Source organism: Gossypium raimondii, chromosome 5 (assembly GCF_025698545.1).
Source record: "Gossypium raimondii isolate GPD5lz chromosome 5, ASM2569854v1, whole genome shotgun sequence".
NCBI lineage: Eukaryota > Viridiplantae > Streptophyta > Magnoliopsida > Malvales > Malvaceae > Gossypium > Gossypium raimondii.
Genome location: NC_068569.1, coordinates 28,189,471 through 28,322,640, shown reverse-complemented (window position 1 = coordinate 28,322,640; position 133,170 = coordinate 28,189,471). Strand labels below are relative to the sequence as shown.

The following is a 133,170-nucleotide window of genomic DNA, read 5'->3' as shown; positions in this document are numbered from 1 at the left end:
AAGTGCAAAATTAAGTTATAAATTTGAAGTAGAAAATAACTCAAAATGTAATTAAAAAAGACTGTTTAGTTATTGCAATTCTTTTAAGTAAATCTTTATATTTTAGTAATAGTATGCAAATAAGTACTTATCATTAACTTTGTATACGTAAAATTCTTATTTCAAAATGCATGATATTTCAATATAAATTACTCAAATAAAAAGTTTAAAGCCAAATATTTATTTAAGTGCAGTTTAAAGGTTAAGGATCGAATTCAACATAATAAATATTTACTTAAATAAATTATAAAATTCATAATTTTTTAATTTTAAAAAATGGAAATTAAAATTTTTTTCTAGGGTTTGGTTCCTCTTCTTAAGTCTAAGGTGTGGCTTTCTAAATCTAATGATGTCGTGAAGTAATTGAAATGTTGAAAAATGCACCCAAATTAAGGCAAAAGCCAGCTAAGTACCCTTGTTTAGCTAGTTTCTATTAAATGTATTAATTATATTTTAAATAAAATTTATTGTTAATATAATTTGGATTTGATAAAAAATAACTTGTAAAGTATTATGGAGATCTTTATAGTAGGAATTGGATTGAATTTTGTCTCATCTATTTAAAAAGTGGACATATTGGTCCCTACACATTAGATTTAAGAGTAAATTAGTCATTTTGTTAAAAATTTCATCCATTTTTATTGATAAAAACAAGTCCTGTACGTCAACATGAGATACACATGGCATACCACGTGTCACTATTTAGTTATTCTATCAATCATGTCAATTTTTAACAATGCAAATGGATGAAAATTTTAACAAAAGGAACCATTTTGCTCTTTGATTTAATGTACATGGATTAATTTGCCCATTTTTTGAGTATATGGAGTAAAAAACAAATTGACTCCTAGTACAAAGATCTCCATGGTCCTTTTTACCAAAAATAAATAGAAGGTGATTTTGTGAAATTTTTAAATTTCATTCCCATTAAAGCATAATATTTTTTTGGGGATAAGTATTTGGAACATTGGCTGTGTATTTTTTTATTTCACAAGTAACTTTAAAATTTTGACTTGTCTCCTTTTTTTAATATTTTACTATACCCTTAAAAGACATTTGTCAACACCCTGATTACTTGTGAAGTCTAAAAATTCGATTGGCAATATATCAAATAATTTTCTTTTTTATTTTTTACTATGTAAATAATATTTTTAATATAAATATTGGGTGAGCATTTGGTGCATTGGAGTGTATTTTTCTTATTCCACAAGCAGTTTTAAAAATTAACATGTCTATATTTTTTAAATATTTTACTATACATTTATAGGACACACTTATCAACCACTTAGCATTGATTGTGGAGTCTAAAATTTCACTAGCAATATTTTTATTTTGGAATGTGTTAATCTATATATAATTATTATTTTATACACTAGTATTTCTCAAATTTTACAAAAGAACAAGTTAAGATGTTCTGAAATAAATTATTTATTATATTATATTATAAGAAACACCACTCGTATATTAATTTAATAATTATATATATCATTTTATAGTTAAAATTTTGATATTTATGACGTGTTTATATTTGCATAATTATTAAAAAATCAAACATAACAAAATATATATTATATTGTTGAGTTATGCATCGCATTTTTGACTTTTTTTTCAGTTAAACTCTATTTTTAGTTTTTCACTTAAACTCGATTAGTGTAGGTTATTTTAATATTATTTAACCTACAAATTTAGCCTATAAATTAACCCTTTTTCCACCCTAGAAAGATAATCAGTAACACATTTAGGTATGAGTTTTTCAAGCTTTTTAAAATTTTATGTTTATGTTTTGAGTATTCTTATTTCCGGATTTCGGGGTATAGTCTTATCTATATCTTTGTACTCTTATATTTGCCGTTATAGTGAAATTATCTTTACTCGTGGTTTTTTATCTTCTTCAGAGGGGTTTTTTCATGTAAAATATTTGTGTTCAATCTTTTCAAAAATTTTTTTTTTTTATTTTACTTATTCGTTGCTTAATCAAGTTTATTCCCAACAAACTGGTATTAGACCTAATTCAATTTTCACAATCAACCCGTTTAGAGATGACAACCACAAGGTTTGATATTGATAAGTTCAATGGCATCACAAATTTCAATCTGTGGCAAGTTCGGATGATGACAATTCTGATTCAGAGCGATCTTGAGAAGGTCTTTACAGAGAAGAAGGCTACAAACATGGATAAATCAGAATTGGATAGGTTAGATAAAAAAGCTCTATTCATGATTCAATTATGTCTAACAAATAATGTGTTACAGGAGGTTTTTGTAACGCCTTAAATAATTTAAGTTTGTTTTTGGTGAAATTTGGCTCAAATATGTATTTGCTTTAGTGGTTAAGTGTTCTGGGTGTGTGTGTGAGGTCTTGGGTCCAAGTCCCACTTTTGGCAATTCTGTTATTTTTTTTATCCTAGTCTTATCCCTGCTGGGTAGGCTTTTGTAATATTGTTTGTAAACTCATGTCAGAATGAGCTTATTGGTTCGAGTGGTAAGGAGTTAGTGTGTTGGAGGTCTTGTGTTCGAATTCTTGCATGAGTGTGGGTGATAATTTTTGCTTCTGTTGTGTGATAGAGGTTTGGTGGAACAGAAACTCTGAAGTTGTTGGATGAGAATCGAGATGTGAGATAATGGGTCAGTTAGTTAGTCGGATAATGTGGGGGAGTTGAGATATTGTTTTTATTATCTTATTTTTATTTTTCTCTCTCTCTCTCTTCTCAATTTAACCTCTAATTCTGACGTTCCCATTTTTCCTTCTCCACTTTCTTTTGTTTTCTTTCAAATTTTGCTTTTCATCTATTGAATTCCCATCATTGCATCTGTAAATTGTAGTATTTCGGTTTCTCCAATCATCATCTTGATTTCATCATTTAAACCATCTTCGAATCTGATGCACATTTCTTCCTTATTTGGGACAATTTCACGGGCATACTTACTGAGATGTACAAAATCTCTTTTATACTTAGCTACGGATTTGTTCCCCTGTCTCAGCTCAAGAAATTCTTTCCTTTTCCGATCTAAATAACATTTACTAACATATTTCATTTTAAATTTTACTTTGATGAAATCCTAGTTAATATTTTCCTTTAGCACTATAGTTATTAACGTTGACCACCAACTATAAGCTTCATCTTTCAATAATGATACAACATATCTCAAATAATCGTTAGGTGAACAGTTCCAAAACCTTCAATACACTTATATAGTCACTCTATAAATATTTTAAAAATATATTTACGAGCTTGGTTTATAGAAACGAGGTCCTAAAATCTTTTTTTTTTAAAACCACTTGAACTTAACTATTTGTTCACTTATAAAAAATAATCAAATCAAAATTCAATATATTTCTATAATTGAGTCATAAATATTAAATTATAATATTTACGAACTTACTTGTCGAATTTGTATCCCCAAAACTACCGTTTTCGACACCACTGAAAAATAGGCTGTTACAGGAACATTACAATTAACCTCATCAGTGTTAGCATGTTCAGATTCTGCCGACATCTTTAATATCTATAAGAAAAACAAGAGTTAGATCGGATCAATCAATAACACGCTATCTCGGGTATATATGGCATGTAACTTCTAGACTCTAAACACGCGTACGTTCAGTCCGAGAATCGACTAAACTGTAGCTCTGATACCATTAAATATAACACTCCTTACTCGACCCAATCGTCGGATCCAAGTTAAGAGATGCTATATTAACATTCAACAATTAACAATCACATTATTCAAAAATATATATTTAAAGATAATTGATATTCTGTATAAACAAACATATTAAATTTTAATATAAAAAAAATTCTAAAGTTACTTAGTGATAAAATTTAAGAATCGATATCAATACCAAATGCCAAAGTATCGATACTTGTTTTTAAAATGGTAAAACCTCATCTTTAAAAGTTCAAATCATACCAAAATTCACTTATTTTACAATTGATAAATAAAATAACCTATTCAAACATCTAAAAGACTAACTAATGTGTCTTCATTGATACTACAATTCAATATCCAAACTAAATTAACATTTCAAACCGAATAATTGCATTTAAAGTACTCAAATATCTTTAATATTGGTACGCATACTAAAATACCACCCTTTCAATCTATAAGTCAAATTGCCATATTCACACAATTTCATTAAACTTATACCAAATATACCAAACAAACAACATATTCACATGTACCAAAATATATCTAAGGACAAGATTCATTCAAGTTTAACAACTCCACAAAGTAACCTCATAAATCCATTTAACCTATTACATGCCATATAACCTAATACAAGCATTCAAAAACTACTGATAGATTTCCAGATAGTGTGAATCTTGAAGTCGATCCGATCGCCTGAAGCCTCAAAAACAAATCTACAAGAAAGCAATAAAAAGAACACAAGTAAGCTTACTTAAGCTTAGTAAGTTCCACGGATTAAACAATTAACTTACCAAATAAACTTGATCAATACATAATACAGAAATGTCGTAAATCATAGTCCCGCCATTTATAACCAAATCACAGGTGAATCATAAACTTGTAGACGAGTGAATTAATTCAATCAAATATGTTATATCATTAACTATACTCGATGAACGTTGTAATGGATTCAGATACATAGTTAACCAACCAAACACACCAAATCGCTCAAATGAGCTAACCCACCAAGAACACACCTGGGCACCAAGTTTCAAGCCCTTAGGCTTTACATTTGCCCCCAAAACACATCTGAAACACTGTAATATAACACGATAGTTCGCAACAAATGTTAAACTTCGGTATATTCAGTAAACATGAATGAATTCATAATCATCATCTCAACATCAACCAATCCCACACACCGTGCGATATAACCTATTGGCATGCCAATTATATCCTATCCTACGTTCATTGACTCACATATTTATCATTTAACAACAGTTAATACAATTTATTTCCCAAATCAATTCACATACCACAATTCAATATTTTCAAGTCAATTAATAATTTTCAATCCTCAAGAAATTTAATATTTAAATTATACTAAAATTTAACTGTACGAACTTATCAAGGCCAAACTACAGAAACATCAAAAGTTCAGGGACTAATTCACAACCTTCCCTTTTCCACGATTATCAATTTGATCTTGATCTATAATATAATTTATTTTATTTATTAGCCTCAATTTCACATTCTATTCAATTTAATACATCTAATTTCTTATTTACAATATTTACACATTTGCCCAAACATTTACATTCCATACAATTTAATCCTTAATATTAAACAAGTAAAATCCACAATTAATACATAAGCCTCATATTTCCGAACACTTAACCCTTAATATACGACTCAAATATCCTTAAATTTATAATGAAATCCTTTTCATTTTACAAATTACTCAATTAAATCCCTAATTTCCAAATTTATACCAAACTATGCTATAAAATAACACAAAATCAACCTTAAGCACCTAAATAAAATTCTTTCAAGTAAAAGGCTTCAAAAACATTAGAGTATACTTTCTAAACTTAACTAATCTTACAAATTAACCCCTAAACAAGATTGATTTCAACTTAACTAACATAAAAACATGAAATTCATCAAGAAAACATGAAGATATCACTTACATGCAAGAGGTATAAGTGACCGAAGCTTCTAACTATCAACAATGGGGTTTCGATGAAGAACCAAGTCAAAATAAAGAATAAACCATCATCTTTTCCTATTATTATTATTATTATTATTATTATTATTATTATTATTATTTTCTTTTAAATATTATTATATTAATAACCTTTAACATATAATAACTTATAAAATTGACAGCCATTATTGCATCAACCGACCACTATATTAAAATTTGGCTTATTTGCAATATAAGTCCTTCAACCTTTAATTAATTAGGCCATTTAACTAAAAGAAATAATAACAAACCTCTTTTCCAACTTTTACAATTTAATCTTTTTTCTTTAATTAATTAACTAAATGGTAAAATTTATTAATCAAAATTTAATACAACACTAATAACTTCGTAAATATTCAAAAATTAATATTTGTGGACTAACATGTCAAAATTGTGGTCCCAAAACCATAGTTTCTGACACCACTGAAAAATGGGCTAATACAAAAAAATAGGGTTAGATGAGTTTATAAGACCAAATTTGACGAGAATGGAGAAGTAAATAAACACAATGCTAGACTTGTAGTGCAAGGGTTGTAGAACAAGCAGCAGATAAACATTGCTGGTGTTGCTACTTTAACAGGGGTATGCCCAACAATGAGTGAATTACGCGGAAGTTTTTACACCTGTGGCGCATATGGAGACAATTCAATTGGTGATTGCACTTGCAGCTCAAAGAGGATGGTCCATATACCAGCTTAATGTAAAGTATGGATTTTTGCATAGTGAGTTGAATGTAAATGTTTTTGTGAAACAACCTTGTGGTTATGTCCAAAAGGGCGATGGGCAAGAAGTTTACAAGTTGAAGAAGGCACTTTTTGGGGCTTAAGCAAGCCCTGCGAGCATGGTATAGTCTTATAAAAGCATGTTTCATTAATCAAGGTTTTGAAAAGTGCGACTACAAACATACTTTGTTCATCAAGACAAAAGAAGATGGCAATGTATTAATTGGAAGTTTGTATGTCGGTCTTATTTTTACTGGAAATGATGAAATGTTTGCGAAATTCAAATATTCCATGAAGCATGAGTTTGACATGATAAATCTTGGAAGGGTGAGATATTTTCTTGGTTTGGAGGTTTTATAAGGAGCAAATGGAATTTTTCTTAGTTAAAAGAAAAATGTTGTGAAGGTATTGCAAAAATTTGGGATGGATAAAAGTAATTTTGTTCATAATCTAATAGTTCATGGTTTTAAGCTCATGAAGGATGAGAGTGGAGTTGAGGTAAAAAAAAGACTTACTATAAACAAATTGTGGGTAGTCTCATGTATCTCACAACAACTCGACCGAGTATGATATTTGTGGTAAGTCTTATTAGAAGGTATATGGAGAATCCCACTGAGCTTCATTTTTAGGTGACAAAAAAGGTGGTGAGGTATTTGAAAGATACAAATGAGTTTGGGGTTTTTTATAGGAAGGGAAGAGAAGACGAACTCATTGTTTACACAAATAATGATTATGCTAGAGATTTAGAAGACAGAAAGAGCATATCAGGCTATGTGTTTCTATTAAGCTAAGGAGCAAGTTTTTTAAAAAATAACCAGTAATAAGTTTATCTACTACAGAGGTTGAATTTATTGTGCCACACAAGAACAATGGATAGATATGATGATTAAACCACTCAAGTTGGATGTTTTCTTGAAGCTGCGAGAACTTTTTAGAGTTTGTTATAAGTCTAAAATAAATTGAGTGCTTTTAGCATCCAATTTAATGGAGGAATTGTTAGGATTTAGTTAGTTCCTTCAATCAATAAAATCCCTACTTTGCTAGAATTCATTCTTGTTACATGATTATGTTTGTTTGTCAAAGTCCATAGACTTAACGTTACTTAATTTTAGCTTAGTTTGTTATGTAATGCTATTTATAAAGCCAAGGTCATTTCAATTTTAATGCATCGGATTTTCTCATTTATTTCTTTATTTCTCGTAAATTCTCCTCTAGTTTACAACATTAACTAATAATCGAAATATATTTTGAAACAAATTAGAATAGTTTTGGAGAGGACCCATACATAATGAAATTCAAACTAAACATTAAATTATCTTTTTCCCTAAACTTAAAATTATATTGGTTATCTTTTTAGCAATGATTTGAAAAAAAATCATATTAAGCAATAATATATATTTTTACTTCATTAGGTAGTTTAAATGTTTTCATTTATTTATTTTTATATCTGTTTTATTGTCATTGTTTGGAGTTTGTGGTTGTTGTTTCCAGTAATGTTATCAAAGTTCAAATATGCATCTTCCCTTGAGAATGTAATATATATTACCATTGCATACAACACTTGATTAAAACAAACTTAAAAAAATTGAACCTGAGCTATTTTAGAAAATGATAAACATCCAGTTAAAAACCACAATTTGCGAGGAGAGACACAAATATTCTCTAGAATTTAAAATGGTTTAATTTAGAAACTATATCATTAAATTTAAACAATAAAGAAGAATTTCATGGAATCGATATGGTTTTAGACATTGCTCTGTTTCTGCTATGTGCCAAAAACAACATATACAAATAAAAAGGATAGAGTGACAAAAACATGTTATTCTAGAAAAGAAAATGGACAAATAATGTAAGTATGTAAAACATATTATCCTTGAATTTTGCATGTGACTTGCTACTTCTATGAAATTTCCTCCATTGGGGTCCCCTACTTCTTTCATTTTTTTTCAACATTATAGATTTTAAAATATAATATCATATAAGTTTCATTTGGTTTCTTGAAATTATTAATTTATAAACTAAATAGATTACCAAAATTTATATTTAAGTTTTAAATTAACACCCTTACCATCTCAATTCTTAAGCTTATCTCTGCTTTTTGTTTTAAAAAATATAATATTAAATTTTAGTTCAATCAAATTTTAAAAATAAATATTTTTCATTAAGATTTCAATAAAACAGCATTCGAAAATATTTCTGAAAATTTGATAAATTTTCTTAAAATCATTTTCTAAAATTGTTCTTAGTGTAACAAACATAACATAAATATATTTGTTATAAAATGTTATAATAGTATTTCCTCATGGCAATCGAAATTTATTTTATAATAATTCATATCATATATACACATAATAATAAATAATTCCTAATTAAAATTTAATTTCAATATACTAGAGTAGATAGTTAATTACACATTTGAGTTGGATGTAATAAACAAAACAAAACTTAAACAAATACTTATATTTATATAACCAAAAGTTCATAGTTTATATTATAAAAAATATTATTATTTTTGATACAATGCATAAAATATTTATAAATGTAATATATATTTATTACTAAAATATTAATATAAATATTTTAATAATATATTAAGAATATTATTTAAAATTCAAATTTATTATAGTTAAAATGAGTTGATTGTGTGTATAAATCTTTGAAATATAATATTCTATTTATTTCTAGTTTTATTTATTTAATATATAAAACATTTAGTTAAATATTTTAAAAGAAAAACAAAATTAAAATATTATCTTATAATTTAAAATTATTATTAAAATTTTAATATAATAAAATGCATTATGAATATTAATTTAAATATAACAACATATTAAAAATATAACAACAAATTAATAAAATAAAAGTAAATAGAGTTAATCATAGAAATAAAATTATTATTTAACCAAACTATACGAAACATGTATGATTGTGAAATAATTTAAAATAAATTAAAAGAAATTTAATTTAATGATCAAATTAAATTTTAAATAACTAAAAACATTTAATGTTTTAAACTTATATTAACTTATTAACTTTCATATCATTTTAATGATCAAAATAATTTAAAATTAAAAGAAAAATAAATTAAAATACTGTAATTATATATCATAGAACATTTTTTTCTATATGTGTTGTAAAAATATACAAAGTGTAAAAACCTTATTAAAAATCATTAGATATAGATTTATATTAATAAAAAATATATATCAACAAAATTATTTTCCTTGCTTTAAATTTAAAAGTTAATTCCATATTTATAATTTTAAAATTTTACACTATGTAATGGTAATTAAAATTATATAAATGAGATTCTCAAAAATGTATAAGTAATTAAAATTAAAATCCATTTAATATGAAATCTTCATAAAAATAAATTTTAAAGAAATAAATGAAAATCAATATCTTTTATAATTTTAAATTTATAAAAATAAAAATGTATTTCATTTAAAATTATTAATAAATTAAAATTTATCCTGAAATGCTATCTTAATAAAATTTAAAATTATTTATTAATTAAATTAAATTAAATTAAATTATTAACAAAAAAGAAAAATAAAATTGAGGAATCATAAAATGCTTTAATACTTTACATTGATTATCTTCTACAGAATACTGACAGCGTGTTTGGTTGGTTCCAGGCATATTTGGTTCATTGAATACTATTTCAAAGAAAAAGTTATTATAGAGAAATCCGAATGAGGGCTAAATAGCCATTCAAGCCCTCCCCTTCCAATACTCTTGCACCACAAAGAAAATCAACCTCGTTAATAACTCATAATAAGTAATAAGGTTTAAATAATAAAGAAAAAGAGGATGAACAAAAATAAAAAATAAAAAAGATAAAAGAACATGAAAACCGGAGAAAATTTAGTTTTGGGTTCTTGATTTTCAAGAATAAAAACACCATTAAAAGAGAAAGGAAGTAGGTTGATGATAGAGAAGAAAGAAATAGCTAGCATGATGGAAATCAGGAGATTAGATTTCTAGAATTTTTAGCGTGAGAACACAACTGCCGATGGCAGCGATTAGTGGTGGATGCTATTAAAACTGAAAAACAATGTATTTTCAGCCTTTTTCTGGAAAAGAGATGAATGTTCCAAAGAAGGGAGAGAGAGGGGAGAGGATTTAGAAAAAGAAGATAATGAAGGTTTTTTTTACTGATATGAAAAATAACAGTAGAAACTATATGTAAAAATAATTCTTTAAAATATTTTATAATTAATTAAAATATTAATACGTGTATCAAATAATACTCAAAAGAAATTTTGTTAAAAGGTATTTTGTCATTTAAGCATTTATTCTTATGCTATTACACCACCTAATATAAAAATATTATTATAACTCTATTCCATTCTATCCAATCAAATTACTGTTGTTTTCATTGTATTCCATTCTTACAGAATAATATTTCATTATAGTTCTACTTTATTCCAACCAACCAAACGGATTGTAAAGATATTTGTGAAAATGATTATGATTTGTTTTGCACATTTATAAAGTGATCTACATGGAAAAGCAAACAAATTTAAAACCATGTGTAATTAAAAATAAATAAGAAATGTATAAAAAGCGTGCCCTTTAATAAAATATACTGTTGACTAAAAGAATAAATTTATTTAAAATAAATGTATAATTTTATGTAAAAATATGTTTTGTAAAATTTAATTTTAACATGATTGTAAAATCATAAATATTAAGTTGACATTTAAAAGAACAGACTAAGCATGAATTGATGAAGAATATAATAAATTAAGATCTAATAAACAAAAATAAGATTTAAAAGAATTAAAAGCACACAAATTTTTATTTCTAAAATAAGTAAAAACATTCTAAAACATCAATATATATAGAGGATAAGCAATTTTAAATTAAAATTTTTATATTTTATATTATAGATACAATGTGTAAAATATTTATTATTAAAACGTTGATATAAATATTTTAATAATATATTAAGAATATCATTTAAAATTTAAACTTATTATAGTTAAAATTGATCACATAACAATATAAATAAATATGTGTTTTCAACAATTTCGGATATTAACATTTTAATATTTTACATATTTTAAAAATTAAAATTAATAATGTTAAGCTTATTTAAAAATAAAATTATACATAGAAAAGTTGTTTTTAGAAAATAAAATTTACACTTTTTCCGATAAAATATAAAAATAATTTTATAAGTCTTTATGAGATAAATATCCTAATTTTGATAATACCAAAAACTAATTAAATATCACAATGGTATCTTGATAATATTCCTTATCAAAATGGGATGATATGAACAATACCTCCATCATTATCCTATGATATGTTGTTTTTAATGATGTTGAGATATATACGACGATACGAATATACATGACAAAATACGGGTAAAAAGGGGTAGAGGGTGCTACATTGACTGCACTAACTTAATTCCCCACCTTGAATATTTTATAATTTTTTTAATATTTTTCAATTCTAACAATGAGATAGGATTATATAAATCCACTTACATTTCACTTCTCTTCCACGTCAATGTTTATTCACTCATTAACACTCCACGTGTGAAACACACTGATTTACACGTGGCATTCATGTAGAGCGAGTGAACTACACGGTAACCCATGCCCAATTACCACCCCGTTATCAAATTAAATTTTCAAAAAAGAAGGACATTAAAGCAATTTATTTAAAAAATTAAGCCATGTTTTTAAATTTTATTTATTTGTTTCTTTCCCTTCAATGACACAAATATTATGCAACTTTTTTATGCTATGCCTTTGTAATGTAACGTTTTCTTTGCTCTAATTTCAAGGAAAAAAAAAGGAAAGCAAAATGGTGGTGATTTTTCCCTGAGAAAAAGAAAATAAAAACGAACTACGGTGGTTACTATGGTGGTTGCTGGAGGCGGTGACAACGGCGGTGGTGGAGGAAACTGCTGCATGAAGTGGTGGCAGCATAACCGTAATCATTATTATCACCAACACCACTACAATCATAATAGCAATTCTAGTGGGAATAGTAACAGTGCTAGTGGTGGCGGTGGCGGCGGTGGTAGGATGGTAGCAGCGGGGTTCGTATTTTGTTTGGTTTGCTTTGTTATAAATGGGTTGATCGCTGTTCTATATGGGTGGCTGATTTTAACGCCGCCGGTCAGTTTAAATGAACGTAAGGGTTTGCCTTGGCTTGGTTGTCAAGAAGATAATGAAGGGTCTTGGGCTATTGGTGTTTTTTTTGGACAGTCGCCATTCTCTCTCAAACCCATTGAAACTGTAAGTCCTTTTTTTTATGGGCTGTTATTTTTTTGCTTCTTTATTTGTTATTTTTCATCATTGTTTGTAGTTATCATGTAAAAATGTCATTTTTTTTATTTAAAATGGGTTTTCTCATTTCAGTAGATTTTTTTTGGCAATCAAAACATGCAAATTTTCTTATTTCTGGGTTTTGTTTATTTTTTCTGATTTTTTTTTGAGTTTTTCTCTAATGCTTCTACAGTTAACGTGAAAGCTTTATGCTGATTACTTTTTTTTTTTAAAAGAAAGGAAATTGGCTATCAAAACCTGCAATTTTTCTTATTTCTGGGTTCTGTTTGCCTTTTCTTTTTGGTGTGTTAGTGTGATTCTTTGTGGGGAAATTTCTTATGCATGTACAGTTATAGATGTAATCTTTTGTGCCGATTTCTTATAAGTTCTACTTAAATGAAATAACTCAGTTTTTATAGCTTTCTATTTGTTGTTTTTCATCATTGTATGTAGTAATTATGTAAAAATGTCATTTAAAAAAATTGGGTCTTTTCATTTCAGTAAGCTTTTCTTTTGGCTTTTAATACATGCCAACTTTCTTATTTCTGGGTTTTGCTTGGTTTTTGTGAACGTTGTTTTTGTGTTGGGGGAGGGGGTCTACTTCTCTTCTGATGTACTGTTGAATATTGGCTTTAATGCTGGTTTCTTTTAAAGTTTTGTTTTTCTTAATGGTGGTTTTAATATGTGGAAATTTTTAGACTGAAATATGGAGAAATGAGAGTGCAGCATGGCCGGTAGCTAACCCAGTTATAACCTGTGCTTCAGCTTCTGATTCTGGTTTCCCTAGTAATTTTGTGGCTGATCCTTTTCTTTATGTTCAGGTAACTATTGTTTACTTTATCCTTTTAAATATTTTTATTATGTTATTGGCTATTATTTGTTTATTCACCTGTTTCTGCTAGTTGATTCTGTTTTATTTTGTATCTTTAACCAAGGTAGGAGAATTTTTTTAGGCCCAATAAACAGTAGTAAGCTGAGAATTTTTATATCACATATTTAATTAGTTAAATATGTCCAACTTCAACTCTTTTTTTCTTTTAGTAATTTTTTATTTCAACCAGCTGCAGAAATTTTCTTTTGTTTATATCCAAAGTTCTTTGACTAAATATGTCTTTTGTTTGATATCAGCGTGTATTGTATCATACATGTTACGCTTGGTCGATGCAATTGATTGGGCCATATATGATATCAATTTACTATTGACAATGATATAGTATTTATTTTGGGGTTTATTGTCTTCAACTTTATGTTGTTGAAGTAGGGTGAACTATATAAGGCGCAGAGCTGTATAATTGACTTTCCAGATACCAATCCATTTTAGCTTGTCGGTTAAAGTCTATATTGACAATGAAATATGCAGGGAAATCCACAGATCTGTGAATATATAGATTTTGTTTTTGCTAGATATGTCGGTGCAATAGAAAAGTCTGCCGAGAGAGAGGAATCGTAGGGCTCGTGGTGCCGTTTTTGTTAATATTTGCTGTTTTCCAATTTGTATTAGGATTTGGGTTGGGCACTCCCTTGTCAGATGTAAACCCTTATCTGACTCTTACACCCATGTTCGAGTAATATGATTACTACAGAATGATGCAGACTTGAATTAAAAGTCCCATTTTTACAGAGAGTTCGGTTGTTTTATTATTGTACAAAAGAACATTAGAAGTGACCTGCTGATCGGTAACAAATACAAAAGTTGCTAGAATACACTTTTGAGTTGACATTAACTACACTACTTTTGTTTTCTTGACATTGGATGACTCAAGCTTGTTTCTTAAGCCTCTTTATGCATTTTTCTTGGAGATAACATCAATGAGAGTATCGGGAACAATTAAGAATAGGTGTAGAGGTTTATGAGTAAAGATTTAGTGATTCGTGCCTTGACTTGTGGCGCAGTTAGTTTGACATGAAGGATTGATATGGAAAAGTTGTCAACCTATTAGTATATTAGTCTTTGTGATTATTGGCATTGGCAATTCCTTAAATCAGTGAGAATGCTTGCTCCCTCCACTTCTTCCATCGTGGTTGCTGTGGATTGTTGGTAATCGTAATAGAGTAATTGATTGTTGGCAAAGTTCCTCTCATATGATTCTTGGGTTTACTATACTTAGTTGGAATGTGGTATTTGTTACATTTAGTATACATGAACTAAGCTGGTACCTAGATATGGTGCAAAACAGGTCCTTTAAAGCCTTTTCATTGTTAGATTATGTTACTGGATTATTTTATTTGTGTGAGTGGCTCCTTTTTGAACCGCTACTACTATTTTTTACTTAAAAATACTAGAATTAATTTCGTGGGCAGCTAGATACCATTGCCATCCTTAAGCGCTGGTCTGTGGCTTGCTTTTAACTTCATGCATCATTGAACATTGAAATGCCTTTAGACATGTAATTTGCATGTGCTTCCTATGATTTTTGGGTTCAAAGCTGAATTTTCAGACATCTGCATTTAATTTTCAGCAAGTTGTCTTCATAGGCTGGGGAGGTGAAAATTTTATGTACAAAAGGGGTTGACATGTGCTTACTGTGAGGTAGGTTAACCTAAGTTGAATTGGGAAGTGCTGTGCTTGTTAAATGGAGGAGATTGATTTCTAAGGTGTTAAATTAGATAATAAGTTAGTTATTTCCTCAGCCACTACAGGTATACACTATGTTACTCGGACATGAGTGTATTGGTACGAGTCTTATATCAATATTTTCAACATTTTCGAATTTTTTCCATGTGTTTGGAGGTTCCATGGAGGGTCATATCCCCATCCCATGTTTGGCAATGTTTGACAATCACCTGTAAATAAGTCCACTGATATGCCTCAGCTGGTTTGTGTCATGCAAGGGGAGTGCAAATCTATCGCTTCATTCATCATACACATTTATCATTCATTGGAACACATTTGCGCTCGTATTTAGACCTGTATTCTTTTGTATGAAATATCCTGACTTTTAAAGTTTAAGTTAAATGTTGGTTTTTGTTACGTTTTGAAATCTATTCTCATGTTTGCTTGAAATGCATCATGATCCAGGGAGATGTATTTTACCTATTTTATGAAACGAAGAACTCATTCACCATGCAAGGGGATATAGGAGTCGCAAAAAGTATCGATAAGGGAGCAACATGGCAACAACTGGGCATAGCCTTGGACGAGGAATGGCATCTTTCATACCCTTATGTCTTTAACTATCTTGGCCAAGTAAGACTATTGGTTTCTTTTTTTCCTTTTTTTATTATGCACATCAGTAAGATATAGACACATTTAGTGTTCGGTTTAGACAACTTTAGGCACCTTTTGATTTCATACATAACTGGTGTGATTTGTTGAGCATGAGCATATAGGTTTATCCTTAAAACATAGGTAGTGATAGTGAAATTGCTGGATTGTGCTGAATTAGTTAATCTAATACTGATGAAAAGTATCTAATTTTTTGGACAAGATTTTCTAAGGCAGCCTTTTTGAGTTTCTAAGATTGACCAGTTCAAATATTATCATTTCTTATAATGATCAAGTATTGGCATATTCATGATGGTTATGTCTATGTGGTATATTATCTCATTGACAAAATTGTTAGTTGTTTTGTTTGTGACTACAGGTATACATGATGCCCGAAAGCAGTCAGAAAGGAGAACTTCGTCTTTATCGAGTAACAAACTTTCCATTGGAGTGGGAACTTGATCGGGTTATCATGAAGAAGCCCCTTATTGATTCATTTATTATTGATCACAATGGAGAGTATTGGCTTTTTGGCTCAGAACACAACTCTTTTGGAACAACGAATGGACGGTTGGAAATTTGGTATAGCAACTCTCCTCTTGGTCCTTGGAAACCGCACAAGAAGAACCCTATTTATAATACTTACAGAAACTTTGGGGCTCGTAATGGGGGTCGGCCATTTAGGTACAATGGAAATCTTTATCGGATTGGTCAGGACTGTGGTGAAACGTATGGGCGACGGGTGCGAATATTCAAGGTTGAAGTTCTTTCAAGGGTTGATTACAAGGAAGTTGAAGTCCCGTTTCCCTTTGAAGAGTCCAGTAAGGGACGGAATGCTTGGAATGGTGCCCGGTACCATCATCTTGATGTACAGCAGCTAAAGTCTGGTGAATGGGTTGGGGTTATGGATGGTGACCGAGTACCTTCAGGAGACTCAGTCCATCGTTTTCTTCTTGGATGTGCTTCAGTTGCAGCGGTTTCTGGCCTCATTCTGTTCTTAGGTGTCCTACTAGGAGCAGTGAACTGCATTATCCCCCTTAACTGGTGTGCTGATTACTCAGGGAAGAGAAGTGATACTCTTATTGCTTGGGAAAGAGCAAATGTATTTTCTTCGAAATTGAGGCGGGTTTTCAGCCGCTTAAATCGAGTACCTTCATTTCTGCGAAGCTGGATAAAGCCAAACACCTTTGCTGGAAGATCAGTTTTGACACTGATATTTGCTTTAGGAGTTGTGCTGTCTTGCACAGGTGTTACATTCATCTACGGAGGCAGTGGTGCAGAAGAACCATACTCATGGAAGGGTCAGTTTTCTCAGTTTACGTTATTAACGATGACTTACGATGCTCGTCTCTGGAATTTGAAAATGTTTGTGAATCATTATTCGAGGTGCGCTTCGGTAAAAGAAATCCTTGTGGTCTGGAACAAAGGGATACCGCCTAAGGTGAGTGATCTCAATTCAGCAGTGCCTGTTCGGATCAGGGTTGAGGATCTGAACTCCCTCAATAATAGATTCAAGGTCGATCCATTGATTAAGACTCGTGCTGTTCTTGAGCTTGATGATGATATAATGATGCCTTGTGATGATGTTGAGCGGGGATTTATGTTGTGGCGTCAACATCCCGATAGGATTGTGGGATTCTACCCTCGGTATGTTGACGGGAGCCGATTGGAGTATAGTGGTGAGAAGTATGCCAGAAAAAATAAAGGGTATAATATGATTCTTACAGGGGCTGCTTTCATGGATAGTCAAGTAGCCTTTGAACGGTATTGGAGTGAGCAAGCTAAGCCGGGGAGGGAAGTAGTCGACAAGTATTTCAACTGCGAGGATGTGTTAATGAACTTCTTATACGCAAATGCAAGCTCGTCTAAAACCGTTGAATACGTGAGACCTGCTTGGGCAATAGATACGTCAAAACTTTCCAGTGCAGCAATCAGCCGAGACACAAATGTGCATTACAAAATAAGAAGTGAATGCCTTAGGAAATTCAGTGATATGTATGGTAGTATGAGTGGCCGGCGGTGGGAGTTCGATTCCCGGAAGGATCGTTGGGATGTATAGAGCAAAAGTAATAGCTTTGAGAGTGGGTCGTCTGATGATTCCAACTTGCTCATGCTGTCTGGGTAAATTGGTGTCCCCTTGCACTTCTTCGAGTTGTCCATCTTTTCTTTGGAGTTGGTTTGGATTAGTTTGCACATTGATGTTCAGGTTTTCTTACAGAATAGAAAAGGTCTTTGAATGTTGTAATGTAACTTGTGATAATGGAATGTTTAAACTGTTTTTAATTCCTTTGACCCGGCCAGTTCGGGGCCGACGTGCAATGTCCGGTTCACTCCAGTTCCAGATATAAGTAATGTTTCCCATCTACTACATTAAACCACTCTCTGTAATTAATTTAATTAAAAGTTTGTTATGAAAATCGGTTGAAATGATAAAGTTCTTAAAATGTATGTAAAATGTTTTAAATATTTTAAAATTTGTATTCGTTTATGTTGAGTTTTTGTTAATTTCTTATTCGATGGTCATTTCTCACCCTCTTCAGTAGGTTCAATAATGGGTAAATTACTTGGTTTTAGGTGTTTTCGTTTTGGTTATTTGTAATTTTATCATTTAATTTTGAGGTGTTTTTATTTTAGTTATTGAAGTGTTAAATCTCTAACGGATGTTACCTCGTTACATTATGTTTATACTTTCATTAAAGTGAAAAACGATAGAAATTGTGTTTGTTTAATTCAATCCATTACCGAAATTAAAAAAAAATTAATGTTAAAATTTTAAATTCTAAAACATCAAAATAAATTAAATAAAATGTTGAAAATTAATAATGTCAATTGAATTGTCAATAAAATATTGAAATTAATTCATTTCATCTCCTAAATTTGAAAAATAAAATATTTTATATTTTCATATTATCTTAATGAAACCAACTCAAATAATTCATATTTAATAATTGCTTATAAAAATTAAATTTCTTTGATTATATAATCTCAAATCTTCCATTCTAAACTAAAAATAAAGGAAAAAAAACCGACAATTAATTAAATTAATTGCTTGTTCCTTGTTTGGGTAAATAAGTGATGAAAAACTTATGAGTTTTGTTTGGTATAGAAGATAAAATGAATTAATTGCATGAATTTTTCTTTGCTTTTATTTTAGCATGGAAGATTCAAGTCGTGTCACATAATCAAAAGAAATTTGTGTTTCAGTAGACAATTATTAAAGATGAGTTATTTGAGTTGATTTTAATTTGAAACATAAAATGAAACCTAAAAATTTAGGAGAAAATTAAATTAAATTAATTAGAACTTTGGCTAGGGTAAACAAGTACAATTTGATTTTTTTGATGCATTATTTTAGTTTCTACTATTTTTTCACTATAATCCTCAATACTTAAAGACCAAAATGAAAGCGACATAGAAGTTGGGCAACTAAAATGAAAATGTAAATATGATGTGCTTTCTATAGCTAATTGTCATTAGAAATTTAATGCTTGAGTGATTTCAATGAAAACACCTTAAAAATGAGTGATGAAAGTGTAAAGATTTTATTTTGAGTGAGCAAAATGAAAACATCCTAAAACTTAAGTGATTAACTAAGTAGTTTACCCTTTAATATATTCACCCCAGTCGATAGGTTTAACAAATAACAAAATGTATCCAAATAGGTATTTGACACCTTTTTCAATCTTTCCATAATCATTATAATTTTGGCGTAATGTGGCCAAGTTCACATTAGCTTAATCAAAAAATTCAATATTAATATAATGATATTATTATTTTATATGAATATTTAAATAAAATAAATAAACTTATAAACACCATTATTTTTCTATAACTCATTTTTAATTAATTTTTTTGTATAACTCATTATATGTAAAATGTACATAAAGAGATTCGAGAAAAACATTAAAATTTTCAATGTTTTAATCATGTGATTACAACCAATGTCTGATTTATTTTTAATAAAAAAAATTTGTATGTCTACGTTGTATTGCTTTTTATCGTGTCATATTTTATGCGGTTTATTATTATTATTTTCTTCTGTCAACATTTTAAAAAATTACAGATAGATCCGAATTAGGTGCATAAAAATTCAATCCGGACGTGCATGTGCATGCAAGTTGTGGACTTTAGACACATATCTATGGACCATATATTAACTAATTAAAAAGAGAACCTAATCTAAGACTATCACTTACATGTCCTTTTCTATGTCCATTTTCTTCTTTTTTTTATTTGTATCCAATTCCTTTTTTTTTTTTTCCCTTAAATATCTTTGAACTGCTTGGGGTCCATGTTTGACTTCATGTCTCAATCAAAAGCTAAAAGGATAATAATAATAATAATAATAATAATAATAATAATAATAATAATAAGATAGTATATTAGTTATGGATTTAATCTCTATATTTTAATTTGATCATTTTAGTCCCTATATTTTTCAAATTTTAAATTCAAGCCTTAACAAATGATAACGGTTAAGTTAATCAACTTAAGTTCTACTTTCCAAAATTTGATAAGCCAAACATATTATTACATATGTAATTTCATGTCAACTTGTTATGTCCCTCACTAAAATCCAACTCATGGATTGATGGCTGTCATTTGCATCAAGACTGAAATTCTAAAATTTGAAAAATACATAGACTTAAAATGATCCAATTAGAGAATCAGGACCAAATCTACAACTGTACGCATCGTACAAGATTAATAATTGAATTTAACCAAATGGATTTAACTGTTATTATTTGAGTCAAGACTAAAATTTTGAAAACCGAGAAGTACAAGTATTAAAATTGACCAATTCAAAAAGTATAGGGACTAAAATTGATCAAATCAAAGTATATGGACTAAATAATAACTTTTTCAAAGTATAGGTACTAAAGTAGAATTTAACCCAAAAATATTCAAACACTTTTGACTAATGCCTAAATATTATTTTATTTGTTTTGTTATTTTCAATTTTTCAATTAAAGTAATAAAAATTAAATAGTTATAAAAAAATTAACTATTAAGTTCAGTTGTAAATTGCATTATATTCTAATATAATTATATGTTAAAATATATATATTGAAGTTACACATATATAGTAGCAATTGTAATTGCAATATATATATATATTACTAACTAAACCAGAAATATTAACTCTGAGAATTTTTTTACTTTATATTAATTTTGCATAAAATAATTAAATGAATTATCTGAAATTTAATATATATCTTAGTTAAATGTATATTTAAAATATTTAATTTTAATTGAAATCAAATATAATTATTTATGAAAAGAAGTCAAATGTATTTAATTTTGGGTAAATTGTAGATTTAATCACTTATGTATGACTTAAATTATGTTTTGATTATTAAACTTTAAAAATTATAATGCGGTCATGTTAACTATAACTAATAGCGTAATGACAAGTTGATGTGACATATAAATATTGTATCACCCTTCTATAGGAAAATTTTAAGTCAAATTACATAGTTAGACCCTATTCTTTTTTAGCAATTTAATTCATTCTCTTTGATTTCCTGTTTCTTTCTTTCTTTCTTTTTCTCTTCTCTTATTCGTAACCCTAATTGGACAAAAAAACGTTAGGTACTAAATTGAGCCTTAAGCCAAGTTCAAGTACTTAATTGGACAAAAAATCATTAGATACCAATTTGAATCATAAGCCAAGTTCAGGTACCAAAATGTAAAATTACCCAAATAAAAATATAAATAGTCACAAAATCAAATTAAATATATTTAAATAAAATGTACTGGAAGAAAAAGAAAAGAATCATTTCACTTTTTCAGAAGAATGAATTGAAAGGAGGATCCAATCTAAGTATCTACCCAATAAAAGAATTTCTTTTTTTATTCCTCTTTGACTGGGACCAAAAATAGCAAAAAAGCTGTTCGTCAGACATCCAAGAAATTTTTTTGTTTGTTAAATTGCTTATTATTATGTTTAAAAGAAAAGTGAGGGAATTTTCGAGAGAGAAATGTTGGCAATGGAGAAGGATGTTGATCCAAAGCTTAGGGTTCAAGGAACCAATAATAATAAGGTTGATGATGAGAAAAATTGTAATAGTTCTTCCAATGGTGGAGCTTCCAACAATATTCTGAAATCTAAAAGCTTTTCATTTAGAGCTCCTCAGGAGAATTTCAGTATTGAGGATTTTGAATTAGGCAAGATCTATGGCGTTGGTTCCTATTCAAAGGTTAGCTTTTTAACGTTTCATTTTTGTTTTGGATTTCTGGGTTTTTTTGTTTTTTTTTTTATAAAAATTTATGTTTGATTATTCATTTATATTTGTATGTTCTAGCTTTATAAATTAGATGGGCAGTGATGATTCATTGATTTGTGATGAATTGTGTGTCTTTTAGATAACTTTTAGCTTATCTTTGTGAATTATGTGGATTTTGAATTTTCCTAGTGATATAAGATGTTTGAATAGAAAGGCATTCAATCTCCTTAGTTTCCTAAAATTTTGATGCAAAAGGAAAGAAAATTTAACATTTATTTTTCTTCTTGTTTCCGTCCTTGAAGATGTATATTCTTTCTTTCTGAAGATGCTTGATATTTAGGCTATGCTTGGTGTATCTATGTTGCTTCAAATCTTAATTTTCTTTTTAAGTACTTGTGATCAAAACTCATGTCCAACATGTTTACGAGGATATGATCTTCCTCCAATTATGTTGGAAATGAAAAATTGCACATATCCGTCTCGGACACATATTTGAATCTCGTACTCATATCGAGTTAAAGTAACATAGCTTGGTATAAAGTTGGGTGGAAAATATTTTATTGTCTAATGGGTTCAGCTTCACCTACCATTGGAACACATGCCTTTGTGGCTCCCAGTGTCAGCTTTTCCCTCCATTGTTTGATCCAACTTTTGTAGGTTGCTGTCTTTTTGTTTCCAGATCTTACATATAACAGAAATCCTCGGTTGGATAGGAAAAACCAGCGGTTTCCTGAGGATGTCCATTAACACATTGTTATCATAAACCATTCGGTTCATTTTTGTGGTGTTCATCTGTTTGACCCTTTTGTTATTTTGTTTTTCCACCCTCTGAGAAGCTAAAGGACTTACAAATACCTTTTTGATCATATTAGAAAACACTAGTGATTGTTTCTTTTATTAGTAACTTCTATGATATTTTGAGATTGTCAGGATAAACTGAAGTACATGTTTCAACTTTTTGAACATTTTCTATCGTGTCCTAGAGATAGTATGGTTGGTTAAAGAACTGCCTTTATCATAAAGATGAGCACAGATGATTCAGATAGTAATTTTTTTAAAAATGTTTCGTGTTACACCTTTACAATCATTACATGAAATTATGTTCCTAAGAAAACTACAATTTGTACAAAGATCTCACATCGATGTGGCACCTCGATATCTGCTCTTTGTTACTTGGGCTGTAGTATCTATTCCAAGGGTTTGGCTATTTGTCCATTAAAGCAGTAGCTGCTGCTTGATATGTTAGTTAAGTATATATACATATATAAATATTGGTTGACTTTGCAGATAAATAAGCATCCTTTCTTTTAGTCAAGAGTTTTAGATGATTCAGAACATAGACCTGGGGCACATTCATCATTATCACCTTTTTTGTTTTGGTTTTGTTTAAGTAATGTTTTCAAAGTTTTATGGTAAATATCTATTGAATTATTTTCTTAATATATGTTCATTTTCCATGCTGCTTGCTCTTTTCCTCATGTGAGCTTCATATTCACGTTGGTTTGTTCTGAATACGATTTTGATGTTGTCTTCAGGTTGTAAGGGCAAAGAAGAAAGATACCGGAAAGGTGTATGCATTGAAGGTCATGGACAAAAAGTTCATCACCAAAGAAAACAAAACAGCTTACGTAAAGTTGGAACGTATTGTGCTCGATCAACTGGACCATTCTGGTGTTGTGCGGCTATATTTTACATTTCAAGATACTTTTTCCCTGTGTAGGTATTCTTGGCTGTATCAATTAACAGTAGTTGTGCATACTTGTTTGGCTAGTTTTTGCAATGCCTTTTCTCCCTTGATTTCCAGTTCATTCAGTTTTTGTCTTCATTTAATGTTTCTTTCTTTGATTATTTTGTGAAGACATGGCACTTGAATCCTGTGAAGGTGGAGAGCTTTTTGACCAAATAACAAGAGTAAGTTATTCTTAGCGTGCAGTTGATTCAGACATAAAAAAGGGTTCCTTGTGTCAACTTTTTTCTGGTAGACTATGATTGAGTTGTTTGATATAGAATTGGTGGCTTCTTGAATTATTATTGAACCCATCGTTCATTGTATATTTGCTTCAGATTTCCTGTCAAATTAATCTGGAATAGTCATGTATACTTCTTTATGGATGATCATAAATTTTTCTTGAATATCACTGTTGAAGCTTTTTAAAATTCATTCCATAATGTTGCAAATGCCTTCCAGCCCTTAGTTCTAAAGTATAGATTTCTGGAATGTTCTTGAGCTTGAACTTCATTGTTGTGATTTAGTGATTTGCACCTATCTCTGCTAGTTTATTCATGTTCAGTGTCCACCATCTGGTTACATTTCATGCAGAAAGGTCGTTTATCAGAGGATGAAGCTCGTTTTTATACTGCAGAGCTTGTAGATGCTCTTGAATACATACATGGCATGGGATTGATACATAGAGATATTAAGGTATTGCCCAAGCATGTCTGTTTTGTTACATCAACATTTGAGATATGCTAAATGCTTTTTTTATGGCAGCCAGAGAATTTGCTACTCACCAAAGATGGCCATCTTAAGGTGGCAGACTTTGGTAGTGTAAAGCCACTGCAAGATAGCCGAATTACAGTCCTTCCCAATGCAGCCTCAGGTAAATTCCTCGTCATAAAAGATTGAAGAAACAAACACCCCTTTCTTCGTATTCTTGAATGTTAAACACTAAGCTTGTTTCTAATGCCTTGTCCAGATGATAAAGCATGCACTTTTGTGGGGACGGCTGCATATGTTCCTCCTGAAGTCCTTAACTCTTCTCCAGCAACTTTCGGGTTAGTGACCTTCAGTCACTTTATGAATTAGTCTCACAATCTAGATTAAAACCGTCAAACATTAAACCTCATTACAACTAATTGAACTTTGTTTTCTTTAACATTTTGCTTCCCCCTTACTCCCATTCCACATCCATTTTCCCTTTTTCTCCCTATGTTGATTTGAGTCTTCATTTTTATTGAAGAAACAGTGTTCGACATGGGTATGGGAATTTGACGGTGATCCTTCAAGGGTCCTCAGAAAAAGGGGAAAGCTTAGAACAAACTGAACATTACCTGTATCTGAACAAACTGAACATTACCTGTATCTGACTATACCCAAGCCTAAGTAACACTGTTTTACCCGACCATTTGGTTTTCAAGATAATGCAAGTGTAGGTACTTGCGATTTAGGTTGGTCATTTTTCTTGATCTCGATAAATTGTTGTTTATAGGATAACTAGTTTGTTCTTTTTAACATATTCAAACAGAAATGACATCTGGGCACTTGGCTGCACCTTGTACCAAATGCTTTCAGGGACTTCTCCATTTAAAGATTCAAGTGAATGGCTTATATTTCAAAGAATTATAGCCAGAGATATAAGATTTCCAAATTATTTTTCTGAAGAAGCCAGAGACCTTATTGATCGCTTAATGGTAGGCTACAATCTTATGCCAGTTTTAATTTGGTTTCTGCTATGCATCCATAACCTTGTATTCATAGGACTTTGAAATTTGAAGTTCTTTCTTCGTTATCTATTTATGTTATTATTCGGAGAACTTAGAAACTGCATAGAAACTGCATAGGTTTCAATATGCATGGGGTTCTCTGCGATGGGGATGGAAATCAACTTATGGTTTTTTAAGATTATGAGAAATTTGCCTTTCAAATTGCTTTAGACACTTATTCTGCCATGTATCTTTAGTTGTCATAAGATTTTGGTGGAATCTCAGTGCAAATATTTTTGTTAGCTGACGTTATTAGGGGTCTCTGAAGTGCTCTTCATTTGACTTCACTACTAGGTGGATCTTTGAATCAAAAAACTTCAAATAATCCGGAATCTGAAAGAGTTGATGCATGTATTTGAGTCTATTATTCTGCAGGCATTCCAACTAATGTTTTGTTATGAACCTATTGTGGTGTCTCCCCACCTCTGCCAGCAAACAGGCTTTTCTTGGTTGGCAAATATGCAAAGAGGACATGATCATATTATGGTTAAATATGATGCAGTCCCAAATTTTCCTCGTAATTTACATGAAACTTTATATTAGTTTAATTTGTTTGAAGGGTTGTTATAGTTGGAGAGTGTTTCATTTCTCTTCTTCTCTTGCTCCTTTGTCCGATCTTTTAGCTACTTCCTCTTTTGGTCATATTCTCCTCTTATCTCTATTCTGCATTTTCAAATGAGCCATCATGGCAAATTCATAGGCCATAATCTTGAACTTCAAATACAAATTGCTTTTCCTTTGGTTTCTTTTTTGGAACAGGGTCAAAGTCATGCTCATCCAACATTATCATGATAAATCCTTCTATCTCATGCATGATCTTGATTTATGAGTATAAAAACTGTAGCCCTAGAATTGTAATGCGAATCTGATGCAGGATATTGATCCCAGTAGGCGAGCAGGTGCTGGACCCGATGGTTATGCTGCAGTCAAGAGTCATCCTTTCTTTAAGGGAGTTGACTGGAGTAATGTAAGAGCAGAAACCCCTCCGAAGCTTGCATTAAAGACAGGGGTATGATATCATGCATGCTTCCAACCATTGTTTATGGGGAATTTGACTTCCGTTTGCATCTTGTCTTTTGCAAATTCTAAAATATTGTCATTATCCTTTTTTATTTATTTCAGGCTCATTCAAGTGATGGTGATGATCATAGCGATTCTTCACAGAATCCAACCCACCTCCGAAATGGTTCAGGTAGACAAAATGATGGACCATTGTCGGCTGAATCATCTGGCCATATAACTAGATTGGCCTCAATTGACTCCTTTGACTCGAAATGGTATTTTCCAATGTCTTGCTATTTTTTCAGCATGTGTTCTTAGATTTCGTTCAAAGGACATAGACATTTGCTTGCAAGCTCATCCACTTGTGGACTTGCAGAACCTATTAACATTTAGTAACATCATCAAGTCATTTTTATCGACCTAACTGTTCATTAGTTCGTCCATTTTCGCTACTTATGGAAAATATTATAGATACAGCACAATCAGTTCACCATGAACCATTATCTTGAAGATAGTTGTGTTACATACTGATTTTGTAGTTTGTAATCTGAGTATTATGGTTTTTATCCTTTCTTTTCCATCCACCAGATTGTGGCTGACTGAATTAAACTTGTTTGATGACTTACATTGTGTTAACAGGCAACAATTTTTGGAACCGGGAGAATCAGTTCTTATGATCTCAATGGTGAAGAAACTACAGAAGTTATCAAGCAAGAAGGTGCAACTTATCCTCACCAACAAGCCGAAATTGATTTACGTAAATCCTTCGAAATTGGTTGTAAAAGGGAATATTATTTGGTCTGACAATTCTAGTGACCTCAGCGTCCAGGTCACAAGTCCATCACAGTTCAAAATTTGCACGGTAAGTCCGTGCAAATCTCAAAATAGGATAGAAATGAATTCCTCAAATTTACATTCTCCCTAGTCCTTCGTGTTCCTTTTGCTTCTTATATGCCAGTGACAAAGAAAAATTCAAAACTACCTTTTACTTTATTCATGCTTTTGATGCGTTCTTCTTTGGTGTTTTCAGGCAAAAAAGGTATTGTCATTCGATGATGTGAAACAAAGAGCATGGCAGTGGAAAAAAGCTATCGAGGGCCTTCAAAACCAGTGAAGTGATTTTATTCATTGTCATGAAGCACATTCTTCAGACATTCTGATATTATTAACTCAAGAGCCGTTTAAACAATCGACATCTCGAAGAAAACGTTTATGTCATGAAAACGGCTTGAGACTTTTTTGATTCAACAGCTGTTTTGTGGTGTAGGCTGCTCTTTCGGTTCACATTAAGCTTTCATCCACTCTTTTGTGGAATTAGGTATGTATGTATGCATGTAGGTTATAAGGGTTTTCCTACATGTTTCAAGCTTGTCTGATATGAATTTACAGTCTAAAATATGATTTTGATAGGGAAAAAAAGAAAAAAGAAGAGGTGATTTTGCTGTTAAATTACAGTTTTCAATTGAAAGTAGATGTTTCAAAGTCATTAATGAAAAATATTTTCATGAAATAGTTCTTTGAGAATTAATTTATGGTGGAATTATGATTGAACCGATGAATTTTATTGATATAATTGTATTTATTGTGCAAGTTTTAAACTAATCTGATATTTTTACTATATTGATCTAAAATATTGTTTATATTAATATACTGAATAGTTCAAAGTTTTTTACATAAATTGAAAGGTTTTTTACATCATGTAAATAGTAAAATCTTTTAATTTACTTCAAGCTTAAAATATAATAATTTACATAAATAAAATATAAAATATGAGGTTAAATTGTTAAAACATTCATCCTACAAAAATATGAAAATATATAAAATTAAAGTTTAATTTTACAACGTAATCTTCATTATTACTATTTAGTTAAAAATCTGAAATAAGTTTTTTGAATAAAACCTGAAATAATTTAAAGATACGAAGAATTGAAATTTTGGAAGACCAATAAATTAAATTAATTGAGAATTAAGTTAGAACCTTGATGTTGGATCAAACTATTAATATTTAATGGTGATTATGATTTTATTTAATGTTTTTGAACAAATTGAACTGAAATTTAATTATTTATTTGAATTTAAGAAAACAAGAGATAATCATAAAATTAAGTTGCAGCAAACTAATGTGAATTATAGTCAACTTTCTCCATAATAGCTTTATTTGTCTGCCTAGATTTTGTCTCGTGAACTTTTATCAAATAAAGAAAGTGAGAATTACGTTAAAAAGAAAAGTGAGAATTAAGTCGACAAAATTAAAAACGATAACATGTGCATGTGTTAATGCTTTTATGCATATCTTATTGTATATTCTTTCACATGATTAATTATAAAGTTCATAAATCTAACAAGTTTAATTAATCAATATGAGTTATCAAATAAAATTAATTAATTTATCACGAGTTTCTAAATTCAAGCAATTAATTTATAAGTTTACGATATTTGAAATTCATAGTAGAATATTTAATTAGGGTGTTTAATAGTTTATTGAATTGATATCTTTAATTCCGCTCATTGAAGATTATTTTCATTTAATAAAATATGATTAATAGATTTCTTCATGTGAAATTTAATTATTTTGTTGAAATAATATTTTAGTTATCATTTTCATTTAATAAATGATAATGAATAGGATTGCTTATATGAAAACTATAATTTTACTTAAAATTTTAGACCATATATTATAGAAAACTAATTTAATAAAAAACATAACTATAGATATTGTTGTTATAAGTGAAAAGCTGTTATAGAGGGTTAAAATAAAATATAAAAAATCGGTTCTTCTAAGAACTTGGTTGTTTTAGCGAATCACTGTTTTAACAGGTAGATGTTATTATAACACCCCTAACCCGTATCTGTCGTCGGAATAGGGTTTCGGAGCATTACCAAATAAACGTAATCTAATTCATTGGTTTCAAAACATTACAATAATCATAATATAATTCATCCTTAAACATGCATAGAGTCTCTTATTCAAGCCTTTGAGGGCCTAAAAATCACTTTAAAAACGTTTTGGGACTAAATCGGGAACATTTGAAAATTTTGAGAAAAAGTTAGAAAAATTTCACTACAAGGGTCACATGGCCGTGTCCCAGTCCGTGTTCGTGCCCGTATAACTCACTGACTTGGGTCACACGGCCAAGCCACACCGCCTGTGTGCTAGCCGTGTGTTTCACATGGCCAATTCACACGCCTGCGTGTTTGGTCGTGTGGACCTAAAATGTGCCTTAAATAAAAAGTTTACCATTTCCCTACTTGCTTGGGCATTACGCAACCCCAATACCATTCGTTTAATCCATTCAAAACACGATCAAACACACTCAAAACGTGCCAAAACAATCATCCTAGGTGCCTAACCAATGTACCCTCATTGGTACCACATTTACATTATCAAACACATATTATCAATCCATCATTCAAATCAAAGTTTAAAACATACCCAAAAATCACTCTATTTAGCCTAGTTTATAACAATCTAAGCATCATTAGTAAATTCACAAACACCTAACAATCTTAGGTTCAAAACAACATACCCAAATTATGGCATCGAACATAACATATGTTTATATACATACCAAACCAACATTATACTCAAACTCAACTACATAATCTATACCAAATTCATTAAAAACCCAAACACATCCTAGGTACATGCCATTACAAAAGATAGACATCACCATGTTTGAAATCGAGATTGTTGTTGGATGTTGAATCGGTGATCAAAAGAGAAGTACCTAACCTGTGCACGGGAAAAACAAAACCGTACACTGAGTAAAACTTAGTGATATCTCTATAATCCAAACAATTAAAGACATAACGTTTGACGGATACACGGATCCAACCAGTACACCAGTTTGGCACCTAGTGCCTCATCGAATAAATCTAAAGTAATGACTGCACCTAGCGTTATATAAATTGACACCCAGTGTCTCATCGGTTAAATCGAAGTAAATTGACACCTAGTGCCTCATCGACTCGAAGTCGAAGAAATCCCTAAACTTTTCCTATCCTATAGCATGCCATCTATATTCGACTCAGCTCGATACAGTTAATAGGGTTTAATGTCACATTTCAAATACAACCAATATCCAATTCTCATATTTGCACATATATTCATTTCAATTCAAATAAATCAATACTTTCATAATGTATATACCAATTCAATCCATTTCAATCAACTATCAAAATGCCAAATACTCACCTCAATCACTTACCATATGCATTAAATCGAATTACAATAATTAACAACTAGGTTCGGATTTATAGAAATACAAACTGTGGATTCTGAGCTATTAGACGTCGATTTTATCCTTCCCCTTTATAGTCTAGGATTCTGGTACGACGTTAGCTATGAAATTAAAACAATTAAAATACATTAATATGACACAATTTAATTTCACATTGAATATTTAAATTTTTACTCAGTATTTGCTTAAATTTCAATTTAGTTCCTAAACCGAAACTAATTTTTATTCTTCATAACTAACCCTATATTTTCACACAATTTCTTTTCTTTTTCTTTATTCTTTTAGTATTAATTTGCATGCTTCCACTTACCTATTCTATTATTATAACTATTGTTATTATTTTATAACATATACATATAAAATTATTTTCTTTTATTAATTATAACGCATATATATATATATTTCTTATTACATATAATAACCTATATATATATAAAATAATAAGTAAACATAAAAATATAAAAGCATCATTAATGCCGTCCATTTAAAGAAACAAATGTATAATTTCTTCTTTAGTCCCTTTAATTATTTTAAATCATAATTCAACTTCTTCCCTATACACGATTTAGTCCTTATACTATAATAACTTTTAATTCATACAAATTTACTTAACTGAAACCTAATTAACTACATAACTGACTTTGTAAATATTTTTGTTAAAAATATTTACGAGTCCAGTTTACGGGAATAGAGTCTTGGGAATACACTTTTCGATACCCCTGACTATAAGGTCGCTACAATTATAGAGAGGGCTGACTGTAATTTAAACTGGCCAACAAAAGAAATTTGAGGATGATTATCTCAATCTAGGGTTAGGGCTTACAAAACACTTACCAAATAGGACCGTTAATGAGAATTGAACCTAAAATATTCATTATCGTATTAATCTTTTGCAAGAAAATTAAGTATTATGGTAACAACTTTTAATATGAAAAAAAAAATTATAAAAGGGAAAGCTATCTCAAAAGGAAGTTGATTAAATTCTATGTCTTCTACGTAAGCTTACAATATATACAGAAATAGTTGCATTCCTTACCGTATTAATCTTCAGCTAGGTCATTCAGATATTTTCTTTTGATGTTCTTGAGCATGGAAAGAACATTCTCCATATCAGTCCTATCTTCAGGTAATTCAGCCGAACAATCTAAAGCCAATTTCATAATTGAGGATATACAATTTGCTTTAACAACAAAGTATTTGTCATCTTCTTCAAGTAAACCAGAATCTCCTGCCCCAATTATTCCATTACCTAGTGATGTTTTCACCCAATGCTTCATGCTCATTTCTCCAGCAAAAATTCCATCTGTTGGCTTTTTTCTTGTGAAAGTTTCCATTAATAAAATACCATAACTATAGACATCACTTTTCACGGAAATAATTCCTGCTGATCCATACTCTACATTTTAAACATATAATTAAATTAATAATGAATATGGTATGATGCAATTAGAGATTAATTTAATATCAATAAAAAATATTAAAATGTCACAACAAAGAAAAACAAATAGAAGTCAAAACATCACCTGGTGCCATATAGCCAATGGTGGCAAGCGTCATTGTTTGCTTCATTGAATCTCCTTCTCCTAATAATTTGGCAATCCCAAAATCTCCCACATGAGCAATCATGTCTTTGTCTAGTAAGACGTTACTTGGTTTTAGGTCGCAATGGATTAGAGGAGTCGAATATCCCGAGTGGAGGTATTCTAATGCCGATGCAACATCTATCATTATGTTGATTCTTTGTAGAATATCCAAGAAATGATTGTTAGAGTATAACCATTTCTCAAGGTTTCCATTTGGCATGAGTTCAAGCACCAGGGCTTTGAAATCAGTAGTAGAACAACAAGTAATGACCTTGACAAGATTACGATGAATGATCTTACTCATCACTTCGCATTCGACGTCGAAACTCCTAAACGCTCCCTCTATTTGCAAATTAAAAACTTTTATTGCAACTTCAGTCTCATCAAAAAGTATTCCCTTATATACAGTGCCGAAACTTCCCGAACCAAGCATGTTTCCTCCGCTAAATCCATCGGTCGCTTTCGATAACTGATCATACGAAATTCTTTTCCATTCCTTCAAAGGAAATGAGTCTTCTATCGTAGTGGAATTTGTACTCTTCCTCTTCTTCTTCAATGGTGTGCAGACAACTATTAAGGTAACGACTATGATGATTGAAACAACTATGGGTAAAACATACCTCAAAACATGTAAAAGGGTCTTCTTGGAATTTCGATGGGTGTTTCTTTTGCATGGTGAGACTTGTAATCTAGGTGGACCACACAGTGCGTAATTTTTCATGAATGATTGGCTTGTGAAGTTCGCAAAAGGCCCTCCACTTGGTATCTCCCCTTCCAATCTATTCAGAGACACATTAAAATTATTGAGGTGACGAAGCCCTTCTAGAGATCTGGGAATGACTCCGGAGAGGTTGTTGTCTGATAAATCCAAGCTTTCCAAACTCACCAAGTCACCGAATGACGTAGGGATAAGGCCTTGAAACCTATTACTTGAAAGGGCTAGAACTTGCAGATCACGAAGATTTCCAATTGTGGATGGGATGTCATTTGATAACGAATTCATTGACAAGTTCAAGTGTTGTAGTACGCTCAACTTTCCGATTTCAAGTGGAAGAGAACCGTTGAAATAGTTGGCTGACAAGTCTACTTCTAAGATATCTTTCAAGCTCCATAAACTGAAAGGTATTGATGAATGCAACTTGTTGAAGGACAAGTGTAGTTTTCTCATAGAAGTCAACTCGCCCAAACATGGAGGTAAAGGTCCATCGAGCTCGTTATCATCTAATGATAATTCAAACAATCCCTTTAAACCGCAAAGATCATGTGGGATGGAGCCTTTCAACTTATTTCCACTAAGACCCAAGTATTGGAGATTCGTTAGCCCTCCTATCGTTGTTGGAATGGATCCAATAAGTTCATTGTTGGTAAGTTCCAAAATCATTGCATTGTTCAAGCGACCGATTTCCGTGGGAATGGTGCCTTCAATTCTGCAATCCCCGCATGAGAAAACTTGAAGCGTTTCGGAGAGATTGGAGATGGAAGTTGGAAGAACTCCCTTCAATGGGTTGACCGATAAATCTAACACTTTTAGATACTTGCAATTCAGCAAGGAAGCGAAGAAGCTCCACTCACCATTTGAATTAGTTTCAATGGTCAATTTGTTCTTCCAAAGGCGCAACTCCTCGAGAAATTTTAGATTGCCAAAACTATTTGGAATATGACCAGAGAATGAGTTTGCCATCAATGCGATGTTTCTGAGTTTAGAAACATTGGAGATAGATTCAGGAATGTTTCCACTAAGATTGTTGCCCCATAGGTGAAGCTCCTCAAGATTTGAATCGGACCTTATGTCTGGTAATTTACCTTGAGAACCGAAAAAAATGTTTGCATCATTACCTAAATGACATAAATTAATTTCTTTGTTTTATTATTTTGCATGATTGTATGTGGTAAGCTAATGTTTAAGGAAAAACATGATTGCTAATGAAAATATTTGGAAGTCCTAGCGTTGGTGTTTGTATGCTTTGTGTGAATGTTTAGAGTAGCCTCTTTTTCTGTAGAATTTATATGCACTGTTATGTCTATGTGTTGTTTTCCTTAGGCCTTCCATATTGTAGCACTGTTATGCAAGAAGCCTTGACAAAAATAAATTACGATATATAAAAAAAATTCTTTAATACTAAATATTTAATAAGAGATTGAACTTGAGGCTTAGGCTTAATGTATTTGGTTCTTACAGCTATACTTCAAAGATAATATCTACTAAATTTAGGATTCAAATTCTAACTTTTGCAATTTCTTTAATATACACCACTGCCAGAATTATGACTAATCATAATTTATTTATTATGAATCTTATATTTTTATAATTAAGAAATTTTTACACAATATTATTTCTATAATTATATATTTTATATGAAATGATTTGTAAATTTATATATTATTTTGTTTTTGAAATATTTTTATATTATTTACAATTTTAATATTTCTATTGTTATCTTAATTATTTAATAAATATATAGTTATATCTTTAACGTACAACACATGTGAGTTAAAACTAGTATATATATATATTAGGTACAATTTCAATAAAAATTTCACAAGCAGTGTTGAAATGAAGACAAGTGCCATTAATTTATTTTTAAACTATATCTTAAGAGATACTTGTCATGATTCTAACATTGATTGTAGAGTTTGGACTCAGCTCTTTGATTGAGCTTGAAAGTTTGCTCAAAAATGAGATTAAATAGAAAAATAAGTCTATTTAAAATATGAGCCAGACTCAAGGTCCAATATTTAAAGTTTAAGGTTAACTCGATCTATTTTTAAGTTTATAATATATTGTTTTTTATAAATTATATAATTTTATCAATAAAATTAAATATAATTTAATATAATACAAATATTATAAAAATATTTTAAATTATTTATATTTAAAATTTTAATAAAATCTATAATGGTATTAATATGTATAACTACTAAATATAAAAGAAAAATAATTATATATATTTTAAAAAATAATATAGGCAAACTTAAACATATTTAAACAAAATTTGAAATCGAAATTCAACACCTTTTCTTTTAATTCCCAAATTTAATTGCAAAGGTAATTTGGTGTTTTTATGTAACCAGCAAGAAACCTTTTAAACAACTTCTAACATAAAAAAAGTGATGAAATGTTTGCTTAAACTTACCAGATAAATGATTGAGCATGAGATAAATGGTTCTCAAAGAAGAACCATTGAGAATAGACTGTGGAATCTCCCCATATAAGCTCATATTTGGTGCTGAAAATATCTCCAATGAATGAATATTCCCAATCTCCCATGGAATTTCACCTGCATATGTCAGCATCCACTTCTTTTTAGACTTTCAAATTTTAGGCACCATGAAAATTAATTAAAATATTATATTATATTATATATGAACATATCAATATTTATAATATTTTATATTTATAATTATATTTAATTTTCTTTTTGGCCAGACAAGATTAAGGTAAAAATTATTTTGTCCAAGTTTGACCCATAGACATCTCTTCTCTTCAAATACTAAAATTCTTTTTCATGAGAAATAAATACGAAAAGCTTTGAATAAAAAAAGAAAGGCTATTTTCTTTTAGGCCATTCTATTAATTTTATAAAATACATTTCTCTCTTTTTTATTTATTTTTGTAATATAAAAAATGTTAATTAATTAGAAATACCTTCTAAAAAATTAGCACCTAGAGATATCTCCTTGAGGTTGGTTAAATTGCCGATGCTTGTGGGAATAAGTCCAATAAGCCTCATATCTAAAGCGAAAAATATCTCCAAATTCAACAGATTTCCAATTTCCCAAGGGATCTCACCTGTTCAAATAACATAAATCAAGTTGCCACACCCTCTAATCTCACTTTATGGATTATTTCATTTCTTATTATACTCTAAAATATCATCACTTTTTTTTCTTTAAAACTTACCTTCTAAATTATTTCCACCCAAATATAGCTCTGTAAGTGCAGTTAGATTTCCAATACTCCTAGGAATGCTGCCACTCAACTGATTGTAATCTAATGCTAATACTTGAAGATTCTTGCATTCATTTATAGTTGTTGGAATCTGACCTGACAACTCGTTTGTGCCCAAGTAAAGTGCCTCCAAATTGGGAAGATGGTGACACATATCATCTGGCATTTTACCAGATAAACCATTGAAGGATAAAGAAACCATTCGCAATGAAGAAATGTTGTAAATGGAAGAAGGTATAGACCCAGAAAGCTTGTTCGATGCCAAGTCAAGTGTTCTCATATTCAAAAGATTACTTATCTCGGGAGGGATTGCTCCAGTCAGATTGTTATTGCTGAGAACCAAGTCTGAAACCTGGTTCAATCTTCCAAATGATGATGGGATTTCCCCGGTAAAGAAATTGGAGCTTAAGTCGACGAGTTTCAGACGACTCAGTTGCCCCAACTCTCCCGGTAAATCGCCATGGAATCCATTGCCACTCAAATTAAGAGAGGCTAAGAACGAGAGGTTCCCTAATTCCGGAGGGATAGTTCCGATAAGATTCATGTTGGGAAGATTCAAAGCTTTGATTCTCTTATGCTTAGCACCGCAAGTGACACCGGTCCAGTTACAGAAAGAGTGGCTGGTGGTCCAGTTGTCGACTAGGATGCCATGAGGATCATTGATTTGGTGTTTAAATTCGAGAAGAACAGATTGATCAGTGGTGAGGTTTCTGGTAGTCACGGTGTAGGTGACCATGAAACAGTGGAAGAACATTAATGCCGATGAAAGAAAATGGAAAATGGACATGTTTATATGGGTTTGGGAATTGATGAAAGTGGAGGAGGGTTGTTAAGGAAGTATGTTTAAAGCATTGATTAAATAGGAGGATTCAACTCCAAGCAGAAACTCCTTGGTCTTCTTGGTCTTCACAACAAACAAATTAGCAGCTTTTGAGTTTGTACCACATAATTTGGTTTACTATATGCATTAATTATTTTATTTTTAGCTTAAACCACACTGTTAGTGATTTAAAATTAGATGGTTGTATTTTGGTGGTCACCTAAAAAAATATGTTAATTTGGTCACCATCGTTTTATTTCTTTATTTTATGTTTTTATTTCTTTACTTTTCATCTTTTTCCTTTTAACTCAGACATCGTAGCCATTGCTTTCCTTAAAAATACTACCGCTTCCTTTATCGAACCACTGCTGGAGAGCTGTAACACTGTTGATCCTGTTTAGGAGTTTCAGTTAAATCAAAGGCGTTACATTTGATCACCGAAATGATCCTATAAAACTATTCTTTTACTTGAGTTGATTTGTATGAAAACCGCTCTTTTATTTTTTGGAAAAACATTCATTCATCAAACTGGCTTTACTTAGTAATTTAGTTACATTATTATTAATGTGAAGATTTGAGAAAAACGGTTTAAGATTTTTAAGAAAAGACTTATCAAAACTTTAAATATTTTGCAAAGTAGCGGAAAACAATTATTAAAAATAATAGTTTCTAAACTAATTAGCATGCAATTATCGAGTATTAACTAAGTATCATGCTTAAAATAAATAAGCTAAACAATCCCAAATCTAAGATATAAAAGAAAGAATTAATTAATAATTACAAAAAAACGATTAGGGAAAAACTTTAATGGAAAATAATAATAACTGAAAAAACGAGTTGCTAGTTCGAGGTTCCTCCGATGCCATTCCGAGTCCTAGTTTTCTATGTTACTTTAGAGGTAAGAAAAAGGGGGAGTGAGCAAATGACAACTCAGTGTGAATTTAATTTTTAAATCATTATATATATAATTTTTTAAATAGTAAAACATTTAATTTATAGCATCATAGCAAAATTTAAGCATAATGTAAAGAACATTCAGTAAATCAATGCATGTACAGATTATGTTCATGATGCATTGCAATTTTGATTTTGTTTCCACCCATCCATCCTATTCGCCCTTGAGTATCGCTTGGCCCTTGAGTATCGCTTGACACACCAAAACACATGTCAATAACTAACCATCCCAGATTTCCTGGTGATGATGGTCATTCACTTGTCATCTGTGACAATGACTTTTACTACAATAACTTATCATCCCGGTTGCCTTATTTTGATGGCTTTTTAAACTATCAACCATGTTTATCCGGTTTTGATGACATTGCCTCTTGCTTCATGCAATATTAACTTTCGGTGTGGACTTAATTTGTCACTTTCTCCTACAGAACTCCTCCGTCCTCCATACCCAATTTCATGTAATTATGCATATATACACAACATATCATTCTACTTATCATCAATCGATGCTATGCTTGTCAAACACATTTAATATTTCATACTATCATTTAATGGCATGAATGCATTCATTCATAGAAATTTCACATATACAATTTATTCATGCAAACAAAAACTTGTAACAGTATATTGATAATAGACTATTTATCATGCTTGTTCGGGTAACACAACATAATAGGTTCACATATAGGGTTCGCACATATGGGCTTTGCACATATAGGGTTCATATATATAGGTTTTACCCATATAGGGTTTGCCCATACAGAGTTCATACATTTAGGGTTCACACATATAGAGTTCACACATACAGGGTTCACACATATAGAGTTTGCATGCATTAGGGTTCACACATCTAGGGTTTACACATATAGATTTCACACATATAGGGTTCGCACATTTAGGGTTCGCACATCTAGGGTTCGCATGCATCAGGGTTCGCATATACCATGTGTAGGGTTCGCATAAATAACATATAAGGTTTGCATAATAGTACATGTAGGGTTCGCATGTTAAACAGATTGAGTTCGCATGACAAAACAGATAGGGTTCACATAAATATATTAAGAGACCGCATACTAAATCATATAAGATTTTGCATATGGGTTCTCATACATCTGCTACAGTTCGCCTAGTGGAGTTCGCATATATAACAGTTTATATGAGGGTTTTCACCTAGGGTTCTCATTTATAAGGGTTTGTACATATGGGGGTTTGCATATAAAAGGTTCATCTATAGGGGTTCGCATACAGGGGTTCGCCTATAGGGGATTCGCATACAGGGGGTTTGCACATGTACAAATTACTTACTTTCTAATACTTCAATTAATCATACACGATGATTTATGTTTAGATCCCACACCTGATTTGAAGACACAAAAACCTTAATTTGGATAAGGAGATCGATGTTCTACTTGGGAGGAGAGGGATGTGATTTGAAAATATTTGAAATCTTTTGGTTGAAAATTGATTCAGCAATGAAGGAGAAAAGGAAGAACTTTGGGAGCTTTTCTTAAAAAAATATTTAAATATAAATTCTAAGGTTTGAAAAGATTTTCTATTTATAAAACTCTTCTTTCCCTAATTGAAATAGGTTTTAGGAATTCATGTAAACTTACGATTATTTTAAATTAAGGACTAAATTTAAAAAAAATAGTTTTCGGGCTGGCTTATGTTGAAATTTTGGCACTTTTATGGGGTAAAAACAAGAAAATAAAATATTTTGGTTGAAAGATGCATGAGGGGTTTCGAACTTAGACCTAAGGGAAAGCTAAGGCTTTATCACTGAATCAACAAGCTCATTCTTGTTACTTCCTTAACACAAATAATTTTTAAGGCATTCTAATTCTCTTACCCTATGCTTTTAAAAAAAATTAGAAAATCTAAATTTTATCCCTATTTCTTCTAGCCCTATTTTTAGGATGTGACAAATATCTATCCTTTAAAAAAAATTCGTCCTCAAATTTTAACTTACCTTATTCGAACAAGTGAGGGTATGTTGACGTATCAACTCCCCAGGTGCCCGATTTGCTTCTTTAGTTCCATGGTTTTGCCATAAAACCTTTACTAGAGGAATTTGTTTATCTCTTAGAGTTTTAACCTTTCTATTTATTATTCTAATTGGTTCCTCTTGAAAAGATAAGTCTGGTCGGAGCTCGATTTCTTCAATAGGAACGATATGGGAAGGATCAGAACGATAGCATCGTAACATTGACTCATGGAACACATTGTGGATTCAATCTAACTTAGGAGATCGTTCAAGTTGGTAGCCACTATGCCAATTTACTTCTATACTCGGTAAGGACCAATAAAATGAGGACTCAGTTTTTTTCTAAGGCGAGACTTTTAAGAAGAACTTGTGATAACATTGGCTGCATCTTTACCCTCCTGTCTTCTTGCTGCATAAACTAAGGCTAGTTGCCTCACTTTTGCACGGTTCGCACCTTGTGGTGGCACTCTCTAGCCTCGGTTTCCATATTTTCGATTGGGATCACGATTTCCTTGTGTTTAGGTTCAGTTGTGACCTTGATTTTGCAGTTGAGTGGACTTATACCAACGAGGACAATCTTTTATTTGATGTTTCATTGACCCACACTTAAAACAAGCACCGATCTTTTTCCAACATTCACCATTGTGGTGTTTCTCATAATATTGGCATTTTGGAGCACATTCGTTAGTGGACTTAGGTTGTGGCTTAGCCTGTTTTATAGGCGTGTGGTTCAAAATGTTTGAACTTGAATCTCTTTTGTTTGGTGCCTTCTCCCTCTCTCGTTCCATGCATTTAATTTCTTCTAAGATTTTGGTATTTTTAACCAAATTTTCAAAATTTCTTTACTAGACGAGGATCACTTGTACTTTCAGGTTATATCTCAACCCCTCTTCAAACCATGTGCTTTTATCCTCTTTTGTCGCTACTAATCCAGGAGTATAATGACTCAATCTTAGAAATTCAGCTTCGAACTTTGAAACTGACATATCTCCCTGTTTCAACTCGATGAATTCACGTCTGCGGGATTCAACATATCGGGGACCCACATACTTTTTTCGGAAAGCGTCCTGGAAATAATTTCAAGTTATTCGTTCCACAAGCATTCCCCTAACAACAACTTGCCACCATCTATAGGCTTCGTCTTTTAACAAGGACACGACTCCTTTTAAATTTTTCTCCGAAATGTAGTTTAAGTCCTCCAGAATTCTTTCTGTTGTTTCTATTTGGTACTTTGCTACAGTGAGAGTTGTTCTGGCGACTTCTTTGAACAATTCGGTCCCATTAGATTCGAGTTTTTCAGCGACCATATTTTCATTTTCATTACTCGATCTGACGATCCTTTAAAGAGCTACAACATAGCCTGGGTCACAACATCGTCTCCAACGATTCCATCATTCTGATTTCTCATTCCTATATCTCTGTTCTCATGACCTCTGCCATCATCGGCGGTAGAATTTTCTACATAATCCTAGGTCGGGTTTTCTCCTTGTACAGTGGATGGTTCAACAGGTACAACCTTATGCGGTCTACCCCTACTACGTCTGACTTGAGTGTTCGTAATGATATTTTATGAAAATCTACAATTTCAAGCAATTAGTACTTAATTCAAGTTTTTAGTTTATACCACATTTCTTTCTAAGGTTTTTCTACTACTTAGAAAGTTTTCTACAGTACCTGGCATCGGATTCCTCGGCCTAGTTTTCAAAAATAATTTATTCCTATGCAGGCATACTCTTTTAAAAAGTTTAAAATCGTTGTTTAGAAAATCTAAGCTCTGATACCACCAAATGTAACACCTCCGACCCGGCCAAGAAGTTCTAGCTAAGTCAAAGGCGCTACATTTGATCATCAAAGTAATCCTGTAAAGTCATTCTTTTGTTTAAGTTTATTTTTTAGGTCTCGACAATCGTACAACAGCCGCTCTGCTTTTAACACCAATATATTATGGTACACTCACGTGGATACAAACAATTAAGTAACAATTTGTTTAAAAAAAATTACATAAAAAATTAAATATGATTTTGGTTAAAATGGTAAACTTGAGGAAGTGAATATCATGGTTTTTTGGGTTCAAATCCCAACCTCGTATGTATGTACTTTTAAAATTTATATAACAATGTAAAAGGTAAAAAATATTCTTAAATTAATTTTTTGTAAAATATTTTTAATAATTTTACAATCGAATTGAGACAAATTGATGGGTGAAAAAACTCAATTAAACTAATTCTTTTTAATATATGGTATAGATATTAATATGATATATATATATATATATATAATACCTTTAAAGTTATCCGAAGTTATCTCATGCCAGAATTAGACAATTTAAACAATGGATTTAATGACAACTCAATAATGCCATTTTCAATTTCTTTGAAGTCATTTTAGTTATTAAGGATGGTGAACACTTGATAAATAGGGATTTTTTGGCAAAATATTAAATTTAGCCCTTAATGTTTATGTTTTTTTTTTGTCAATTTAGTTCTTTTTTTTAAAAAGTTAAATATGGCTTTTAACCTTTTAAAAAGGAGAAACGAAAATATTGACTAAAATATTAATTTTTTAACGACATTAGTGTGACAACTTGCATGGCAGTTCACACGTGCTTTCATGCTGACATGACACTTTTTGTCTTATATGCAATGTCAACAAATAATTTTAAATATATAAAAAATATTTAAAATTCAAAAAAATATAACAAAAAGTTCATAAATCTTTTTTTAAAAAAAGCATGAAGTACATGTGGTTGTCATTCGAGTTGCCAAGTTTAAAATTTTATGTTATAGACAATATTTTCGTTAAAAAAACAATATTTTAACTCTTTCGAAAGGTTAATGGTCAAATTCAACTTTTTTTAAAAAAGGTAGAGGTCAAATTTAGTTAAAAAAGAATAAGGACCAAATTGACAAAAGATGTAAATGTTAAGGGTTAAATTTGACATTATACCTATTTCTTTTAGAAAGAAATAGAAAAGAAAGTTGTTTCTAAGCATATATGTGTACATATACACACTTTTATACGATAATGATTTGTATTAAGTAATTTTAATACGTTCATATATATATATATTATTGTATTTACGTTAGTTTTAAATTACATTTGTATTATGTCATTTTTCATGTCGAACATATTATAAAATTTTATATAATTTTTACACATGAATAATTTATTTTATATAAAATTTGACATGTTGATGTATATATGTTGTGTTTACTATACTATTTGCATGTTGTCTCATGTTTTGTACTACTTGTCATTGAGGTTAAGTTTAGAGGTTTATTTGTTGGTATCTTATTCATGTTATGCCTAAATCTAACTTATATGTTGATGTATATATGTTTTGTATATTGTACAGTCTAACATTTCGTTATCATTTAATAAAGAGTGATCAAAATTTTTAGGTGATCAAATTAATAAACAAATATTAAAGTGATCAAAATATGAACAACCATTATTTAGAGTGATCAACGAAATAATTTAACCCTAAAAATATATAAATTTCTCACAAAGATTTTTTCTAAAGAATTTTATAAATCTATATAAATTTTCATGTTAATAATTATTTTATGTAAACTTGGATACATTTGCGAATTTATATCATGTTAATATTATTTTTCATTACGTGAGGTGTTTAAATTATTTTCGGTATCTTTTGTCTGATGTTTCAACTCATTTTATATTTTATATAATTTAGTTTAATTATAATTATAATTATTTTATTTTACTTTAAAATTGGATCATTATATTTGTCATAAATGAACATAAATATGATGTTTAAAATTTTAATTTAGCTTTCGAAGCTTAGAAAAATACCGAAGCTTGAATTGGATAAATTAGATTAGGTTTGTTGGATAAGTAATGGCATTTGTCTAGATTTGAAGGGTTTTTTGGCAACTCATGAAAGAATAAATAGTTGAATTTGAGAATACTTTTTTGAGACATGTTTTGAAGCATGTTTCTAGGATTTTTTTCTTTTGTGATACATAATAAAATTTTTAATTTTATTTTTGTGTTATGTATCAATTCTTATTATATTTTAAGGTAAAATACATTAACAATCACTCAATTTTGATCTCAATGACAAAATAGTCACTCAACTTTCATGTAACACCTCATACCTGGTCTAGACACTATGGCCGAATCCTGAGGAATTTCATGCATTTGTTTTAAAACGAAAAATTAAAATCCGGAAACCTAACAAAGTACAAAACTTGATAATGATATTTCTAGTTTTTAGGGAAAAACACCTTATTAAGTTAATTCTTTTTATTTGCGGACAAGCACTTATAAGATCACTTAATTTTGCAACAGAATTCTTTAAGTTAAACAGATTTTTGGAACCATGATTTGATTTTGAAATTCAACGCATTGCAGTTTGGAATAGAATATTCTAAGTACGATAAAACAATTCAAAACGAAAAATTAAATCCAAAACAATTAACAATCCCCAAAAAGTCCAAAACAGTCCAATTAAGAACAAACTTTAACTTAACCAAATTCAAAAAAAAAATAATTAACCCGAGCTCCTGCTACACTGACCCATCCTAAGTTTGTTGGTTACCTAAGAGGAAAACAAACAGAAAGTGAGCTTACGAGCTCAGTGTGTAACACATCCCAAGCAATAGATTAGATACACATAAATTTATAGATACGTTTTCTAATACATAACCAGATACAAAATCACATGTACTTTCATAATCAAATGCAGATGCATAATTAGATATATATTCATATGCATAATCAAATCTTACCCCTACTTGCTACACATCATCTCTGTCCATCCCTACACACCAAATAAGGTATTAAATACCCATCCAACCCCACACTCTTATAAGTGAGCGTATGTCACTTTTCAGAATAGTGCAGTCAAGCTGCCAAATATAGTATGTGGTAAATTGCCAGAAACAGATAAATGTGGCTGAGCCACCAGAATAGATATATGTGGTTTTAAACCACCAAATAAGACAGATTATTAAACTGCCAACACTTCCTCTGTCAATTCATATTCCCACCCCAATGCTCATACAGATATTATCAGTTCACATATGCACATATGTCATGCATGCTTCTCGGATTAGACATGCTATTAAAATTATCAGAATACAGATCATACATATATATTTCACATACTATTTCCACATTATTTACAGTAACATACCATCACATATAATGTTTTCAACTCCTATTTATGCAATATAGACCCTACTGAGTGGCTAAATACGAATCACATAACAATATGGGCCTAAGCAAAATTTTTATAAAATGGGCTCACACGCCCATGTGGCCCACACGACCCAACTGGCCCAGCCCGTGTGGCTCACACGACCGTGTGGCGTCAATAGTACACTTTTCGGCATCGCTTCGTTTGCTATTTTTTGGGTTTTTCGTTACATACCTGATCGTTTTTCGATGCAAACACAATCGTGAGAATTCCAGTACCTAAATTTGACATTTAACTAATTTTATTAGCAACCAAAACTAAGAGACAACCCTTGCCTTCTTAAAATTTAAATCTAAACCAATAGGCACTTGACCTAAAACGATGCCTAAGTTACTGGAGGAACACTAGACACCTCATAATCTTCTTCCAGAAGCATATCAAAATAATTAAATTAAAACTAAGAACCACTTGTAAAAATCCCTTCCTTCAAATAAAACTTAACAACCAAATATTACCACATAAACGATAGATTAATCATTCTCTTACCCTACGCCAAAATTGGAACACCTAAAAAGATTTTGAGCAATGGAATCACATCACTCCCACACAGGATTTGAACAACAAAAGAAAGAAAGCAAGCAAGCTATGAGCAGGGAAGCAATTTTGGTGAAAAAAAGCAAAGAGGGGTGAAAGTTCAAACAGGGAAAAATTTGGAAAAGGAAAAGAATGGACGGCAATTGAGGAAAAGTGGAAACATGAGAGATATTGTTTTTTTGGTAAAGTTGGTTATTTATATTATCATTTAAAAATAAATAAATTTGACAAAATCCCATCTAAATAAATTTTCTAATAACTTATCAACCTATTTGAGTTCAAATTTAGCTAAACACTACCACATGGGTGGCTTACAAGGAATTCAACAAAAATATTTCCCGCTTACACACACAAAGATTCGAACACAGAACCAAAAGGTAAGCTAAAACTTTAGCACTAAACCAGTAGACTTATTCTATCATTAATTGAGCGAAAATAACGTTTAAGCCCAAAGTTTAGAGATAGGGGTTTGGACAAAAATTAACAAAACTTAAGGGAAAATGATTCGAACCCAAAACCTCACACACTCAAACACAACCCTTAACCACTGAACCAAATAAATTACTTTACAATCTCCAACAATTTAAAAACTTAAAATTTTTGGATGCTACATTTCAACTAAGTCACTAAACTTTCAAAAAATAACAAATCAATCACTAGTAACCATTTTCCGTTACAAGCGTAACAAAGCTGCCATTTTTCGTTATAGACATAACGGATCTGCCATTTTTCATCATTCTCTCCCCCTCCCCTCTTTTCTCCTTCCCTTACCACTGCTCTCCCATCCCTCTCCCTCTTCCCCACCATTCCTCCCCATACTCCAATTCTCTCCCTCTACCCTATCGTCCCTTTCCTTTTGCTAACCCACCCACCTTTCAGGTCCCTTGATTTTATCTCCTAAAAACATGGTTCCTATTCTTCCCAACGAAAAATCTCAATCTGAACCTCCAAGCAAAATCCCATCAAAGACTCATTTTTGAAGAATGAGCAGTAGAGTAGTTTTAGCAAATAAAGCCTAGATTATAGCAGCCACAATTGCCTTTGCTCCATTCCTCTTCTTGCACCACAATCAGTATGCTTCTCTCTTTCTCTCTTCTTTTGCTTATCAAAATAGTAGTTTTAACAAATTTGAAAGAAACAACAATGGCAGAAGTGACCTCCACAGCCATACAGATAAACAAAAACTCATTCTAAAAACTGAAAAAAGGTATTTCTTTCACATGAAAATTTGAAAACCCAAAGCTTTCTTCAAATTTTGAGAAAAATAGGGTCTGCAAGTCAGAGCTGTAGGAAGAAGAAGTGTGGCAACCATAATAATTAGTTGAGGTTCAAAAAAGGGTCCTCATCTTCAAAATTTTGAGGTTTGAAAAAATGTCTTCACATTCAAAAGCCTCAAATCTCAAACCCTAATTTTCCAATTTTCCAACATCAATTGACCATTTTTTCTTATTTGATGAGCTCTCTTAAAAATGCTTTCAAAATTGTCCCTTAGAAATCCCAAATCTCTATGGTTGGTTGAATGGGTTTTTGTTCAAAACAAAAGGTTTAGGAAATGGACAGAAGATTAAGGCTGTGAAAAAGAACAAGAGAGAAAACTTGATTTACATGAATGGGTTTTGAAGAACTGTAAAATGAAATGGAATGGTGTGAAAGAAAAAGGATGGGAGAAAGAAAAAAAATAGGGTTAACAGAAGGAAAAGGACGGTGGAGGAGAGGGAGAAAGATGAGAGAGCGATGATAGGGGGAGGGAGATGAGAGGGGAGGCGGAGAGAAGGATGAAAAATGGCAGCTTCGTTACATCTGTAATGGAAAATGGTTAGTGGTGAATGATTTGTTATTTTTCAAAAGTTTAGTGACTGAGTTGAAAGTTGAGTGATTGTTTTGTCATGAGGATTAAAGTTGAGTGACTGATGATATACAATTATTGTGAAGAAAATTTTATGCATTGGACTTAATCATTGTGTGTCAGTCTTAACTTATTAATATGTTGCATAAGTTATTATAGTAGTTCAAAATTAAAAAAAAGTATATATTATTTTCTATGAGATTTTTGAAAAAAAATTAAATATTATGAATCTATATAAATCTTTACACATTAATAATTAGTGTCAGTATATTCAGGTTTTGTGTATTTTATTTTTCATTTTGTATTGTACTTTAATTCATATCATATTATGATAGTTTATCAATAATGACTAGTTTCGAAAACCTTTTTTTGGAAATCGACTTTATTTTGAAAACGAAAATGGAGTCGCCACGAAAATGAAGTCGACTTTTTATTTAGGTGTGATTAGATCATCTCAAAATTTAATTATAAAAGGTTAGGTTTACTGAAACAATGATTTTTGGCCTACAAAATCTTAGAAAATAGGTTTGGGAGTCAGTTACGTGTGAGGAAGGATTAACACCCTCATAACGGCCAAAACTGGTACCTAGTTGATTACTTGATGTTTTGATGTCGAAAATTGAAAATTCGAAAGGAATTTAAATTACGATTCCTCTCTGCATCATGTTACTTGATGGTATTGAAAGAAATCCGGTCTAAATTGAATTTTTAATGAGGATGCGTTCTCATTTTGAGTTGATCAAGATGAAAAATCATGTCCCGTAAGTTGGGGCACAAAATCTCGAATTCTCCAAAATAAGGGAGCTCTCCGTTTAATTATAGCCCAAATCTTACGATCTTATTTATTTATTTATTTACAAAAAGGGGAGGGATATTCAATTATTTTTGTTCAAGGAAAAATCATACCCCGTAAGTTAGGGGCACAATTTATTGAATCTTCAAAATAAAGAATATCACATTAGTTTTAATTTCTTCTAATGAGTTGTGTAAAATAGAATGCATCACATGATATGATATGCAATCGAGCATAATGCGGAATGAATAAATATATCTAAGCATAATGGTTAGAATAATAACATAAGAACCAAATAATAATAAAATAAAATAACTACATAAAAAATAAATAAAACATAGATAAAATTTGAAATGACTATCGTAAAATAATAATATAAGAACAAAATAATAGTAGGTATACCATTATCAAATGGTGATGAAACAGCTTTAATAATAAATTGACGATGATAATAATAATAATGACGATAATGATTTAATTAATATGATGTTTAATAAAAAATGATAGTCGTAATGAATCAAGGATAAAGTAAATGACTATCGTAAAATAATAATATAAGAACAAAATAATAGTAGGTATACCATTATCAAATGGTGATGAAACAGCTTTAATAATAAATTGACAATGATAATAATAATAATGACGATAATGATTTAATTAATATGATGTTTAATAAAAAATGATAGTCGTAATGAATCAAGGATAAAGTAAAATTTGTTTAATTTAGAGGATAAAAATGCACAATAAAAGGAAATATAAATAATATGAATTTTAATTATTAACAGAGGTAAAGAAATAATAAATAAAAATAATTTATAAAAGGGTGCAATTAAATAAATGAAGGATTGAATTGGAATTTAAATGAAACATAAAGCATAAATTGTGAAATAAATAAAAAAAGGGAATAAAAGACTAAATCGAAAACGTAACAAAATTTCGCGCCTAAATTACAAAGAAACAGAATATAAAAGATTAAATCAAAATAAGATAGAAAACTAATGGGAATCAAATGGCAATTATCCCCATCACATTGACACGTGTCGCTCCCTAAAGGATTCACAGTGAGTCAAGGGACTAAATTGCACAAGAATTTAAATTATGGGGCGAGAATTAAAATAAATAAAAATGAGCAGGACTAAATTAAAAAGATGAAAAAAGCAAAAGGACCAAAGCTAAAAATATCCCCTCCCCTTTAAAAACACGCGGATCCTAGGGGGATTTGGGTCGGGTCATCAGGTTGGCTTGAAACGACGCCGTTTTGGCATCTGAAAGTTATGCCCAAAACGCCGCCGTTTTATAGGGCTATATAAGTAAAAAAATGTTTAAAATTTCATTTTGCTTCAATTTTTTTCCTCTTTTTTTTCTTTGAAGGCCTCCTTAGGCCTGCCATGGGAGTTGCTGTAGCTCTGCCGCAGCTAGTGGTCGTCGGTGACGGCGACTGCCGTCTCTATTGGCCGAAATTTTTTTAAAACTACCCTTTCAAGTCACCTTTTTGTGCAGAACACGAATATGGGCTTAAAATCCCCCCAAAAACAACCCAAAGTTCAAAAATATGATGAAATCTTTCGGTTTCTTGGTTTTTTTTTAAAAAGAAAAAGAAAAGAAGAGAGAAGGCCCTTGCACATATTCATCCGATGAGAGGCTCCCACGACGGCAGGGGACAAAGTGCCGCAAGTAAAAATCGAGCCTTTTTTTATTTTATATTTTCCTTTTTTTTAGAATAAATAAAAATCAAAATAAATAGACTACTTTTATTTTTAGAAATTTTTTTGTTTTCTTTTTTGTATTTGATTTCTCCCTCCTATTTTGTTACAAATCTTGTTCGGTCTTTATAGCTGAAATAAAATACATTATATTATTATTTTGTTTTTTCTTTTCTTTGTTTCTGCTTCTGGTCTTTGTTGTTGTCTTGCAGGTGGTGGTGGCAGAGGCAAACGATGGTGGAGAAGGCGCCCTTTCCATTTTGGTGAAATGGCTGCAGAGAAGGCAAGCCACAGGGCGAGGGGACTTTTGGAAAGCATGCTCGCTGACGTGGTGAAGCAGAGGAGTGGTGGCGACTAAAGTTAGGGTTTTTTAGGGTTTTTGAAAATTATTTAAGTTTTGGGCTTTGGGCTAGGTTTGTGTAACGCCCAAAATTTTAATTTTGAGTATTGTGAATGTGTGACACAAAATATATGTTTGCTTTAGTGGTTATGTGTTCTGGTTGTGTTTGGGAGGTCCTAAGTTCAAGCCAAGACTTGGGCAATTTTTTTTTCTATCTTTAGTCAGTAGGCTTTTAAGTAAAAGTTGGCAAATGATTAACAGAATGAGATTGTTGGTTTGGTGGATAAGTGGAGTGTTGGTGTGAAGTAGGTCCTGTGTTCGAATCTTAGTATGGGCATTATTTTTGCTCGTACGTTCAGGAGGGTTTGAGATGGACTAAAAATCTGAGTAGTGGATTTAGTGGGGAGTTTGATGGAGAGAAATGGACTAAAAATATGAGTAGTGGATTTAGTTGGGAGTTTGATGGAGAGAAATAACAAATTGGGGTGGTTATCAAATATTCTCTTTATCTTTTTTTTTACTTTCCCCAAAATCCCTCCACGCTCTTGCCGTTTTTCTCTTTATTGCTACTGAATTTCTACTCTTTTTCACCCTTCATCTTCTTTATTTTTCTTTTCCCACTCTGCCTCGTGTCGCTCCACGTTTATCTGCGATCGTTCAGTAAGTTTTAGATAAGTGATTTTTCTCTATTTTTAACTTTTTTTCTGAAGTGTTTTGTTTATGCCAATTAGCGGAGGATTCAAGGGCTCGTAATCACCAATCGGAGTCTTAGTTGTGTGGGAATTACTGTTCATCGATTGAAGGTAAGGTTTAGTCACTTATAGGTTAAAACCTCGATACGAGTTTGATTTGGGATCACGTTATGTGAGATTAAATTAGTGTTATTTGTTCAATTATAGGCTTTGGAGTGCTCGGGGACTGTTTTAGCATCAAACAAAACCAGGTGTGTACCTGAAACGCAGAAAATGGGATTCGGCAAAAAGCCGAAATTGCTTACTATTTGGACAGCAACAGTAGGCTAAATTTTAAAAATCACTATAAATTGTGGAAATAGAAATAGAGAATAAAAAAATATGGAATTAAATCTTATTGAGTCTAGTTTCTCATAGAAGAAACGGTGTAAGTAATGGAATTGTAAATCGTGAGATATAACAAGTTTTGTAAGATAAGGTCAGAATGAATTCGGGTTCCCCTATTCTTACTTTGGAAAATCATCAAAAATTGGATAAAAATACTTAGGGGTTAAAATTTACATGTTTAAATTATTAATGAGTCTATTTTCAATAGAAACAAATGGTAACATCATCAAAATTTTGTACTAAGAGAATTAATTTTTAGCAAAGAATGGTTGAAGCTGTCAAACAACAAAACAAGGGTAAGATTGAATATTTTACTGTACTTATTGGTTGAACCAAAAATTCTGAAAATTTTATGGTAGAAAGGTATTTTAGTCTAGTTTCAAATACATCTAGCGGACCTTAATTTGGAATTCTATAGCTCAAAATATAAATAATTTAGTAACAGTGACTCAAGTAGACAACTTTGAAGGAACATATAAGTAAATAGTGAAAACGTATATGAATATTTAGCTAGCACGGGTTAAATTAAAAATGGACCACACAGCCAAGGCTAAATTGGGCCGAGTGGGCCACACGAGCGTGTGGGCCCACACGGGCATACCACATGGGCTTGTAAGCCCATTTTCACTGAATTGATTGCTAAGGTTGCATGGGTCACCCAAGTCGACTGTGAACCTACTGTAGGGTTGGTAAGCATCACTTAGACCCTAATTGTACGAATTAACTGTTTGATTTATATATGTGTTGAGCATGATGATAGTATGCTTGTATACTGAACTGGTTATATGTACTGATGTCTTGAGATAGCATGTCATGACTTGTATGTTGCATTGCATGGGGTTGGGTTAATTATATTTGGAGGAAGTGCACTGAAAGGCTCTTAAGCCTAACATATTGGCAGCTCAGCTGCAAATTACTATTTTGTGCCGCATCCGGTACTACCTGTAGTGTAGGGATGGGTGGGTTGATTTGATCCCCACATGGTGTGTAAGGTTGGACGGAGATAGTGTGTAGAGGCTGGTTGGGTAGGACTTTATTACTGAATACTGCATGACTGCTACTGATACTGTGATGGGCTGAGGCCCTACTGCATATTTGATACTGTACTGAGATGGGCTAAGGCCCAAACTATTACTGATACTAAAAAATGGCTTAGGCCTAAGACTGCTTTAACTGTACACTGTGATTTGCTATTGTTTTTTTTCTGTGGGATTACACACTGAGTTTCCATAAACTCACCCCTTTTGTTTAAATGTGCACAGGTAATCCCTAGATCTAGACGGGTTGGTGCGGTGGAGGACTCGACGGTGACCACGGTTTTGGACTTTCATGGTTTTTAACCCATATTTATGATAATTGGTTTTTATTTCTATTCTATTTTTACTGGCTAAGTTTTTGGGTTGTAATTAGACTTCCAGACTTTGGTTTTGGGTTTTAATTATCTTTACCTTATGGATTAAAACTGCTAGTAGTAGGAAACCTCAGTTTTCAAAAGAAACAAATGTGGTTCCTAAACACACGATTGTTTAATCTGTTTTAAAAGCTTCCGCAAACGAATAACGTTTTGAAACTATCAATTAAATGAGCAATACAATTTTGGAACTAATAAGATATTAAGATAAGAAATTCAATGGAAATGGTTTTAATGTATCGACACGGTTTTCAAACACCCTATTATGTGACATCGCTAGATCCAGCCATAACGTCTGGGCTGAGTTTAGGGTGTTACAGTTTAGGCTTGTAATTTGGGCTAGTGTATTTTTATTTTGTTTTTGTTTTGTTTTGGTTTGGTTTGGGTTTATTTATGTGTGTTGGGCCAGGAAAAAATTGGCTATTACAGCTGCCCCTCTTTGCTTATTGTTGTGTAACGAAAAGGGAGCAAAGACTTTAAATGAGGACCAATTTTGTCCAGTCCCGTTAAATCTTGACTTCTCTGGTGCTTTTCTTCTTCAAGTAGCCCACTATTTCAATCCTTGGTTACTCTACTTTACTGTATCTATTTTGCTACAACTTTAGGAAGTCAGGATTTAGTATCATGGCTTCATCTTGCTCTATTGCAACTTAAAGGAGATAAAATTTGTTGTTGTAGCTTAATTATAACCCATTGCAACTTCAGGGGTATATGAATTGTAGCTTCGATATGCTCTACTGCAACTTCAGGGAGATGAGATTTGTAGCTTCAATCTGCTTCATTGTAACTTCAGGGAGATAAGATTTGTAGCTTTAGTCTGCTCCACTGTAACTTCAGAGAGATAGGATTTGTAGCTTCAACCTGCTCCACTACAACTTCAGGGAGATAAGATTTGTAGCTTCAGCCTGCTCCACTACAACTTCAGGGAGATAAGATTTGTAGCTTTAATCTGCTCCACTGCAACTTCAAGGAGATAAGATTTGCTATGGTGACTTTAATCCGACCCACTGCAACTTCAGGGGTGTAGGATTTGAGGTTTCATTGATCTGTTACACCGTTATCTGGAGAACATGACCTGTAGAATCCATTTTTTAGGCCTATATTTACGCCTAGTGATTAATATGTTATAATCAAAATAAATCAAATGTTCTTAACTAGATGTATGCGAATGATATTTGTATGAACGCAGAACGTCATTTTCGAGAACAATCCCTTTTTAGTGCTAGGTTGACATTGCTCGTTGCTCATCAAGGTTTTATCACTGATGTGTTACTATGCCTTCTTGTTCAGATCTGGTATCTTGAAAGAAAACACGAAGAAGCAATCATAATTTATACTATTTGTTCTTAGATATTTTTAACCTTTAGATTTGGTTAGTTCTAACTAGTGGTCCTATTTCAGGTCCTTGTACTATTTAGAAACCTTTCAAAGCAATATGCAAAAGTCCTTTTACTTGAATATTGTTAGTCCATTAATCATTATTTCAATGTAAAAATGCTTGAAAGAGATTATAACAATGGACAAGATTGAAATTTATTAAGAGCAAAGCTTGAAATGAATAGATTAATCAAAATAGTAGACGTTGCTAAAATACAAAGTGAGTAAGATGAAATTAGGTCCCCAAATTGATGCGGAACCCCGGATCTAGACACAAGAGAAACACAAATTAGAAATAAAAACGAGAATAAATAAAATTAGTTAAATAATAATAATAATAATAATAATAATAATAAAGGATAGATTTGCCCTATGTAACCCTTGGTTAACTTGTACCCAAAAACGCCACTGATTGAGCGGCTCCCTACGAAACCCCTAGAAGAAGAACCTCTAGAAACACCGATGAACGGGAAAGAAATTTGAATATTTGTAACTCCGAAATACCCTCGAAAGTAACAAACTCCAAACTAAATAGCAAGAGAAGAATCACTCTACTCTCAAAAAATTTGCCTCACACAAATTTGGAAAAAAACAAATACTCTTTTTTTTATTCCCCTTCCAATGTGTAGAAAGCAAGCCTATTTATAGGCAAAATACAAGAGTAATTGAACCCCAATAAAACTCTAAGAAAATAAATAAATAATAACCTAACCAATAAAATTACTTAAAACTCATAAGTGATGTGTCCCAACCAATGAGATTTAAGTAAATAATAATAATAAGATACATAAAAGATTAATCCACCAATTTATGGGCTTTCACTATTCCAAGATTGGTCCAGTGAATTGCATTCCCGTATTTGTCAACGTTGCGAACATGATGAATTAAATTTGTAGCAACAAATTCTTGGACAAAAGCATCCATCATTGATTTTAATTGTCGTGCCTTGCTTCGAGTGATTGGACTACTAGGAAAAACCACCCCTTGAGTGTCACCTCCTTGCTCGTATCACAAATATCGCAGTATGAGCTTCTCTACACAAACTTCTTGAGGACCATTTTGAGCCTGATATGTGTTTAGGAAATCTAAAGTACTTTTTTGATGCCCCAAGATGTAACGTTTCTTCATTCGAGCAGACACGACTACCACATGTTCGATCTTTGATCTCAATTTGAGCTGCCCTTTCCTGGGTTTACAATTCAGAACCTCTTTGGTCTTAAGGCGCCCTTTTTGTGAGTTTTTACCTTGGCTTCTCCTTTTTTTAAGTGAAGTATTTCTTGACTAAATCCAAATCCACAGGATTAGGTAGGTTTTTACCATCCATTTAGGTCAAAATCAACGCTCCTCCAGTAAAGGCCTTCTTTACTACATAAGGTCCTTCCCAATTTGGCTTCCATTTTTCTCTGAAGTGCTTTTATATGGGTAGGATCTTTGCCAATACCAGGTCTCCCTCATGGAATTCTCTGGGACGAACCTTTTCATCATAAGCTCACATCATTTGTTTTTGGTACATCTGACCATGACGGATAACTTTCAACCTCTTCTCTTCAATCAAGCCCAACTAATCATATCGAGATTGGATCCATTCTGCTTTATCTAACTTTAACTTTGACAAAACTTGGAGAGAATGAATCTCGATTTCAATGGGTAAAATCGCCTTCGTTCCATAAACCAATGAGAAAGGTGTTGCCCCTGTAGAGGTTTTGACAGACGTTTGATAATCATAGAGGACAAATGGTAACTTCTCATGCCAAAATTTATAAGTCACTGTCATTTTCCCTACGATATTCTTAATGTTCTTATTGGCTGCCTCCACTACACCATTCATTTTTGAGTGATATGATGACGAGTTGTGGTGTTTAATCTTAAATTGACTGTAGACTTCTAATATTATAGACCATGAGGAGTATATAGGAACAGGAAGAGGAGTATATAGACCATGAGGCATCACAGTGGATTTAGCTTGTTTACATGTAATGCAAGTAGAGCAAATTTGCTCAACAAGTTTTCGCATGTTTGGCCAATAAAAATGCTCATGTAAAACATCATAAGTCTTAGTGACTCCAAAATGACCCATAAGACCACCACTATGAGCCTTTCGAACCAACAATTCTCGCATTGAACACTTTGGTAAGCATAGTCTATTATTTCGAAAAAGATAGCCATCATGCTTATAAAATTTGTGAAATGCACCATGTTTACATGTGTCATAAATGCTTGCAAAATCAGAATCAGTGGCATATAAATCTTTGAGATACTCAAAACCTAATAACTTAGTATGCAAAGTACTAAGTAAAGTGTACCTCCTTGATAGAGCATCAGCCACAATATTATCTTTACCTTTCTTATACCTTATAACATAAGGAAAAGATTCAATGAATTCAACCCACCTCGCATGTCGTTTGTTCAACTTACCTTGTCCCTTTAAGTGCTTAAGTGGTTCATGGTCAGTGTGAATCACAAACTCCTTTGGTAAAAGGTAATGTTGCCAAACTTCTAATGCCCTTACCAAGGCATACAACTCTTTATCATAGGTCGAATAGTTCAAATGTGCTCCACCAAGTTTCTCACTAAAGTAGGCTAGTGGTTTACTATCTTGCATGAGGACGACACCTATACCTACACCAGAAGCATCACATTCAATCTCAAAGGTCTTTTTAAAATTATGTAAAACAAGAATAGGAGCATTACACAATTTATATTTAAGTTCATTAAATGCTAATTCTTGCTTATCTGTCCAATGAAAAGATACATCCTTTTTAATAAGTGCAGTCAAAGGCAAAGCAATTATGGAAAAGTTACGAACAAACCTGCGGTAGAAACTGGCTAACCCAAGGAAAGACCTTACCTCAGAAACAGTTTTAGGAATAGGCCATTCTTTAATTGCCTTTACCTTGTCCTCATCCACATGGATTTCCGTAGAACTTATCACAAGACCCAAAAAAACAAGCTTATCCATACAAAAGGTGCATTTTTCAAGATTAGCAAAGAGTCGTTCATGCCGTAACACATCCAATACTAATTTAACATGCCCAACATGATCATTCAAAGTTTTACTATAAATCAGTATGTTATCAAAATACAAAACGACAAATTATCCTAAAAAGGTCTAAGTATGTGGTTTATTAATCTCATGAATGTGCTAGGAGCATTAGTTAAGCCAAATGGCATGACTAACCACTCATACAGGCCATACTTAGTCTTAAAAGCAGTTTTCCATTCATCACATTGTTTCATTCTTATTTGATGGTAACCACATTTTAAGTCAATTTTAGAGAAAATGCATGCACCATTAAGCTCATCCAAATATCATCTAATCGAGGAATTGGATATCGATACTTTACCGTAATCTTGTTGACAACACGACAATTAACACACATTCTCCAAGAACCATCTTTTTTTGGGATGAGAAGTACAGGGACCGCACAAGGGCTTAGACTCTCACGAATCAACCCTTTCTCTAAGAGATCTTCAACTTGCCTTTGCAACTCCTTAGTTTCTTCAGGATTGCTTCGATAGACTGGTCTATTCGGAATACTCGAACCAGGCACAAAGTCAATTTGATGTTCAATCCCTCGCAAAGGAGGTAATCCCTTAGGCATTTTAGAAGGAAATACATCCTTAAAATCCTACAAAAGATCAACAAAACAACTAGGCAAATGTGTATTAGGGTTAGTCAAAACAAAGTTTTCCCTAAACCTAATAATTACAAATGTTTGTTTTGTACAAAGAGCAAATTTGATATCTCGAAACCTAGTGAATAAACTCACTCTCTCATCTTGTGACTTGTGTGTGCAATCACTCACCAATGTTGGGCCTTTAAGTTGGCTTTTAACACTAAGGGTCTCTTTACTCTCAGCCTTTTTCAATGATTTTACCTCACTTCCCTTACCCATCTCACTAGCAAGTTTGAGTTGATCATTGTAGACTTCTTGAGGAGGAAGTGGAGCCAAAGTAAACTTCTTTCCAAGGAACACAAAGGTATATTGGTTAAGGAAACCATCATGATTTACTCATCGATCAAACTGCCATGACCGTCCAAGTAATATGTACCCATCTTGCATTGGAACAACATCACACAAAACTTTATCAGAGTATCTACCAATGGAAAATGAAACTAAGCATTGTTTAGATACTTTTACCTCCCCACTATCATTCAGCCATTGCAAGCGGTATGGCCTTGGATGCTTCACACAAGGTAGGCCAAGTTTCTCAACAAGGGAAGAACTCACCACATTGGTGCAACTTCCACTATCGATGATCAATGAACTAGGTTGTCCACCAATCTAACATCTCGTGTGGAAAATGTTATCTCTTCGTTCGCGCCCTTCCTCTTTAAACTGGACATTTAAAGCCCTTCGAGCAACAAGTGTTTTCTCACCATACTCCAAGTATTCTTCATACTCATCATGAGTATGCACATCATCAGCATCTTCCAAAGGAGGCATTTCATCTTCGTTATCAGACTCAAAATCAACCTCACCATCTTTTGAATCACCAATGACTTTTTATTAGGGCATTCTCGAGCATAGTGACCCCTTCCTTGGCATTTGAAGCAGGTAATATCTTTTGGCTGCTTAATGGCACTAGGAGAAGTAGAAGAGGAAGATGGAGCTCGATTAGTAGAAGTAGAACCTTTAAATGAATTAGGCATACCTCTATCTTTGGAGTAAGTTCTAGGCTCATTTGGCTTGAACTGTGCATCTCTCCCATTCTACAATCTATCATCTTGTTTTTGCCAATTTCCTCTCCAAGCAGGATTAGAAACTGAACTAGCACCCCTCGGTGTCCCTTTCTTTCGTAATTGTTTTTCAATGGTGAGTACGGTTTGAAGCATCTCTTCAACATCCACGTAGTGTTGTAACTCAACTCGATTTGCAATCTCAGGTTTTAGGCCGGCAAGGAATCTAGCCATAGTAACCTTAGCCTCTTCAACAAGATTGGCTCTAATCTGAATAGTCTCCATCTCTTTGTAGTAGTCATTCACAGATCTATCTCCTTGAACAAGATGTTGGAGTCTTTGATGGAGTTCTCGATAGTAGTATGGTGGAACAAACCGTTTTCGCAAGATGCGCTTCATTTCAACCCAAGTAGTAACAGGTTGCTCTCTATAAAGAATCCTGCTTTTACATAATTGATTCCACCATGTTAGTGCATAATCAATGAACTCAGCGATAGCATATGTTACCTTTTTCTCATCAGAGTAATTGTAACAAGCAAAGACTGCTTCCATCTTTTCCTCCCAATAAAGGTAAGCATCAGGATCATTCTTCCCTGAGAAAGAAGGAAATTTTGGTTTGGGGGTGTCATTGTTTCGTTCCAACCTTTCTCTAGGTACATACTCGGACTCAAAGTCATCATCAAAAACATGGTCCTCCCTTCATTTAAAAGTTCGACCACGCGAATTTGATCGGCTTATAAAGGCTTCGTTCAACTTCTTGTAATTATCGGCAATGTATCTCTCTTGAGTTGTAAGTTTTGTATCAAGATACTACCTTTGCTCTTGTAACATCTGAGTCATGCGATGTTCGAATTGAGTTTGCAACTTTTTCATCTCTTTTGGTAACAACTCGACCAAAGGATTGTTCTCTCTTTTTTGCTCATCCTCTTCATTTTTACTAGTTTGGGATCTAGTGAGCGGCATGGTATCTGTGAAAGATCAAACAAACAGGAACAAGAAAGAAAAGATAATAATAACCTCACTCGTTAGCTCTCAAAAGAATAACTCTCTAAATGATTCAAAACTTGTAAATATGTTTGGAGAGGGTTACTAATCAAGATCAAATAACGGAGGTGCAAACTTCAAAGAAACAATGAAGACCCTAATTGCTCTAAGAGGCCAATAAACTTGATGAGGAAATATGTAATGGAGGCTACACGGATGAAGGAATTGTGCGTGCTTTTAATATCTGCTAACACAAGAAGAGACAAAGTGTTAGAAAAACATAAGAGAAACAAAAAATGTAGACCTGCAATGATCCCTAACTCTAGAGTCAAAGAAAAGCTTTAATAAGAAGAAAACTTAAGAAAACTCTACCCAATTTAAAAAAAAAAACAAAAATCGGAAACGTTCGGTGTCTCAAGATTTTCAAAAATTGAAGCTTTAATTATACTTGAGTCAAGAAAAGAATAAGGAAAAGAAATTCAATTTTGGGAAAAATAAATAATAATAATAATAATAATAATAATAATAATAATAATAATAATAATAATAGGAAAAGAAGGAACCTACGTATGAAAGGTATGCCACTTTTTTTTGTGGTTTTTTTTTGCGTTTTTGCTTTCTATTTTTTTCTTTTTTCTTTGCTATTTTTTTAAAGAATAAGCGAAGAGAAAAAAAACCCCAAATGGCCTGAAACTGATACAAACTGATGCGGAACCCCGTATCTAGACACAAGAGAAACACAAATTAGAAATAAAAATGAGAATAAATAAAATTAGTTAAATAATAAAAAAAGATAGATTTGCCCTATGTAACCCTTGGTTAACTTGTACCCAAAACGCCAATGATTGAGCGGCTCCCTACGAAACCCCTAGAAGAAGAACCTCTAGAAACACCAATGAATGGGAAAGAAATTTGAATATTTGTAACTCCGAAATACCCTCGAAAGTAACAAACTCCAAACTAAATAGCAAGAGAAGAATTACTCTACTCTCAAAAAATTTGCTTCACACAAATTTGGAAGAAAACAAATACTCTTTTTTTTATTCCCCTTCCAATGTGTAGAAAGCAAGCCTATTTATAGGCAAAATACAAGAGTAATTGAACCCTAATAAAACTCTAAGAAAATAAATAAATAATAACCTAACCAATAAAATTAGTTAAAACTCATAAGTGATGTGTCCCAACTAATGACAATTAAGTAAATAATAATAATAATAAGATACATAAAAGATTAATCCACCAATTTATGGGCTTTCACTATTCCAAGATTGGACCAGTGAATTGCATTCCCGTATTTGTCAACGTCACGAACATGATGAATTAAATTTGTAGTAACAAAGTCTTGGACAAAAGCATTCATCTTTGATTTTAATTGTCGTGCATTGCTTCGAGTGATTGGACTACTAGGAAAAACCACCCCTTGAGTGTCACCTCCTTGGCTCGTATCACAAATATCGCAGCATGAGCTTCTCTACACAAACTTCTTGAGGACCATTTTGAGCCTGATATGTGTTTAGGAAATCTAGAGTACTTTGTTGATGCCCCAAGATGTAACGTTTCTTCATTCGAGCAGACACGACTACCACATGTTCGATCTTCGATCTCAATTTGAGCTGCCCTTTCCTGGGTTTACAATTCAGAACCCCTTTGGTCTTAAGGCGCCCTTTTTGTGAGTTTTTGCCTTGGCCTATCCTCTTTTTAAGTGAAGTATTTCTTGACTAAATCCAAATCCACAGGATTAGGTAGGTTTTTACCATCCATTTAGGTCAAAATCAACGCTCCTCCAGTAAAGGCCTTCTTTACTACATAAGGTCCTTCCCAATTTGGCATCCATTTTTCTCTGAAGTGTTTTTGTATGGGTAGGATCTTTGCCAATACCAGGTCTCCCTCATGGAATTTCTGGGATGAACCTTTTCATCATAAGCTCACATCATTTGTTTTTGGTACATCTGACCATGACGGATAACTTTAAACCTCTTCTCTTCAATCAAGCCCAACTAATCATATCGAGATTGGATCCATTCTGCTTTATCTAACTTTAACTTTGATGAAACTTGGAGAGAATGAATCTCGATTTCAATGGGCAAAATCGCCTTCGTTCCATAAACCAATGTGAAAGGTGTTGCCCCTGTAGAGGTTCTGACAGACGTTCGATAATCATAGAGGACAAATGGTAACTTCTCATGCCAAAATTTATAAGTCACTGTCATTTTCCCTACGATATTCTTAATGTTCTTATTGGCTGCCTCCACTGCACCATTCATTTTTGAGTGATATGATGACGAGTTGTGGTGTTTAATCTTAAATTGACTGTAGACTTCTAATATTATGCTGTTGTTCAAATTCAATGCGTTGTCAGATATGATCATTTATGGCATTCTATACCGATATATGATCTCTTTGTTTAAGAATTTGCTAACTTCTAACTTTGTGACATTGGCATCGAAAGCGACCTCTACCCACTTTGTGAAGTAATCGATGACTACAAAAATGAATCGATGCTCATTGTAAGCTTTTGGTGAGAGCGGCCGAACGACGTCCATGCCTCACATAGAGAAATGCCATGGAGAAGTCATAACATGAAGATGTGAATGATGCACATGAATTTTGTCTCCACAAATTTGGCATTTATGACACCTCTTAGCATAATTGATACAATCCCCTTCCATGGTGGACTAATAATATCCAAATCTCTTGATTTGTCTAGCCATTGTAAAATCATTAGCATGTGTTCTGCAAACACCCTCATGGATTTCTTCCAAGATTTTCTTGGCCTCAACAGCGTCCAGACATCTTAGTAGCACTTGGTCATTTCTTCTTTTATATAGTATCTCCCCATCTAAGACATAATCATTAGCCAGTCTCCTTAGCACCCTTTTATAATTCTCGATTGCTTACTCCAGGTATTCACGATTCTTTACATATCGCAGTATATCATAATACCAAGGGCGACCATTATTTTCTTCTTCTTCGATGTTGTAACAATATGCCAGAGCCTCATAAATACTCATCTGGATATGTTTTACATCCTCTTGTTTATTCATTCTGACCATGGAAGCTAAGGTAGTTAGGGCATCAGCCATTTGATTTTCATCTCGCGGGAGGTAGTAAAAGGTGATGTCATCAAACTCCTTAATTAAATCAAGAACCAGCCTTCGATAATTGATCAACTTGGGGTTTTTCGTCTCTCATTTACCTTTGAGTTGATAGATCATTTGTGCAAAATCCTCATATACCTCTAGCACCTTGATCTTGCGTTCTATAGCTGCACGAATACCCATGATGCATGCTTCATATTTTGCCATGTTATTTGTGCAATTAAAGTCAAGTTTACTGGTGAAAAGATAATGATCTCCGTCTGGGGATACCAGAACTGCCCCAATTTAGTTTCAAAGATGTTCTTCTTAAGCACCTTCTTCAATAGTTGCAACATACATAAGATCTTCGTTTGGGAAATCAAAATTCAAAGGCTCGTAATCCTCTAGAGTTCTGCTGGCTAGGAAGTCTGTTATTACACTCCCTTTTGCTACCTTTTGGTTTACATAGATTATATCAAATTCAAAAAGCTGAATCTGCCATCGGACCATTCTTCCATTCAAAGCAGTCGACTCCATCATGTACTTTAGAGGGTCTATTTTTGAGATTAGCCAAATTATATGGTATAGCATGTACTGTCTCAGTCTCTGAGTTTTTTGTCTCACATTCAGTAAACTTCTTACTGAGGTAATATATCACTCTTTCTTTTCTCTCTGACTCATCATGTTGGCCAAGCACACATCCTATAGAATTCCCAAATACTACCAAGTACAGTATCAGTGGTTTATCTGGGCTAGGTCGCATCAGCACTGGGGCATTGGACAAGTAATGTTTGACCTTGTTTAAAGTCTTCTAGCATTCTTCATCCCCTACACCTGGATTATGTTTCTTAAGGAGACGGAATATGGGGTCGCATTTCCTGGTTAGTTGTGAAATGAACCGGGCAATGTAATTTAATCTCCCTAAGAAACCCCGGACCTCTTTTTGAATACGCTGTGGAGGCAACTCTTGTATAGCCTTGACTTTATTCGGGTTGATCTCGATCCACTTTTTGCTGAATACAAATCCTAGCAATTTTTCTGACGTAGCCCTGAAGGTACATTTTGCCGGATTGAGCTTTAGCTGGAATTTTCTCAACCTCAAAAATAGTTTCCTTAAGACTTGTACATGCTTCTTTTCTGTTAGAGATTTTACGATCATATCATCGACATAAACCTTGATTTCTTTGTGCATCATATCATGAAACAAGGTTACCATGGCTCTTTGATACGTCGCTCCCGTATTTTTCAGTCTGAATAGCATCACCTTATAGCAAAATGTTCCCCACATGGTTACGGATGTGGTCTTTTCCATGTCTTTAGGATGCATCTTTATCTAGTTGTATTTGGAGAAGCCATCCATAAAAGAAAACAGTGAATAACCTATCGTGTTGTCCACTAAGGTATTGATGTGAGGTAACGGGAAATTGTCATTCGGGCTAGCTTTATTTAAATCCCTGTAGTCTACACACATTCGTACTTTCCCATCTTTCTTAGGGATGGGGACTATATTGGCTACCCACTCCGAGTATTTAACCACTTCTAAGAAACCAGTGTCAAATTGTTTCTTGACCTCTTCTTTTATTTTCAACAGGACGTCGGGCCTCATCCTTCAAAATTTCTGTTGAACCGACTTGCATTCTTCCTTTATGGGGCGTTGATGTACTACGATATCAGTACTTAGACCATACATGCCTTGATACGACCATGCGAAGACATCTTTGAATTCTTGGAGTAACTCAATGAAGTCTCGCTTTATCTCTGCAATGATGCAAGCTTCGGTCTTCACCTCTTTCTTTTCTTGTTTGTCTCCCAAACTCATAATTTTTACTGACTCTTTGTAAAGTAGGATTTGGTTCTCATCTTGTTCTACCATCCTGAACAAATCAAGAGATAGGTTACAATCTCGATCATCTTCAAAGTCCTGAGGATCCTCTGGACACATATCTTGAGGTTCCTTTAGGCACATATCCTACTCAAAAGGAGACTCTGAATCAGCAGCAGCATCACTTGTATCATTGATATCTAGAGACCTGTTATAGGAACAAAGGAAGACCTAAATAACAAATGAATCTAAGAACAATTATCTGTGTAGTATGAGTATGAATGAAATGGAAAAAATAAAAGAATATTTGCCAAACGAGACACAAAGATACATTTTATTGAAATAAAAATAGTGGACATATGTCTTTTCCACAAAAAGATTCCTATTACTCTTAGGGTTAGAGCAATAAGTGTGTTTTGAACATTACACTAAATTAGTTTTAAAAATTACAAGGATCTCTTCTGCAGTCTAATTTTTCAGAACACTTCCGAGGATATAAGGACAAATGCCTTATAGGTTCTCCCTAATTCCTTCTTCGGATATGGCTTTGATTCTCAAGTTTCCCAACATTCATTCTGGGCTTTCTTTTTTTGACATCTTTTGTTCAGGATAAATGATTTCTCCTGACACGAGCATTTTAGATATCTGGGGAAAGATCATTTGTTACCATTTGACCTCTCCCCCACTTAGTCTCACTCTTCTTCTCTCTTGCTTCTTCTCCAGCTCCTTTTTTTTTGCCTCACATCTGGATTGTACCCTAAGCCAAAGCGGTCTTGTTTTTCCATCAACATTGGTGCCTCGACTCTTCTTTGAAGGTACTTTTTAAGTCCTCTTTCAAGCAAGAATCATTTCCCAACCGTCAACTGCAGGCCCATCCTCGTGGTTTTGGATATTTTTGGCACTGGATCTTGTTTCCTTCGGCAATGAAAGTTGCATTGACAAATAGTGATTGAAAGGAACATTCTATTGTCTCTTCATCTACTCTTATGTATGGTGTATCACTAGTTACGAATGCAATGATATCCTTTTCAGCGTTTATTGCTACAATCGACCCTCTATTACCATTTTTAGTTTTTGGTCTAATGACGACACAGCCTTAGCCGAATAAATCCAAGGCCTACCCAACAAATAGTTATAAGAGGGTTTGATATCCATTACTAAAAAATCTACCTCATATTATTTAGACCAATTAAGAGAGGTATTTCAATCCTTCCCATCACCTTCCTTTCTGTACCATCGAATGCTCTCACTATATTTTGGTATGTCTTCATGTGAGAGCTATCTACTAGTAATCTATTCAGTGTGGACAGAGACAAGACGTTTAGTACAGATCCATCGTGGATTAACACTCATTGCAATGTATATCCTTTGCAGCGGGTAGTGATGTGTAGAGCCTTCGTGGATCCCATGCCCCCTGGAGGTATTTCATCATCATTGAAAAAGATAAAATTATCGACACTCAGATTGTTAACCAAACGGTCTAGCTTGTTTACAGAGATACCATCAATGACATAAGTTTCATTTAACACCTTCATTAACGCGCTACGATGTGTCTCTGAGCTCAAGAGCAAAGCTAGTACTGATATGCTAGCTGGTTGTTTGTGTAGCTGTTCTACAACACTATACTCGTTATGCCTCAAGAACTTCAAGAATTCTTTAGCCTCATTCTCAGCTACTATCTCATTAACAAGAGATTCACGTCTAGTCGTTTTTCTTTATTATGCTCAATTTTTAGAGTTTTTTCTTTAATACGCTAGGTTCTCACACTTGCAGGGTCATAGCGTCTCCCATTTTGTGTGAAGAAGCCCATATCCTAGCCCTCTTCTGAAATGTCAATTGAGTTCTTCTCTCCTGGGATCATCACGTTACAATCAAAATTCCATGGAACCCTTTTGCTATTCTTGTAGGGAAAAGCCACGGGTTTCTGAATTATGACTCTTGGCGCAGCTTGTGTTCCTATTTTATTATTTCTCGGTCGTGAAATAATCACCATCGGGTGGTTGACCTTGTAAACGTTCTCCATTGATCTTTCCTCTGAGGAACAAACATCTCCTCCTTCCAAGCCATTCACATCTTCAAAGAATTCTAATTCCTTGTTATCCATCAGACTTTACATTAGAGCTTTGAACTTAGCGCACTCCTAGATCTCATGACCTTGTTTAGCGTGGAACTCACAGTAGCTCCTAACTCCTTTAGGTATCTCCTTTGAATCTTGAATGATTAATCCCATGTCTTTCATTTTTTTCCAGACCCATTTTAGTGGGGATTTCATTTCCGCAACATCGATTTTGGTCCTTTTTCCTCCACTCTCAATTATCGCGTTTACCCATTGGTCAGAATGATTGGGTAACAAATTTCCTGCCACATTAGGTCCCAAGGGATTATCGAACCTTACAATCCCCATATTGATGAACTTCTCAATCAACTTTTTGAATGCAGTACAGTTCTCAATTGAGTGTCCCGTTATTCCTGCGTGGTACTCGCATTGAGCATTCGCATTATACCATTTTGGAAAAGGAGGTTTCATGTAATTTAAGTAAAATAGGGATACCATATGCGCGTCGAACAAATTCTGGTATAACTCTCTATATGTCATCGGGATAGGTGTGAATTGGACTTTTTTCGTGTTTGGCCTTGAGTTAGATTCTTGCCTCGAAGGGCCTTGATGGCTAGTTTTTATGGTCGTTGGTTGGCCTACAGTGACCGATTTTGAAAAACTTTTATTATACATACTCACAGTGTTTACTTTATTTTTTTTCTTTCTCTAGGTTGACCTTTTAACGTTTTCCCCGCATCTATTTTCCCACTCATTACTGCATTCTTAATCATTTTTCAGACATTACTATATTTGAGAAGCTCTTGGTAGCACTACCCAGCATTTGGTTAATGAACGAGCCTTTTAGAGTGTTTGTAAAAAACATTGTCGTCTCCTTATCGAGAAGAGGTGATAGAACTTGTGTTGCCACCTCTCTCCATCTCTGAGCATATTGTCTAAAGCTTTCACTTTGCTTCTTCTCCATGTTTTGTAGCGTAATTCTATCGGGTGTCATGTCGGTCATATGATTGTATTGTTTCATGAAAGCCTGTGCCAAGTCTTTCTATGAGTTGATTTTGGTACGGCTTAGCTAATAGTACCATTTGGCGACCAACCCGATCAAACTATCCTGAAAGTAATGGATTAACAATTGGTCGTTATTAATGTATCCCATCATTCTTCGGTAGAACGTTGTGATATGGGCTTCAGGACAACTAGTTCCATTGTATTTTTCAAATTCTAGAGTCTTGAATTTTGGTGGGAGCACTAGATCTAGGACTAAACTCAATTCCTTAGCATTGAACCCGCAAAGGTAGTCTGCACTCTCCATAGCTTTGAATTTCTCCTCCAACCACTTGCACCGATCTTCTAGCTATTTTGGCAATTCTACTCTTACTCTATCCATTTCAGTCATGTCGTCTAGATCTGAAACAACGGTATTGGTCAAATTATCTTTGGGATTGGAACCTGAACCTGTTGGGTAATTCACTAGTGTTGAGGTGCCGGTCTGGTATTGTTGAGGTCTTATAGTAATAGGTACCCTTTGTGGATATGTATCTGGTTGGGCTTGGACATTTACTGGGCTAAAGCCTGGGGGTATGTAGGGTCTTCATTATCATCCCCAGAGTTAATCACAGTACTTTTCTCTTTTTCAATCCTTCCGGCTAGCAACTAGGTCAACTGGCTTATCATGCTTCGTTGGAACTCTTGTATATGATCCATCATGACTTGCTGTACCTTAGCTAATTGGTCCTGCAGCCACGCTTGCAACTGATCTTGCATGTCTTTCTGAATTTGTTCTAGTCTTTCTAACCTTTGATCCATGGCTTTGGTTTTACCGCGAGTACCGTAACAATATTCGGTTGGCAGATTCTTGTTGGTTTCTAGGGTAACTTTCATAATTTCGATTGATTAGGTTTTTTATGAAATTTAATGCATATGATGAAATGTAATGCTGATGAATGAAAAATGAATGCAAAAAGAGGTATTGATTCTGATTTAATTATATTAGAACAACTTTACTAGAAAACAAATCTCTTTACATAAAATGAATAAATTTTACATAAAAGGCCTTGCCCCTCCTAAGAAGCCAAGTCAATTCTCTGCTCTGATCTGATTTCGATTCATATCTCAAGCTTAGCATGTCAGCTTGAACTGCTAGGGTTTGCAATTTTTCGGTTACTTCTTGTACTTGAGTCAAAGCTTCGCCCACGATGTGATCTGTATCCCTGATCTAACCTTGAAAGCGTTGGAGTTACTCTTTCCAATGTTTATTGTTCATTTCCAGAAGCTCAACTAAAAGTTTACAATTTTGCAGTACGACCTCTAGCTCTTCTATCTTTCCCTTCAACTCTTCAATCTTATTCAGGCTTGCTTTCAACTCAATCACGGAGTTGCAACTATAATATTGATGCAGTGGCCTTTCTAATTCTGCTACCCGGGATCTCAAGACAACCTTTTCATTTTGGATTTCTAAAAAAACATCCCTTTTTAAAGCATCTTCTTGAGATAGAGCATCTTCAAATTTCTTTTCCCACTGATCAACTCTAATATTCTCTTCTTGGATTTCTTGCCGCTATGATTCTGATGTTTTACCGAACCCGACAGTCTTTATTGACAAAATCAGCTTCTTATAATCTGTTTTTAGACTGTCCAAGTCTTCCTCAGCCTTGTTTTTCCTTTTCTCATTTTTTCAGCTTCTAACTTTTAGACGTCGACATCTAATCCTAGCTGAATCTTTTCCTCTTTCAACTTTTCTATCCTTTTCCCCAACTCCGAACTCCTCTTTTCAAAGTCTTGCTTTACGATCTCTAACTCAGACGGGATCACTTGTAAGTGTTCTTCTATTGGCCGAGTGTTTTCTTGACTTAACGCATGATTATTGTTATTGATTCCCTTACCCCATCACCAATCATATTCGGGGGTCGTCATGGAATTTACGGTAAATCTTTTCATTTTGTGGTTTGGTTCAAAGTGTTTGATATTTCACGAACCTTCTTTTTGTAATTATCACCTTTGTACGCAAACTCACATTGAGCCAACCCTTGCGTTACCGGTATAAACTGCCTCAATACAAGTAGAGTGGCATATCCAACAACTCCCCATATCCCAAGTAGAGGGACTCAGTCGAACTCTCCACATCGGTACAAAATTTCATCAAGGATCATCTAAGGGGCCCTCCATTCAACGTCTTCATCTTAGAGACTCTAGAGAATTGCCATACACTTTTCTTTATAAATGTTGTCTTGTCTTGGAATAGCCACAAATTCTTTCAACGGAGAGTAGTTTTCGGAGAACACTCGATAAGAGATTTTTTCTACCTTCTAAAAGTGGTTATGAAACCAGACTAGCAAGAGTTGTGCACATCTGATAAATTTTCCTTCATCCACTCTCCGGTATGCACTTAAAGATCTGAAAGTTGCAGCCAAAATTACCGGAGCGGGTGTGACCCTTTTGTCGAGCGGGTAAAATAGATCTGAAACTGTATCATTTATGTACCCCAGTACTTTGGGGAAGATGACCAACCCGTAAATACTCAAGGCGAAGACGTCGACCCTTTTCCTCGTATTCAGATGTGCCAAGATCAAATCCTACTAATTTTTCCAAGGGATCCATTTTTTATCTCCCATTTGTTTAATCTGGGTCGCGACCCATTGCTCGCTCATCCCAGTTATGTTCATTAGCCTCTATAAGAAAGTCAGGACGTTGGCGGCTCTAGAATATGCTTTGTCAGCTTGGATCTTCGGGTAATGGAGCAGAGTTGTGTACTCTTCTATGGTGGGCGCCAAGTTTTTCTTCCCAAAAGTGAAGCAGCTATAGGCGGGATTCCAATACTGGGCAAGAGCTCGAAATAAGTGTTTATCCACTTTGACATCGAGTAGATAAGGCAAATCTCCATATTCACGGTAGAATAACTACTTGATTTCATCATCCCATTGATCTCATATTTCTTTCAACTCTTGAATATTATTTTGAGTCACACTGATGCAATTGAAGTCTCATAATTTTGACATGTACCCCTCCATCAGGCTGTCACCCTTCTCTTGTTGTGTTTTCTCGGACCATATTCGTACGACCACATTGTCTTCCACTTTATCAAGAAATCCCTTTTCCATGACAAGCTCTCTATTTAGCAACTAAATGAGAATCAACAACCTTTTCTATGATGAAAATGTAATGCAATCACAGCCAAAATAAAACAAAACAAGTCAATACATTTCATACAAAACTATAATACAAAGCAAGAAATAGTAAATAGAACATCTATTCTAGTGACCACTAAAGGTTTGACATGGTTCTACCTTGGGTGGGTTCTTTAACGCTCATTATATGTGGTTCGGTTCTAAAGTAAGGGTACCTGAACCAGCAGATTCCTCAATCCCCATACATTATAGGCTCATATGAACTGAGTTCAGTTCAAGGGAATACATTTCCCTATGGCTATATGGAGGTGAATACCTCACGAAGACATAGGTACGAATGTATCCCGAAAGTGATCCACTATCCTATACGGAGGTCAAGACCTCACGAAGGAATAGCTTCTCACTCCCACTTAAGAAGGGCAAAATGGAACAATTATGCCATGCAATGTGCGAAAATATACCAAGAGAAACTCAAACCAATAAAGCATACATATTGAATCATTATGTAACCTAAAATGATGAAGACATTATTTACCACCAAAATAAAATATGAAGGATGAAATGCAAGGATGGGATCGTTAATTTAAACCAAATTATCAATTTTCGAGAAAATGATCAAAAAGTAATCAACTCGCGGCTTGACTCTCTTATTTTGTCCCCAGTGGAGTCGCCAAGCTGTCGAAACCTTTTCTTTTTTGGAAATCGACTTTATTTTAGAAATGAAAATGGAGTCGCCACTAATCCTTTTTATTTAGGTGTGATTGGATCACCTCAAAATTTAATTATAAAATGTTAGGTTTACTGGAACAATGATTTTTGGCCTAAAAAATTTAAGAAAATAGGTTCAGGAGTCAGTTACTTGTGAGGAAGGATTAACACCCTCATAACGCCCAAAATTGGTACCTAGTTGATTACTTGATGTTTTGATGTCGAAAATTGAAAATTAGAAGGGAACTTAAAATATGATCCCTCTTTGCATCGTGTTACTTGATGGTATTGAAAGAAATCCAATCTAAATTGAATTTTTAATAAGGATGCGCTCTCATTTTGAGTCGATCAAGACAAAACATCATGTCTCGTAAGTTGGGGCACAAAATCTCAAATTCTCAAAAATAATGATGCTCTCCGTTTAATTATAGCCCAAATCTTACGATCTTTTTTTTTTTAAAAAAAAGGGGAGGGATAATCAATTATTTTTGTTCAAGGAAAAATCATACCCCGTAATCATACCCCGTAAGTTAGGGGCACAATTTACCGAATCTTCGAAATAAAGAATATCACCTTGGTTTCAATTTCTTCTCATGAGTTGTGTAAAAATGGACGCATCACTTGATATGATATGCAATTGAGCATAATGCGGGAATGATTAAATATATCTAAGTATAATGGTTAGAATAAAGAACATAATAATAAAATAACTAAAATAAAAAATAAAACGTAGATAAAATTTGAAATGACTATCATAAAATAATAATATAAGAACAAAATAATAGTAGGTATCATTATCAAATGGTGATGAAACAACTTTAATAATAAATTGATGATGATAATAATAATAACGACGATAATGATTTAATTAATGTGATGTTTAATAATAAAAACCAAATGATAGTAACAATGAATCAAGGATAAAGTAAAATTTGTTTAATTTAGAGGTAAAAATGCACAATAAAAGGAAATATAAATAATATAAATTTTAAGTATTAACAGAGGTAAAGAAATAATAAATAAATAAAAATAATTCATAAAAGGTGCAATTAAATAAATGAAGGATTGAGTTGGAATTTAAACGAAACATAAAACATAAATTGAGAAAAAAAAAGGGGAAATAAAAGACTAAATCGAAAACATAACAAAATTTCGCCCTAAATTACAAAGAAACAGAATATAAAGGATTAAATCAAAATAAGATAGAAAACTAATGGGAATCAAATGGCAATTATCCCCATCACATTGACATGTGTCGTTCCCCAAAGGATTCACAGTGAGTCAGGGGACTAAATTGCACAAGAATTTAAATTATAGGGCGAGAATTAAAACAAATAAAAATGAATAGGACTAAATTAATGAGATGAAAAAAAGCGAAAGAACCAAAGCTAAAAATATCCCCTCCCCTTGAAAAACACGCGGATCCTAGGGGGATTTGGGTCAGGTCATCAGGTCGGCCTAAAACGACACCGTTTATGACATCTAAAAGTTATGCCCAAAACGACGTCGTTTTAAAAGGCTATATAAGTAAAAAAAATGTTTAAAATTTCATTTTGCTTCAATTTAAAATAAAAACTCCTTTCCTCTTTTTTTTTTTCATTTTATAGGGCCATGAGAGCCGCCGTAGCTCCGCTGCGGCCATCGCCGTCTCCGTTGGCCGGAAAATTTTTAAAACTACCCTTTCAAGTCCCTTTTTCGCGTAGAACACGAATTTGGGGTCAAAATCTCCGAAAAACAACCCAAAGTTCAAAAAACCTGATGAAACCTTTCGATTTCTTGGTTTTAAAAAAAGAAAAGAAAAGAAAAGGCCCTTGCACATATTCGTCCGACGAAGGGCTCCCACGACGGCAGGGGACAAAGCGCCACGAGTAAAAATCGAGCCTTTTTTATTTTCTATTTTTTTCCTTTTTTTAAAAATAAATAAAAATCGAAATAAATAGACTACCTTTATTTTTAGAAATTTTGTTGTTTTCTTTTTTATATTTGATTTCTCTCTCCTTTTTTGTTACAAATCGTTTTCGGTCTTTATAGCCAAAATAAAATACTTTATATTATTATTTTGTTTCGTCTTTTCTCTGTTTCTGCTTTTGTTCTTTGCTGTTGTCTTGCTGGTGGTGGTGGCAGAGGTCAACGATGATGGAGAAGGGCGCCCTTGCCATTTTGGTGAAATGGCGGCAGAGAAGTCGGACCATGGAGCGAGGGGACGTTGGGAAGCATGCCCGCAGACGTGGCGAAGCAGAGGAGCGGCGGTGGCTAGGTTAAGGTTTCTAAAAATTATTATGCTCTATTTTATAATTTTAAATGTATTTTAAAATTGTATACATAAGAGAATTAATGAGTATGCTCACTTACATGTTAAGTTAGTATTTAACTCACATGGGATTCCTTTGATTTCAAGAAATAGAGATAGTTTTTGTTTTGTTTACTCAAAAATGTAAAATGTTAAAGAAAATATGCTTGGCTGAAAATTCTAAAATAATTTTCAAAAATATAAATGATAATATGTTATAGTTCAAACACATATAAATATAAAATTATTATTTCTAATATTTTTTAAATGCTCAATATAGTACTTTAATTCGAATCCATATAAATGTAGATTTTATTTTATTTCTTATATTTTTATTATAAGAAAATAGATACCAACATATTTTCATGTTTTTTGTTATTGAAAACAAAACTTTTCTATTTATCAAAAATTATTTTTTAAAATGCCAATAAAAATATTTCCAGAAATCGAAAAGGACAAGTTTCTTTTTCTTTTATTTTTCAAAAGGATGACTCATGGCTCGATTTAAAATCCATATTGAAACCTATAAAAATAAAATATATTCAATTTTCATTACTAACTAAATGTAAGATATTATTGAATAAATATAATAACTATTATTTAATAAATTTCATTTGTTTTTCTTTCTAATAAATTTCATTTGTTAAATTTTATTATTACTTAAATAAAAATTATATTATATTTGAAAATCCCCGCGAAACCCAGAGAAAATTCTAGTATCTGATATAAAAGCAATCCCATGAGATTGCTTGATTCAAGATTGAAGATACCCTTGTTGCTCACTCCTAACTAATATTAATAAATTTAAATGGAAGGGTAAGTATGAGAATATAATAAATGGTAGAGGTAATTGTGGGTCGGGTTGGGTTTAAGTATCATCAAGTTTAAAATTTTGTCTAAACTCATTTAAATTTGTAAAAGATTAACCTAAGTTAAATTTATGCCCTCCCAAATTATTTTTAATTTTTTTAAAAATATTTATATTATATTATTTTGATATTTAATAATTTTATATTTTTTATTTATTGAAACTTTTATATAGTCATCTTAACATTATTTTAATGTTTACATTAGAGTAGTATATTATATATTTAGTATAGGTTTATTTTTTTAATGTGTTCTAAATAACATAGTTTATAAAAATAACATTATATAAAGTATTATAAACTTAAAAACGAGTTGAGTCGGGCCTTGAATGTTCAAGTCCAAGCCTGACCTATATTTTAAACGGGTATATATTTTTTTAACTAAATCCTCCTAAATTTTGAGTGGACCTTTAATCCTGAACGGATAACTCGACCCATAAACAAGTCTAATCAGTGGCTTTGAACATGATTTGAGAGATCAATTTAGGTATTTAGTTACAACATAAAACAAATGTGTATTGATGTAGTTAATATTTTAAATAAATTTTTATCCGTCAATAATTTATTTTAGGTATTTTTACAAGTTTGTGTTATGTTTATGTTATTTTCCATATTTGTGTCTTTTTTTATAATATTTGAGTTAACTTTTGTAAATTTAAAATATTATAAATTTGTCTAACGATTTTTATATATTATAATTCTATATTTGTAGGATTATAAATTTATATATAAATTTATATTGTCTTATATAAATTTTGATAAGTTGGTGTAAAAGAGTGATATTCCTGATTTTTTTTCTTATTATATCTTGTTTTGAATAGTTTATTATTGTGTTATACCTCCTTTAGACTTGGACATGTGTCAACATGACAAGCTATCTGAGAAATGCCCACAATTAGCTCTTCAACTCTACATTATCCGATCTTTTTCACTTGGATGTATGTATGGCCAGTCCTCTCGAAACTCTGCTCTCCATCCAATCCTCCTACGTACTCCTTTCTAAAAGACATGGACCCCCCTCTTCCATAGACAATCTGCCCACTTAGCAAACATCTTCATTTGTCATCCTCTTTTCAGGTATGAACACTCTCTAAGTGTGAACATGCCATTGAAGGTCATTGGATCCCATTTGAGAGTAAAAATCTCATACTGCCATAATAGAATGGGCCCCGTTGTGCACTTCCTTCGTGTTCTCTCTGATGACAATTTCTCTGCAACGATCTATTATATCACACTATAAATAACTTCCTAAATGATGAAAAAGAGATCTTTTTGGAGTCCTTTAAGATATCCTTGAGCACTAACCCTCCTTTTCTCCCTATCCTCTTGTATTTTTTGGCCCTCCACCTCTTAAAATGAGCTAGCCTCCTAAACACCACTGTATCCTCTTTCTTGATCTCCTCTTTGTTATATATTGTAATAACAAATTTATATGTTTATATCATGTCCTAATTCATAACATATTTTCAAATAAATTATTATATATTTTTATTTAAAATTTGGTTTTCATTTCGTGTCTTGTGTAAAGTAACATTAAGTTGTATAATTCATTACACATAAATAAATCATTTTAGATAAGTTTGAATATATCATTGTATTCGTTTTATGATAATTTTCTCATGACATGAACTATCATATAAATTTATCAAATAATTAAATATTTTAAATTTAAATTTATTTATTTAAGAATAAATTATGGTACAAGTCATATTTAAAAGTTAATCCCACTTTGCGAATTGCAGTGAGCAGACATATTCTAATTAAATTAAGAAAAAAGGCGACGAATAAAACCAAGATATACGAGTCAAGATCTTGAAACTTATTAGACAAAGATGTCTTGGTTAAGTAGGCCGGCAGGGTCTACTTCACTTACGAAGAAAGTTTTAAATAAAAAAATCCTAATTGACTACATTAAATAATAAAAATTAATTTAATTATAAAAATATTTAATAATATATAATATATGAATAATAGAAAGGAATTTAGATTTGGATGTCTTTAACTTATATGAAACAATTATTAAAGTTATTATTAAATGATTCCAATATTCTATAAATAAATGTCTCAACAAAGAAATTTCCAGATCTCCAATTGCCCCGTCAGAGGAAACTAAGAAATTTCCAAGTGATCAGACTTTTCATGTTATCCCATTTATTTGTTTATTTTTTAGGTCGACATCAGAGTTCTTTTACTTCCTAGAAAGATTGTAAAAAGGTTTTACAGTTTTTTGAGGGAGCAAGGCTCTTGCCTCCATTGATTTAGTTCTTGGCTCCTACAGACGTCGAAATTAGGCTTTGATTTTAGAGATTTTTTACCCAATTTGATTGATTGCAATCATTTGAGATACGGTGTCACAGTTCGACTCAGATTTTTGTGCTCCTTTTTTCAACGCCAAAAAATCTTAAACCCTAATCCTAAGCCTTTCTATTAAACCATAAAATTTAACTGTTTTATTTAAATATTACTAATCTAAGTATTTGTTATATTTATTCTTCGTATGTCTTGTTACACTCGTGGTATTGCCATTATGTAATTTATTACAGGAAATGATACCGACTCAAATGTGTGTTCAATGTGAGGAATTAGGAAGACTTGATTTGATATCTGAATGATAATGATTTGATTGTACATATAATTACCATCAACAAGCAAATGCATGAGTTAGATTGTAAATGTTGCATCCTAATTAGAGATTGGTATGCTCAATATAGATCCTTAAGAAGATTGCTTATAACCATTACAACGTATTTTAGCTTATATTCACCAATGATGAAAAAATAGGGCTAAATATGATATTATAATTGAAGAATTTGTGAAGTTGTAACGTAGGAAGGAGGCTACGAAGATGACAACCTTCTTTATTAAATGAATAATGCAAACTAAAAAATAATAGTTGTTCAGTTTTTCACCAAGTTGCCCATTTTGATGTCAGAGTGGGTAAGAAACTTTTTAACTTCATTCCTGCCATTATTAAAGTGTGACATAATTAATCCATTTGATTGTAAATGCTGTGTTATTATTATTTTCTCTAATTTGCTATTATTTGTACTTACCGTAAAAATATAATAATAAAATTAATTGAATTAAACATTTAAATTACATTGAGTCTAATCGAATTAACCATATAATATATGTTTGATTGGGTGTTGAATTCGGCCACCAAATATGGGCTGAATCCAACCCTTTCTTATAATATGTAACACCAAACTACAACCTCTGAAAATCTTAATTCGAATGCTTTTCTAGACCATAGTTTTTGAAGTGTTGGAGCTGAGCTGTATTTGACTTCTTTTTTTATTAAAGAATTCGAATTATGTATTTGATTTATAGTTGGATTATGTTGGGACTATATAATTGGCTTAATTTGATCATATTTAGAGTTTATTTTATACATTTACTTTAAATCAAGTATATTGAATTAAGATTATAAATAAATTAATATTGCAAATGGGATCTCAAGGGTCTATTTCTTATTTTTATTAGACGGGTCAGCCTATGTTTATAGGAATTTCATATAATGAAAACATTTACCCACGATTCATATTACCGCAATAAGTTCAGGGAGATAATTGGAATTTCACTGATAATTTTATTGTCATTATAGGTACTAGAAAATCAACTGTACTGGACGGTGCCTATATTGACACCTGCTACTTTAGCAACACTAAAAATTGTTGGTATAGACTTTTAGACCTATCGTCATAAAACTATATACCGACGTTACATGTATTAACAGTTATATTTTTTCAGAATACCAATATAGGGTTTTTAGACCCATACTGATGATTTTTATTTTATTTTTAGTGACGGTTTTTGAGCCATCACTATTTAGTAGTTTGTTTGTAGTGACAATCCTGTGTACAAACATATTCCAAATTTGGATATCAACTCTACCACCAAATTACCAAACTTATATTTTGGTTATAGTAATCCAACCAATAACCTAGCTCTGGCACCATTGTAGAAAAAAATATACTAACCGTAGTTAATATACAAAAACACAAACTAATATATATATATATATATATATATATATATATATATATCAAATCATTGTTGAATTGGTTCAATGTACTGATCAAGAGCAAAATCATGTACTAAGAAATTGTCTATGTTCCACAACTCTAAATCCAAACTCAAGAGAGTACAAAAAAAAAATTCCCTTTAAACAACACCTTTTTTTCTTTATTTTTTGAGTGAGAGAATCCACTTTCAACACTTTTCCTTTTTTTCTTTTTCTAAAACCCAAATTCTTGGCTTTTAAAAATAACTAAAATTTTAAATTCAAAGCCCTTTTTTATTAAATTCGTTTTTTTTATGTTGCAAATGGGTCACCCATTATGGGCACCCAATCCCAACATTGAAAAAAAGATAAAATTACCTCATTTACTCTACTTGAAAACTCATGTTTGAATACAAAACATTGTGAATATGCATTCATTATCGAAGGTTAATGATGATAAAAAGAAATAAAATTATTGATACCAGTCCTCGATAATGGCACCAAAATTTGTTAGGTTATTAAGACCTACAAAAATAAAAACCTACTTGAAAATATAAAATTAATAAATAGCAGCAAGTAAGGTCGTATCCACAAAAACTAATAATAACTTTATTTTTTTTAAAAAAAACTTAGCAAAAAAAGAAATAATTAAAAGTTGAAGAAAATTTATTAAGACAAAGCTTTAATCAAAAGTAAATTCTCCATTTGATTCATAAGTCCGACCATGGACGGAAGTATTGCTTCAATGCGAACAAATTAGTTTTAAAATCAAAGCCAAAGGAATTTGTTGCCATGATTTGCCAACTTAAACATGGCAAACTTTCTGATTAGACAGTGTCAGGCACCTAGCATTGGTCCTTGGCAGCACTCAAAAAACTGCCTCAACAAAAGACTGGGGTATGATATCATACATGCTTTCGATATTTTTTATGGAGAATCTAACTTCCAATTGCATCTTGTTTTTCGAGAGTTCTAAAATAGTGTCATTATCGTTTTTTTAGGCTTATTCAAGTAATGGTGATGATCATAGTTATTCTTCACAGAATCCAACCCACCTCCGAAATGGGTCAAGTAGACAAAATGATAGATCATCGTTAGTTGAATCATCTTGTAACACCCTAACTCGGCCTAAACGTTATGGCCAGATTTGAAGAGATTACTATGATTTATTTGAAAATTCAGAAACCATTTGAGACTTGTAAAAATAGCGCTAGATTTTGATAAATAAAATTCATTTTATTTGGAAAAATACCTTTCTTAACTAATTCATTAAATTTATCGATTATATATTTATAAAACACTTAAGTTTGTAGCGAAATTCTTAGTTAAATTCAGTTTTGAAAAACGCGGTTTGTTATTGAAAATCCAACATTTTGCAGATAGAATTAATATCATCTAAAACATCAAAACAACTTAAAATGAAAAATAAAGTCCAAACTTTAAAAACAATATACCACAAGAAAAACGAAGTTAATACGAACAAGTTAAGAGAAACACAATGATAATAAAAAATCGAGCTGCCGTTGCACTGATCTACCCTAAGTTTGTGGATTACCTAACAACAAAAAATAGAAAGGTGAGCTTACAAGCTCAATGTGCGAACTAACTCAATCAACAAATCAGATGCACAAATTTCACAAGAAAAACATATCAGATCATGCTCGGTTATAGATTTCAGATATTGTTCATTAACAAATTGGATGCAGAATCATTTCCAGAGACAGATTCATAAACAAATGCATATATATATCCTACCCCATCCGCTACACACCGTCTCAGTCCATCCCTACACACCAGTTAAGATATCAAGTACTCATCCAACCCCACACACTAATAAGTGAGTGTATGCCATTTTATAGAATCACTGCAGTCAAGCTGCCAGATACAATATGCAATAAACCACCAAATTCTGATGTATGTGACTAAGCCATCAAATAAGGCAGATAAATTAAACTACAAACACTTCCTCCACCATATCGTAACCCAACCCAATGCAAGTAATCATACTAACAGATAAACAGAATATGGATGTCATACATGCTTTACAGAAATAGTCATGCTTTCAAAATTATCAACACATATATCATACATGTAACTTGCATACCAAACGTATCAACATATACCTCATTTTCGAGTCTTATTTAAGCAATATGGACCCCACGAAGGATCTAATTACGAATTATAGATTAAATTGGCCCTAAATGAAAATTTCCAACAAAATAGGTCACATGCCCGTGTGGCCCACACGACCCAAATGACTAGCCCATGTGGTCCACACAAGTTACTTATCCTACCTGTGTGATTTCACATCCCCATGTGTCCCACAAGGCCTACTTGCTTTGCCCGTGTAATCGCACAAACCCGTGTAAAGCAGAAGTACTTACAGGATCGGTACCAGAGATTCAAAAATTCATAAACTCATTTTTCATATTTAATCAAAAATACATTTTGTTCAAGAACACTTTTCATAAAAATTTAAACCGAAAAATTACAGCCCAAGATTTGAATTTAGGCTTTGATATCACAAAATGTAACACCCCAACCCCAGCCTAGACGTTATGGCCAGATCTGAAGAGATTACTATGATTCATTTGAAAATCTAGAAATCATTTGAGCCTTGTAAAAATAACGTTAGCTTTTGATAAATAAAATTCCTGTTTATTTGGAAAAATACCTTTCTTAACTAATCCATTAAATTTCTCGATTATATATTTATAAAACACTTAAGTTTGCGGTGGAAGTCTTAATTAAATTTTGTTTTGGAAAACGCGATTGGTTATTAAATATCCAAAATTTTGCAAATATAATTACTATCATCTAAAACATCAAAACAACTTAAAAGGGAAAATAAAGTCCAAACTTAAAAAAAATAGCCCCCAAAAGCCCAAAAAAAAGTCCACAAGCAAAATCAATTTAATACGAATAAGTTAAGAGAAACACAATAATAATAAATAATCGAGCTCCTGTTGCACCAATCCACCCTATGTCTGTGGATTACCTTACAGGAAAAAACAGAAAAGTGAGCTTACGAGCTCAATGTGCGAACTAACTCAATCAATAAATCAGATGCAAAGTTTCACAAGAAACACATATCAAATCATGCTCGGTTACATATTTTAGATATTGTTCATTAACATATCAGATGAAGAATCATTTCCAGAGATAAATTCATAAACAAATGCATATATATATCCTACCCCATCCGCTACACACTGTCTCTGTCCATCCCTACACACCAGTTAGGGTATCAAGTACCCATCCAAACCCACACACCAATAAGTGAGGTATGTCACTTTACAGAATCAATGCAGTCAAGCTGCCAGATACAATATGCGGTAAACCACCAGATTCAAATGTATGTGGCTAAGCCACCAGATAAAGCAGATAAATGTATAAATCGTACCACGATATTTTGCAATGATGTGTGTTTCACTGATTTTGAGGAGATAAGTATGAGAATTCGATGCTGGTCCAATGTGGAAATTTGAAACTGTAAGATTAGATATGTATATTTTCATATTTATTTTGTATTTGTTTTCTAAAAATATAGATACTCTAAGTTAGTCACAAGATCGATATGGATTCTGATGGTGAGCATGATCGTGAGGGTCAATCTGGTGAGACTCTAAAAGAGTCATTGACTTTTCCGGGATGTGAGCTTGTTCAAGAGTCAGAAGTCAATGCGGTTCCGTCAGTTTTAGGTAGCAATAACTCAGAGGTTGGTACCAAGGCGTTGACTCAAGTGGTGAAAGAGGTGTTAGAGAAAATCTTCGAGGCTAGTTTAGAGAGGAATAGGGAGTTAGTTCAGGATAGGTTGGATTATGGAAAGAAAAGGGATTGTAGTCCTTTGAGGTTTGAGCCTCAGTCTGCGAAGCATATAAGAACAGAGTTGGGTGTTACTAAAGGTTGTACGAATGGTTCTGGTAATGAGGCGAGCGTTTTGATTTGTGGGCACTGTAAGAAGCGCCATTCGGGCAATTGTTGGAAGAAGTTGGGAGTGTGTCTTAGATGCAGGTCCACGGAGCATCGAATTAGGGAGTGTCCGCGACGACATTGAGACAGGTATGGTTGTAGGTTGTTGTGATTATGTGTGTTATTTATTTGAATGACGTTAATATTTATTCGTTGGATAACGTTTGTGTGTGTGATGGACAACTGTGTATCTACTTTAGTGGTTAAGTGTTTTGGTTGTGTGTCAAGTATTGAGTTCAAGTCTAGCATGGTAGCACTTCGGGACTAGAGTGAGCAAAAGCGTAGTGGTGTAGGTTGTGTTATACTATCATTCTGTTAGTTGGAAATTTTAGGGACGAATTTTTTTCAGGAGGGTGAGTTGTAATACCCTAAATTTTAGGGTTAGAAATTTTAAGCTTTAGGGTTAGGGTCAGTGAGTAGGTTGTGCTATTGTGTTTAGTTGCACGTTTAGGTGATAGAATGGGCCTGCTGTTCTAGTGGTTTGTGGTGTGCTAGTGTACCTCTGGGTTCTGAGTTTGAGCCATCATGTGAGTGGTTTGGGGAAATAATTTTGATTTTTTTTAAAGTCCAAAATACCTCTTTTAATTTTAAAATTTAAATTTTTAGGGATAAAACTTCCCAAAATTATTTTCACATTTTCTTATTTTCTCTCCCCACTCTCTCTTGTCAGTTTTAATTTTTCTTCTCTTCTTTTTATATGGTTTTTGAGTAGTTCAAGGTTTTGAGTAGAAATTTCAGAATTGTGTTGAAGAGGCATTCTGATCTTCTTTGGTGTTTGGAATCGTGAATTCAGGTGTAGGTTTGAAAACTTTTCCTTTTTGTTATTGACGAAATTTTGATTTGGTTCTGTGAATTTCGTCATGGTTTGTAGGCTTTTGAAATTTATCAACTGAAGTGTCGTTGTTGCGGAATCATTTGGAATTCTGTGTGTTTTGACTTATTCTTGTGTTAATGAGGGTTGAGGATCGTTTCGACATCAAAGGCACGTTTTGCAACCTTTTTCGATGTGGTTTTGTGACCACACGGGCATATGCCCCACATGGGTGGTTATACGGGTGTGTGCCCTACATGGGTGGCTCACACGGCCGTGTGAAATTAGGAATTATGCTTTTTTGGGTGAATTTTGGTGCCACACGGGCATGTGTCCCCACACGGGCATGTGAGATCTCCACACGACTGTGTCTCCTCTGCTCTTAATTTTTAGCACTTTTGGACAGTGAGTTACACAGGCTGCTTACACGGGCGTGTGCTCCCTCCACATGGGCTTGTCTAGCCTTCACACGGGCATGTATGGCCTTATGTCTCCAATTTTTGTACTGTATCTATTTTTGACTTGTTTGTGATCCTGTGTGTTTCGACCCTCGGTTAGGCCTTAGTATGGATGGTTGGGACTCTATTTTGGCTCGGACATATATGTTATAAGCAATCGTTGCATTAGTTAAGTGACACGTTAATGTGATGTTGCCTAATATTTGAGTATTGTGATGTATGATCCCGAATTTGGTCGATTGAACATGCGTACTTTTGATTATGTTTAACTGGTGTGTGACTATCTAGAAACTATGTACATCGATTCTGTAATTGATTGACTGATTACGAGCTTCTGTGTTTGTGTGCTTGATAGTGATTGGTGTGTATTTTTGCATTTGCATTATGTTTTCGGGTTTGGGATATAAAGAGAAGGAAGTTTGTGTCTGATCTGACAGTTTAGCTGCAACTTATTGGTACAGTGGTTTACCACAATGCACAGTACGACATACATATCAACTTTGCTATATATTAATATTTGAGTGGCTTTGTTCCACATGCGTGGTGTGTCGGGTTGGATGGGTCTTTCGAGGTCCTATGTGGTGTGCAAGGCTAGTTGAGTTTCTTATAGCTCATTTGTGGTGTGAATGGGTGACGAAAAGGTGTTTGGCTGGATAGGTGGGTTTCATGTTGAAGCATTTGTTCCGCATTTTGTCTATCTGCCTGTCTGATTGTGAGATTAACGGTATATAGATCGATATATTCAGTACTGATGTGTCTGCTTTGGTTGTGATGATTATTTGGATATCGAATTGTCATTGTAACTTTTTCTTTTATTATGGTACTTAATTTGCATTTTTTCTGTCGTTTCAATCTCACACTAAGCTCGTGTAGCTCACCCCCTTTAGTTTTCCTTTTTCAGGTATTTTCGTATGCTGTTGCTAGAATCGGCACGTCGGAGGTCTCGGACAGCCACATTATAGAATCAACTTTAAAAATATTTTCAAAAATTTTGCATTTATAAATAAATGATTTGAATTGTAAGTTTTATTTTGAATATTATGGTATGAAATTTGGGTTTTACGTACGTAAGCGTCTTTTGGACTAAAATTTTTGTAATATCGGGATTTTACAACGGAGAGTTTACGTAACTTAAATAACATTTGTATTCTAGCTGGTTAAACTAAAATTTTACCTATGATCACTTCGGTGATCAATGTAACCTCCGAGATTCGATCTAAACTTCTAGGCCAGGTTTTGGGGCGTTACAATAAATGAGGATATGGTTGGAAACGTACTAATAATTGTTACCATGGTGGTTGTAATAGTGGTACTTCTAACCACTAGAAAAAGAATAATAAGGAAAAACAAGAAAATGGTGGTCAAAATATTTGAAGGTTATTGAAAACTCATGCTACCAATGTGGTATAGAAATGCATCGGTCACATAGTTGTCATATGTTTAAGCATCTAGTAAAACTTTATCAAAGCATCCATTAAAAAAAGGGAAACAATATTGAGACCAATTTCATTATCCCAAAATGATGAAATAGAGGATTATTTTTGGGCAAAAGATGAAAATTTTCAATATTATGCTAAAGTTGACCATGCATACAAGGATGATTAATATATTCTTAGTTTGTGTCAAAATTTTGTTGGGATCCAAGCATTGGAATTTAATTGTTTGGTTTAAAATCATTAAAATCAATATTTGCTTGAGGATGATCTCTTTGTCTTTATTACAAAAGATGCATATAATCGCAACTTCTAATCTATGGTAACCTAAGTTAGTCTAATCAACTTCTTTTGATATTTGATTTGATTTCTATTAAGAAGTTCAATTTATATAATTTTGTATTTGTAACTATGAATTTATAAAAGTCTTCACTCATTTAGTTACTTGAGATTTTTATATGGAGATAAATGTTTTTATTTTCTATTGGTTCATTTTAATAGAATTGATTGGTTTAATTTTGATTTTGATTAAAATATATTATTATTGCGAATGTGAGTTAAAATACTTACTTGTCATAAACTTTGGGATATTCACCTTGTGCGGATAGTTTCATGATTGAGGTAGTGGTTAGAAAATGTTTATGTTTAAACTTTTATGGTTGTAAAGTTACTTTAATCGACCTTATAATATTTTGTATTTTGTTGTGTTATGGTAACATGAATTTATTATTTGTTATGTTTAATATATGTTTTATTTATACCTATTCATTTTATTTTTATATGAATAATAAAGTTTTGAAGATAATTTTTTGTCACTCATGTTGAAAAGAAGTACAAAAGTGTATATTATTTAAAATAAATTAAGTATTCATTAAGGTTATATAATAAAATGATTACATGCTTCTAAAGAGCTAATATTGCATCAAACTATAAAAGTCTTTAAGACCTAATATTTTACCTCCTATGATGCAAAATTTTGTAAAATATAATATTATTTTTCAGATCAAGAAGATATATGGTGAAGGAAATCTTTTGTGTTATATATATTCCCAAAAGAATACATTACACTTATATGATTCAGATATGAGATAGTGAAAAGAAGTTCATAGTGTTGGTATGACCGGTTAGACCATCCCAAGTCAATGATGATGCAAAATAATTTAATGAAAATTTATATGACTTTAATTAGAAGTTATATTTTAATAATTATCATGAATACTAGTTCTTTGGACAACATATTGAACTAACACCAGCTAAAGTTAGAGGTCGGTTATATTTTTGGATGATAGCCAAATAATATATGAGCTCATGTATCACATGTGTGCAACCTGAAGTTTGAGATATTATTTCTTGAAATAATTTAATTGTGCACAATCTCTGTAGTATGCAATTTGTGCTAACAATGCTGATGCATTATATCCAAAGCTTGATTTTCATAGTTTTAGCTGGGATAATACTAAGTTGTCTATGTCTATATATGTTATACTTAATGATTAGCAAAACTATGCCTCCATTTAATTGCTTAACCACTAATATAAGAATAGATTTACAATAAGCATGTAATTTTATTTACATCAAGCCAACATGTAAGAAATATTTGTCTTGTGAGAATTGACTTTCATTTATAAGCCGATATGTAACACCCCGGAATTTGGGGTTAAAAGTTTTGAGATTTGTAGGTAGGGTCAGTGGCTAGATCGGACAATTGGGCTTGTTGCTGTGTTTTATGTCAGAATGGGAGTGCTAGTCTGGTGGTTTATTTTCTGCTAATTTGCCTCTGGGTTCTGGATTCGAATATTCGTGTGTGTTTATGGGAGTAATTTTATTTTAGATTTGTTTTTTTAATTGCTAAAATATTTATTAGTTTTAGCTATTTTAATTTATTTTTATTTTTATTTTTATTTTGAGAATGGAAAAAAATCCCAAAAAGAAAAAAAGAGCCACGTTCTTCTCCTCTTCTCTATTTTGCTCTCTGTAACTTTTCAATTTTTTTCTTCCTAAAAAGAAAATATTCAGTTTGTTTTGATTCTTTGCTTCTTCCATTTTATCATTGTTGTCGATTGTCAAGGGAGTTTTGTTCTCGGGTGTTTGGTAAATCAGAAGAGAAGAAGGTAGGTTTTGCTTTTGGGGGTTTTGATGTCTCTTTTGTTTTCTATTTTGTTATTGAATTGAAGTTTTCGTTAATTTGTACGTTAATTGAGGTTTTTGAATCAGTTTGGAGGAGCGAATGGAATGATTCTGGTGTTTGCTATCGCGTCTAAGGTGTGTTTTCGAAAACTCTCCCTTTTTGTTATCGAATTTCTGATTTGTTTCCGTGAAATTCTACATATTTCGTGTGTTTTTCAATTTGACCAGTCGAAGTGTTGATTGTTGTGGAATTGCTTGAAATTTTCAGCGTTTTTGGTGTGTTTCTGTGTAATTGAGGGTTGGGGATCGTCTCGACATCAAAGGTATATTTTATAGCCTGTTTCGATGTGGTTTCGTGACCACACAAGTAGCCGCACTGGCGTGTGTCGCACACAGGTGATCCACACGGCCGTGTGCAATTGGGAATTTAGTGTTTTTGATGATTTTTGGTACCACACGGCCTGGCCACATAGGCATGTGTCCTCACACAGGCGTGTGAGATCTTCACATGGCCGTGCCTTCACTACTCTTTATTTTTAGCACTTTTGGATAGTGATTTACACGTGTTTCTCACATGAGTGTGTGTTCCCTCCATACGGACGTGTAGCCTTATGTCTCCAAATTTTGTACTGTGTCTATTTTTTACCTGATTATGATTCTGTGTTTTTCGACCCTTGGCTAAGTCTTTGTAAGGGTGGTCGGGACTTTGTTTCGGCTCGGACTTGTGCGTTATTCGCAATCATAGCTCTAATTAAGTGATTTAGTTGAGTGTTAATTGATGTTATGTTATAACTGATTCTGATTCTGGCATTTGAATGTGTGTATTTCTGATTTCATACTCTGTTTCTGTAAGTCTGTCTTCAAATGGTATGCATTTTGCATTTGCATTAATCTTTTTGGGTTTGGTTGTGAAGAGAAGGGAATCTGATCTGTTTTGGTAGTTTTAACTGCAACATGTCTAAACAACGGTTTACCGCAATGCACAATACAACATATATGTCAGCTCTGCTGTATATTAACATTTGAGTGGCTTAGACCACATACTTGGTGTGTAGGGTTGGATGGGCCTTTCGAGCTTCTATGTGGTGTGCATGGTTGGATGAGCTTAAATAGCTCTTTTCGGGGTGTGATTGAGGGACGGAGAGGTGTTTGGCTGGTTGGGTTGGTTTTTATTACTTGTTGCATTCATTCTGCATTTTGCCTGTCTGTCTGATTACGAGACTAATTATTTATAGATCGAGGTGTTTCAGTGCTGATACATTTGATTTGTTTGTGAAGAATATTCGTATATTGGATTGCTATTTTTTTGTAACATTTTCATGTTCATTTATCTATCATTTTCGAACTCACACTGAGCTCGTGTAGCTCACCCCCTTAGTTTATTCCATTGCAGGTACCTTTGTTTTCTGTAGCTGGACTTGGCATGCTAAAGGTCTCGGAGTGACATCTTTTAAGCCGAACTAATAAAAGGACATTTCAAATTTTTAAATTTGTGAACTATTTTTGTAACACCCCAAAAATGCATATTTTTGTTTGTAAAAAAATGACACAAATATCTGTTTGCTTCAGTGGTTAAGTGTTCTAGGTGTGTGTATGAGGTCCCAAGTTCAAGCCATGCCTTTGGTGAAATTTTGGAATTTTTTCTGATTAAAATCTTGTCCTTGTTTAGTGGCCTTAAGTTTAATTATTTGTAAAACCATATCAAAATAAGCCTGCTGGTTCAATTTGTAAGGGAGTTAGTGGATTCTGAGTAGTGGATTGTTAGTGGGTAGTTAATTGAGAGAAATTAAGGGAGTTGGGATTTTGGGAGATATTAGGATTATTTTTGTTCTTTTTTTTATTTAATTCTTTTCAAAATTCATTTCTCTCGTTCTCTCTAAAATTCTTACGTCGACTTTCTTCTTCACTTTTCTTTTTCAATTTTTCACGACTTCCTGTTGGATTTTTCGCAGTCAATCATTGTTCTTGCGTTCGTGGCCCTTTTCATCAGGTAAGTGATCTCTTTTGGCCTTCTTTCTTTGATTTTGGGTCTAGCAAGGTTAGTTTATGGTAGTTAATCGATGTATCATGTGTTTATGAGAAGATCAAGGAGCTGGGGTTTCCCAGTCGGCGCTTTAAACGTGCGGATTAATGTTGCTCGACCTAAGGTAAGATTTTAGTCGATTTAAGTGGGTTCTCCATCACTTTAGGTTCGATTTAATGTCATTCTCAGTTTTTAATTCTGGGTTCGTTTTGTCAATTTTAGGTATTGGATTGCTCGGGAGTGTTTTTGCAACGAAACAAAACCAGGTGTGTACCCGAAACACAAAAATAAGGGATTCGGCGAAAAGCCAAAATTACTTGCTGTTTGGACAGCAGCAGTAGGCTAAATTTGAAAATTTTCCATAAATTGTCGAAATCGAATTAGAGTATGAAAAAAATATGGTATTAAATCTTATTGAGTCTAGTTTCTCATAGAAGAAACAGTGTAAGTAATGGAATTGTAAATCATGAGTTATAATAAACTTAGTGAGACAAGGTCAGAATGAATTCGAGTTCCCATGTTCTGACTTTGTAAAATTATCAAAAATTTGAGAAAAATAATTAGGGGTTAAAATTTACATGATTAAACTATTAATGAGTCTATTTTCAATAGAAACAAATAAAAAGATCATCCAAATTTTGTACTAGGAGATAACTAATTTTTAGGAAAGAAGAGTCGAAGCTATCAGACAGCATAATAGGGGTAAGTTTAAAGATTTTACTGTACTTATTGGCTAAACCAAAAATTCTGGAAATTTTATGGTAGAAAGGCATTTGAGTCTAGTTTCAAAGAAATCAAATGGATCTTAATTCAGAATTTTGTAACTCAAGATATAAATAATTTAGTAACAGTGACTCAAGTACACAGCTTTGAAGGATCATAAAAGTAAATAGTGGAAACACATATGAACAATTAACTAGCACGGGTTACATTAAAATGGATCACGAGGCCCATTGTCACTGTTTTATTTCCAAGGTTGCACGGGTAGCCCGAGTCGACTGTGGACCTACTATAGGGTCGGTAAGCTTACCTAGACCCCTAATTGACTGAAATGACTGTATGACTAATATGATTAAGCATGATGATGTCCCACTAATTTGATACTATATGTCCTGTTTACATGCATGATATTATGTTATAGCATGTCATATTTGTATATTGCATTGCACTAGGTTGAGGGATTATAATGTTCAGAGGAAGTGCACTGAAAGGCATTGAGCCTAGCTTACTGGCAGCTCAGCTGCAAACTACTGTCTAGTGCCGCATTCGGTACTACTTGGAGTGTAGGGATGGGTGGGTTGATTATATCCCCACACGGAGTGTAAGGTTGGACAAAAATGGTGTGTAGAGGCTAGATGGGTAGGAATTTTGTGACTGCATATCTGTTACTGCTACTGATACTGTCATAGACTAAGGGCCCTATTGTATGACTATTTTTGTATTGAGATGGGCTAAGGCTCAAACTATACTGATACTGATACTAAAAAGGGTTTAAGCCCAGACTGTGATTATCTGTTTATTGTCTATTCATTTGTATGGGGATTACACACTGGGTTTACGTAAACTCACCCTTCTATTTAATCTGTACAGGTAATCCTCAAATATAGGCGGATCGGTGCGGCGGAGAACTCAGTGGTGGCCACACGACTTCTTTTACACTGTTTATTATCTATTTGTGATTTTACTTTTATTTGGGAGTATTTTGCTGTAATTATGACCTTTACTGATTTTGGTTTAAATTTGGATTTTATACGGTTTTATGATTTAAACCTACTAGTGTTAGGTAAAATTCGGGTTTTCAAATGAAATTAATGTTTTATAAAAAATACCACGAATATGCAAACTGTTTAAAAGCTTCTGCAATAAAAAAAGTTTTGAAATTGAATAACAATTTGTAAATGAATAATGTTTTGGAAACAAAGGACACGATTTGAAATTAACATAAGATATTGAAAAAAAATGGTTACATAGAAAAGGGGATTTAACGACTACATATTTTTTAAAAAGCACTACCATGTGACATCGTCAGATTTGGCCATAACGTCTAGGCCGGGTTTGGGGTGTTATATTTAGTGGTATTAGAGTAGGGTTGCAAAACTCGACTATGGATGTGGGTTTTTAATACGTGATTTCTGAGAACTGATTTCTAAATGTTTTTATTGAAAGTGTGGTACACCGAGTCTCCGACGCCAATCCAGTAAGTTTTCTGAAACTGTGAATTGTTTAAACTGAAACTGAAACTGTCTTTGATAGTACATCCTAAAACTGCTATAGGTAGTATATACTGAGAGTACTATAGATAGACTATACTGAAAACATTTAAAATAGTGTATATTGAGACTGTAGTAAAACTAATGGACATTGATTGACACTGCGATGTACGAAACAAACTTTACACTTCTGATATTGTTTTCATAAAATATCTGTTAATAAACACTAGAACTGTAAACTGATGCATAAAACTGTTAATACAGATAAAATGCAATTAGACAATGAGCACCAGAGGTACTCGCGGTCAGGGTACAATAGGTAATGGTAGAGGCTGTAGAGGTGTTTGAGTTGGGTCTTTGTCATCTGGCAATCTGCCTAATTTGGATACTAGTGAAACATCAGCTTCACCTGTGACTAGGACTAGGTCTCATGATCGAGCGCCTGGGGACGACGCACTGTCCCAAGCCATATTGAGGATTTTAGAGAGGGTCGTTGGGCCCAATACTGGAGCTGGAGGCCGCATGTCAGTTACGGAATGACTCTGGTCTAACAGAGATGTGCTTTTAAGGGGTATTGCTGGAGTTTCCCCTAATATGGCTGAGTACTGGATAGATGCCACAGAGAGAATTGTGGACGATTTGGACTTTACCCCTGAACAGAAATTGAAAGGGGTTGTTTCCTTGCTTCGCGATGAAGCATACCAATGGTGGCTGACCGTTAAGGACGGCACTTAGCCCGAACGACTGACTTGGGATTTCTACAAGTCTGCTTTTCAAGGTAAATATATGGGGGCAAGCTACATTGACGCCAGAAGACATGAGTTTTTGAATCTCACGCAAGGGGATCGTTCAATGGCCAAGTATGAGGCCGAGTTTTTGAGATTAAGCCGCTATGCGCGATGCATGGTGGCGGTTGAATATGAGAGTTGTGTTCACTTCGAGGATTGATGATTTTTTTGACCAGTTTCGAGGCGTCTGTGTTCTCCAAAATTGACTTGCATTCTGGGTATCATCAGTTGAGGGTTAAGGAGGTTGATATGCATAAGGCAGTATTTAGGACTCGTTATGGTCACTACGAGTTCCTAGTGATGCCATTTGGACTGACTAATGCACCAGCAGCTTTCATGGATCTAATGAACCGAGTGTTTCAGCCCTACCTAGATCAGTTTGTAGTGATGTTCATCGATGACATATTGGTTTATTCGAGGACTGAGGATGAGCGTGACGAGCACCTTAGGATTGTTATTCAAGTTTTGAGGGAAAAGTAGCTCTATGCTAAGTTTAGCAAGTGTGAGTTCTGATTACGCAAAGTAACATTTCTGGGTCATGTGGTGTCCGCTGAGGGGAATTGAGTCAATCCTCAAAAAATTGAGGCTGTATTAGACTGGAAGCAGCCTAAGAATGTGTCTGAGATTCGCAGCTCTTTGGGGCTAGCAGGTTATTACTGACGGTTTGTAGAAGGATTTTCACTGATCGCAGCACCCTTGACTAAGCTATTATGTAAAGGTGTACCGTTTGACTAGACTAATGCGCAGCAAGAGAGTTTTGAAAAGCTTAAGACTGTACTGACTGAGGCTCCTGTTTTGGTATATCCTGAACCTGGAAAGAAGTTCATGGTTTATAGTGATGCATCACATGTCGGTTTGGGATGTTTGTTGATGCAGGATGGTAAGGTGATTGCATATGCGTCTCGTCAGCTTAAGACACATGAGGCAAACTATCTAACGCATGATTTGGAGTTAGCTGTTGTAGTCTTTGCATTGAAAATCTGGAGGCCTTATCTGTATGGTGAAAAATGTATCATCTACACTGATCATAGGAGCCTCAAGTATCTCCTCACTCAGAAGGAAGTTAATCTTACGCAGCGCAGATGGATTGAGCTGCTTAAATACTATGACTGCACAATTGAGTACCACCCTAGTAATGCCAATGTGGTGGACGATGAGTTGAGCCGTAGGGTTATGACCAATCTGAAAGCAATGTTCGGTCGCAAGGGCAAGCTGAGCCCTCAGTTTATTGGATCTTACCACATTCTGAAATGTATGGCACCTTTTGCATATCAGTTAGAGTTACCTCCGGAGTTGGACCGCATTCATGATATTTTTCATGTCTCGATGTTGAGGCACTGCGGCTCTGATCCTACACATGTTGTTTTTGTTGAGGAGATTGAGGTTAGGCCAGACTTGACTTTCGAGGAGGAGTCAATTCAGATTCTTGAGCGTGATGTAAAGGTCCTTCAAAAATGTCTATTCCCTTAGTGAAGGTCCTGTGGCGTAATCATAGCACTGAGGAGGCCATGTGGGAGCCTGAGGATGCGATGCATCAACAATATCTTCATCTGTTCTGATTAGGTAAATTTCGAGGACGAAATTTTTTTATAGGGTAGAATTGTAACACCCTAAAAATGTATATTTTTGTTTGTAAAAATATGACACAAATATCTGTCTGCTTCAGTGGTTAAGTGTTCTAGGTGTGTGTATGAGGTCCCAAGTTCAAGACATGTCTTTGGCAAAATTTTGGACTTTTTTCTGATTAAAGCCTTATCCTTGTTCAATGGGCTTAAGTTTAATTATTTGTAAAACCATATCAAAATGAGCCTGCTAGTTCAAGTGGTAAAGGAGTTGGAGTGTTGGAGGTTCTGTGTTTGAATCTCTGCACGAGGGAGAATGTTAATCTTTTTACTCGGTTTCTTGGAAGAGTTGTGTAGAAGATCGATTCTGAGTAATGGATTATTAGTGGGTAGTTAATTGAGAGAAGTTAGGGGAGTTGGGATTTGGGGAGTTATCAGGATTATTTTTGTTCTTTTTTTATTTTATTCTTTTCAAAATTTGTTTCTCTCTCTTTCTCTCCAAAATTCTAACGTCGACTTTCTTCTTCACTTTTCTTCTTCGATTTTTCACGACTTCCTATTGGATTTTTCACAGTCAATCATCGCTCTTGCGTTCGTAGCCCTTTTTCATCTGGTTAGTGATCTCTTTTGGCCTTTTTCCTTTGATTTGGGGTCTAGCAAGGTTAGTTTATGGTAGTTAATCGATGTATCATGTGTTTATGAGAAGATCAAGGTGCTGGGGTTTCCCAGTCGGTGCTTTAATGTGCGGATTAATGTTGCTCGACCTAAGGTAAGATTTTAGCCGATTTAAGTGGGTTGTCCATCACTTTTGGTTCTATTTAATGTCATTCTAAGTTTTTAATTTCGGGTTCGTTTTGTCAATTTTAGGTATTGGAGTGCTCAGGAGTGTTTTTGCAACGAAACAAAACCAGGTGTGTACCCGAAACACAAAAATAAGGGATTTGGCGAAAAGCCAAAATTACTTGTTGTTTGGACAGCAGCAGTAGGCTAAATTTGAAAATTGGCCATAAATTGTGGAAATCGAATTAGAGTATGAACAAAATATGGTATTAAATCTTATTGAGTCTAGTTTCTCATAGAAAATGGTGTAAGTAATGGAATTGTAAATCATGAGTTATAATAAACTTAGTAAGACAAGGTCAGAATGAATTCGGGTTCCCCTGTTCTGACTTTGGAAAATTATCAAAAATTTGAGAAAAATAATTAAGGGTTAAAATTTAGATGATTAAACTATTAATGAGTCTATTTTCAATAATTTTTAGAAAAGAAAAGTAGAAGCTGTCAGACAGCAAAATGGCTAAACCAAAAATTTTAGAAATTTAATGTTAGAAAGGTACTTGAGTCTAGTTTCAAAGACATCAAATGGATCTTAATTTGGAATTCTGTAGCTCAAGACATAAATAATTTAGTAACAGTGACTCAAGTACACAACTTTGAATAATCATATAAGTAAAAAGTGGAAACACATATGAACAATTAACTAGCACGGGTTACATTAAAATGGATCATGAGGCCAAGGCAAATTTGGGCCATGTAGGCCACACGGGCGTTTGGGCCCACACGGGCGAACATCATAGGCTTATAGGCCCATTTTCACTGTTTTATTGCTAAGGTTGCACGGGTCGCCCAAGTCGACTGTGGACCTACTGTAGGGCCGATAAGCTTACCTAGACCCCTAATTGACTGAAATAATTGTATGACTGATATGATTAAGCATGATGATGTCTCACTGATTTGATATTTTATACCCTGTTAACATGCATGATATTATGTTCTAGCATGTCATATTTGTATATTGCATTGCATTGGGTTAGGAGATTATAATGTTCGGAGGAAGTGTATTGAAAGGGCTCGAGCCTAATTTACTGGTAGCTCAGCTGTAAACTACTGTCTAGTGTCGCATTCGGTACTACTTGGAGTGTAGGGATGGGTGGGTTGATTATATCCCTATATGAAGTGTAGGGTTGGACAGAGATGGTGTGTAGAGGCTGGATGGGTAGGATTTTTGTGACTGCATATTTGTTACTACTACTGATACTGTGATGGGCTAAAGGCTCTACTGTATGATTGTTTTTTGTACTGAGATGGGCTAAGGCCCAAACTAGACTGATATTGATACTGAAAAGGGCTTAAGCCTAGATTGTGATTATTTGTTTACTATCTGTTCATTTGTATGGGGATTACACACTGATTTTATGTAAAATCACCCCTTCTATTTAATCTGTACAGGTAATCCCTAGATATAGGTGGATCGGTGCGACGGAGGACTGAGTGGTGGCCACACTACTTCTTTTACACTGTTTATTACCTATTTGTGATTTTAATTTTATTTGGGAGTATTTTGCTATAATTATGGCATTTACGGATTTTGGTTTAAATTTGGATTTTATACGGTTTTATGATTTAAACCTACTAGTGTTAGGTAAAACTCTGGTTTTCAAATGAAATTAATGTTTTATAATAATACCATGAATACGCAAACTTTTTAAAATCTTCTGCAATAAAAAAACGTTTTGAAATTGAATAACATTTGTAAATGAATAATTTTTAGAAGTGGACGACATGATTTGAAATTAACATAAGATATTGAAAAAAAATGGTTAAATAGAATAGGGGATTTAGTGATGACATATTTTTCAAAAAGCACTACCATGTGACATCGTCAGATTCGACCATAACGTCTAAGCCGGGTTTGGGGTGTTACAGTTTTGGATTGTAAGAAGTTTTGTTTTGATTTCTAGAAACTTCGAAACTTTATTTTCGAGCGCTTCCAATGTGACTTGAATTCTCATTTTGAATCCTAGAACAGCTAAATGGTTTAGTTCAATTTTAATAACTGTGTTCGAATAAGATTTTAACAACTCATTTTGTAAAATTATTTCAGATCACTTCGGTGATCAACATGACCTCCGAAATTCGATCTAAACTCCTAGGCTGGGTTTTAGGGCGTTACACGATAGATTTCATCTAAGAATATTTGGATGTGCAATATCTATTTTATGTTCCACCGTAACGCACTAAGATGGATCATCAAGTATGAAGTTGGGAAAATTTAGAATTTTCATTAGATGTGAAAATGTTTAAGGGAGATCTATTTATAATTTTGAAAACTTAGGGTCCGTTTGATTGCCAGTAAAATGTTTTCCGTAAAATGATTTCTGGAAAATGTTTTACTTTTCTGTAAAATGATTTACTGGAAAATATTTTACGGTGTTTGATTGAATCATGTAAAATATTTTCTTTTTTGGTAGATTTCGAAAATATTTTCCGGAAAATTTATTTTTACATATATTAATATATTAATAAATTTTTATATTTTATTGCAATGATTTATTTATAACAATACTCAATTATTAAGCTACAATATTAATCGTTAAATTGAAAAAGCTAATATCAAATAAATTATTTGTAATTGTGTTAAAAAACAAGTATTGTGGTTGAATTTGAGTTGACATAAAAGTTATTAGATATATTTAAGCTACAATATTACCTTGTTATTAATTAATATATTATTATACGAGTATGAATATATACATTTCAACAATTGTGATTGAATTTGAGTTGATGTAAAAGTTATTAGATATATTTAAAGATAATAATGTGGATATAAAGTATAAACTATCAATATCTATACATCACATTACAAAGAGTCAAGAAATCATTCATTTTGTGCCCATTCATCATATTTCGTTTATATACATTCGACCAACGAAAATTTGTCATAATCTTTTCAATTATGCTAGTTAGTATACCAAAAGATATATTCTTTTGATTTTAATGTTTCTCAAAAAATAAATCAATGGTTGTACATCTTAATTAATTATAGAAAATATTTAAAACATAATGACTTAAAACTCTAGTTAGAACAAATAAATAAACTCTCCACCTACGAAAATGTACCCAACAAATAAATATAATATAATGTACAAATAGCTCTATTTTAGCAAATCTTACAACATCAATATAATGCATATAGTTTTGATTGGATATATTTAAGTATGGTATATACGATTGAAGTTTTTTTCTTTTCCATATAGTAGATAATATTAATTTACTTCAAATTTTACACGATTATCTATATTAATGTACCATTATATTAATGTACCATAAAACAGGATGCTAAAATATTAATAGTATAAATTGTAAAGCGTATAAAGTTATTTTAATTTTACATCAATATAGTAGATATTTACAATAATCTCAAAACCCAACACGACCCAAAGCATATTAAGGGTTCACGAACTACTCTACACCAAACTTTTCTCCATTCATTCCTCTATAAATAACAATCTTTGGGTAGCTTAGCTCATACACATGAGATCCCCATAGGCGTAGCTCTCGATCCACATCATAAAAAAAGTAATGGAGAAAATGAAGGGTGGGTCTGCATGCACTTATATTGGTATAGGGATCCCAATCTAACATATAACTATATATAGATCGAAAAATAAAGATTTATTTTATTTTGAAATCAAAAAGCTGAAGTTCCTTGAGGCATTGGACAAGTAAGCTATTCTAAATAAACTTCATAAATAGAGAAAGAATCAAGACACCTTCAGACGAATAACAAGTACACAATTTAACACCGAAACAAATTGAAGCAAATCAGTAATTTATAGAAACAAATACCATTATGCACCATTATATCTGCAGTAGTTAATCAATATTCATGAATATCCAATATGCATTAATATTTCATCAGTTTTTTCTTTCTTTCTAAAAGGGTGGCTATTCCAGTTGGCAAGAAATAGAGCAGTAACAATGTCAATGGAATTGATATTTCTCTCTTGCTTTCGGACTAACTGTAAGGAGCAACCAATAAGAAATCCCTACAGACATGATTCCTCACCTAGGCTCCATATTTGCCACTTTAAATGTTTGTTTGGGCAGTTTTCAAGCAGTATTTCCCATACCAATTTCGAGGCTATATCGAAAAATACTCCCAAAGGTTACTTAGTTTTGTCTATCCTTACATTCAGTTTACTTTCAATGAGTTCACAGGTGAACGTTTGAATCACCCATCCCATGTCTTCAAGTTCTCTTTTAGAAACAGATTTTACTTATGTTTAAGTGTTCCAAATTCCAAATTCCCAGAAAATTAGCAGAAGAACAAATAATAGACAATTTTGATATGGCTGCTATCTTCACCTTCCTTTTGTTTTTTTCGCTTCTCATTTCTTTTTTCTATTCTGTTTTTCCAAAATGGAGGTCCTTACATGCATTGTTGGCCAATGGCCACTACATTTAAAGCTTACAGTGAAGTCATCATGCTTGTAAACAGTTCTCCCACTGCTTTTCTTTTAAATCTTGTTAAAAGAGTTCTGGGTGAGAACTTCATTTTCTTCCCATGGTAGGACTGTTTACGCTTTATAAACCAAACCTATGAAAATCAATCGTGGTAGTGTAAAGATATATTTTATTCATATAAAAATCATTTTAGGCCGGAAATGGTCAAGTGCTGAAACATTACAAAGATTTGTCGCCATTCTTAAGGAAATGTAAAACTTTAACACTGAGCCCAGATTTCCTAATTCGCCATTCTTATTACCATAATATATCCCTTAAGGATTTCATCAATAGACTAGGCAAAAGGCTTGATGTTATGCAACAATGCACAAGCTACCATCTAGCAAGAAAAAAGCAAGAACCAGACCCGATCCACCACTCAAATCAGTGAAAATTAACAGAAAAAAATACCTGTTGATGACAGAGAGAGAACCATTGCTTCTGGGTTTTCTTTTCTTGGTGTGCTCGCCAATTTTTAGGGTTTCTTCAAAATAGAAGTAAGGTGACGGTCAACGGAGATGACGGACGGAGATGGTGAGGGGAGGTGATGAACGGAGATGAGGATGTGGAAGAAAATTTGCTTAGAAGAGAAAGGAGAAAGGGAAAATGTCTTACGGTAGAGAAATGGGTAAGACAATTTCCAAAAAAAGCTTTGGATTTTACCCGTGTTTGTAAAATGTTTTCCTATGGAAATTCATTTTACACAAAACAAACACTGGAAATTTCGAAAAATGTTTTCCGGAAAACATTTTACCCCAATCAAACAGACCCTTATAGTCATGTTGCAAATTTTCTTAGTATTAAGGGGAGAAAAGTTGGTTAAATAATTATGTCACCACTTTTTGTGATCCTCACTAATATTATGTGCACAAAGTTGGAAAGATAAAATTATTTGTCAAACATGTTTAGTGATGACATTTCAAGATTGCATATACTAGTTGATATATATATATCAGCTAAAATGCTCCAAATAATTATATGTCCTAGGAGGAAAATGTGATAAAAATAAGTCTTGAGCATACTAGAATCATGATAAACTAGTAGGTTCCATGAAATGAAAAATTCTTCAAAGAAAGGAGAAAGAAATGAAGATAATCACATGCTAAAAGAGACGAGTACTCATGAAGATACACAAGGGAGAACTTTTGATAAAATCCTAGAAGAGGTTCAAGTACCTGAAATTATGAATATAATGAGATATCTCAATTAGTTATGTCATAGCCAAAGATGATGGAGTTAACAAAAGGAAGTATTATGGAAAACTGAGGATTTTGAATGAAAATATACTTGAAAGCATTCAGATGAGAATAAGTCATCAAAATAAATAAACACTTCTATTATAACTTAGAAATTGTATCTCGGACATGAAGTCCAAACACTCGGAAGGTGTAAAGCCAAGTGGAGTACATGTGACCATAATAGCAAAAAAATACAAATCATAATATATAGAATTGACTTGTAACACAAATTTTCACAATACACTTGGTTTTAGTTATGAAAAATGATTAATGTGTTGTGGATGCAATATTTTGACACTAAATAAAATTATTTATTTAGGTCTAGTGAATTTGTATTCAGTTGATATAAATTATTTGATAGTATTGATGCCTAAAGTATAAAACTCGAGTTTCATGATAAAATCATTAAATGTAAGTATGGTCTTGTTCAGGAGTTTTATTAATTAATTTATTTATACATATAAGTTATTATCATCATTGTTGATATTAATGTATCAATTATCATTGGAGTTATTGAATAATTTTCAAGAATAATAATTATTCGGTAGATAAATTTTATAATGAAAGTATATCTAAAATTAAATTTTGTCTCAACCTAAAGATTGAGCGTTTAATAAGAACAAATGGTCATACAATGATGTTATGAAACAATGGTTTTGAAGTATTAATTATTTATGTGTTCGATTGCACTCATTGTATTGGTAATAATGAATGATACAATACATCATGTTGTATGAAGTTGCTGGCAACATCTAAAGCATGAGAATGCAATTGAATTTAATTACTATATTGATACACATCAACAAAATTTGTTGTATATGTTGATGATTTACCATTGATAAATAATGTTAAATGACTCAATATTGAGTTGTAAAATTATGTTCAAATAAGGGGAGCAAAATATGCACTATTGTAACACCCCTCACCCGATGCAAAGAATAATCAAGAAGTCAATTAGGCACTCCCTACCGCTACATTTGAGAAGTTACTTTTCAGCATTGGATTATGTCATTTCAAATATCTTAAGTGATGCTTACATGAAGGGGAGTAAATTTGCACTACATTTTTCTTTTAAGGTTGTGACATACTGTATATTAAAGGATTGTGTACTCTTTTATCCTTCACTAGGTCTTTTTCCCACAGAGTTTTTCCCAATAAGGTTTTCAATGAGGCATATCTTTTACAAAATAAACATCCAAAGGGGAGTGTTATGAATGCTATTAAGTGGATGTTTATTTCATCTTCCTTAATTCTTCACCTTTCATTTTATTGTAACCCATTTCCTATTTATATATTAGAAAATAGAGTCTAATCTCCTTATATATATAGGAGTATACTACTTGTAATGGTAATGAAAAGAAGAGAAATGCAATACAAATCCCCTTATTCTAATCTATTATGCTTGTGTTTTGTATTATTTCATAACATTTGAGAATCAATTTAGGTGGAATTATGATTAACTGTAATGCCCTAGAAATTCAAGTATTTGGTTTGTTGGATTTACTCAATAAATAAGTATATGTTTCAATAAGTTAAATGCCTTGATTTTGTGTTTGAGGTTTTGGGTTCGAATCTAATTTTGGGAAATTTTAATTATTTTTGTTCCTAGGCTTTTCATTGATTGTTTGGCTTAAACAATATTTTCGGTCAACTTATGTTAGAATGAGCTTGTTAGTTCAAGTGGTAAGGTGTTAACTTTCCCTAAGATCTTGTGTTCAAATCCCTGCATGAGCGCATGGTAATTTTTTTTGCTTCTGTGTGTGCTTGTCGTTTTTGTAGTAGAGGTTTGGTGGAATTAAAATTCTGTAATAGTTGGATGAGTATTAGTGTGTCAGATTTAGTTGGTAGTGGGGAGTTGAGATTATTATTTTGAATTTAATTTAATTTTTTGTTTTTTGTTTTTGTTTTGTTCCCAAAAAATTCCCTCTTTTCTCGATGTTTTTGTTTCTCTGTAATTTTATTCTGTCGTTTTTTGGTCCCTTCCCATTTTTTGCTTCTTTTATTAATTTTGGCCTCTAATTTTTTGATTGAATCGTTGCGATTTGGATTTCCTTTTATTTCTTATTTCGGCTTGGTAAGTAGGGCTTTGTTCTTATTTATTTTCTTGGTTTTTGTATGTTCGTTTGGTTAAAGGATTTTGGAGTGGTGAAGTTGTGATGATGGTTTTTGTAACAGGAATTAATGGTTGTGAATCTATTTATTTGGGTGAGAATCTTGAGTTTAACGCTCCTTCGGCGAATTAATCCTCGTAGGAAAGTGTTGTTCATTCAAGGATAAGTGATTCTATCAATTTGGTATAGTTGTGGTTGTTCAAGTTTTGACTCATTAGGAAGTCGATGGACTTTAGTTTCGTAATTAGAGTGTTCGAGTAATAGCCCGTTTTCGGTAAAATCTGAACAATGGTTTTGGGACAAAAAATCTAATTTTGGAAAAAAAATATATTATTTTATAGTCTATAGTATGATACTAATGTCGTATAAAAATTTCGTAAAGAAATTTTACCGATTACATGTTTAATTTGATAAAGGACCAAATTGCACAAAGTGAAAAAGTTGAGTTCTAATAGCTAAAAGGATTAAATAGCTATGAATTTCAAAATTTGAGGTCCTTATATGACAAATAGAACATTAAAAATGCTTAGTGGTTAATGATAATTCATCCATGGAAAATAAAATAAAGAAAAGGATGAAATTGGAAAGTGAAATAATAAAAGGTGATATATACCAAAAAAATAAAACTATCATCATTTATATCATCTTTCCCAAATTAAAAGCATGGAAACCCTAGCCATGGAAACCTAAGCTCAAGCAAACTTATTTTGCTTGATTAGGTAACTATTCTTGCCCGTTTTTAATGATTTTTATATTTTCGAGATCGTAATAGCTTAATCTAGCTATCTCAGGGATTAATTTGCAAAGTTATCAAGGTAATTTATCAAGGTACTAAGGTTTTGCCATGGATGAACATAGATGAATTATGAAGTTTTATGGTAGAAAATGAAAGGTTGTTGATAGATAAACAACTTTTATAAAGGGAATTTTGATGAAATTATGATTTAGGGACTATATTGAAAAGATGTAAAATTCATGGAAAATTTATAAATTTTATGAAATACATGGGCTGTAAATTTTATATGTAAAAATCGACTAGGCTTGGAATAAGGATTAAATTGCATGAATTTTATTTTTCGAGCCTAGAGACGAAATCGTCATTAATTAAAAGTTTAGGGGCAAAATGGTAACTTTTCCTAAGATGTGAATTAAATTGAAATGAACATGAATTAATGTTAAATTCATTCATATAGATTCGGATAGACCAAATTCGGAGTTAGAACGAGGAAAAGAGAAAATATCGGATTAGTAGATTTTACGTATACGAACATTTGTAAAGGTAAGTTTGTGTAACTAAATTGTGTATATTTATATTGAATTAAATCTTGTGTATGTGAATTGTATAAAAGCCAAATGTATGAAATTGGTTACATATCCGACAAAGCCCGATAAATATTAAATCCCGTTTGAATAATGGAATTCGATGGATACAAGATTTCCTGTTTGGTTGTGGTCCTGCATATGTTGTAGACACACCACAGCTCCTACAAGCATCCCATTATAAGCCTTCTCGAGCTTCCCGCTATATGGTTCCTGTGAGCATCCTAATCGATAGTGATCTTGTATGTATTGCGGACTACAGCAACTCTTTGTGAGCATTCTGTTATATGATCGGTTGTGATCCTGCATATATTGCGGACACAAATGTAACTCTTTGTGAGTGTCTTGAAATGGCTCGCTTGAACTTCCCGATATATAGCTATCCGGAGCTCCTGATTAAAGGCTCTTCGTGAGTTTCTTGATTAAAAGTTCTTTGTGAACTTCTTGATTATGGCTCTTATGAGCTTTATGTTATATAGCCCGGATAAGCTTCCTGATAGGCTCTTTGTGAGCTTCCCAATTAATGGCTCTTTGTGAGCTTCCTGTTATATGTCTTGGGAGAGGATTTCCTGATTATGTGCTTTAAAGAGCACTCCTGAATATGAATTGTCGAATTTCTGATTTGTACACTTCGAGTGTACTACCTGTGTATTCATCGATTTTTTTCAATCATTTAACGGGCAAAATCTTGACATGAGAAAATATGAACATGAAATGAATTAATGTACGTATCTGCCTGAAATACATGAAAATGATGATACATGGTATACGGAAATACGAGATGATAATATATGAACATGGAATTTATTTGATGAATATGTTCATCCATGATTATAGATTTGTACACCTTGAGTGTATTACCCGTGTGACACTGACATTTCAAATGATTTAATGGGCAAAGTTCCGACATGAAATAATCTGAACTCGAGACGAATTATTATGCAAATGTACTAGAAATATAAGGATATGATTTGTATATGTTATATGAATACATAATGTGGAAAGTATATGTACGTGGAAATCTAATTATTGTTGAGCCCATACATGTTTCTTGATATTTATATGAAATATATGACTAACAAGGGTGATGAGGATATGTGTTAGGGCTCGTGATCAAGTTGATTGAATGTGCCTTATATGTTTATATTGAATTTAAATGAGTGGTAAGTTAATTACTATGTTATACGAATTTACTAAGCATTTCATGCTTACTCTGTTTTATTTTCCCCTGTTCTATAGTAATTCGGAGGCTCGTTGGATTGGAAGCTTGGCAGAGATCACTTACACTATCTATCAGCCTATTTCGATATATATATATATATATAGTAAATCAATTATGGTTATAATGGCATGTATAGGTTGATTGACCAATATCAGCATATAAATGCTTTAATTGTAACTAGCCATTGGAATAGCTTGTGATGGATATGTTTGGTATGTGTTTGAAATGGTTGATTGATAGATATTATATTGGCATATTGATGAATGAATTAAGTTAGCATATTTGATAACATATGCATATATGTGAACTTGGTAATTTAAGTAAGTGTGCAAACTTGATTATATGAGGTATTATATCATGTATAGGACTTGATTTTGAGTTGGGTTAAATGACCTATAATAGCTTGTAAATACGTTAGAGTGTTGGTGTAGGAGGATGACAAAATAGGGTGAGAAATATGGCTTGAAAAATAGCCTATTTTTGTCTACACGAGCAGAGACATGGGCGTTTGTCTCAGCCGTGTGTGACACACGACCTAGCATATGGGCATGTGACCTGGCCGCGTGTCCCCTGCATCTTTAAAATTTCAAAACAGAATGCTCAGGTATTTACACACAACCTAGCACACAGGCGTGTGGCTTGGCCGTGTGACCCAAGTCAAAGAGTTACACAGCCTGAGACACGGTCGTGTCCCTTGGCCGTGTGAACCACACGGCCTGACCACATAGGCGTGTGACCCCTACACCTAGGAAAAAATTTTAGATTTTGTGAAAATTTATCTGAATACTCGGTTTAGTTCCGACTCGTTTCTAATGCATGTTTTGGACCTCGAGGGTTCATATAAGGGACTTTATGTTTGATTTCTAACATGAATATTGTATAAAATGAAATATTTGTTTACTTGATCTGTATATTCTGTAATGCTTCGTAACCCTGTTTCGGCAACGGATACGGGCTAAGGGTGTTACAGTTCGTAAGGAATAATTTGTTAAGTTTGTGATGTTTTTTAGGTACTGGTTATCTCGTGGGAGCGCTCGTATCGAATCTAGACCAGGTGTGTATTAAAAATACAAAAAAAAAGTAATCAGTGAAAGTCAAAAAAGTTCACTGTATACGCCACACGGCCGTGAACTGGACCGTGTGTAAAACACGGTCTGGGCTAATTGGGTCGTATGGACCAGATGGGCGTGTGGGCCCAAAATTCTAAAATTTTCCCTAAGGCCATGCGCAAGGTCTCGATCGACTGTGGGTCTTCCGTAGGGTCAGTATGTGAATAAATGTACTAAAAAACATGAAATATGGACATTTGTTAGTACAGTTTCTGTTATCTATAAGAGTAATTAAGATGCTGATTGATAGATAAACCCGAAAACTAATGTTAAGTTTATGATTTGTATCAGATATGATGTGCATGTAAAATTATAGCATGTATAATTCCTGCTCTGAATATGCATGACATTTATTATTTTCTATATCTGCATTTGGGTTGGGTTGTAAATAACATGTAGAGGAAGTGATTCTGTGGCAAAGGTGTTAAATCACCTGTTGATCCGGCAACTCAGCTGCAACTATTCTGTAAAGTGTCTGATTGACATTAAGTGGTGTGTAGGGATGGATGACTGTTTTATACCCATATGGTGTGTTAGGATGGTCAAAGATGGTGTGTAGCGGTTGGGGTAGGATTATATGTCATGTCTGTTCTATTCAATTCTAAATATGTTTCTGATAATCTGTTTAACATGCATCTAACTGCTTTAAGTTATTTGATATACACTAAGTTTCAAAAACTCACTCTTTGTCTGACTGATGTTTTTAGGTAATCCTCAGACTTAGGCGGATCGGTTCAAACGGGAGCTCGGTTAATGTCATAATCTTTTTAAATTGGATTATTTAAGTTTTGGTGTTTCGGTCTTGTAAATTTTTGGACTCTCTGGAGTATTTAGATTTTTTTTTTAAACTTATTCTCGTATTTTGCTTAATACTGCTAAAATGATCTAGTCGACAAAATTTGCATTCCTACCAAAATAAAGGTTTTTCAAACAACGAACTGTATCTTCTCAAATATCCTTTTTTAAGGAGTCTTTCGCTGTGAAATTTATAAATTTTAGAAAATATAAACAAAACAATGTTTTAAGTAAATAGAATGATAAGAAATGATTTTGAATAAAACCGGGATCTTTGAATTTTATAGATATAATTGTCGTAAATCATATTAAGTAGCAACTCCAGATTTGGCCATAACGCCTAAGCCGGGTTTGGGGCGTTACATTAATTGTTGAATTTTATTGATATAATTGTTGTAAATTTTCGAACTAATCCGATATTTTTTATCATATCGATCTAAAATATTGTTTATACTAATATATTGAATGGTTAAAAGATTTTTACATAAATTGAAAGTTTTGTTTCACATAAAGTAAATATTTAAAAAATTTCAAGTAACTCCAAGTTTGATATACATGATTTACATGAATAAAATATGAAATATGACAATCAAAATATTAAAACATTGATTGTACAAAAAATTATGAAAATATATAAAATATATATATAAATTAAATTTTAATTATACAACATTGGAAGTAAAATTTCACTTTAATTAAAATCTTCATTATTACTATTCAGATAAAAACACGAAATAATTTAAAGATACGAAGAGTTGAAATTTTGAAATCTACTCAATATTAATTTGGAATTAAATTTGAACATTGATATTCGATCATAAGATAAATAAAAAAATGGTTATTAGTATACCAAAGCATTTCAAAATATTCCATAAATTAATGATTTTATTTAATGTTGTTAAACAAGTTTTATAAGTCGAACTGAAATTCAATTATTTATTTAAATTTAAGAAAATAAGAAATAATCATAAAAGTAAGTTGCAGCTAGCCATCATAAAGTAATTTGAACTAGCTAACAAAAGAAAATTTGGAGATGGTTATCTCAATCCAAGGTCAAGGCATGCCATTGGCATCATAGAAAGCTGAAAATGATACTTACACAACACTTGCCATATCAGATTACTGATAAGAATCAAACCTCAAAACATTATTTATCGTATTATGATAGCAACTTTTAATCTGCAAAATAAATAAATAAATAAATAAATATAAAGAAAAGCTATCTCAAAAGGAAGTTGATTAAATTCTATGTATTCCTTACCGTATTCCTTACCGTATTAATCTTCTTCTATGTCATTCATAAGTTTTCTTTTGATGTTCTTGAGCATGGAAAGAACATTCTCCATATCAGTCCTATCTTCAGGTAATTCAGCCGAACAATCTAAAGCCAATTTCATAATTGAGGATATACAATTTGCTTTAACAACAAAGTATTTGTCATCTTCTTCAAGTAAACCAGAATCTCCTGCCCCAATTATTCCATTACCTAGTGATGTTTTCACCCAATGCTTCATGCTCATTTCTCCAGCAAAAATTTCATCTGTAGGCTTTTTTCTTGTGAAAGTTTCCATTAATAAAATACCATAACTATAGACATCACTTTTCACGGAAATAATTCCTGCTGATCCATACTCTACATTTTAAACATATAATTAAATCAATAATGATGCTATGATGCAATTAGATATCAATAAAAAATACTAAAATGTCACAACAAAGAAAAACAAATGGAAATCAAAACATCACCTGGTGCCATATAGCCAATGGTGGCAAGCGTCATTGTTTGCTTCATGGAATCTCCTTCTCCTAATAATTTGGCAATCCCAAAATCTCCCACATGAGCAATCATGTCTTTGTCTAGTAAGACGTTACTTGGTTTTAGGTCGCAATGGATTAGAGGAGTCGAATATCCCGAGTGGAGGTATTCTAGTGCCGATGCAACATCTATCATTATGTTGATTCTTTGTAGAATATCCAAGAAATGATTGTTAGAGTATAGCCATTTGTCAAGGCTTCCATTTGGCATGAGTTCAAGCACTAGGGCTTTGAAATCAGTAGTACTAGAACAACAAGTAATGACCTTGACGAGATTACGATGAATGATCTTACTCATCACTTCGCATTCGACGTCGAAACTCCTAAACGCTCCCTCTATTTGCAAATTAAAAACTTTTATTGCAACTTCGGTCTCATCAAAAAGTATTCCTTTATATACAGTGCCGAAACTTCCCGAACCAAGAATGTTTCCTCCGCTAAATCCATCGGTCGCTTTCGATAACTGATCATACGAAATTCTTTTCCATTCCTTCAAAGGAAATGAATCTTCTATCGTAGTGGAGCTTGTACTCTTCCTCTTCTTCTTCAATGGTGTGCAGACAACTATTAAGGTAACGACTGTGATGATTGAAGCAACTATTGGTAAAACATACCTCAAAACATGTAAAAGGGTCTTCTTTGAATTTCGATGGGTGTTACTTTTGCATGGTGAGACTTGTAATCTAGGTGAACCACACAGTGCGTAATTTTTCATGAATGATTGGCTTGTGAAGTTCGCAAAAGGCCCTCCACTTGGTATCTCCCCTTCCAATCTATTCAGAGACACATTAAAATTATTGAGGTGACGAAGCCCTTCTAGAGATCTGGGAATGACTCCGGAGAGGTTGTTGTCTGATAAATCCAAGCTTTCCAAACTCACCAAGTCACCGAATGACGTAGGGATAAGGCCTTGAAACCTATTACTTGAAAGGGCTAGAACTTGCAGATCACGAAGATTTCCAATTGTGGATGGGATGTCATTTGATAACGAATTCATTGACAAGTTCAAGTGTTGTAGTACGCTCAACTTTCCGATTTCAAGTGGAAGGGAACCGTTGAAATAGTTGGACGACAAGTCTACTTCTAAGATATCTTTCAAGCTCCATAAACTGAAAGGTATTGATGAATGCAACTTGTTGAAGGACAAGTGTAGTTTTCTCATAGAAGTCAACTCGCCCAAACATGGAGGTAAAGGTCCATCGAGCTCGTTATCATCTAATGATAATTCAAACAATCCCTTTAAACCGCAAAGATCATGTGGGATGGAGCCTTTCAACTTATTTCCACTAAGACCCAAGTATTGGAGATTCGTTAGCCCTCCTATCGTTGTTGGAATGGATCCAATAAGTTCATTGTTGGTAAGTTCCAAAATCATTGCATTGTTCAAGCGACCGATTTCCGTGGGAATGGTGCCTTCAATTCTGCAATCCGCGCAAGAGAAAACTTGAAGCGTTTCGGAGAGATTGGAGATGGAAGTTGGAAGAACTCCCTTCAATGGGTTGACCGATAAATCTAACACTTTCAGATACTTGCAATTCAGCAAGGAAGCGAAGAAGCTCCACTCACCATTTGAATTAGTTTCAATGGTCAAGTTGTTCTTCCAAAGGCGTAACTCCTCGAGAAATGTTAGATTGCCAAGACTATTTGGAATATGACCAGAGAATGAGTTTGCCATCAATGCGATGTTTCTGAGTTTAGAAACATTAGAGATAGATTCAGGAATGTTTCCACTAAGATTGTTGCCCCATAGGTGAAGCTCCTCAAGATTTGAATCCGACCTTATGTCTGGTAATTTACCTTGAGAACGGAAAAAAAATGTTTGCATCAGTACCTAAAAGACATAAATTAATTTATTTGTTTTATTATTTTGCAAGATTGTATGTGGTAAGCTAATGTTTAAGTAATGGTTTAAGGAAAAACACGATTGCTAATGAAAATATTTGGAAGTCCTAGCGTCGGTGTTTGTATGCTTTGTGTGAATGTTTAGAGTAGCCTCTTTTTCTATAGAATTTATATGCACTGTTATGTGTATGTGTTGTTTTCCTTAGGTTTTTCATATTGTTGCCTATCGTCTTCTATATTTTAGGTGATATTATCTACTGTCTCTTCTTATTTCACTGACTCAAGTATATTATAGATGAATATTAAAATTTGTCTCTATATATTATTTTAATTGATCTTTGTCATTACAGTTTGAATATAAATAAATCTATCATTCAACTATTATATAATTGAATTTTACTAAAATTTGTCATTAAATTTAATTCATATAATTAAATTAATTTTCAATTTATAAAATATTAAAATTTATAAAATATTAATAAATTAACTTAGAATTCTAATTTAGTGGAAGAAACACTTGCATTTTTTAAAAGAAAAATAAAACAAAAATAAGTTTTTATAAAATAATTGTGATTTTTATATTATATTATTTTAAGCTATTAAAATAAAATACTTGGAATAAATTTTAATTTTAATTTTAATTTACAATCAAATTATTTTAAATTGAAATTAAATCGCAAAATTGAAAGAAAAACCAAATATTAGTACCAAAATTCAATCAAGTAAAAATAACAATGCAAAATTCAATATAGAGTCTATGTAGTGGTAAATGTACGACAAATTTTGATTAATGCAAAATAGAGTGAGAAGTTTCAATTTTCACACGAATTTACATATTAACCCGCTTCTTTGTATGTACTCCACAAACTCAAGTAGTTCTTGATCACTTTTAATAAAGGTTAATTTGAATGAGTCTAGGACTATTCATAATAATTGTTGACAGTAAAGGGTGTAAGTTCAAACACGCTAAGACATATTTATCCTTATATTTAAAAGTTGGAGAGAAATTATGCGTAATTTTAAATTTTGTATGAAATAATTTTTCTTTAAACTAAATATTTATTAAGTGATTGAACTTGAGGCTTAATGTATTTGATTCTTATAGCTATACTTAAAAGATAATATGTAGTAAATTTAGGATTCAAATTCTTAAGTTACAGTGCTCTCTATAACAATATATATTCGTACGAGAATTATGATTAATTATAATTTATTTATTATAAATCATATATTTTTATAATTAAGTAATTTTACATAATATTATTTTTATATGAAATGATTTGTAAATTATACATTAATTTTAAAAAATTACTTTTAACATTAATTACATTTTTAATATTTCTATCGTTATCTTAATTATTTAACACATATATGGTTATCTCTTTAACGTACAACACATGTGAGTTAAAACTAGTGTCTATCTATATATATATATATCAGGTACAATCTCAGTAAAAGTTTCACAAGTAGTGTTAAAATGATGACAAGTATTATATTAATTTATTTTTAAAACTATATCTTAAGAGGTACTTGTCATGATTCTAACATTGATTGTAGAGTTTGGACTTAGCTCTTTGACTAAGCTTAAAGTTTTGCACCAAATTTAGGAGGGTTACGAGAAAAACATTAAACTTAAAAAATAAGATTAGACAAAAAAAAAAAGTCTATTTAAAATTTGAGTCAGGCTTGAGGTCCAATATTTAAAGTTGAAGGTTAACTCGACCCATTTTGAAGTTTATAATATATTGTTTTTATGAATTATATAATTTTATCAATGAAAATTAAATATAATTTAATATAATACAAATATTATAAAATATATTAAATTATTTATATTTAAAATTTAATAAAATCTATAATAATATTAATGTATAATAACTACTAAATTTTAAATAAAATAATTATATATATATTTAAAAAGTAATATATGCCAACTTAAAGATAGTTAAACAAAATTTGAAATGTATATTCAACACCTTTTCTTTTAATTCCCTAATTTAATTGCAAAGGTAATTTGGTGTTTTGCATTATTTGTTATATAACCACCAACTTCTACCATAAAAAGAAGCTTAAACTTACCAGATAAATGATTGAGCATGAGATAAATGGCTGTCAAAGAAGAACCATTGAGAATAGAACGTGGAATCTCCCCATTTAAGCTCATATTTGGTGCTGAAAATATCTCCAATGAATGAATATTCCCAATCTCCCATGGAATTTCACCTGCATATGTCAGCATCCACTTCTTTTTAGACTTTCAAATTTTAGGCACCATGAAAATTAATTAAAATATTATATTATATTATATTATATATGAACATATCAATATTTATAATATTTTATATTTAAATGATTTTTGCCAGACAAGACTAAGGAAACAATTATTTTGTCCAAGTTTCACCCATAGGCATCTCTTCTCTTCAAATACCAAAATTCTTTTTTCATGAGAAGCTTTGAATAAAAAAAGAACGGCTATTTTCTTTTAGGCCATTCTATTAATTTTATAAAATATATTTCTCTCTTTTTTATTTATTTTTGTAATATAATAATAAATAAATGTTAGTTAATTAGAAGTACCTTCTAAAAAATTAGGACCTAAATATATCTCCTTGAGGTAGGTTAAATTGCCGATGCTTGTGGGAATGAGTCCAGTAAGCCTCATATCCATAGCGAAAAATATCTCCAAATTCAACAGATTTCCAATTTCCCAAGGGATCTCACCTGTTCAAATAACATAAATCAAGTTGCCACACCCTCTAATCTCACTTTATGGATTATTTCATTTCTTATTATACTCTAAAATATCATCACTTTTTTTCTTTAAAACTTACCTTCTAAATTATTTCCACCCAAATATAGCTCTGTAAGTGCAGTTAGATTTCCAATACTCCTGGGAATGCTGCCACTCAACTCATTGTAATCTAATGCTAATCCTTGAAGATTCCTGCATTCATGTATAGTTGTTGGAATCTGACCTGACAACTCGTTTGTGCCCAAGTAAAGTGCCTCCAAATTGGAAAGATGGTGGCACATATCATCTGGGATTTTACCAGATAAACTATTCAAGGATAAATAAATCTTTCGCAATGAAGAAATGTTGTAAATGGAAGAAGGTATAGACCCATAAAGCTTGTTTGATTCCAAGTCAAGTGTTCTCATATTCAAAAGATTACTTATCTCGGGAGGGATTGCTCCAGTCAGATTGTTATTGCTGAGAACCAAGTCTGAAACCTGGTTCAATCTTCCAAATGATGATGGGATTTCCCCGGTAAAGAAATTGGAGCTTAAGTCGACGAGTTTCAGACGACTCAGTTGCCCCAACTCTACCGGCAAATCGCCATGGAATCCATTGCCACTCAAATTAAGAGAGGCTAAGAACGAGAGGTTCCCTAATTCCGGAGGGATAGTTCCGGCAAGATTCATGTTGGGAAGATTCAAAGCTACGATTCTGTTATGCTTAGCACCGCAAGTGACACCGATCCAGTTACAGAAAGAGTGGCTGGTGGTCCAGTTGTCGACTAGGATGCCATGAGGATCATTGATTTGGTGTTTAAATTCGAGAAGAACAGATTGATCGGTGGTGAGGTTTCTGGTAGTCACGGCGTAGATGACCATGAAACAGTGGAAGAATATTAATGCCGATGAAAGAAAATGGAAATTGGACATGTTTATAGGTTTGGGAAATGATGAAAGTGGAGGAGGGTCGTTAAGAAAGCATGTTTAAAGCATTGGTTAAATAGGAGGATTAAACTCCAAGCGGAAACTCCTTGGTCTTCTTGGTCTTCGCAACAAACAAATTAGCAGCTTTTGAGTTTGGACCACATAATTTGCCCATCACTCCTTTGGCTTTCTCTTTCGCCCCCTTTATTGCGGTACACCGATTCACATCGAAGGTTTATATGAAAAAAACTACTCAAGCTATGGAATTTTTGAAGGGAGTAATGTATTTAGGAATTTATTTAAAAAATAAGTAAATTAGTTTTTATATATTTTGAAACGTGTAAATTAATTTCTTTTTAGGATTTTATCTGTTAAATTATTTGTTAAATGATGATGTGGAACGTTAAATTTATTTTGAAAATTATTTTTATGGATAAATTATAAAATTAGTCACTCAACTAGGTCTTTCGTTCTATTTTGATCATTTAACAATTAATTTTTCGATTTAGTAACTAAATTTTTGAAATTAAATATGTTAGTCACTCTAAACTAATATGAGCTTTTTATTGGTCTAGTAATAAATTTATCCTCTAATTTTACACATCCTATCAATTTCATCCTAAATATAAAAAAAATTTGGACTTCAATATTTACAAAACTGATCATTTTAGTTCTAATTCTAAAAGTTTAATAAATTTTATCCTCAACATTGACAAAATCTATCAAATTGTCATTTTATTTATTTTTATCTTTTAGAATTATTTTTAGCTCTTTTTTCTTGTAAAATGGAAAATCGTAACGAATTACTTAAGAAAATTTTTAATTTTACAGGGAAAAATCATTTAATGTTTTGAATTTCCTTTATTTTTTGTCCTTCTTAAAATTAATTTAGTTTTTCCAACAAAAGCGAAAACATGTGATTTTACACGGAATTTGGGTTTTATAGAAAAACTATTTTATCATTTTAAAAACAGAAAACACGGGATTTTACATAAAATTACTTGAATTTTTATAGGAAAATGTCATTTTATCTTTTAATTTCCTTTATTTTTCTTTTATTAGAAGTAATTTTAAATTTTTTGGTAAAAACTTGAATTTTCAGGGTTTCATCTAAATCACTGAATAACTCAATTTTTAATAAAACCCTTTTTGGAAAAAATAAAATTAATTTTAAAATAAAATAAATGACTAAAATGTAAACTTATTAAAGTTGGGTGACTAAAATGATTGTACAATAAAATTGAATTAACAGTGGTGACCAAAATAAAAACTTATTAAAGTTGGGTAACTGAAATGAAAACGGTTGTTAATAACAGCACCCAATTTGCAAAAGTTTTTATTTTTGATTCCCAAAATAAAAATCTATAAACATTGGTCATCAATTGTGGAATTTACCCTTTATATAATAACACAAACTAGGGGTGAGCAAAACTCGATTCGACTCGAAAAAATCGAAAAAAAATTCGAATTTCGAGTTAAACGAATCAAGTTATTCGAATTAATCGAGTTATTCGAATCAACTCGAATTTTTTTTTTCGAATTTCGAGTTCGAATCGAGTTGAGTTTTAATTGAATAACTCGAATAATTGAATAATTGAATATCAAACTATAATATTTTACATTTTACCCCAAACTCCCAAACATTTTTACTTTTCCTCAAAACCTTTATTCCTTCCACTTTCCCCCAAAACTTTTACTCCCTCCTCCCAACCCCCAATCTACCCAAAATCCATTTCCCACCAAAATTTTACTCTCCCATTTATTTTTCTCAAAATTTTACTCCCAAAACCCCAAAACCTTTTATTTTCCCCCAAAATTTTTACTCCCTCCCACTTTTCCCCTAAATTTTTATTCTCTTCCCATCTCACCTCTCATCTATCCTAAACCCTCCCCACTCCAATTTTTTTTTAATATTTTCCCTCCAAAATTTTACTCCCCCTATTTACTTTCCCTCAAACTTTTATTCCCAAAATTTTTTTATTTTTCCCTAAACTTTTACTTCTCACCCTTTACTCTCAAATAAAAATCAAAATTATCCCAAAAAATCACTAAACATAAATAATAATAATTTTATTTATATCTACTATTTATATTATTAAATTAAATTTTACATTTTATATTATTTATATTATTGAATTGTTTAGTCATATTGAATATTTATATTAAAATTGAATTATTAATTATGCCATAAAATATTAGTGTTAAAATTTTATATTGGTATCAATTTCACATTTTATTTTTAAAATAACTTTTATTAAAAATCATATTTTACATTTAATATATTTTTAATTCTAAAATACATAGTGGCAAGAATTTGAAGATAATTTAAACAACTAAGCAAGCAAAGAAGCTAACCAATATATAAAAATTAATAAATAAATTATGAAGTGATGAAAGTTAATAAAAAATTTGATTAAGGTGGACAAATTTTATTACGATGGGTGACAATGGTTATAAGGACCCAAAATTATTTTTAAAAATTTAACTCGAACAAATATATTCGATTCGATTCGATTCGAATTCCATCTCACTCGACTCGATTCGAGAAAACTTCAAATAAAGTTAGGATGATAAAATGAGATTCGAAAACTCGATTAACTCGAAAATTTTCGATTCGATTCGATTCGATTCGATTCGATCGAATGCTCACCTCTAACACAAACCCTTTAAATAAAATCGATGAACAGGATAAAAGATTTTGGGAATTAGCGTGCAGAAGGTTTCTTGGCCAACCACTTGACTAAACCATGATTGGTGAAATCGAAAAAGATCCCATTCCATTAACAAATTTGTTTTTTTTCCCTCGTTGACGGAAAAAGTATGACCCAATTTTCCACGCCGCCCCCATTATTTCCAAATGCAGGAACTAAAGAATTTTTTAACCTATTTTTTTACTTAAATTTTTATTATTATCATAAGTAGTACTTGTAACTTTTTCAACCCGATTTAAATGTTAGATCCAAATTTAGAACATTACATCGGTCACCGAGATAATTTTATATTGATCAGAATTTATAAAGCAATCAATTTAAAATATTTATTTATTTTAAAATGAAAACTTAATCTATTTTCAAAAAGCTCACAAGTTTAAAAAATCAATTTAAAATATTTATTTATTTTAAAATGAAAACTTAATCTATTTTCTAAAAAGCTCACAAGTTAAAAAAACGGTTTAGATTAACTATGTAACGATGCCTAGTTTTCTTTTTAAAACTTAGTTAAATTCTCATTAATTCATTACTTAAATCTTTAATTAAACTTAGTAGCGGAAAAAGTGATAATAGTTTAGATTTTTAATAAAAATTGAAGTGCATGCATAATTAATTAATATTCATATTTCAATGTCCTAAAAATCAATTAAATGTCATGCATGCTAAAAGAAAATAAATCCTAAGTCTCATGTCATAGTTCAAAATAAAATAAAATAATATAGTCTCTAAATGATAAAAATACCATTTTAATAAGTAAAACCGAGCCGAGACCTTCCGGATGTCATGTCTGAGTCCCAACCTGGTGGGTTATCTAAAAATATGGAAAAATAAAAGGGGAGTGAGCTATGAAGCTCAATTTGAGTTCCATCACAAAAAAATATGTGCAACCGATTGGCATACAAAATCACATCAAACAGAATAATTCACAATAGCAAATTTCAGTATATCGAAATATCAGGTCACTCAATAATTTATACATATGTATATATGTGTCATCTTAGAAATTCAATGTATATGCACATGCTTTATGAATGTCATAAATTTTTGGTTTAAAAGAAAAGATCCTACCCCACCACTACACATCGAGTTGTGGTTTTAACCACCAATGGTTTGTAGATAAATTGCCAATGGCTATGGACATAGAACAAAATCCCGAAGATGGAATTTGCCTTTGGCTGTGGGTACACAACAAAATAATGCAGATAAAAACTGCCACTAACTGTGGATGCACAACATGTTTGCAGGTAAGAGTTGTCAATAGGTTGTGGATGCACAACAATTAACCCACAGATGGAATCTGCCTCTGGTTGTGGATACAGGGCAAATACCCGCAAATGGAATCTACCTCTAGTTGTGGATACACAGCAAATACCCGCTGTAACAGCCTGTTTTCAGTGAAATCGAAACAGTGGTTTCGGGACCACAAATCCGAGCCCGTAAGAAAAATTATTTTAATATTATTTCATGATCTGCATTATGATAGGAATATTGTATAAAAATTTTGTTAAGAAAATTTTACCGATTTCATGTTTAATTGAGAAAAGGTCAAAATTGCATAAAATGCAAAAGTGAGATTCTAGTAGCTAAAATGATCAAATAGCTATGGAATTAAAAATTTGAGGTTGTTATATGGAAAATAGACCATTAAGAGGAGTTAGTAGATAATTTTGATAATTCATCCATGAAAAATTAAATAAAGAAAAGGATGAAGTTGGAAAGTAAAATAATAAAAGATGATAAATAATAAAATAATGAAAATATCATCATTTTTATATCATCTTTCCCAAATAAAAACATGGAAACCCTATTTTAGAAGAGCTTGAAGATAGCAAGTTATTTTGGTTTAATTAGGTGAGTATTCAAGTCCCATTTTTAGTCATTTTTATGTTTTTGAGATCCTAATATCTTAATTTAGCTATCTCGAGGATTAATTTGCAAAGCTATCAAAGTACTAGGGTTTTGCCATGGATGGGTATGTATGAATTATGAAATTTATGGTAGAAAATGAAAGGTTGTTGATAGATAAACAACTTTTGTAAAGTGAATTTTGATGAAATTGTGGTTTAGGGACTAAATTGAAAAGATGTAAAATTCATGGAAAAATTATGAATTTTATGAATTAGATGGGCTGCAAATGCTACATGTAAAAATTAGCTAGGCTTGTAATAAGTATTATATTGCATGAATTTCATTTTCCAAGCTTAGAGATGAAATCGTAATTAAATGAAAGTATAGGGTCAAAATGGTAATTTTGCCTAAAATGTGAATTGAATATGAATTATATTAAATTGAGTTAAATTTACTCGAATAGATCTGGATAGACCAAATACGGAATTGGTTCGAGGAAAAGACAAAGTAATGGATTAGTAGATTTTGTATACACGAACATTGTCGAGGTAAGTTCGTGTAACTAAATTGTGTATATTCATATACTTGAATTGAATATTGTGTATGTGATTGTATTGTTTCTATGAATATGAAACTAATATTATATCCAACAATGCTTGACAAACATCAAATTCTGATTGAATAAATAAAATTCGACGGATACAAGATTTCTCGAATTGGTTGTGGTTCTACATATGTTGCGGACACACCACAGTTCGAAAGAGCGTCCTGTTATTAGCCCTCTTGAGCTTCTCGTTATATGGTTCTTACGAGCTTCCCGTTAATAGCTCTTCGGAGCATCTCGATCGGTCGTGATCCTGTATATGTTGTGGGCATATCACAGCTCTTATGAGCGTCCCGTTATATGGTTCGTGAGCTTCCTGATTAAAAGCTCTTTGTGAGTTTCCCGATATGGCTCGCTTGAACTTCCCGATATATGGCTATCCGGAGCTTCTAGTTAATGGCTCTTTGGAGCTACCTGTTATTTGCTCACATAAGCTTCCTGACTATAGCTCTTATGAGCTTTCTGTTATACAGCCCTGATAAGCTTCTCGTTACATAGCTCACATGAGCTTCATGTTATATGGCTCGAGAGAGGGCTTCCTGATTATATGATTTAACGAGCATTCCCGAATATGAATTGACAGATTATAAATTCGTACACTTCGTGTGTACTACTCGTGTATCCATCGATATTTCAAAAGGTTCAATGGACAAAGTTCTGATATAAGTTAAGATAAATTTTGAATGAGATATTACGTATAAACACCTGAAAATATATGGAAATTTGATATTTGATTAGCTCATCCCTAATTCTTGATATTCACACGAAATACTTGACTAACATGTTTGGTGAAATTGTGTGTTTAGGCTATTAGCCAAATTTGTTTGGATGCATTTTTGTATGCTTACCTTAAATGTAAATGAATGGTAAGTTATTTTTCTATTATATGAACTTACTAAGCATTAAATGCTTACTCTGTTTTATTTCCTCTATTTTATAGTACTTCGAAAGCTCGTTAGGTTGAAAGCTTGGCGGAGATACATCACACTACCCATCAGCTCGTTTCGGTATAAAAAGTAAATTAAATCTTAGGTTATAATGGCATGTATAAGCTAAAAGTGGTCAAGAGTGGCATGTATGTGTTTGGTTGAATTTAGCCATTGAAATGGTTTGTGATGAATATGTTTTGATGTGTAAATATATAAGGCTATATCATGTTTGGTGTGAAATTGATATGGTTGGTTTGTTAGTAATCTTATAAGTATTGTTTATATGCATTTTTAGACAAATAGGTAAGTTTGAATATATGGATTTATGAAGTGATATATTATGTATAAGACTTGATTTTTGGTTGGATTTGAATGTCTTGGATTGGCTTGTGAATGTGTTAAAGTGATAATATAGGTGCAAGGCAAGTTTGGGTGAGAAATATGGCTTGAAAATGACCTTATTTTATCCACACGGGTAGAGACACGGGCGTGTGTCTCAGCCATGTGTGACACACGGTTTAGCATATGGGCATGTGTTTTGGCCGAGTGTCCCTTGCATCTTTAAAAATTAAAAATAGAATGCTCAGAATTTATCACATGGACTAACACACGGGCGTGTGGCTTAGCCGTGTGACCCTTGCACCTACACAAGGCCTAGCACATGGACGTGTGACCCAAGTTAGAAAGTTACACGGGTAAGATACAGGCTGGGACACGGTCGTGTGCCCCATTTCAAATACCCACACGGCCTGAGACACGGGCGTGTCTCTTGGCCGTGTGACTGACCACACGGGCGTGTGTACCCTGCACCTAGAAAGAATTTTGAAATTTCACAAAAAATTCTTTGAGTACCCGATTTAGTCTCGACTTGTTTCTAATGTGCATTATGGGCTTCAATGGGTCATATAAGGGACTTTATGAATAACATCTTACAACAACCTCTACCCCCTCCTGTTTCTCAATCAGTTCCTGATATGCCACAAGGTACAGAACTTATTAGAACCAGTAAGCCTTATGTAGATAAAATTCGTAAGTATGGGGCTAAAGAATTCTTAGCTACAGGCAAAGATGATCCTGAAATGGCTAAATTCTGGTTAGAAAATACTATCAGAGTTCTTGATGAATTATCTTGTACACTAGCTGAATGTCTGAAATATGTTGTATCTTTGTTAAAGACTTAGCCTACTAGTGATGGAACACGTTAATTTCTATTGTGCCAAAAGAACGGGTTACTTGGGAATTTTTCCAAACCAATTCAAAAAGAAGTATATTAGCCAAAGATTTATTGATTAGAACAGGAAAGAATTTTTAGAACTTAAATAGGGGAATATGCGGTATCTGAATATGAAAGAGAATTTATCCGACTGAGTAAATATGACAGATAATATGTCCCGACTAAAATTGCAATGTGTAAATGGTTTGAAGAGGGTCTGACTGAAGACATAAAACTGTTAGTTGGGATTCTTGAACTAAAATAATTTGTTGTACTGGTTGACCAGGCCTATAAAACTGAAGAGCTTAGTAAAAAGAAAAGACAAGCTGAGATTAAAGCTCGAACTTCAAGTAAAAGATTTACGGAAAAATCACAACAGTCGGCTTCAAAGAAATAGAAAAAATATCATGACCGTTTTACCACTTCTACAGGGTATTCTGGGAAAGACGGAAGTATTCAACGCTCTAACCTGACCTCTCGAGTTTCCTGTTATATGGTTCTTGCGAGATTCTCATTAATAGCTCTTCGGAGCATCCCAATCAATCGGGATCTTGCATATGTTGTGGGCATACCGCAGCTCTTATGAGTGTCTTATTATATGGCTCTTCGTGAGCTTCCCGATTAAAGGCTCTTTGTGAGCTTTCTGATATGGCTCGCTTGAACTTCCTAATATATGGCTATTTGAAGCTTCCCGTTAATGGCTCTTCGGAGCTACCCATTATTGACTCGCATGAACTTCCCGACTATGGCTCTTATGAGCTTCCTATTATACAGCTCGGATAAGCTTCCTGTTACATGGCTCACATAAACTTCCTGTTATATGGCTCGAAAGAGATCTTTCCGATTATGTGCTTTAACGAGTATTCCCGAATATGAATTGAGGGATTATAGATTCATACACTTCATGTGTACTACCCGTGTATCCATCGATATTTCAAATGGTTCAACAGACAAAGTTCTGATATAAGTTAAGATGAATTTTAAATGAAATATTACCTGTAAACACCTTAAAATACATGGAAATTTGATATTTGATTAGCTCATGCCAAATTCTTGATATTCACACGAAATACTTGACTAACATATTTGATGAAATTGTGTGTTTAGGCTATTAACCAAATTTGATTGGATGCATTTTTGTATGCTTACCTTAAATGTAAATGAATGGTAAGTTATTTATACGAACTTAGTAAGCATTAAATACATACTCTGTTTTATTTCCTCTATTTTATAGTACTTTGGGTTGGAAGCTTGCCGGAGATACTTCACACTATCCTCAGCTCATTTCGGTATAAAAAGAAAATTAAATCTTAGGTTATAATGGCATGTATAAGCTAAAAGTGGTCATGAATGACATGTATGTGTTTGGTTGAATTTAGCCATTGAAATGGCTTGTGATGAATATGTTTTGATGTGTAAATATATAAGGCTATATCATGTTTGGTGTGAAATTTATATGGTTGGTTTGTTCATAATCTTATAAGTATTGTTTATATGCATTTTTAGACAAATAGGTAAGTTTGAATATATGAATTTATGAAGTGATAGATTATGTATAAGACTTGATTTTTGGTTGGATTTGAATGTCTTGAATTGGCTTGTGTATGTGTTAAAGTGATAATTTAGGTGCAAGGCAAGTTTGGGTGAGAAATATAACTTGAAAATGACCTTATTTTGTCCACATGGGTAAAGATACAGGTGTGTGTCTCAACCGTGTACGACACACGGTCTAGCACATGGGCATGTGTTTTGACCGTATGTCCCTTGCATCTTTAAAAATTCAAAACAGAATGCTCAGAATTGATCACATGACCTGACACACGGGTGTGTGGTTTGACCATGTGACCCCTACACCTACACACGACCTAGTACACGGGTGTGTGGTTTGACCATGTGACCCAAGTAGAGAGTTACACGGGTACAGACACGGGCTGAGACACACTAGCAAATAATATGCTTATAACAAATCACTTCAATAGCAAAAGTCATGCTTATTAAGTGTTTAGTTTAACGATAGTCTTAAGGTAGGTTGTACGTACAATCAGAAATTCATATACAATATATATATCATTAACAATTCATGCAAATATACATAACATTAATTCAGCCAATTAGATCATGGATTTTAACATTATTCATACCATTATGGATTTAATTGAATAAAATTAAACACTAAAAATAATTCAGAAACCATTCAGGGAGTAAACTAAACAAATCATAAAATTTTGGGCAAAATTGTAAAACAGAGGACACACGGCCGTGCGAAAGATCATGTGGAAAGGTCTAAGCCAAGTGGAGGGGTTACACGACCGTGTGACGTTTGCAAAATTAAGCTCCAAGGGAGATACGATCGTGTAGCGGGCCGTGTGAAGGGTTATTGGCTGTGTGGTTCACAAACTAGCTTAGGGTTTCAAGGAACATGACTGTGTGAGGGGCTGTGTAGTAGATTGTATGGCCCTATTTGTAGACACGGTTTGCCCCGATTCGCTTGTAAAAGAACACACACCTTTTATCAGGATCTTGATCGACGTTTCTCGCTTTCAAATCTAGTCTGATGCACTTAAAATGAGTATTTTAAATGACAATTCACACTGGTTAACGTTTGTTTTCCAAGATTTATCAAGATTCAACGTATTTAATGAAAGATTCATCAAGAACAGTGAAATTTGACTAATCGGTTTGAAATATTAATATTGGATAGAAATGCTTTTGGGGTCTAAACTTTAGATCGAGATGTACTTACCAAACTTGATAGAATTATGGAGACTATCAACGAAAAATTTAACAATCAGTAGAGATTCGATTTTATCAAGGATTGATTTGACATGGAAAGCAGAAATAATTTTATCAACAAAATATGTGAAACTTGATGTAAAAGAGAGGAAGGAAGAGAAAAAAGAAAATCCTATTTAGGTTTGAAGAGAATACAAAATCCTAGTTAAATTGGGGAAAGTTGGATTAAATATCTACTGTTTGGGAACCTTAGGGTGGTAAGGGCAATTTTTCCAAATTTTTGGGTCGAAATTTAAATAAAAATTTAAAAGAAAAATAAAAGGGAAATTTTGAGAATGGGGTGGCTTAAACTCAAGTATATAAGGGGAAAGGAATAATGCTTAACCATTGGGCTACTACCCACTCTTGTTAAATTTTCAGTACAAATAATATTTATTTTGGTATAGATTTTACCTTAGTTTGTTGAAAGTTAAAGAAAAAAAATGGGAGAAGAGTGGAGTGGTTTGAACCTAGGAGCTTTAAAAGGTGTACTAGCTACTTAACCTTCAAGCTTAAGGCTTATTTCTTTTCTATCCATTACGATTAACCCCCTATATTTCGGGGTGTGACAGTTCTCCTTTCCTTAAAGAAATTCCGTCCTCGAAATTTTCCAGTTGACACATCAATTGCTTAATCACAAAATTTGTTATTCCTATTCTCAAAACAACCACCATGCTTTCACTACACAACCTTGATTCCTATGCATTTTCATACAATACTTCTCTTTAAACTTCCTATGGCCTTACTACGGTAATACCAGTAGTGGTTCTCTTTTGCGCGGACTTCCCTCTCTGACTCGTTTTATAGGACAATACTTAAACTATTTCGAGATGCGACAACACTTAAATTATTTTTTCCCAAGTTGGTATCTCTATTAATCAAACCATTAGTCAAATCGTTATGTTTATTTTTTTAAGAAAAAACTTAATTTATAAACTGATGCTTAAACTATGCCTTTTTCTTATTGTGGTATCTAAACATTTTTTTGGTCACAAATGGTACCTAAACTATTTATTTTTCAAGTTGATATCCTCGTTAATTTAATCGTTGGTCAAACCCTTAAATCTATTTAAAAAGATTGCTAATTAAAATTGTCACATGACAAAAAAAAGACATTAACATTATTCTCTTTATATATATATTATTTTTAGTTTATATATTAATTAAGTAAATTAGGTAAATTTATTTTCATTAAATAAATAATATTTTGAGAATACAAAATTGATTATTGAGTTGGATAAATCATATGAGTTAATTTGAAGTGTTTGCAAAAGGGTGGTGCCACCCGCACTATATAGTTCTAGTGGGACTATGTATTTTCTATTCACATATTATTATTATCTCTTGTTTAACTAGAACTTTTATGATTTTCTTTATAAATAGAGATTATAGGCTAAACCAAAATATATCATTCTTGAGTGTTGCTACTCTATTAAAATTTAGTGAGATTTAATCCCAAATAAATTTTAAATTTTTGAGAACTTCTTTTTGGTTTCTTTTCCTATGAGAGAATTAATTTTCCTCGGCCGGGAAGTTAAAAAGTTTTCTTTATAAATAGAGATTATCGGATTCAAGAATAGTGGTAATCATGTTGGTAAAAATTTGGAAAACGACCAAGTCCGCTCAACCCAAAAATTCATGTACTAATTTAATAAAGATTTATTGTTATAAATTGCAGGGACAAAAAATATTGAAAAAATATATAAATATAATTTTTTTTGAATTTTGGGATGCTTGTTTAGTATTTATAAAAAAGAAAAAAGAAAATGGATGGTTATTTAATAATAAATTTAAAATTCTTATCCTGTTGAAGGATATCCATTTAGAAAGTTGGTGAGGCTTTTATGAAAATAATTTATTTATAAATTTTTGAACTAAATATTTAAAATATTATGGAAAATATTGTCTTGAGCTTAAGTTGTAGAGAAATAAGTTCTAAGCTAAAATGATTAGGCATCAACATTACTCAAATAAAAATCCAAATATGGATCTAAAATATAAAAAAAATATATGATTTGAATACTAAATATCCCATTAATGTGAGTGCTAAAAAATATAAAATCATTCAATTAACTGAAATCAACTTTAGTTTTTGTTCTTATGTGATTGTAGGGAGGAATAAGTGAGCATTCTGGTGGTTTTGGGGGATAACTTTTAATGTAGAACTCCACTCTGCCTTTCTTTTCATTCAAGCCTAGAGGATATTTTTTTTTTATTTTTTTTTATAGTCAACCAAGTACTTCCAACTTATATCATTATCATGCCTTGTGTTCCCACTTCACAAAATTGATTTTCTATTTTATTTTATTGTATCATTTAAAATATAAAATTAGTGTTACATTTATGATAATCTTAATAAAAGTTCTATTGAAATAAAAAATAAACTTATCTATTAGTTGAGTTGGCACATCGATTTGCTGAAACCCCGCTTGTTCCGGCAATCTTATAAAATATTAAAACATAATTTTGTATTTTTATAATTAACTTTTAAGAATAATTTTATAATTCTTTAAGAGTTTGATAAATTCACTCAATAAATACATAAATTTAAGAAATAATCATGAATGTTATATTTATACGTATTATCATTTAATTTACATTATTTAAAATCAAATATATATTTCGAAATTTAAATTCCCAGACATTACTTAAATAAATTCAAATAACTTTTGAAAAAAACTCAATGTAGTGCAAGATATACTTTATAGATATTATTTTATTTTTCAATTGAAATTTTAACACTAAATCTGATTTGTTCGAGGACTTTATTATTTTGCAATCTTATTTCAAATATAAATATTGATTTAATATGTAATTTAATAGCATAATTTTAATTTATAGTTAAAGTATAACATTAAAAGTTCATTTTAACCCTTTACTATTAAAAGGAATAATTTCAATTAAAAGTTATTTACATTTATTGATTAAAGTAGGCCAATAAGGTTTTAATTTGATTTAATTTCATGTCAGCCACTGTTAAACCACACCATTTCATTAATGGTAACGTGTAAGGATTAAAATGATGACTTTTTAAATGAAATGGGACTAAAATATTCATTTTGATAGTAAAGGGACTAAAATGAACTTTATGATATACTACAATGACTTGTAGTAAACTTTAACCTTTAATTTAGTGTATTTATATATGTAAAAATATAATTTTGATTCAGATTTCATATATTTTAAAATATATATTAAGTGGTTGTTTTTTTCATTTTAATTATGTATATGTTAAATATAAAGTCGATTTTAAATAAATCATCTCTTTACTTTAATATTGTACTTAATTGAATTAATTTTAACATTATAATATTAAAATTAATGATAATTAAATTTTTAAGTTTAAAATATAATTTTTTAAAAAAGATACGTTAGTAACATTTATCAAACTAAATTTATACTTTTCAAATATGAAAAGAGTTACTTACATTTATGGATTAAAGTAGGGCAAAAATAAATATAAAATTACAAAAAAGAAAACGAGGAGGAAGGATCGATCCTTAATAATGCTAATCAAATTTGGAGAGGAAGAAGAGGAATGATTGATTTTTATCATCTTATACCTTATCCTTTCACTTGGAGACTAAGTTGACTACTTTATAAGGATACAAAGGGAATTATGAGATAACTATTAAAGATATTTCAAGAGATAAATTTAGGCTTTTATTGAGAGTTTTAAGCTTATCAAAATGTTGCTTAAAACTTCTTATATTAGCTTATATGTAGGTTGTTGGTCGACTACATTTGATGTGTCGAGTGCATTTTGGGAGCTTTTGTTGAGTGTCTCATTGATCTTTTGCTTCTTCTTTTTTTTAAAAAAATTCTTGTGTTAGGCATTAATTGTAAGTGAGGTTATTTTGAGTGAGTGATTTGACACAATTTAATATTATAAATTTATTTAAAAATGATAATATGATTTTTTAACTAACAAAAATTAAAACTTATAAGTTAAATAATGATTTAATACATTAAAAGGTGAAATTAAAATATAATTTAAACATTAAAACCTATTTTAAGCTAGAAAAACAAATTGTTTATTATTTATAATGGCTAAAATTAAAATAAAATTTATTTAAAAATTCACTTAACGTTAGAATTAGAATATAATTTTTTAAAAGTGTAAAAATAAATAAATTTATGTGATTAAAATATCATATCTAAAATACTTAATAAATATTTTTAAAAATTTTAAAATTGATTATAATATGTTTATAATACGATAAGAAACATATTTAAGTTATTAAATAATATAGTTAAAATTAGTTTTGTTTTCAATTAGAATTAAAATAGTTAATTTAAAATATGTTTAAAACAGTTATACCATTAAAATCAAAATCAAAATAAATTAATTAAGACTATTTTAACAATTTTGAAAAATTAAATTGTTTAAACATGATATAAAATTACTTAAAATTATTTATAATTTTTTTATTGTAAAAGTTTCAATTAAATTGATTAGTGCTTTAATAATATCCCCATCCAATACAATCAACAATCACTCTGCCTTTAATACAATATTAATACGAAATATATTATTAAGACGAAACCTACCAAATAAAACTAAATAACCCGGTTTTTACACAAATAGTATAGAAAAAAAATACTGAAATAGGATGTCAGAAAAAAATTTACCAAAATAGGTTACTTTTTCATTGGAGCCTATTAAATAGGCGCCAATGAATAAAATAATAAAAAAATTTGAATAAAAAATAATTTTATACTTTTCCGGGTTAGTATATAACTCGTATAATACATAGTATTGGCGCCTATCTAGGAGGCGCCAATGGTGGTGCCTACCTGGGAGGCGCCAATGGTGGTGCCATTCTGAAAGGCACCAATGCTGTTATTTTTCCCTATAAATACCCCCAACACAGACATAAATTTTACTCTAGAAACGAAAGAAATAAGAAGGAAGGAAGCAGAAGAAAAGAATGAAGGAAAAGAAGAAAAAAATTAGGTATTTTGGTTTTTCTTTTTAAATAGAATGTAGAGTATTGTTAGTAATTTTATTATTTGAAAGTTATTTTGTCATGTTATTAATTTTGTTAGCTTCTGAATGAAAAATTTTGCATTAAAATTTTTATGTAATTTGTTTACATTTTGAAACTATTTTAAGAAATTTGAAATTCTTTTTTACAGATCTAGTATTGAAAATGGAGAATCAGTTTTTTGTATGCGTTTATTTCGATGGAGAAATTTTGACAACAACTGTGGGATGTATATTTGAATGTTGCAAACAAGTAGCAATGAGATTTGATAGAAATATCTCGTTTGATGATATGAAGGAAAAAACTAGTGAAAAAATTTATAGACGTTGTGGGAGAAGGATATCAAAATTTTTTTACAAGTTTCCAGTTTCAACAGATCTAATAAAATTTACCGAAATGGAACTTGTAGACGATGAAGACGTGGAGACAATGGTCGCTCTTTATTGTGGGACTGAGAGTAACAAAAATGCACCGATTCAGTTATTTGCTGAGTTAGCCAGTGTGGAGGCAACTGAAGATCCCACTTCATTAGGTGAAGAAGATGGAGTTGAAGCGCCGTGTATGGTGGTTCCGGTATCGTATGTTGATAGTCAATCACCTATACATGGGATAAATATTGATCTTAATGCTGCAGCCGGGAATGATGTGGTTGGTGATGATGTATACTATACTAGTGATCCTGTTGATTATGAAGTGGATAGTGAGAGTGATCCCGACGCAGACGAGGTCCCGGATGATATTGACGACGAAGGCGTGAATGAGGATGGAAATGTTAATGCGTCTTCAGTCGGAAACCAGATTCATCGTATTGTGATACACAATAATCCTGGGGCACACATGTCTCGGATAGACCCCGATGCAGCACAGGCAGCTGAGTTTCCGGAGTACCCTAAAATACTACATGCTTACCGAATGAGCGTATATTCTGATCCAGATGAGTTACGCGTGGGCCAGAGATTTGAAAGTAAGGAAGAATGCATGTTTGCGATTAAGCGGTATAGCATGAATATATCAGTAGATTACAAAGTCATCGAGTCTAAACCAACATTATATATTGGAGAGTGTTAGAGGTCGGCAAAAGGCTGCAATTGGCGGATACGAGCTGCATTTATGCAGAAGTCGCAGATATGGGAGATACGAAAATTTGTTGGGTCCCACACATGCACTTCAACACGTATGACAGAAGATCATCGAAAACTTGACTCCAAAACTATCTGTACATACATCATGCCAATGGTGAAAGACATGCCGACCATTAAAGTTTCGGTACTGATTGCTGAAAACAAGTACGATTCCAGTATCGAGTATCATACCAGAAGGCATGGATAGCTAAACAGATGGCAATGGAGCAATTGTACGGAGATTTCGATGCATCGTATAATGAATTACAGGGATGGATAGCCGCCATGAGGGAACACGTGCCGGGGACTGTAATTAAGTTGCAGACACGATCTTATTACGGGCCAAATGACCAACTACAATCGAGAAAAAGAATTTTCCATCGGATGTTCTGAACTTTTGGTCAATGTGTGTGTGCATTTCCCCACTACAAACCATTTGTGCAAGTAGATGGAACCTAGCTATATGGAAAATACACACAGATCTTACTTTTAAATATAATTTTTAATGTTTTAGAGCAATACTGTAACTTAAAATTTTTTTAATACATATGCAGCGTACGAGCTAAAGCCATACATTTTTTGCCAAAGAATGGCCCGGCTTGAGAGTGACATGGAGGGTCAAACCAACACATCTTTCCTGTAGTGGCTGGGTACCATGGAGCCGTGGCAATGTGCTCAATGTTTTGACGAGGGCTTTCGTTATGGTCAAATGACTACAAACTTAGTGGAGGGGATCAAAACTGTGTTATTAAAAACACGACATCTTCCAATTTCATCTGTCTTCTCGGCAACGTTCTATAGGTTGGATACCTTGATGCCAAGAATGGGTCAGCAACAAGTGAACCAGATGGAGGCGGGACATGTCTTTGTCGAAGGCATTAGGGATGCAATGGTTGTGAACCGTCGAATGGCGAGGTCGATGACAGTAGAAGTATATTCACGACATAATGAAACGTTTCGAGTTACAGAGACCATCGGTTGTCGACCCAGTATACCACCTAGGTCCTACGGAGTTGATCTCCGAAATAGACGGTGCGATTGCAGGAGGTTTCAAACACTTCATTTTCCATGTGCACACGTCGTGGCAGCTTGTGCTAAAGTAGGGCTCAATGTAGAACAATTTATCGATGAAGTGTACACCATCGAACGCACGTTGCGTGTATGGGAAAACGAGTTCCCCGTGCTTCCTGACCTATCTACTTGGGAGGTACCTCCGACGACCTTCGAGCTAGTCCCAGACATAAAGTTGCGTAGAAACTTGAAAGGTCATCCGCAATCATCCAGAATCCATAACGAAATGGACATTAGGGAGAAATCTGACGGGAATTTGTGTGGCGTATGCAGATTACCCGGTCATAATCGGAGTAAATGCCCTCTCCGAAACTACCATGTTGGACAATCGTCTCAATCGGGTAGAAATTGATATGTACTTCATTACATAAATATGGTTTGAATCACAAAATTGTCTACAATTTGTTGCAGTTATGGAGACATTTTTAAACCATTATAATTTTATTTAGATAAGAACTATCATTACATAAATATGAGGTTGTTTATTACAAAAACCCCTAAAATTGATGGTTTGATGGTGTGGTTCTAGGGGTATATTTTTGTGGAGCTACGGTTATCAACATTCTCCTCGATAGTATGTTGGGGTGTGTGAAACATAGATGAATAATCATATGTCTCAAATGCCATCGATGAACTTGATATGTGATTATTATTACTAATTAGAGAACCCATTTCCTGCAAATCTGCAATAAAAAAAATGAATTCAGTTAATTTGTTTCAAAAATCAATAATTACTATTAAATAAATACAAAATCAAATAAAATTTAATTATATAAAAGTTACATTATATAAAAATTAAATGAGTTAACAACAACTATATGATTAAAAAAGTCAGTTATAATTAAACTTTTAATAAAATGATTTTTAATTTTTAATAATTAAACTTTTAATGAAATGATTTTAATTTTTTATAAACTTTATATGTTAAACTCACCAAATACTAAACTAAACACAACAACTTATAGCTTAATCCTAAATTACTAATAAATTAAATTTTAAATAATTACAAACACAAAAATTTATAACATAATCCCAAATTACTAACAAATTAATTATAAAATAATTACA

The 133,170-nt window shown here is 32.4% G+C and overlaps 3 protein-coding genes across 5 annotated transcripts; 2 read left to right on the top strand and 1 right to left on the bottom strand.

Annotated features, from left to right (window-relative positions):
• The first annotated feature begins 12,131 nt into the window (after window positions 1-12,131).
• LOC105770794 (glucosamine inositolphosphorylceramide transferase 1) lies at window positions 12,132-18,191 on the top strand. The gene is made up of 4 exons (XM_012592137.2): window positions 12,132-12,673; window positions 13,402-13,524; window positions 15,723-15,890; window positions 16,288-18,191. The coding sequence occupies exons 1-4, from the start codon at window positions 12,293-12,295 to the stop codon at window positions 17,965-17,967; spliced, it is 2,352 nt and encodes a 783-aa protein (XP_012447591.1). The 5' UTR covers window positions 12,132-12,292; the 3' UTR covers window positions 17,968-18,191.
• Window positions 18,192-21,712: 3,521 nt separating this feature from the next.
• On the top strand, window positions 21,713-28,218 carry LOC105770795 (3-phosphoinositide-dependent protein kinase 2). Its single transcript, XM_012592138.2, has 11 exons — window positions 21,713-22,108; window positions 23,671-23,851; window positions 23,994-24,046; window positions 24,456-24,557; window positions 24,627-24,735; window positions 24,832-24,910; window positions 25,381-25,546; window positions 26,493-26,627; window positions 26,741-26,895; window positions 27,260-27,482; window positions 27,651-28,218. Exons 1-11 carry the CDS (start codon window positions 21,890-21,892, stop codon window positions 27,732-27,734), a joined length of 1,506 nt encoding a protein of 501 aa, XP_012447592.1. The 5' UTR covers window positions 21,713-21,889; the 3' UTR covers window positions 27,735-28,218.
• Window positions 28,219-31,818: 3,600 nt separating this feature from the next.
• LOC105770776 (probable LRR receptor-like serine/threonine-protein kinase At3g47570) lies at window positions 31,819-115,004 on the bottom strand. Of its 3 annotated transcripts, none has more exons than XM_052631453.1 (6): window positions 114,017-114,936; window positions 113,763-113,906; window positions 113,265-113,408; window positions 109,275-111,140; window positions 108,790-109,161; window positions 108,436-108,707 (listed from the first exon to the last, which is right to left on the bottom strand). In XM_052631453.1, exons 1-5 carry the CDS (start codon window positions 114,849-114,851, stop codon window positions 108,806-108,808), a joined length of 3,345 nt encoding a protein of 1,114 aa, XP_052487413.1. In that variant the 5' UTR covers window positions 114,852-114,936; the 3' UTR covers window positions 108,436-108,707; window positions 108,790-108,805. The 3 variants fall into 3 exon arrangements, with proteins under 3 accessions (XP_052487414.1, XP_052487413.1, XP_012447566.1); XM_012592112.2 differs by having other exon boundaries at window positions 108,802-109,161; window positions 114,017-114,935; XM_052631454.1 differs by lacking the exons at window positions 108,436-108,707; window positions 108,790-109,161; window positions 109,275-111,140 and adding exons at window positions 31,819-32,257; window positions 32,385-34,247 and having other exon boundaries at window positions 114,017-115,004.
• Window positions 115,005-133,170: the final 18,166 nt, after the last annotated feature.

What these genes read in the sequence shown, in the direction of transcription:
- LOC105770794 (XM_012592137.2), top strand. Translation starts at nt 12,293, where the DNA reads ATGGTGGTTGCTGGAGGCGGTGACAACGGCGGTGGTGGAGGAAACTGC. An exon ending in CTCTCAAACCCATTGAAACT is followed by an intron (nt 12,674 to 13,401) that starts GTAAGTCCTTTT and finishes GGAAATTTTTAG; the next exon opens with ACTGAAATATGGAGAAATGA. An exon ending in ATCCTTTTCTTTATGTTCAG is followed by an intron (nt 13,525 to 15,722) that starts GTAACTATTGTT and finishes ATCATGATCCAG; the next exon opens with GGAGATGTATTTTACCTATT.
- LOC105770795 (XM_012592138.2), top strand. Translation starts at nt 21,890, where the DNA reads ATGTTGGCAATGGAGAAGGATGTTGATCCAAAGCTTAGGGTTCAAGGA. An exon ending in TGATACATAGAGATATTAAG is followed by an intron (nt 24,558 to 24,626) that starts GTATTGCCCAAG and finishes TTTTTATGGCAG; the next exon opens with CCAGAGAATTTGCTACTCAC. An exon ending in CACAGTTCAAAATTTGCACG is followed by an intron (nt 27,483 to 27,650) that starts GTAAGTCCGTGC and finishes TGGTGTTTTCAG; the next exon opens with GCAAAAAAGGTATTGTCATT.
- LOC105770776 (XM_052631453.1), bottom strand. Translation starts at nt 114,851, where the DNA reads ATGTCCAATTTCCATTTTCTTTCATCGGCATTAATATTCTTCCACTGT. An exon ending in AGGTCCTAATTTTTTAGAAG is followed by an intron (nt 113,409 to 113,762) that starts GTACTTCTAATT and finishes TGACATATGCAG; the next exon opens with GTGAAATTCCATGGGAGATT. An exon ending in CATTGGCTATATGGCACCAG is followed by an intron (nt 109,162 to 109,274) that starts GTGATGTTTTGA and finishes TTTAAAATGTAG; the next exon opens with AGTATGGATCAGCAGGAATT.